Source organism: Juglans microcarpa x Juglans regia, chromosome 5D, assembly GCF_004785595.1.
Source record: "Juglans microcarpa x Juglans regia isolate MS1-56 chromosome 5D, Jm3101_v1.0, whole genome shotgun sequence".
NCBI lineage: Eukaryota > Viridiplantae > Streptophyta > Magnoliopsida > Fagales > Juglandaceae > Juglans > Juglans microcarpa x Juglans regia.
The window spans coordinates 28419660-28521841 of record NC_054602.1 but is presented as its reverse complement, the minus strand read 5'-3'; the positions used below and the strand labels follow the sequence as shown (position 1 = coordinate 28521841).

Here is a 102182-nt window from a genome sequence, read left to right as displayed (position 1 = left end):
TTTTTTTTTTTTTTCTTTCATTTTGTATATCACTAAGTATTTCTATAGGGCATTCCTCTATCCACACTCTCTCATCAGTATACTTAGAGTATTGGCATTGGCTTCATCAAAAGCCTAGCCAAATATAAAATTTGATGAATTTCATCAAAATAGAGCTGCATTAGATTAGTCAAATATATAAGTATGAAACTTTGAGCTACAGTAAATGGATAGGTTTCTTCAGATTTGAAGGGCTACTATTCACTCATCAAATCTATTTTTTATTCACTTTTAATCTCCAAAAGTCTTTTTTATTCATGTTTAATCTCCAACCGTCTTGTAATAATAATGTAAAAATCAAATTAAATTATTAATTGACATATGATTAATGTAATTGTAAAATATGAAAAAAATTAAAAATATTTTTATTAAAAAAATAATATTATATTATTATTTTGATGAATTCAATAGCTAATTCAATGTGAAGTTATGGCTAGGAAAATTTTGGATTTATAGAAATCATGTACTTTTTATCAAATTTTAGAGATAATTTTGATGAACCTAATGCCAATGCTAATTAAAAGCTAGTTTTGACAGTATGAGCAACAATATTTGCCTCCCTATAGACGAATCTAACTCTTCAATTCTGATTACTCCTTATCAATATTCTTGTATCTTCAACAATAGTTCCATAATCTGCCCATATCTCTTCCATTCCACTTGCAGCCTTAACTACATCCTGTGAATCACCTTCTAGTATTACATTTGAAAATCCCGGTTCAACACACAAAGTAGCAGCCATTCTTAAAGCTAAAGCTTCAGCCATGCTTGGTTTCTGCACAAAATTCACAACAGAGCAAGGCAAACCAGAACCTCACCACAGGAATCACGGATGACAACACCTAAACCCACTCTTTTCAGATCGATCTCCACTATCGCATCCCAATTAACTTTTATGGTAGTACGAACTGGCTTTTCCCATCTGTTTCACCTCTAACTTGACTCTCCACCTGCAATAGTTTCTATTGCAGATCCTGAGCTATATTGAATTCATTCAAATCTACCTTTGCAGCTTTAAGGACAGCTTTTTGTGCAGCAAACTTGGTCTCAAACAACACAACATTCCTTCTAAGCCAAATTTTTCTCAGAACAGCAGCTACTACCTCTGGCCATACATCCGAGGCTGCAGGACAGCTACAGAGGGCTTGTATAGTTGTTTCTATCTCTATCTTACAGATGGGACACATACTTGACTTCAGAATTTGTTTCTTGACCAGGTTATCTCTTGTTGGCAGCAAGTTATTGTAGGCCTTCCATGGAAAGTGTTGGTAAAATTCACAATAATATAATAAAAATTATAATTAAATTAAAATTAAGACGAAACTAGTTTGGACTGAGGTATGGAAATCTAACTCTCTTTAAGAATATTTAAGCTCTCTGCGGTGTACAAAGTCTCAAATTAACCGGTGCAACAGAAATCTTCTTGACTTGACTCATCCAGAATACAACAGCTCAATTGAACGTCTTATAGTCCGAACCAACTCTTCACAAGTGGTTGAGCTCAAAACTCTACCAAAACAATATATTTCTTTTATCTGGAAATACTCTTAAAAATATATACTCACTAAACTTTTTTTTTTTTTTTATCTCATTTTCTCTAAAGTATATTACTCCGTCGTACCGAAGGACCAAACAAATATATATAATTTGGACAAAAAAGGACTCTGGACATAGGAGACATAACAGGAAAAAACAATAAAAACAACCAACTTAATTAGCCTCTTAAAAGCAATATTTTGAATACCGTACCGGATGTCGTACCGGTCAAAGTACTGGAATGAAATATTTCGATACCGGTATCGTTTCGTATACCGTTTCAGAATAGTTGATATATGAATAAATTATATATAAATATATATATATAAATTATAAATAGTCTAGTCTGAATTGTGGGTAAAAAAATAAGTTTCTAATTTGAAAAAATGAAAAAAATAAAAAATAAAGCCCTAAATATTGGCCGGTACAGGCAGAAATATAAGCCGGTACGGTCGGTATTTGGGCCAGTACGAAATGTATATGATACCTGTACCGGCGGTTACGGTACGAAATTAAAACAAGAGAAATACTTTAGCCACAAATGAATTATACAAAAACAATCCCACAAACTGATGTGATTTGATGTGGTTCGTCAGATTATAAAGTTATTTTTATTATAAGGTTATTTTTATTATAAGGTAGATCTAACGGATCAGATGAAACTACATCAGTTTATGAGATTACTTTTATATAGTTCATTTGTAGATGTAGCAGTACTCTTAAAACAATGCTTAAAAGACCCTTTGGCCTTCAATGCCAACGTTCTTCCCAGAGAAAAAAAAAAAAAAAAAAAAAGGGGCAACTAAACAATAAAAGGAAATAAAACGTTTAGAACGTTAAAGAAATTAAACTTACAACGACTAAGGCATAAAACCGCTTGAAATCAAAAAACGGTTTGAACACTTAAGGCCCAGTTTGTATTCGTAAGTCATCTCAACTCATCTCACTATTATTCATTATTATTCATCAATTTTAATTCACAAATCTCACTACTATTCACAATTCATCTCACTACTATTCACAACCCATCTCAACTCATCTCAACTCATTTTTAAATCCAAACGATACCTTAAAGACCAAAACTCTCCCCAACGACAATGTTAATATTAACTACCAACAAAATATGAGAGAAACTCAACGGTAAATAATAAACATTATTAAAAAATACCAACAGAAAGTGCTTCACTTTGCCTTGAACATTAAAAGCCTCCATATCGAGTTCCATTCGGATTCATCACCTCTTTCCTTAGATGCTTCCCCTAACTTCCTTCTCTTTCTCCTAAACTCCAAGTGATAAGCATTTTTAACTGTAAACATATCATCCTTTGCCCAGCCCGACACCATTTTATCACTGACCCATCTACTAATCTGAATGCTACATATCAGACCCACTTCCTCTTCTGAAAACATTTCAGATAGCATGTCTCTCCTCCAAGTGCCATCTGCACTATTCATAAGTTGCCCAACCTTTGCATCACTAGGCAAGACACTTAATGGGATTGTACACGATTATGTATTTGATGTGGAAGCCATTTATCCCTCCAACTCTGCACTTTCTTCCCATCACCCACCCTCCATGCCAAACCCTCTTTCACAAGGTCTAAGGCTGACCACAAACTTCTTCACAACTAAGACTTGTCAAGACTACTCTTACAAAAATAATTTTACACGTTGATGTATTAGTTTAAAACACTGCTTGTTATACCAAGAGGTTGATGGCATATGACCTGGTTTTCCAAATAGAAAACCTGAGTTCCAACCCCACTTGTTAAAAAAAAAAAAAAAAAAAAAAAAAAATTCTTATCACTTGTTTCTTTAAGGTTCCTACGCTCAACTCTTGTATCAATTTTTATTATTTATCCATTTGGCTTTCTCACCTCTTAATTATTCTACGGATCGAGGACTAGTTATACTAGAAAGACAGCTAAAAGGCATATGAACAATTATGCACACCCTGTCTGGAAAACAAGCATTCTTACTTCTTGGCCTACCCGAACATAAAGTTAACTACTTCTAATGATTAAGTTGAATCTCCAATCAGCACCAGGGAGATGAAGGAAAGTATCTAGCACACTCTCTCAAAAACAGAGGAAGGACAATTTCCGACCACAATTGTTCAACATTGAGATGAAAAAGGGAAAGAACATCTTGAAATTCTACTCTCCAGGTGCAGAAACACCTTGCTTCAGTCTCTCCTTCCTCATCTTCTTCTTGGAGATCGGCTTCTTTTTCCTTGGAGGAAGGGTTTTTTGTGCATAGATGTAAAGTACATAGTTTCCAACAAGGAATATCAACAACAGCCCAACAACAACCAGCAGCACAATCAGTCCTGGGTTGAACCCTTTGGCTTCGGCATCCTTGATCACATTTTCCTAGACATTGCAACAGCAGATCATATTCTTGTGAGGACACATCACACAGAAAAAGACAAATAAAAAACTGAGATAGCCCACAACACAACATTCATGCAAGCAATCCAGGTTAGGGCCAAAAACATTAACATTTCCACTTTATTCTGCTTTGAAATATTGTTCAAAGATTTCATTAATTTAAACAATTGTAATGCATTAACAAATGCCCAGACTTGAGATTGGTTCCAGTATAAAAAACCTCTATTGCTACTTTTAATAAGCAATTCTAGGGCAGAAACTAACCCTGGAGTGGGTTTGGGGCTATATGAAGCAATGACAGATATCTAAAAGATCCACATAGCATTATCCTTGGCATCAGTTATACGCTACTGATAAATCTTAAAATTTTTATACGAGCACCTGAATCAACTCCGTGTTTGTTTTAGGGAAATAAATAATCCTTTTAAATTTGGAATTTGGTTCTGATTTTCCTGCAGGCTCACTGCTTCTATATAAGAAATAACTAATTTCTGATGATAATGAACTTCAATCAAATAGACCCTCTCCAAAAATTCTGCATAATTGATAATAAGAAGGAAGCAATGAATGCTATTTATTCTATGTAAGATTTTCTAAAATTTTTTATGATTGAGAATAAGAACAATAGGTCTATTCAAACTTGCAATAGCTTCAAACAGTAGACAGACATTAATGGTAAGTAAACCGGTTTAATATACATCTGAGAATTCACCATCCTTAATTGCAAGATGAGCATCTTCATGCACATCAGAATTTCCCAACCGATAAATCATGGAAGATTGATGGTAGAAGGCAAAAAATACAGAGAAAGGTAAACATAAGTACTATTTAATTTTTTTAACGTTCAAATCAAATAGGTAATTGCTTGTTTGGCTTACTTATCCAGAAAGAAAAAGGGCTTTGGACTGCAGCAAATCTTGAGTGAACAAAATATGGGGATAAGAAATAACATATATCAATGCCTACAGAGACAAAACAGTGTGGTGAAGATGAACCCAGAGACTCAAGATTGTTCTTCAAATGGAAAGGTGCATTTCTTACTCTCTTATCAAGAAGATTGAGAGCTCAAGATAGCAGCTTGGTAATTCAAAACAGAAATCTGTGATTACTGTCACAAAAACTAATTAGCCATCCAACAAATTCATTGATTATCATTTTGAGCTGAGAGCAATGTTCTCATTGATTAGTTGCTCAATTGGGTGCGTGCTGTGGGTATGCAGAGTTAATGAATTTCTGTACTTCAGATTGACAGAGTTTGTAGCTTGAAGTTTGGTGAGGGGATTGGAATTTTCACAGCATGGAATGATTTGGATTTCGATTGAGACTTTAGGTTGTTTTCCATAGTTTGTGGAGGATTAGCTTGTTTGGATATTTATATGTAAATAGTCAGATAATTCTCAATGAATTTGGCAATTTTGGGGGCATCATGGAATGATATTAAATAGATTCGGGTCATTGTATCAGAAAATATTCTCCCTATTAATTGAATTAATGTCACACTGGGATCAATAAATTTTTATATGTTTTTCTAAAATGTGAAAGAAAAATAATAAGCAACATATGAATCATAAAAAAAAAACCCACCACCAAAGATTACTAGCAAAGTGAAGGAGAAAAACATTTTGCCGGGCCTGAAATATGGTCATCCTGACGAGGATATGTGCCCATGACAATTAATCTCTTGACATCCATAGTAAGCAGCATGCAATTTTTTATTTATTTTTATTTTTATTTGCTGAATAAGCAACGTGCAACTCACTTGCTTAAATTGAATACTAACATGGACAACAATATCATGCGGAATAGAAGCAATTTAACTAGAAATTTTGCAAAAAATTTCATAAAACTCCAACAAATAATAAAACCAAGATGAATCAATGACTTAAATGAAAGGATTTCCAAGGAAAGGAAACAAGCATCCGCCTTTACAATTTTCTAAACCATGTTGAACATGTATCATAAATTTCCTCGAGCTTCAGGTTAAGATAACAATCGTGATAAATGGAACCACCACCATAAAAGATAACGTTTTCCCCGAATGTTCCCGGAAATATTCTATGCGCAAATAAGCACAAGGACTCGATAATCAATATGAATTTACCACAAATAGAATTTACGACAAATATAATCCTGTAGATCTTTCAATCAGAAACTTAAAACTTAATCGCATTAATACAGATCTCGCAAAACTTATCCAAAATTACGGGTTCCGTGTCCAAGCGTACCATGCGATCGAAGGAGGGAGGGACCTTGTCAGTGAAATCGAACTCTTCGTCCATGGCTGCGACCCAGACCCAAATAGATCGACTCAGTCGCTCGCTCGTAGAGGAGTTCCTGGGAGAGCTAACCGTACGAATTGGAACGAAGAAGCTTGGAGAAAACAGAGAGAGAGAGAGAGCGAGAGAGAGAGGAACGGAAAATAGACCCAGTCTGAACAGGTATTGATTGGTCCTGTGATTTATAATTTTATATCGCACTCCGGTGTAATTCCCTTCGTTTATATGACACTGCAACGATAACAAAATATTTTAAAATATTATCACATGTAATTAAACTTCTTTTGGCCTAACATTGTACGAATGGACTAACAATGCTTATTTTATCAGTTTTTTTTTTAAATTTTATTTAATTTTAAATTTTAAATTTTATAATTTTTTATATATCAATACATATAATGTTGTGAGTAAAATTGTAAATACATATGCACGGATAGCACCACCATAATGTTATATATATGCGCTTACAATTTTACGTACTAGATTTATTTTATCAATTTTCTTTGACAATTTAAATTTAAATTTCATAATTTTTAGCATATCTATAACTGGAACTTGAAAAATTAAATTTTGGGCATTTTTCTTAAATATAATTAACATTTCTCTTTAATTTAACCCTCAAGTTTTGATGTATTTCAGTACTTTGCTCCTTAAGAGAAATTATATAACAAAAATTATAATTTTAAAAAAAAACTAGCTCATGTTTTCTTCGTGATGTATAAGATATTTACCAGCTAATTGAAAATATTATGAGCTGAGCTCATCCAAATTCCAATACATCAAAAGTGTCATGTAATTAATTAGTTCATGTCAATAAGATGAATAGAAGATAGAAACTTCCTAATTAATTGTACCAAAATAGTCTAAAAAGGGTAAAAGAACACAAAGGCTTTGAGAAGGTTGAATGTTGATGTCTTTGGTCACATCCCTAATAATCAGGAAGTTTACTCAATATGTGCCTATCTCATATACAAATGCAACCGCCAATTGGAATGCTCGTGTCTTCTCCCCAAAAGGGATTTATGATATGAAGAATTGCTTTGGAAGCAAAACTCGAGAGCCATGATCTACCTCATGGATGGATGGTGATCTTGACACCAAATTTTACCATATAATAATATTTGTGAGGATATTAATAATGCATCTTACGTAAGAAATAGAATGGAAGAACTGTTATAGACACAAACAAATTATACAAAGTAAATCTACAAACTGACGTGGCCTTATAAAATCTGTCAGATCTACTTTATAACAAAAATAACTTTACAATTTGATATATCACATCAAGTCACATCAATTTATAGATTTACTTTTGTATATTCACTTTGTAACTAAAAGATTTTTCAATAGAATGGTAATATTTCCTTTGAGATATGTCACCTTTTTAGAGAGGGCAATGGTCTAGTGGATGGATGTAGGGCCGGGCTGCTAGATTTAATACATCTTTTTCTTCAGCTCTACAACTTCCAAAACAAATCTATGGTAATTTCTTGCTTCATAAATTTGGTTTACCGTCTTTTGGATTTTGGTAATTTATTTTTTTAGATTTGTTTCAATCCTATGTTGTATAGAAAAACTTTGTTTTTTGTCTTAGTTTGAATACTTGTACAGGTACAGTTAGTTTACAATTTTCATAAAAAGAAATGATAGTTACAGTCATGAATACGCAAGCGTCATGTAATCACTTTAAAAAAAAAAATAAATTTGAGATCTACTTGAAAATATAATATTTTTTTAATATTAAATCTCATTCTTGTTTAAAGCGACTACACGATACTTGCGCACTCCACGATTGCATATAACATTACTCTTTCTTAAAACTTGGTTTAGGGATTTTTGTGACCCACAAACCATTTTTTTAGGATTCATAAATTGGGATATTCGCAGAAAGGAACAATAAATTAGGATTCATCCCTTTATTAAGTGGATCACTATTTCACAACACTTTAGGTACAAGTTGGTTCTTCTTATTTCACATAGCATTAATTCTTAAATGCTATTCACATAGCGGCAATCCTTTCTTATTTCTCCTTGGTCTCCGGTAAGTGGGTTGTTCTCTGATAACAAAAGCACAGCCTTAGTGAACTGTTCGAAGAAGTAGTCATTATCATCAGCAAACTTCTGTACGAAAGGAGCTGTTGTGGGGTCAGAAACAAGCTGCGCATCCACAATGAGGAGGCCCTTGTGGCCTAAAAGGTTTTTGTAGTACATGTTATCCAATATCATTGGGGTTTCTCTGTCGTTTCTTGCATAAAACACTGCTTTTGGATCAGGAGTTGGCGTTGGGCATCGTCCTTTTAGGTATTCTGCATAGTTTGGGTCCAAAGTTGGGTCGACCGTGGGGTAGAGTCTGTGTACAAGATTGACGCAATGAACTCGACCTACTGAGTGAGCACCTGCATGCATGCATGTTTAATTTAGATGAATATTTCAGAAAAATTCTATAAATTGGACCTTTAATTTAATTTAAATTACAATAATGCAATCCAACAATGTTAAATTTGAGTAAGAAAGATAATGTTTGTGCAAATATTACTTGTTTTTTCTGTTGGGTCGACTTTTTCCTATGTCAAGTTTTCAAGATTTATAATGTATGTTAAGGTTATCAGTGTTGATTTCGTTACACAAAACCAAACTATCTAATTTCATTTCATCTCATATAATTATTATAACTTTCACAAACTATCACATAAAATATAATAAACAAGTCAACTTTTTTAAATCTTAAAACAAAAATTATATTAAAAAATTATATTATAACAATATTTTATCCAACTTTCAACAAAATATCTCATATCATCTTATCTGAATTGTATAAAGTAGTCTCGGAGTATGATTAATACACGAGACGTAATTCCAATCTATCATAAGATAAGATATCATTAAAAAACAGTACGTATTCATCATCCATACTTTCAGAATATTATATACTTGATAATTTTCCCAACCCGACAATGGACCATAAGTTTAAGAGAAATTATAGTTGCAGTCGTGAATATACAAACGCCATATAATCACTTTGAAAATAGTGAATAAATACATGACCCATATGAAAAGAAATTAATTTTTTAACAGTGAATCTTACTCTTTTTTAAAATAACTGTATGACACTTACGTACTCCACGATTATATATAGCATTCCTTTTAAATTTAATTATGAGTAGGGTCGAGCTTTGGGCTCTTGGGACCAAAATATTAGAGACCCTTTAAACCCAAAGCCGAAATGGGTAGGTTATTAGGTGGTGTAGGCCGGCCTCCAAATTAAGTCACTAGCCAGATATAGCAATCTTGTAACCCAATTAATTAAGACAAAATTAAATATAACCAAGAGAGAGAACAAGCCGTACCTAAAAGAGCAACCACACCCTCAACATCGAGTCCAATGGATTGAAAGCGAGAGAGCACAAGAGAAATGCTATCATTGTGATTAGGGATGGAGTCTTCAACCACTGTTGCATGGCTTTCCCTGCTGTCCCTCCTCCCAGTTTTCATTTCAATGAGTGGTCCTCCCAACTGTTACATATATTATTATATATACGGCAATAAAGCAAATGAGAGAGAGAGAGAGAGAGAGATACAGAGAGATTAGTTTGAGCATGAACATACCATGACTATACCATCTCTTGCAGAAAGAGCAACGATATCAGCGCAAGAAACTTGCAGGGGACATTCGAGCTCAAGTGCAGCCTTGATCGTTTGGACGTACTTGAAATTTCTCATCCCAAAGCTTCTTCCAGATGTTTTCTCCGATGTAATACCATTCACAGTCTCCAACAAGAGAGATGCATCGCATGACTATACATGATAACATGCAGCAAGATTTTTGTTAACGACTTAATTCCATAGTTTTGTCATCGATCTCATATATATATGTACGTAAGTACTACTTTGAAATGACAATATATGCATACCTTAACCATACAATCATGGAAGAGATTCCTAACCCATGAAACAGCTGTATTTCCATGTTTATAGTACAGATTGGTGACCTCTCGTTTGATGATCGCTTCGGCTTGTGGGCAACTTTGAGAGTAATAGTTCGGTTGAAGATCACATTTGCCTTTGTCAAAGACAAATTAAGGAGACAACTTGGGGTAAATTTAAGTCATAAATTCCTTTAGTTTGTTTGGCAAATGTTGCAATATCCCAAAGCATAAAGAAATTAGAAAGAAAACAAAGGAAGAGATCCACAGTACTACTGCAAGAAAGAAATTCTAACACAATATTGGTTATTATATATGAAAATACTTAGAACCACAAAAGTAAGTACAAAATTTAAAATAAACTGACGTATTTTTATAATAAAGTATATTTAACGTATTGGCTTGTGATCTTTTTATAGATCGCGATCTAGCTAGCTAGTACTTTTAGCTAGACAAGCTTCACCATATTTTAAATAAGAGAATTGTTATAGACATAAAAAGATTACACAAAAATAAACTTATAAAATAGTGTGAATTCACGTGATGTGTTAGATCTACTTTACATTAAAAGTAATTTTAAAATCTGATATATTGCATCAAGTCACATCAATTTATAGATTTACTTTTGTATAGTCTTTTTGTAGATAAAGTATTTCTTTTTAAATAATCAAGAAAGTAAAAATTGTGAGAGAAGGTTACCCAAATGAAACTGGAAGAGTATCAGTGAGAACAGAAATAAGAAGCAGGGAGAAGAATGATGCTTGGCTGTGGCCATCTGAGCTCTTAGACTTATTTCTTGGCTGTGTTATATCTCTTTGGAGCAATTATCGGAAGCCTTTATAGAGGGATGCGGCGGCGAAGTGCTTCTATGAGCCACCCCACTACGCCTCTTTGTTTGACCTTTGGGCTACACGCGCGTGACCCCACTTGAAGCCTCCATTAATAATACATGACGAAGTTTTTATTATTTTAATAGGAGATCATGCATTAAACATTTATTTATTTTTACAAATAATATAGACCAATGACATGCCATTTCCTTAACTTCACACTATATTATTAGATCGATCTTGGTGGGTGGGGATTTTCATTGAATTCTTACAGATTATTTTTTGCATATATAAAGAAAACTTCCCCGACAAGCATTAAGTACTTGTTATTAAATTGGATTGAGAAGTAGTGGGGTCGTTTGGATACAAAAGTGAGATAAAATCATCTGATCTTATTTCATCTTATTTAATTTTAGCTATTAATCTCACTATTATTATAAATTATTTCATCTCACTATCCAAACAGACCTCTTGTTAATTTGTATTTTATCCATCTTCAAGTACTCTTATTTCTATATATTATTTCATGATTTTTTTTTTTTAAAAGTGGCCTAATACATGGGTTTATAGATGACTAAAATGTTTATTCAAGAATATTTTAGTGCTTCAATGAACTGTTAAATTACCACACTTCATTAGATAAAGAGAGAGGAGAAAAAGAGAAACCATTAATATTTATGAATTATGGATTTTATTTCACTAAAAGAAGAGGAAAAGATCATCAAGTGAGTTTTAATTGATCTATATAAAGAGAAAATCAATTAATTTTATGAAAACACCTTTCTAATTTCTTTATCAAAATTACTAACTTTTTTTTTATAACACCTTATATATTCTAAACTGAAAGATAAAAATATGAAATAGGTCATAGATCAATGTTTATTGGGCAGTACTTAATCTTATTAGAGAAATTTACATGAACAATAACATATAAATATTGTACATATAAATGTCGCTTGTTTATCTTATTTTCATTCTATACTACCATTGGATAAAAGCTCTAAGTTATATCCTAATCATTTCTTTCTTTACAAAAAAGTTATGAAAAAACTTTATTATCTTAACTGATAGGAATATTTAGATTCAATTAGTTATATTTTTTTTTCACATATCTATATATACTCTATCAATATTGAATTGAGTTCAATATCTTATTAATAGTATCTTACTCAATCCATTATTAATAAATTAAATCGGATAGACATATATTAATAACTTGTTTGGGATAGCATTCCTAGCTTGAAATAGATCCAGAGTTACTATTAAGGCTAGTTTAGTTACACAAAATCAAACTATCTCATCTCATCTTATATAATTATTACAACTCCCACACAATATATAATAAACAATTCAACTTTCTCAAATTCTTAAACAAAAATTATATTATAACAATATTTTTTTTAACTTTTAACAAAACATCTCTTCTCATCTTATCTGAACTGTGTAACTAAATGAAACCGACATGCATGAATTTATTTAGTCTCTCAATAAATGATATCTTTAGATGTCTACTTTTATCGCAAACTAACAGCATTAACAATTTTATAAACACACACACACATATATATTAAACCCATAATTGAAAATTAAGAAGAATCGGATTGTATAAATTATTGCATGCATGAATATTTAAGCTTTGTGGGTCAGAATGTTTGAATAATTGAAATTTAATCATATTTTTACGGCTGAAAACTCGTTCAATAAGATAGCTGTTGTTGACTGAAAATTATAATTCTTCCAATTCCTTTAGAAATGATCATTATAACATGGCTCAGGTCCCAAATTAAGATACAATGCATGTGACCAAGCAGACCAGCCGCCCCATGACTTACTTCAATAGATGGAAACCTGTGATATTACAGTTAGAATACCGATAATTTTTATTATTGCAAACTAAACAAACATTATAATATATATATATATATATATATATAAAATAATAATAATGATTTATCATTTTTTACTATTAAGCCATTGAAAATCGACATATTATTCTTCGTGATTTAAAATGATAATTTATTTAAAGAAATATTTTAGTCACAAAGATATTATATAAAAATAAACTTACAAACTGGTTTAGTTTAATACAGTACATACCAGATTGTAAAGTTACTTTTGTTATAAAGTAGATCTAACAGATCACATAAAATCACGTCAATTTGTGAATTTATTTTTATATACTCTCTTTGTGTATGTAGCACTTCATATTTATTTAAATAGTCCACATATAAAATTACTTAAAAATATACCACATGATCAGCAAGTACAATTAAAGATAATGAAATTTTAAATGAAAGTACCATCGACCCTCCTTAAAATTATGAATTTCTCATTGGATTCGTGGGATAGAAAGTTTTTATAAGAACTTGGTGGAATGAAAATATTAACCTTTTTAAAGTTGGAGTGCAATTAATGCCATTCCCAATATATAATACAAACCCTAGTGGAGTACTTAATTATACACAAACCACAAAAGTGCCATTTTCAAGCTATAGCTGCGGAAGCACTTTGGTATAAAATCAGTGGGTAATCCAATATATTTATAATAATAATCTAACATACACATGAAGTCATGGTTGGTAGTGCGTCTAATTAAGATGGAATGGAATATTATTTATATTTTTTCCAATAAAAATAAATTCATAAATTTCAAGTCAATCCAAAATGATCATGTGATGGCCGCTTCTTCAGCCACAAGTTATTTTGGCCATTTTCTCTATTATTGTTTGGATCAGATCCGTACATTTTCTTCAGCCACAAGTTATGAGCCGTACAGGTACAAACTATAGATTAATATACTTACAGAGTGTCAATATTAATTTAACAAATTCGTCTAAGTATTCAGCATGTTCTAACTTGTGTTTTGGTTGGTCGACTTTAATTTCAGAGGCGATTTGTTCTCCATTTTAATTTTGGCAAAAAATTAAAAAACAAAAGCGAAGTCAAACCAGTACCGTTGGTTGTTCATGACAGAATATTATCCAATTTTAGATGTAAATTTATTTCATATTGTTATTATATATTATTGAATTCGAAGCTTTCCTCACTCTTAAGTTTTGGCCATTAATGTTTTATTTTAATATTGATCTCATATCATATATAATATGATAAATGTTAGATAAATTCTTAGGATGTATAAGTTTCATACACTTTTTTTGAAAAATGTAGAGTTTGTTATTACAAAAATAATTTTTTCATGTAGATCTCAAATTTGTGTGCTTTTGTTTTTTTGATAAAATGAATGCATAGAACTTACACTTCCTCAGACTGCACCTAACATTTCTTATATAAAATATGAAGAACCATATAAGTAATATCTCAATGTTATAATTTATAGAATCAATGAGGGGTGGGCAATGCACCCCTGGGGGCGGGGTTCCTGTCCATCAGATGCGAGCAGTTGGGTATCTACCCGAATCTTTGTAGCCAGGGGTGGGTGTGGGCTGGGCCAAGACCCACTCGTCTTTTCCCCAATCCGCCCGCATATATAAATACACACACTTATATTTAAACGATGCCGTTTTAGGTATCTCCAAAACGACATCATTTTAATAATCCTAGTAAACACAAAACTCCCCCCTCTAGAACCCACTCTCTAACTCTACCCTCTCTCACTCTCTTTTCTAATCTCTCAGCCCTCTCTCTCTCTCTCTCTCTCGTCGTCCCCTTTGCCGTCATCGTCAAGTCCGCAACTTACGTCGTCTTTGAGCTGCTCTCTCAAGTACTTAGCCTCTGTAAGTATCTCGAAATCAAAAACCCCTCTAGAAATGTTTTTAGGCTTTCAATGGACTATGGAGGATGAGATTGATAAATAGATTTGGAGAATGTGATTGTGTTTTGTGTGTTGTGGAGATTGGATTGTGGTTTGTATGTATTGGACAATGGATTGTGATTGTATTTTGTGTATATTAATTTATAGTTTCAATCCAAAATCCTAAATTATGTCAGGGTTTCTGATATGATTTGTGATTTCAATTTTGAAGCCCCATTCTGTTTTGGGATTGGGACTTCAAAACCGAGACCCAAAACACATGTAATGTTCATGATTATAAGATTTTGATTGTTGTGTGGTTTTGCATCATGTCAAGTATTTGTAAGTCAATGAGATGGATAGTAAGTAAAGTCCAACCCCTAGCGTTGGTACTAGATCCACTACCACTATCCCTACTCGTACATTTGATTTATTGGGTGATGAAGTCATGCAATATATCAAACACTTTGATGATGATGAGCCATTGGGATGGCTTAGGGATGATGATTGGACAGTAGTGGGAATCTTTGTAAATTTTTTTAAGCTTCTCTATGAGGTCACAAACATTATTTATTGGTCTTTGTACGGTACATCCAATGATAGCAAGTATATCAGGTGAAAGAATGATTAGATAAAATGTACGAGTGACCAAAGCAGGCTGCAAGATGTGGCAATTAACATGCGAGCTAAGTATGATAAGTATTGGAGAGATTTGAGTAGGATAAAGTATAATCATTTTTCTAATATGTTGTTATTGTTCTTGACCTATTGTACAAAATTGATGGCATGGTATATGGATTGGAAATGGTCACCCAAACGGTATGGGTGAATCATATTGCAGCAAAGGTTAAGAAAACCCTCTATAGATTGTTTGATGAGTTTGTTGCACTCAAGAGTGGTAATGTTCAGGCTTTTACACGTACTGCATCACCTCCTCCCGAAGTTAGGGGTTTCAAAAGGCGTAGGTGGCCAATCGGAGTTGGATAGATACTTGGCAGGGGAGATGCACCCATTTACACGCCAATTTGATATCTTATCTTGGTGAAATGTCAATATCTTTAAGTATCCCATCCTTGGAGACATAGCCTGTAGTATTTTGGTCATCCTTATTACAACTGTAGCTTTAGAGTAGACCTTGCAGTTAATTTCAAATTCAATTGTTGTAGGAATAAGTTTGAGAAATGAGGCTACGTCTACATGGGCCACAATATGACTTTGATCCACCATTATCATTGGTTTGTATAATTTGTCTCTCATTTATTTGTATTTTTTTATATATGTATATGATATTTGTAATTCTATTTTTTTTTTCAGGTTTTATAGTCTCAGTGTCACATGCCCAGTCCTAATCCGAATAATCTCATCCTGATCTCAATCTCATCTTGGTTTGTACTTAAGGCTGCATTTGAGTTTTGAGGTGATTTCAAATGATATAAGATGATTTGTGAATAATAATATTTTATGGGTCCCATTGAGATGTATTTGAATGTAAATATATTGAGATATATATTTAAATATATGAAGTAGGTTGAGATAATCGTTTTAACTTTTTTTTTTTATGGAAATTTTAAAAAGTAGTGAGTCTCATCAATGATTGGTTTGAGATGAGTTGAGTTTATTTCAACAACCAAACACATACCGCTTTTTAACTTTTTTACATATCTATATAATATTTGTATTTGTGATTTTTTTTCATATTTTATAGTCTTACTTGTCCAACCCTAATCCCAAAGTTCCAGTGATCTAATCATGATAGAAAAGCCTACAACCAGAAGTTGATGATCTCATCTTGGCTTGTACTTGTAGTTTTAAGTTTTTAAATTTTTTACGTATGTACATATTTTTTGTAATTCTAATTTGTTTTCTTATTTTTTTTTCTAAATTTTATAATCTCACAGTATCACTTGCCCACCACCCCCAAATTTCAATCTTAATCTCAAAATCAATGTCAAATGATCTCATCTTATTAAAATTTGTTATTTTTTTGAAGGTTGTTATTCATTTAAATTATTTCAAAATTTGTAATTTTTTTAATAGTTACTAACTTACTATTTAGAACTTTGAATTTTATGTTTTATGCTTTAACAAGTTTTGTTTCATTTTTTGTAATATGTATCATATTGTTTTTCAATTTTTCAAATTTTAATTTAGGCAATTTCGAATTGCATATGGGTCCAAAAATTTTAACAATTTTTGGGCACAAAAATAAGTTCAAGACCCAGTGGGCCATGAGCCAGTTTTGACAAAACGGGAAGCAGACGGACTAAGGGTCTAATCTGCCCCTTGGCACTCGGACAACGGTGCCGCCCACGGGGTCTTGGAAAAGGGCACTCCCAACCGGGGGTGCGAGTAGTACCCTAGAATCAGTCATATTCTTAATAGATCTCATTACTTTTTTAAAACTATGTAAAACCATCATCTTAAAAAGATTTTATACTATTCATAAAACTTGCTTATATCTAAACATCAAATTCCTTATAATATGTTTTTCACACCAGCTTGTGAATAGAATGACTCTATATATAATGAGCTACTTTTCAACAATAGCCTAACCCAAAAGCCGAAAGTGGAAGGAAAAATAAATAAAAATCGTAACATCAAGCTAGGGACCAAGAGTGAACATAGTCACAATTTAAATCATCACAGTTTAAAAAAGCAATGATTAGCTTAGAAAAATAAGATCTAACCCATAGTTAAGAATCCATATACCACAAAATCTAAAGTACTAATTAATGTTGACTGCCACAAAACCACACTAACCCCTAAAACAAACCCACCATTCACGCCAAAACACAGGCCACCAGGGAAAGCCCATCACCACTCATTTCTTCTTCTAGATGCCTTTAGTCCATTCCCTTGATCACCACCAAAAAGTTAGGGTTCCCGAATCAAAGTTCCCAATCTCATTGCTCTCAACATTCTACAGATAAACTCATCATTATTTTTTTTTTATTGGTACTCCTCCATTATCATGTACAAAGCCATGATCTCATCTACATCTTCACCTCATCCATTCCTTTAATTTCCCTGCAAGCAAATACTACAAGAGAAATGTTATTCTAAGGCTTCTACACCACATGCAATTCACATACATAATTTAATTTATAAAATTCAAATTTTAAAATAAATAATGCTACGTACAACTATGAATTGTGGAAGTGCTGCACACTTATTTAGAAAAAGAGTAGAGTCTATTGTTAAAAATTATTTTTTTATGTGAGTTTCATATTTACTCGTTTTATTTAAAAGAAGTGCGTGGTGTTTGCGCAGTACTCCATGATTGCAAATGTTATTTCTATTTTAAGATTTATTTTTCAAATCAAATTATATCTTATAGATGATGTGTGATGTAAAAGTCATAAAAGAAAGTAATTACTTATGTGTACTTACAACCTATATATAGCATAATCACAGTGGAATAGTGACATGCATGGTAGCGTGTGATAAGTTTTTATTTTTATTTTTAAACAAGTATTTATTTAAGAGTTATTCAATAGCCATTATACGTTTAGTGAAGTGTGATAATAGTGGGACGGTGTAGTAGTTTCTATCATTACCGTTCTCAACCACTCCCACTGTTGTTGTAACAAGTAATATAATAACTCAAATTACTATTACTAGATAACGATGAAAAAATACATTTTAAATCCAAAAGATCACCATAGCCGGCTAATCGAATTTTAGCTAAAATTTAGCTTAATTTAAGAGTATTCATAGCCGGCTGGTTTAGATTTAGAGATGAGTTAAAATGATTTTAGATAAATTAAATAAAATATTATTATTATTTTAAAATTTTAAAAAATTAAATTATTTATTATATTTTATGTGAAAATTTAAAAAAGTTATAATAATGAGATAAGATGAATTGAAGTGAGTTTTCAATCCAAACCAGGACTAAATTTTTCTAAATATCTTCTTTTTGAGTTTTTTTTTTTTTTTTTAACCAATCATATTTGCGGTAATGTCTTTAACAATTTGTCTTCTCCATTATCATCTTTTCAAAATTGTTAACTTTTTCTAACCATCTTATTTTTTAAAACTTGTCCTTTTATTGCTGTCATATTTTCATAAAAAAAAAAAAAAAAAAATCTCTTTCCAGCAATCAGAATTTTTCTTTCAACATAGATAAGCCCGTATTTTCTCCTACTTTCATTCATTTCGTCTTAAGTTCATTTTCTCTTGAATCTTAATTTATACTTTTATATTTTTTATAAGTAAAAATATTATAAATATCAATAGGAATAACTAAATACACTGGACGTATACAAGAAAACACCTAACTCATATTAAAGAGCTCCAAATGACCCAAAAAGCCCGTAAAAATTAGAAATTTATTCAAAATACACAAAATCCGAATTGGAATAGAACACACATCTCTAACCCAAACCCCAACCCCTTGTTTCTCGTAAGACTAATATTCCACCTGAAACTTTCTCTACGAGGACGTCTTCATAATGCCCTTCATTTAGTTTTCTCTCAACTTCAACTACCTCCCTTAGCATCGTAGTTGAATGTCCAAGAAAGACGCTTTAATTCCATGCTTTTCTTAAAACTTATTTTGATTTCAAGCGAGTGGCCCACCTCAATCACAATGAGTAGTGCTTTAAATTGATCCTCACATCCTCCATATAAAAGCCCCACAATATGTTGAATCTCGTTAACTTTATACAGAACCCAATCCGATAGTGAACCCACTATATTGTTTATCGGAAGAAGAGAAACCAAGAGAACAATATTATCCCAGACATAATTCCCAACTACACTATTGACCCTAGACATTCCTCCTCACAAGACACCAATGAAAAACCCATAATTTCCTCCCCATCATATCTTACATTCAAATCCCGAACCTTCTCAACACTTATATTATTGTTATCCATTGTTGATGTCACCATTAAAGGTTCATTTACCTTCAGCATAAGTGTTGTCATTCTGTCGACGAGGACATTGCTTGTAGGTGTTCTACCCCTCGACGATTTTTTTTGTGCCACTTTGTCAAACCCTACTATTTTCTCAGGAGGCATAGAACAGGTAGGGGAAATACTACCTTCTGTTAACCCATTTTCATCTTCTGAAAGAGGCTCGTGTGCTTCTTCCAAAGTACTCAAAATCCTAGAAGAATCCCCAGCTTCAACAGGTGACTGAGGGTAGCTAGACGGCAAGTTGCCAATGTCTTAATTGATACCAGCATGAATAGTGATGCCGTAGTCAAACGACCCAATCTATGACGGCGTCGAAATTCTCTTTGCCGGCACGCTTGAGGCCTTCAAACCCATAGGTAACCCTCCTCGTCTGTTTTTGACCCACCTCCCAAACTCATGACTAGGTCCAGCTCCTTATCCACTTTAATCATAAGATCTCTTACATACTCCATAACTCCAGTCAATTGAGCTCTAACAGACCACAAGACCCCCTCCACTTCTCCCACCCGACAGAGGTAGTCATTCCACCCTACAACACATGATGCTTACCTTTCACTTCTCCCAATGTCACCTAACAACACTTGTCTCCTACAAGTGCCTTACCCTTTCCTTCCGCCGCGGAGCTATTCTCTGCTTGACTACCCACCAATAACCTCAACACTGAGGCGTACAAGGTACCTTTGACCAAGGAAGGCCTTCCCATTGTCTTTTCATCAACAAACTCCCATCTATTTGCATGCTTCAAAACAATGGCTTTGGACCCAGTGATGCTTTGAATATAAATCAAAAAACCTTTCCATCTGATGCATTTGTCCTTTTCGGGATCACCAACAAACCTTTCCTCCTTCCATTCCGAAAATATCAGAGTTGCAGAAATCTGCCCCTCGGATTAATATGATGTTGAATGATAAGAACTTTATTACCCATCCTTGGCTCACTGAAGAATCCCTCGTAACATTTGAGTTCTAAACAATTCACTATCTCCTTTGCTACCCACGAAGCTGCCGTCCCACATAGACACATAAACTTAGCCATCCTTTTACTACGTTCAGAGATGAGAAAACTATTTCCTCTCTCTTTCTTAAAATTGAAAGTTTTTTATTCCACCTTTAACCACCTATCACCATCCATCTGAAACGAATTCGCGCCACGCGTTATCATGCTCTGATCCCAAGTCACGGGATCATCTCTCAGGATCTCGCTTCGTCATCTCAAGGAGAAAAGATGTTATATGGGAATAAAATACAGATCTGAGATGTTATACGAGAAAATTTGTTATGGAACTACACCAGATCTATTCCGATGACCCACAGGAGTGCAAAATCTAGGTCTCGGAGGGAGAACCAATGGCAGAATGCCCTCAAAGGAGTCGTCGGAGCCCATCGGTCTTGTCTATGGTGGTGGCGGTGGCGAAGGCATAGGTCGATGATCGATGTCACCTTCGAGAGATCTCCTTAATGTCACGTAGAGTCTTGTCAATTTAGCCCCAGAGAAAGACAAAGATAGAACCCTGAGACACTCTAGGTCGCCGGAGGGAGGACCGAAGCCGAATTATCCTCAGTGTAGTCACCGGAGCCCGTCGATGACGACGGGGTTTGGGTGCCTTTTGTCTCTCCATACTGTCTTAGGATTTTTCTCTCTCCTCTACATCACTTTATACTTTTATATATAGCTCATATTTTTCTAAAGGTTATTTTTGTTTTCTTCATAGTATACGTCTTAATGATTATGATAATGATTTAGAGATTATTGATGCCATGAAGAAGAATAGGGATCGGCACCACCTCGCCAGTACATCTTACGTAAGTACGGTATGAGGTTTGGAATACACACAAAAGACAAGTTTAGACAGCCAATTGGAATGAGAAAGATACTTGTCGACGAAATTATATCCATATGTAGAGGATTTTGATATTATACTTAAATATTTATTTTATTTTTCTTATATTTTTAATTCTCATAGTAGTTGGAAGGTTTATTCTTAAGATATTTAAAAAATACATAAAAATATGAAAGATTCAAACAAGTATATTTTAACCAACGCCCATGTTCTTCCAATGATGATATTCTTCTAACGGAAATATTTGTTCAGTGGAAAATGATATACATTCAGCCCTTTTGACAACTGAATTGTATGTGTATTATTGCTTTTGTTCAACGGTCATATACTTCCAACGATCATATACTTCTAACTATCCTATTCTTCAAAAGACATTTGTCCAATGAACATTATTCTTTCAATGTTCACATTCTTCCAAAAGACACACTTTAACTATAAAACTAGACAAGTTTTTTAACGACATCTCATTTTCAAATCAAATTTAATTTTCTCTTCATGGATCATTCTCTTTTTCACCAAATGGCACTTTCTGATTCAGAATCTAAAGAAAAGCTAGAGATAGTGAGACAATTTGTTATGGAAGAAGGATCGACATCACATGATGATCGTGATGTCGATCCTTCTAAAATCACGCACATTCATTAGGCATTATTAGCTAGAAGCTAATCAAAATATTTTTTCACGACTATTTTGTTGATTCACCATTATATCCTCACAAATGTTTTTGAAGAAGGTTCTGGATGGGTCGTTCTCTTCTCCCCCACCCCTTCCTCCCAGTATCTAATATGCGATAGAAGCTCACAAGCCATATTTTGTTTAAATAAAAGATGGTTATGCGAAGCTTGATTTTTCCTCTAATCAAAAGATTATTGATGCTCTTAAGATACTTGCATATAGTGTTTCAACTTATTATATAGATGAATACTTGAAGATCAGAGAAGCCACTACATTAAAAAGTCTAAAATTATTTGTTAAAAAAATGATTTCAACTTTTTATGAATATTAGTACTTAAGGAAATCCAACAATGATAACATTGTTAGATTGCTCATGGTTGGTGAAAAGCATGGATTTCTAGGTATATTTGGGAGTATTGATTACATGCACTAGAAATGAAAGATTGTCTAATTTCTTGGTCCTATCTATGAACCAACAATTATTTTAGAAGTATTGACTTCATACAAAATGTGGATTTAACACGCTTTTCTGAGATTATCTTGGTTGATATAATGTGCTAAAATGATCATTTATATTTTCTGACCTAGTAACTTACTCTAACTGTTAACTACATAATAAATGGTAAGAACTATATAGTAAGTTATTAGCTCGTTGATGACATTTGTCCTCAATGGGAAACGTTTGTAAAAACCATTTCTGATTTTGTAATGAACAAATGTGTTGATAAATCTTTCCCTTGTCTTTTTTTTTTCCTTTAATTTTATTCTTCTAATATCTTTAATTGCTTTCTAATTGGACTCTTTCAGTTTTTTTTTGGTTCCACTATTGTTTCCACATGTCACTTATTTATTAATCTCATTTGTTGAATCACTATTATTTCCAATGGAAGTATTACCTCCATATGGTTATTTCCACTATTATTTTCCTAAGGGAATGTTTGGATAATAAATTGAGATGATATGAGATGAAAGTTGAATAAAATATTGTTAAAATATTATTTTTATTTTGAGATTCAAAAAAGTTGAATTATTTATTGTATTTTGTTTAGAAATTTGAAAAAGTTGTAATGATTAGATGAATTGAGACGTTTTATGAATCCAAACAAGTTTATTTTGGATCTCACAAATATAACCCATGATCTCTAGCAAGAGGATCTAGGTTTCTTGGCTGGCTCTTTTAATAGAAAGTCTTTCTTTCCTCTCCATCCAAAAGGCTATATACTATCGTACGTAGCAAACATCAACATAATTTGCACAAGAAACTGATCAACACATGCACAAGAACTGTATCCATTCCTCTGATCTGTTTTTCAGCAAGTGTATTCAAAATTTGCACAAGAGACTTAACCCATATTTCTCACAAGTGCCACAAAAAAAAAAAAAAAAGGTTGTATCCACAACTATATCCAAAAACAATCTTCGAAATTAGATGTAAAATTAAACCACAATCTTCAGAAGATAGAAGAAAGTTCTATCCTAAATCAAGGCTTTCTTTTCAGTTCTCTTTATCATTGGACTGCAGCCTACTTATATAGGTCTTTATAGTTTAAGCCTCAAACTCATGTTCTTTGTTCTTTCTATGATTGAGTGCATTTGATATATTCTCGGCTCTCACAACCCTCACGTACAAACTTCTAAGATTTTTTGTGATTTATCATATTTTATGAGAAGAAACAATTGATAAATTCTTGCAACTCTCACTTCCTAAGTTCCATCACACACAGATAAGATATTATTACACCATGCAAATAATTTGGGTAAGAGAGAAATTTTGGAAAGAAGCTCTATTATGATGAATACTTAATTGCTATGCTTGTATGAGCAGAAGTAGTTTTATCAAACATCTTGTGAATATCAGATCCAGCTGCTCGCTCAACTGGGGCCAATCAAAGATCATCAAGTAAGTTCTTGGTAAGGCTGAGCAAAATTTTGACAATCTAACTCCGAATCCTACTCCGCTCCGGGTTCACTCCAACTCCTACAAGTCAGAGTCAGAGTTGGAGTTTTTTCCCTATTGGAAATCAGAGTCGGAGTCAGATTCATTGACGAACTGACTCAGGCTCCACTCCGATCAGCCTCCGACACTCTGCCTCCGCCTCCGCCTCCGCCTCTGATTTTCTACATATTTTATAAAAATATGTCTTTTTCTCTATATTAATCATTTAAATTTTATACAACTATATCTTATATAGTTAGTTAAACTCAATAATATACTAGTTAAATAATATATTTATACTATAATATATAGACTAAATTGACTAATAAATAATAATAGTTTAGTACATGACTATATGTAAATATCATACTATTACAAATTTACAATATTACTATCATGTTACATGTAAGTCGTAACTCTAAATTACTAATGTATAAATATAATAACATGTAATACTAATGTATATATAATATACTATAAACAATAAGATACATAATAACATCAACATGTAATACTAATGGATAAACACTAATCTATAAATTTATAATAACATATAATACTAATGTATAATAACTAAAGTATTATTTATATAAATTTTATATAACAATATCTTGTATTAATTATATTTCTTGACTTAATAAATTCTCAACATATTCTTTTTGATAAATATATTAGTAATACTAATATACATTAGTAGATTAATTAGATTTATGGTCTAATACTAATACTATTAATAATCCACTTTAAGTCTATATATAAATTACTATATAAATCACTATAGTATTAATTGCTAATACTATCAGTGATATAGTTAGTATAGTGATTTATACTAATAGTATTATTTATTTATACTAAATTAAAATCACTATAGCAAATACTAATATATAGTTATGCTAATCACTATAACTAATACTAATACTAATATAGACTATAGTTATAACTTATCGTATTATACCTATACTAAATCACTATAACTTATACTAATATAGTTATACTAAATCACTATAGCTAATACTAATATTTATACTAATACTAATATAGACTATAGTTATAACTTATAGTATTATACCTATACTAAATCACTATAACTTATACTAATATAGTTATGCTAAATCACTATAACTAATACTAATGTAGTTATACTAATCACTATAACTATATATAGTATTAATAATAACTAATACTAATACTAATACACTAATACTATTAGGGTATTACTAATATTTATATATATTAATATATATATATATATATTAAATATAAGAGATTAGAGATTTAATATATATATATAATATTAAATCACTAACATGCTAATAGTATGATACTATAGTATTAGTAATTATACTATAAGATATAGTAATAGACTAATAGTATATTATAGTAATACTATATTATATATAAAATAGTAATACTATTTTTTGAATCTTCATTTCATAAACGGTGCTTTTTCTTTAATCTTCATTTCGTATATGGTGCCTTTGTTTACTGTAGCGATTAGTTGGATGTGGATATGGAATCATGGATGATGGGAGTACATGTAAAAATATCACCTTTTTTTTATTTTATTTTTGAATGCATGTTAGTATGTTACTTGTTTAATTTAGTTGTATTTTTTGTTATAATCAAAAGTTTAATAAGTTATGATTGTAATTTTGAGAAAATTGAAATTTGAAAGGCCACAATTTTTTTTTTTTAAAGTGGGTCAAATATGAATTTAAAAAAGATAAAAAAAAGTCCAAAAATTCGACTCCACTCTGACAAGTAGGAGTCGGAGGCGGAGCGGATTCTGAACATCTCGGAGTCGGAGTCGGCCGACAAAGTTGGAGTCAGAGTCGGAGGTTCGGCCCTCCGACTCCAAAGTGGTCGGCGCTCAGCCCTACTTCTTGGTAGACAAAACAGAGGCCAATCAGAGATCCAAAATAGCATTTATACTTTAAGATTGCTTCAACAAAGAGTTAGAGAGATTTCATGGTTCTAATTAATCTCAACTCCATATTTCTATTTTTACAGGTTCAGTTATGGTTTACACAAGCACCCACATCTCTGACCAAATTTCATGTCTATGGCTTTATTTCTAGCATCAATTAAGAAAACATGACATGAACACAAACAGAGTTTTATTCTAAATTTTGATGATTTCTAGTATCAAACAGATAAAGCCCCAACTTCAAGTCTGGATTTTTAAGCCTAGGACAGACTCCACATCCAAAAGTAGATACATGCATGAACAAAAGCATTTTCCATTTTCATCCATGGAGAGCTCGAGTTCTTCAGGAAAATATATTTCATCAGATTGAGATCTCATTGCGGTACTCCATTTGCTATACAAGAATCTTTTAAAATTCTAACATTAGTATAGCTGTTTTCAATTTGGAAACGCTTCGCTCTTTCTCTCTCAGAAACTGAAGTACTTTCCTTGCACTACTCGTCAATATAATCTTCTACTGTCTTCTCACTGTCGGAAGTTCTAGTACGACAGCCCGAGATGGACGTCTAGATGATCCAGCAGCTGCCTCTTCTTTCAGTACTACCATTTGATCTGATCTTTCTCCTAATTCCACTATTTTCCCTTTGTTAATGCTGTCGCTTCTCATATATCTGGGCCTTTGGAATGAAGAAACTCCATGCGCACTAGTACTACTCCTTCTGGGGCTCCATTCCGTGGACAAAGACTTGCGAGCTGGAGACGGCATGAATAGTTCTTGCTTCTTCCTTCTCTCCCTAACTTCAGCGTGCCATTGCCTTATGATATTAGCAATCTGCTCTTCTAGTACCTTGCTCCTGAAATTTGACCCCATCTGTGACGTCCGAACCAACAACAATACAAACATTAATTGATGCTAATTGCATGCATTTTGAAATCTGTCAATATATATATATATTTCAGCAAAGTAACAACATGACAATCTTCAATATCTTCACCTGCGTAACAAGTGCATAGAGAGGGAGGGTAATATAGCTGCAAAGTACTTGAACGGTCACCCTGAGGAAATCCAACGAATTAGAATCATTAAGTTAGATGAAATATCTGTAGAAGATGAACAACCTGTTCTCAGGAATCCTATAATTATTAGAAAGTAGTGAACAAAAAAAATATATATATATATATATATGTAAATGGAAGATGGGTTGCTAAAGGCAGCTCTTACGTACGCTAGTACAATTCTGATTACAATGATTGCAGTATGCTCGTGGTAGCAAGAATTGAAACCAAACTCAATCTGAGAGAGCAGGAAGAGAGATTGAAATTACCACAATAAGTATAAGATAAAAGTAATTCTTTCTACATTCTCAAGTATCTAAGTCCCACGCAGCACATGATTTGTAAAACAATGGATACTGCCAATATTGTTTTTTATAAAAGTCTGCGCGAGACTTACTTAAAGACTTGTACTTAATATTGCTCGTAAAATAAACTCCACGGCCTGCGAAGTTTTCAATTAATAACAAGGGACATAGAAAAGATCTGATCATCTGAGCAGTCTAGCTATATATGGAAACTTACTGTAACCCAAATGAAGAAGGCCAGCTCGAATGCATTCTAATTTAAAATGTCCACAAAAATTAGTCAGTAATAGTTCAATGTCGCAGCAAATGTTTTTCTTGTATTTCTATTATGAGAAATCAAGGGAATTACGTACCACAAATAGAGTATAATGAATAAGAGTTAAGACGAATCCTGGGTGCCCGAACCAGAAGAGACTATCGTTGGGTCTAACAAGAGGTGTTCCTTGAATCACACTATTCTGATCTTTGATTTGAAGAGCCATTCTCGCAACAATGACTTCGAGTTTGGCTCCTAGAACTAGAACTACCTAGTAAAGCAATATGTATAGAGGAATTAGCGTGGGTGTGAGAAATTCTTCTTATCAGTTACTATTCACTATCTCACACTCTTCACCCTATGAAAAACACACACATATATTATGAAAAACACTCTCACACCCTATAAAAAATCTATAGGTGTGGGGTATTATGAGAATGAATAATGACTTATGCATGATAAATCCCTATAATTGTATGCTTACCAAGAGAGGAATGCAGGATACCCATAGAAATACATGCCAACCTGTTTTAATTTAGCACATACAAAAAAATCTCATCAGAAAATGACACTGTTTTTGGTAACTAGAATATTGAAATCGGCTTCAAATTTTCTCTTGGAAAAAAAAAAAGAAAAAACTAAATTAAGTTAACAATTTAAGGGGAAGCATATATATATACACTTACCGTACACATCCACGAGCATCAAGATAACAACTAGAAACCACATTAGAGGGCTGTCGAGACAGGAAGAACATGACATGATCATGAATATTATGATCATAAGGAGAAGATTTTTTCTTTTTCTTTTTTGAAATCTAATCAGTAGAAGAAGTTGGGGTACTAATAATTATAATAGAGAGAGAGAGTAAAAAACCTGATGCCGACCACCAGCTTGAAATCTTCTTCCAAGGTTCGCTGTATGTATTTTCGGAAATCGAAGTTGTTGGTGGCCGACAAGTGAGCCTGAGTACATGATCAGTATATATTTAATTAAAGTAATGCTAGAGAGAAGTCATTGTAGCAGTGCACACTTTACATTCATTACATGATTGCTTCTAGTTGATTGTTCCCAACACTCACTTGGAGAGATGTATGGTCTAGATGATGTCACATCATGTGTGCAAAATAGATGCTCTCAATAGTAACTTCTATCTATATTTATTCATTTAATTATGGTCCAAATTAACTGTACGTTTACATATATAGCAGTAGTTTATAAAATCAGGAACACGAAGAAAGCTATATATACAGATATACTTACCGAGATGAAACCATGTCTCAAAGTGAGATAATCAACTTTTGCCACGGAATGGATGAATTGTCTGAAGAAACATTTCTGCATGCATGAATGCATGGACCACATGAATCAATATCCAAACTAGTGTATACGACGTTAGACATTAATTATGAGACGATCATGTTTTAGCTAGCACTCAGACAGAGATTATTATATAAAAGCCGCTTATAATAGCTGCGTAGGCAACAACTCACAATCCAGAGCTGAAACGATGTTCCCGTACAAGAACTCATGTGCCGCCTTCCAAATGTGGTTTGCCTTGTAAATCTGAATCGATTGGGGTCTGATTTATAATATTATTAATCATATTAGTACTCATGCTGCATGCACGTAACATCGAGTAGTAGTACTACTTATATATATATATATATATTAATGTAATTAATTAAAACTATATATATGCATTTGATAACTTTTACTACTATTTTTTTTTTTTATAGGATTTGGCTTTTTTAATTTAATCTTATTAATAACTTGATCTGATCATCCGTAGCTAGCTAGCATTAACTAGCTGAACTTTCATATTTATATATATACTAGCTACTATAACTACATGATGACTAGCTAGGTAGCACGTATATATCACGTAATAATTAATTGCTGAGTTTTCTTCAACGGCCTAATAAACACGTTAAGGTTTAGTGTACTTAAATTGAATCGGTCGCAGTCAAAGATTATCTATCTGTAAGACACGTATATTGTATAATGAATGGTACAAGCAGAAGAAAATTGAGACGAAAATTAATAATGGTGATCAAGCCTAGACGTACGATTTACATGATTATATATATGTGGTCCCGTACGTACGTTCTAATTAATGTCAAAACTTGCAAATTAATTAACCACTTTGAAATTTTTATGGTGACCTTGTATTCCGTTAATGTGATTGGGATGATGCATGTTTTACTTTGATAAAAACGTGCAGCTGAGAGCTTAAGAACTTTTGACATCATGTGAAAATACAGCTTAAAGACTTTGATTCTCTAGAATCTTTCTTTACCCACCGGCACGACAGATCAAATATATATATATATATATATATATATATATATATATATATATATATTGAGGAGAAAAAAAGAAAAGAAAAGGACCGGAGTTCTTGCATCTTCTAATATAGTACTTTATACAAATAGCAATATACATTTTAATTCCCCTTTGAGAGTCGATGGATCGAAATTATAATGATTTCTGGCTTCCCAGCAATATTATATATCCAATTAAGCTATATATTTGGGTACTGCTTAATTAATTAGATTTAGCATTTCTGAAGAATTAAAACTGCCTAATTAATATAAGCTGCAAAGGCCGATTGCTTTAATTATTATATATATATATATATATATATATATTGCCTAATTGGAATTAGCAGTCATATGAGATGCAAGCTAGCATACTGATCAATTAATACTGAATCATGCATGCATGACAACGTACGTTTGATCAAAACACATACCATTGGCAACTTGGTACTCGGTTGTTTGAGTTTCTCTCTCCCAAGCTTCCCAACGTCTCATCTATTATCAGAGAATAATTAAGGAATTATGACAAGTACGTACATGAAGTGCGCGCAATCATCAATTTGCTTACTTTTTCTATCGGTAGGTGCCGTGTATATAACATATATATATATATATTAAATGTGTTTAAGAAAAATTTATAAAAAATTTATTTTTCTACATGTCATTAATATGTTGAAAATTATAAAATTTAAAATTCAAAATAAAACTAACAAATTGACGGGTCTTGTAATTTGTAAAAAGTAAAGCTGTAATTAGATATATATATATATATATATATACACATATATATATATATATCAACGTGTTGTTACTAAAGCATTGTCATGAATAGGAGAAGTTGATAGATATATTAATTACCATAAATTTGGTTCGATCAAGAAATAACCCAAAAATTTTGCATTATAATGTCAATTATTAGGTGGCGTGTAGCTAGGGATCAATGATCTGAAGCGTAAACCTAGTTTTACGTACGTACCTTGGCCCTACCCAAAGCCATAGTGAGAACACAATACACAATCTGCATAACAGCCAGCACGAAAATGAATATGTGAAGCTGATGGAGGCCATCTTGTGTCACCAAGGCAACCTTTCCCTGCAAAATCCTTCCTAATTCTTAGCAACGAAACATTGCCGCGTCCTTTCGATTCATGCATGTCCTTCAGTACTACTATATAATATTGGCCGAGAAGATGATGAATTTAAAAGGAAAAAACAAAACACAAAAAGGCAAACTATGAAACATACTTCGGAACAAGAATCATCAGTAGTACGAGCAGCAGTACCATCATCCTCATCCGCTAGCCACCTATGGGGTTGTGACAAGAGATTTATACTCATCTGCGACAAACTGCCCACAACTGCTTTTGCAAAGTAGTGCTCGGAAACCTGGAACTTTGTAGATTCGGAACTGACCCTTTTGCGGCATGGAAGCATGACGTTCGCAGCATCGAGAGGTATGCATATTTTGGAGATACGATCCTGAGTTACTGCCAACAAGAGGGACAGAAACCCCAGAAGCATCAACTCTGTACAAATTTTAAAATTCCCACATAGAAGATCAATCAGAACATGATTAATAAATCCAAATTAATATATAACACACTGCATGCATGCATGATTAATATATATTTTTGTTGCATGCACCTGATTTAAGTTTCTCCACTGCATCGATCAACGCATTTTTCCGATGTCTCTTCAGCCACTACAGTTCCATTTTTTTCACGTTATATAACGTCTCCACGTTTATAAATCAGTACACAATATAAATAGCGAAAGAAACCCCAAAAGAATAAATATATATTTATATATATATATATATATATATATATATTATATACATAGATACATACTTTGGTAAGAAGATGAATGGATTGTTCGAGGATAATGGAGATGGAGATGAAGAAGAAACAAACTGCGGCAAGAGCCCATGTCGGAGTGTATTCGAGAGAGCGAGCGGACGAGTCTCCGCCCGCCATGACCCTCGATCGCTTGCTTCTCTCCCTGCGATTTTCTGATTATTAGGATTATTATTTATTCTCAGTTGAATATGCCATCAATAAGGTTGAGATGGTGACCAGATTAAGCTAGAGGAGCCGAGACTTTTTTAGGCATATATAACGTACGTCATACATAAATGCTCTATTTTTCTCTTTCTGAGTACAGAGTCAAATATACATACATGTCCAAACACGTCAAACATTACTATAAATTCAAAGCACAAATGGTCCGGAAATATTACGTACAAAGCACTTCTTCTTGACGTTATAGGAAACAAATATCCCAGAAACAACGGATAGGAAACGTTGTTCTTATCATTTTTTCTTTCTTCCTCTTTTATTCTTATTTTCACACTCGTCTCCTAATTCATTACATGACTTGGAAATCAATTTTAGTCACCAAAATATTAAAAAGTCTACCAAAAGGTCAGTCAAACGTCGGATCTGGAGGCTCAAATTTTGTTTAAAAGAATATTACTGTTACTTATATTTTTACTTATATTTTTATTTATAAGACTTATTTTATTAATTTTTTTTAAATTCAATTTTAAATTTTAAATTTCATGATTTTAACCATATTAATAATTGACACATAGAAAAATAAATTTTTTATCAATTTTTCTTAAATATATTTAGTATTTTCCTTCCTTTAAAATCTAATAACAATTATAATCTAGTAGTACTAGAGTGCGCAGTTATGTGAACTTCTTTGAAAAATTAAAAAAAGTAAATATTTATCAAAAATTAATTTTTTTTCACATGATATACATGCATAAATTTAGTCTTGGAACGTGTAATTCATATCCTTTTTTTTTTTTTTATTAAATGTTGCGATTATAATTGCTTGTCATGATTTCCATCAGATCATATTTTGACGTGGCAATGTGAGTACTTCCCCTCACCTGCCTCCTTCCCACATACACTACACGAAAAGCGTGTTATGACTTTTCTTTTTTCTTTTTTAAGTTAAACGTGCGTTTAGATAAACTATTGAAATCATCCATGGGTTTCGACTTTTTTTCTTATGCCCTGTAATCTCACAGCTCACAGCCATTTCCGTTCAACCTCAGTTCGCAGCCATTTCCCTTTTTATTATGAAAAGTGCGTTGATCTGAGCCGGCTTCTCGTAACAAAGCATATTGTATTCGTGCTTTCAACGGATGTGATTCCCCTGGGATCAAGATGGGACAGTTTGTGCTTCATCTAGCTGTGGTGTCTGCTTTTGCGTTTGCTTCTGATTTTCATTGATTTGGTTAAGCTTCTCTTTGGTTTTTACTTGGTTTGCCCATGACAGAGGGATTTCTAGTGATAAGTTTCGAGGGGAGGGATTTCTTCAGGGAGGGAGAGGCTTCACGAGAGAGGGACTTGGAGGTTTCAAATTTTCAGATTCAGGGAGCTAGTTGGACCGGACTTCAAGTTGATTCGGTTTGCCATGTAAGATTTGTGCGGCGTGTGATGAGTTAAACCGGACTATGAATAGATTTCCTCTTCCAATCAAAGCTTCTGCCCATTTGTTTGATCAAAATCTTGGATTTAGGGCTGAAAAAGATGTCAACAACTAGGTTAATGAGTACTTGAGATAAAATTAGTTGATATGAAAATCAAAGTGAATAAAATATTATTAAATTTTTTTTAAATTTTTTTTTTTTTTATTTTGAGACTTGAAAAAGTTGAATTATTTATTGTATTTTATTTTAAAATTTGGAAAAATTACAATAATTAGCTGAGATGAAATGAGTTGAGTTGAGATAGTTTCACTATCCAAAGCAGACCTCAGTTATATCGATTTTCGGTTCGGTTTCAAACGGGTCATGTCTCGTATCGGTTTTTATTTGGCAAAATCGATTAAAACCGGATTTAGTTTCGGTTTTAAATTTAGAACATCGGTTTGAATTGAACTGGACTAGTACTTATATATATTATTTTTATAATTTTTTATATATAAAATATTTTTTATATGATTTATTTATGTTATATTATATATATTATATGTTAAATTGCTAATTAATATAACATAAAATTTTAAAATTTTATTCTTCATGTCTATTAATATAGCATTTTATATAACATAAGATTAATCTTTTAAATCTTAGTATAATATTTTATGTAATAGAGAAATTCTAATTTTATAACATAAGATTTTAATCTTGTTTTCTATAAGAAAAGAAGTTTCATTAAAAGAAATTACAGACATTTGTCAAGCCATAGAGCTTGAGAAAGAAAATCTGGAATACTATCCTACCACATATCAATGTTTTCCCCATTTTTTGTATTTCTAGCTAACCTATGTGCAACCATATTACCTTCCATGTGCACATACACAAAATCACATTCAACAAAATAGGATGAAAGAGATTTAATTTCTCTGTATAATGAGCCAAGCAGCGATCCCTCTTTAGCAAGTTGAACAAACTTGTTGAATCTAGCATCTCGTAAACAAAGTAGAATAGATGCATTGATGCATTTTCTTGTTAATGGTTTGACAGCAACTTGAACAAAACCAATATGCAAGTATTTATAGTTTTTTTTCAAAACATATCAAGACTTTAGTAAACAGGCAACATTTTTCTTGAGATTTTGAAATAGCATAGGTTTGTTCAGATGTTCTAGCATTCAAAGAAGTTTTAAAAGTAGATTGAACGCAAGAGGAATTCATTTTTTACATGATACATTATAATATATATTCTTTTTTATAAATACATTCTACACATTTGATAATATATATTCATATAAAAGGTTTATAGTCTAACTTATATAGAGTATAGTTAAATTCAATACTATATTAGTATATATATGTTAATTATTATAAAATAATCAAGTACGTATACTATAATATAAATAGACTAATAATTTTAGTATATGTAAGTTTGTAACCATCGTATTATTACTAACATACATAATCAAGTATAGATTAGGACTCTTGCATGGTTTGCTTAATAGGGATGGATGGAAATATAAATTAAGACTCTTGATTTGCTTAATAGGAATTTTTGATGTGCCAGATCTTCGATCGACTTTTTATATGCCAAACTCTTGGTTCCTAGGTTTTGTTAAAATCTACTTTTGGATTCGTTTGGTGGTATTGTTGGTTCAAGTGCTCAGCAAAATTTGGTGATGCCCAGTACTCTCAGTAAAATAATTTCGTGATACCCAAAAGCCTAAAGTGAAAAAAAAAAAAAAAGAAGTATTACTATATTCACTACTGATAGTGTTAATTACACCGGAAATGCATAAACAAATACAGGAGATGCAAAAGTTTCTTTAAAGTTATTGAGATACCCTATTGCCAATCCTAATTACACCGAAAAAATCAGAAAAACCAGGCTGGACTGAAACAGTAAAACTGGAAGTTCCAAATTTGGTGATGAATTGGTCTTGCATCGGTATTTCAATTCTCAAAACTAGTGGTGTATACCGATTCGATTTTAAAATATATCCAAAATCAGATCGAACTAGACCGATTACACATTTACTTGGATTCTATATTCTACACAATTTTCCCATTAAGATGTATTTCGCAAATACAATACACACATATATATTCTAAAAATCTTCCTAAATACATTTTTTCTTTTATATACCGTATGACTATGCATTTTCATTTTGTCATGAAGGAAAAGTACATAGTTTTGCTAAAAATATTGGAGTCTATGATCACACAACATCAAATTGACCTTTTTTTTTCTTTTTAGTTATCTTCCAAGTCCACTACCGAGTTAAATTATGTTTTTTTTTAATGGGAGTGTGTGTTAAACCCCAAATATAAATTAAATGCTATATATAAAATATGTTTCTGGAAGATGAATTACTAGAAGGTTAAGGATTCAAAATAGAAGTATTAAATTACTCACTTTTTAATATTTGATATCGTATTTTAATAGGTTATTGCAATAAGTTCCGATTCTTTTGAGTTCTTTTTTCGAGTATGTACTTTCACTTATCTCATGCATTGTTTCCTTCTATAGCAAGTACGTTTATATATTGATCCGTCAGTATTGAGGATGATTAGATGATCCAAAGATTTCTCTCGCCTCGTGGTGCTTAGAACGCACGTGTAGAGATTTAGATAGGTTTGGCAAGCGAAACGAGACACAAACCTATCTTCTCATCTCATCTCATATTATTATTATTATTATTTTAAAATTTTACATAAAATATAATAAATAATTTAAACTTTTTCAAATCTCAATTTAACTTTTTCAAATTCCAAAACAATAATAATATTAAAAAATAATATTTTAAACTTTCATCAAAAATCAAAAATTCTCATCTCACTATCCAATATCAGCTTGTTGGACGCATCTTATCTCATCTAATCATATAATTATTACAATTTTTTTAAAATGTCTATACAAAATATAATAAACAATTTAACTTTTTCAAATCTCAAAATAAAAATAATATTAAAAATTATATTCTAACAATATTTTATTCAACTTTTAACTTTTTTCTTATTTGTATAACCAAACGAGACCTCAAACCATAACTTAACCCTCCTCTTACTATAAAGAAATATGGACATGCCAACTACAGATGAGCTACTCATCAACCCACAGTGCTTTAAATTACATGTCCGCATGATTACTTGTAATATGTAAGACTAACCCACTATTATAGATTTTATCTTTTGTGTCGGTTTAGAATTTGTGACATTAAACCATCATCACAGATAACCCTTAGTGATCGTCACTAAAGTTAGAAGATACCGAACGTTCAAACTTTAAAAGACATACGTTCAAACATTAACAATATGTTGTTGTTAACATATATCATTAAATATGCGAACGTAAATAGTACATTCGAACATATATTTATACGTATGATTAGTGTTGTAGTTTATTCAAACATTACAAGATTTATGTGTGAACGTACATTTTTTAAATTATATTTATATTATTTGGCTAAGTTACATTCGAATGTTACTAGCGACATGCAAACATTACTAATACATCATTCGAACATAATGTCTTCTAGTGCACATGATATGCACTAATGTGCGAACTATGTATATTGGACTTTAAATTTGTAAACTTAAATATCTAGACCAAAAGAAGGAATATCATATTAAACAAAAAATTGAAAGTTAAAAGATTTTTTTAGAACTGAAATACATAAACATAAAATATATTAATTAATATTGTTCATTACACAAAGAGAACAAAAAATGACCTGAAATGATAAATGCAAAAGTAAAAATTGGATTAGCGTAGCTTAGTACTCAATGTTTAAATGAGTATGAAATCCATTCGACAACGTGTTGACCTTTTCATTTAAGATATCTTAACGAGAGCCGATCGAGGACATATATTGTCCTCGATCTACTGATGACCGAAGAGACAATTGAGGACATATATCTATTTATCAACATTTACAATAATATTGGACACAATCTCATTGACGCAAGCAAGGCGTGCATCTAGTGCAGCTCTAACCATTAGCTCCCCACTAGTACTCTCATTATGGGTAACAACACCAGCCTCAGCCTAGGTCAGTGGCATAAGATCTGCTAGAGGCCCAACCTCATGTCGAGCATACACTTTTGCCTATCCAAGGCTGCGCCTCGAACATTCTCATATGTTCAACCAACCACTCTTTAGCTCAGGGTGCCATTCCTCGTTGTAGTAGTAATCGAGTAATGATCATTCCATATGTAATAATGTAAGGATCATGCCAATGGAGGTGACGCTAGCATCGTAATGGATCTTCACAAATATTTACAATGGCAAGTCAATAGGATCTCCACGTGCCATTAGATCTACATATTTGTTACAACTATGAGTTGCAACATCTAGAAAAATAGTAACAGGATGTTATGATGGAATGAGTTTTCCGTTTCGAACGGGGTACGGTACCTCCCCAAGAGACAAAAGAAAAGTCATCATCTATCATTATTCTAAGGCTGAGTCCCATCACCATCTGAAGGGTCTACATCTCCAGCCGTCAGGTTGGCCTCAGTAGATTGGTGAAGACATTCGCCAATACCTCAAACTCAATTCCCCTACAGATACGGTGCGACTATTTATGGACTGTATCATGTCCTACATCTACATGCGGAATTCATGGACCTTGGATAGGTATATCTTTCCCATCAGTATGCAAATGCTAGTCCACTTTCTGGCAACGAAGAGGGACCTCAAACTCCTCCCCTCCAAGGTCATGCAGTCAAACTCGTCGACCTTGATCTCACGTTCAACCATAACTGTTCAAATGCCGACCCTTAACATGTCCAGGATTCCATCCCTACCCCATTTCCCTATCATGAGACATATCTTACAAAAAAGAAAAAGAAATTCATTACACATTTCATTATATAGATGTGTTGTACTAATTAATAACCTAATTGGATAAATTATAAAAATGTTCAAATGCATGTTCAAACTATGCCAGATAACGTTCAAACTATTTCCTATCATTTGAACGTAAACATATACATTCGAACATGAGTGATTTATGTTCAAAGTACAAAGCTATATGTGAACATGAAAAATCATGTGCACATGTAACAAGTAACATTTGAACGTAATTATGTCACGGTTCAAACGTTAATAGTGTCTACTATTCAAAAAATAATTCCCAAAGTAAATTATGTTCGCAAGGAAAAGTTATTTTAGAACAGTCGAATATAATGTTCGAACTGTATTCAAATGTGTGAGTATAATTTTCGCATGTATACACTACGTTCAAACGTATCTATCTACGTTCAAATGTAAGTTTTTACATTCGAAGGTAAAAGTTTAGGAAATTTTAAAGATGGTTGAGTCGACCCAACTATTTTCGATTTCCCTATTGGAGATGAAGGATACACTTAGTGTGTAGCCTTCTTGCAGTGGCTATTTGGCCATTGGCCAACCACACCCAAACCCACTCAAATTAAAGGCAAAATACTATAAAAAGCTTAGAAGATGAGCACTAACCTTGTCGTGAGGCTTTGGTAGCATTGGATGGAGGTGTTGGATGGCGGAGTCGTGGCAGTTGGATTTTAAATACCTTGATTTATACTATCTTAAAACATTTTATTGGAACGCCATCTGATATAACTAGTCGCATCAGTGACCAGTTAAATAATCTTAGATGTCATCAGATGTATGATTATAGATGGTACCAAGATGTTTTTATTTTCAAAGTAATGCTTCGTGATGATTCCCAGAAGCCTTACTGGAAAGAAAAATTTATTGATGGATTATCTCGCTTGTTCGCTTAAAAGGTGAAAGATGAACTTACTATTGCTGGGTCTCTTAATTACGATGCATACACCTATGGTAATGATATCTGTGCAGTAATCAAGAAACTTGGTATTAGTATGTGCAATGATCAAAGAATGCTTCGAGAGCAGATGAGAAATAGCAAGAAAGTCAAATATAAAATAGGAACATTTTGTGAACAATTTGGACTTCCTGTTATAGCTCCCTCTAAAAGGAAGCACAAGTTTTCTAAACCTCATGGTGGTATCAGGAGAAAACCCCATGATAACTTTTATAAGAAAACTTATAAAAAACCATTTTCTAAGCCATTTTTCAAGAAAAAGAAATCTAAAAATTTTTCTCAAGGAAAATATTTTATCTGTGGCAAACCAGGACACTTTGCAGATAAATGTCCTAAGAAAGCCAAAAAATTAAAGAAAAATCTTAATCAGCTGGATATTGATAACAATGATAAAGAAAAACTATTTCAACTCCTAGAAATAGCATCGTCTTCATCATCTGATATCCTTGAATTCAGTTCTAGTGATTCAGAGTATCACTCAAAAACTGGGTCTCCTGATCCAACTAGTCTTAAGTTAGGTTGCAATTGTAACAATGCTTGTTGCCAGACAAAGGGTAAAAGAGTTCATGTCTTAACCAAGTCTGAAGAACAAGAAAATATATTACTAACCTTGATTTCTCAAATTACAAATCCTGAACTTAAAGAATAATATCTTCTTAAGTTAAAAAAGACTGTGGTTCGCCAAGAACCAGAATTCTCTGGTAAGAAAATCAGGGATAGAATTATTAGTACCTTTAATGTATTCAATATCAAAATAATAAACACTTAAAATACCTTGTTATCGTGCAAAAATATGTTTTGATACAATGTTTTCAACATATTGTTCTAAAACAAATTTAGCACTCATGCAATCAATACAAAGTAAAAACTTCTTATTTAGTAAATCAGACTGGAATTTAGAAATACATAGTACTATAGATAAAATTTCTTTTTTAATAGTACTATATTTTTCTTGTGCAGGATTCTAGGTTCCAGAATGGAATCGAACAATTTGTTCAGAATAACCTGGTGAAACAGATTGTTTTAGAATGCCGCCATAACCAGTGTTAGAGGCATCTGTTTCAATAATTTTAAATGAATAAGAGGTAGGGATATCAAGGTACGGAAGAGTTTTGACATGTGTTTTGATTTTCCTTACCAAATTTGTATGGATTTTTGTCCAAGGAGGAGGATTGGAAAGGAGTCGTTTGACACTGTTTCCTCATATCCTTGTAGAAATCAACAACATAATTTAGAGATCCTAAGATCTCTGCAATTGGTTTTTGTCAGTGATAACATCAGGAAATTTATCGGCGAAATCAATGGCTCTTTGTATGGGCCTGATTTTACCTTCAGAAATATTATAACCAATGAATCTGATCTTGGTTTGAAACAATTTAATCTTTTTCGCAGAAACTACAAGACCATTGATTCTAATGATGTTTAGAAACGAATTCAAATGTTTCTAGTGTTCATCAATAGATTTAGAAAAAATAAGAACATCATCTATGTAGACGATAGTAAAAACAGTGAACGAGTTAAAAATATCGTTCATGATATTTTGGAACTCACTAGGGGCATTTTTTAGATCAAATGGCATCACATTCCATTTGAAATGACCAAATGGGGTAACAAATGTTGTCTTGTACCTATCTGACTCGGTTATTTGGATTTGCCAAAACCCAGACTTGAGGTCAAATTTGGAAAAGACAACTGCATCACTCAACCTATGAATTAAGTCATTTTTATTGGGAATAGGATACCTAATCCACTCTAAGACTTTGTTCAGAGGTTTGTAATTAATGACTAGATGATGGGTACCTCTCTCTAACTCAGCATTTTTCTGGACATAAAAAGCAGGACAAGACTATGGGACTTACTATCTCTAATTATGCCTTTTTTTCTTAAGATTTACAATTTCAATTTTACAGAATTCTAAAGGCTGACTATTCATTTGACCTGTTAAGACATGAACTGTCTTACCCTTTGTCTGGTCAATCTTCTTTGAACTCATGTAGTAGTCAATCATCTTCTAGCTTTGGAATACCTTCTGAGTCATGACCAAATATGTTACTATACGAAGCCTCTGAGATGCTTCTGAATTCTCATCGTCTTCAGAATTGTTACTCAAGGACTTAGACAGTTGTTGTTCAAGCAATTTTATTAAATCTTTTTTATCAAGTCTGTTGAGGATATTATCTTTGGCAGACTTAGAAGATTTCTTTGAGGATGAGCTGGTGGCTTTTCCTCTTGCTGAAACAGTTGGTGAATTAGGGGCCTGAATCATTAAAAGGTATTCAGGAACAGGTGAACCAGATTTGATTGCTGAGAATTCCTTCTTGTCTAATAGGTCAGGGGCGACTTGAGGGAAATCTCTAATCATCTGGCTGATCAGTTTTTCAGTATATCCAAACTTATCCCACTATTTTGTAAAGTAAGCTCGGGATATAATATTATCATTATTTTCATAATTTCATTTGAAGATCTACGGTAATTTGTAGTTCTTGCAAAAATGAAGCTCATAAGGGAACATGATAGAGTGCCGGTTCAATTTTGTACCGGCAACCTGTTCATAAAATGTAAAAGCTTTTGCAAGCTGCTCAGGGAGATTCTGGAGAATTAAACCATATCGGTCCCATCATTAGAGAAACCAATACGGGAAAGTTCCTTTGAACCTTGTATCAAAGTTGATGAACCAGGAATAGCTCATATCAGGTACCTGAAAAAACATGAAGCGGTTCCAGACAGCTATATAATCAAAATAATTATAACTCAGTACAGAATCTGGGAGTCTTTTGACAGTCCAGGGATCTATTCCCCATTCTGCTTCTGTGATAACTCGAATAATGTAAGCATTGTGATAAATCAGTTTTGTGGTGTAATTCTTATCATAGATAGGTTTTATAACAAGAAAGTTTGTGAGAATCAAGATACTGGAATAGTACTGGAGATTTTTTGATGAATCTTTATATATCCAATGTAAATTAGGTAGAAAATAGGATGAAGCTATTTTGAATGAATCTATTGATACAGAACGATTAGGTTCTATATAAACAGATTGGTTACAACAGGCTTCTTCAAATATTCAGATTTTCCTTTTGGGAGGAAAAACTGTGGAGTAATTAAAGCAATACCTTTTGATGCCACTGCTTTCGCATATGGATCGAAAGATGTAGAAACCGTAGACTCAAAGGTCGCAGGTTGCACAATTTTACCAAGAGATGTGAACCTATTAGTAATATCCAGTGCTGTGGAGGGAGCACTGGGCACATGTGTTGATCCAAACTCATTCTTGATGAGTTTTATACTGGGAATTGGTGGTGGAGGGTTTGCTCTCTATTGGATTTTGAAAGGTGAAGCAGGTATCTCAACCCCTTTATGAGTGATGAGAACAATCTCTAAAGGTGGATGTCTAGATTGAACTACCATCTTGCTTTCTTCCTAGACAAAATCAGTTTTAACAACATTTAAAGTATTGTTAGAAATATAAATATTTTCAACAAAATCAAAGAAAAGAATATGTTGTTGTTGCTTATTCATTTCTTCTTTCCATTTCCTTTTAACACGTTATTTTTTTTTTTTTTGAATACTTTGCATGATAGGCTTTTCGCTTAGCACTGTTTTTTTTAAAGTTTGTACTCTTCAAAAAAATAAATAAGATTAAAAGTAAAAGGTTTATTCAGCACAGTTAAACTGTGATGAATTGGTGCAACACGAGCTACCATATCTGAAGCTGTAGGTGATAAAGATGAATTATCTTCTTCTTTATCAACTTCATTATGAATAGGTTGGTCTTTAGAGGATCCAGCATCCTGTGCAGAATAGAAAGCAGAAGTAACTTGAGAGGACGTAGAAAGTCCTTTCAGTTTTAAAACAGGATTAGCAAGTTAGGCTGTTTTAACAGAATCTTTTAGAAATTGTTTGAGATTTTGGTCTCTTCTTACTGGAATTTCTGACCCTGCAAAAGAAGATCTAGATCCAGTAAAAGAATTTCTTCTTAGTCCTGGAGATCTAATCTGGTCAAACTAATTTTAACAGTTCCATCCATATACTGTTGTATGTTATTAGGATAACTTTCAACAGGATTTCTAAGAATAGGATGAACTTCTTCTTCCAAAGTCCATTCTTTAGGAAGAGTTATATCTTTCCAAAAAATCATCTTTAGAATTGAAACATCCGCATCTGAGGTCGAACTCTAGATCAGTAGAGTGTTTCCTTGGATGGGTTTTGCAATAGCTTTTGGATTTAAATTCGTTTTTAAAAGATGATAATAAATCCGATAAATCAAAGAAAGGGGTTTACTTCCTTCGATCATGTCATACCCAGATGTTAAAATATTTAAAGTTAAAGTCTTTAAAATATATTTATTATCCTGTGAAAGAGTTAAATCAGGATAACAATTAAAATGGACTGGTCTATCCGTAAGAGAGGATTGGATCATTCCGAGAATACTAGTTTTAAAATTATTAAATCTGGCATCCCTTAAACAAAACAGAACAGATGCATTGATGCCTTTCCTAGTTAAAGGTTTGGCAGCAATTTGGACAGATCCAATATAAATATATTTAAATCCATCCTTCAAAAATTTAATTATCCGATCTTTTGGGAAAAAAATAACATTTTTCTTGAGTTTTGGAAATAACATAAGATTGTTCAACAGTTCTAACACAAAATTGTGTGTGCATAGATCTTTCAAACCAAGTGGTTCGATAGATCGTGTTGACATCTAATTTTAGAATCTTCCATGATCCCAGTACAGACGACTCTGCTGCTTCAAAAGCACAGTCTTCTTCATTTACAATGTCAAGTGGCATAGCCGACCTGGAACTAATTGTTCAATTGGATCTATTTATCCAACTCATTTTGTCCTAGGACAACACTGATCGTCGCATCTCAGAGGTCTACGAACTTACCACTCTCGGCCCTCGGGTTTGAACCTATAGCTGCCCTAAATGCAGATTGACTACTACATGAGTTCAAAGAAGACTGACCAGAGTCTCCTTTGAGATATTTGTCGCCTTATGCCTAAAGCAGCCATCCACAGAGATAGCTGGAAGATATAGAGATGACCAACCTGGCTCTAATACCAAAACAACGGAAATGAAGGAAAGGAAATGGAAGAGATCAGAATGGAAGAGATCATAGTCAATTGCACAATAATAAATTATGCAAGCATAAAGTAATTAGGCGGTTGAACCAGCTAAATGCATGAATGAGTATGTAAAATTAATTGTAATAAACATATAAGTTTTATTAAAATTAACAAGCTTAAAGTAATTACAAATAAAAGGTAGTGCAGATTTGCACTTACAAAATCAGGATATATTAGGAGACTCAGAATAGGAGAGAGAGGATCATAAGGTTTCTCTCGAAGTTGAGTTCTGCCTAAGCTTAGGATGAGGTTCTCCTTTTATAATGTAAGGAGTTCCTGTTTATAATTATTAAAATAAAACAGTAAATCAATCCACGAGTGAACAGTGGTGAACTGTTTAAGCACGGGTACAAGTGGTATCATCATTATGTCTTCTAGCTGTCTCTGTGAGCAGCTACTTTCGGCATAAGATGACAAAATAGTATTCGGTAGTCTCTATATCTTTACCCAATACTTTTTGGTATAGGAAGAAACACATCGTTTCTCTTCCCTATATCAAAAATTTTGATGAAAACACTATCTCCACTAAAGCTAGACCTATTCAAATGAATAGTTAGAATTTATAATTCTGCAAAATTGAAATTGCAGATCTTAAGAAAAAAGGCATAATTAGAGATAGCAAGTCCTCATGGTCTTGTCCTGCTTTTTATGTCCAGAAAAATGTTGAGCTAGAGAGAGGTACCCCTCGTCTAATCATTAATTACAAACCTCTGAACAAAGTCTTAGAGTGGATTAGGTATCCTATTCCCAATAAAAATAACTTAATTCATAGGTTGAGTGATGCAGTTGTCTTTTCCAAATTTGACCTTAAGTCTGGGTTTTGGCAAATCCAAATAACCGAGTCAGATAGGTACAAGACAACATTTGTTACCCCATTTGGTCATTTCAAACGGAATGTGATGCCATTTGATCTAAAAAATGCCCCTAGTGAGTTCCAAAATATCATGAACGATATCTTCAACTCGTTCACTGCTTTTACCATCGTCTACATAGATGATGTTCTTATTTTTTCTAAATCTATTGATGAACACTGGAAACATTTGAATTCATTTTTAGACATCATTAGAATCAATAGTCTTGTAGTTTCTGCGAAAAAAGATCAAATTGTTTCCCTGGATGAGTTGGACAAAATGAGTTGGATAAATAGATCAAATTCAACAATTAGTTCCAGGTCGGCTATGCCATCTGACATTGTAAATGAAGAAGATTGTGCTTTTGAAGAGGCAGAATCGTCTGTACTGGGATCATGGAAGATGTCAACACGATCTATCAAACCACTTGGTTTGAAAGATCTATGCACACACAATTTTGTGTTAGAACTGTTGAACAATCTTATGCTATTTCTAAAACTCAAGAAAAATGTTATCTTTTCCCAAAAGATCAGATAATTAAATTTTGAATGATGGATTTAAATATATTCATATTGGATCTATCCAAATTGCTGCCAAACATTTATATATATATATATATATATACACACTAGTATAGGGTGTGCATGCTCCTCACACTCTGCAATATAAAAGCTGATAGATATAGAACTCATATGAAAAAATCAGTTAAAAAAATTAAAACCCATTTTTTTCCAAAGGTGTAAAAAACTTGTGAATTAATATAATATGAAATTTTAATCTTATTACTCATGTTTATTAATCTTATAACATAAAATTAATATAACCTAAAATTAATTTTATAAATTTTAATATAACATTTGATTATGATATAATATAAAGTAATCTTATAATTTTTAATATAACATTTGAAGCTTGATATAACATATAAATTTTAATTTTATAACATAAAATTTTAATCTTAAAGACGAACATTAATATTAAGTTATTAATTTGAAAATCCAAAAAATCGGATAGGACAGAAACTAGAAAACCAAAAGTTATGGTTTTAGTGATGAATTAGTCCAGTACCGATTCTTAATTCTTCAAAACCAATGTAATACTAGTTCGATTCTAAAATTTGTCCAAAATCGGACTGAACCGGACAAGTTACACCCCTACTTTTTCCAATGGGAGTGCTCGATGCTTGCACACCATGGGAGAACATATATCATTTCTCCTTAAAAATTAAAATATATTTAATTGTCAATTTGCATTCGAGCTCTACACCATAAATTACAGATTTTGTAACACCCCGTATTTTAGTGTATTTTTACTGAAGGAATTATTTTTATGTAATTAAAATTTATTCTCTTATTTTAAATTGGTTGGATTTTTAGTAAGTTTATTTCTATGATTTTAATTTGGTGAAAATTATTTTTATGTGCTTTCCAAATATTTATTTATTGTTATGCATCTAAATTGCTTTTAATATTTAAATTAATTACTGTGGGATTTAATTATTTCAATTTGACTTTACCATTACGTTTAAATTATTTTATTTAACTTGAGGTTTTGAAATCGTTTCCGTTGGATCATTTTTGTGACCCAAGTTATGAGGATTGGACCTCATTTCTTTTCCCTCTATTTTTCTTTTCCTTTTCTTTTTCTTTTCTTCTTTTCTTCTTTTCTTTTTCTTTTTCTTCTCCCTGGCTTCCTCCCCGGTGCGCGACTCTCCCTCTCCCTCTCTCTCTCTCTCCGTCCGTTCTTCCTCACCGCCCAGCCCGCCGCCGTCGCCCCGTCGTGCGCGACACCGCCCGGCCGACCAGCTCCCCCTCCCTCCGGTGACCTCACTCCCCAAATCTCAGCCCCTACCTCGCCGCCGGTAGCCCACACGCACCCCACGAAGCCGCGGGCCACCTTCACGCCAGCGCCGTCGTGAGCCGGCGGTGGCCTTCACCGCCCAGCCCGCTAGCTTCCCCAGCCGCCGGCGACCTCACCCCACCAACCTCACCTCCATCCGTGCCGCCGTTAACCACCAGTAGCTCTTCGAAGCCGCGGCACTCTTTCAGCCGTTGCGCCGCCGTCGCACCGCCATTGGCCACCATCTTCCTACCACTTCATTCTCGACCTCTTAGCAACCCATTGGACCCAACCCCACCTCCGATCTGTCACCGGTGAAGCCCCACCAAGCCCATTTCCGATTTGTGCATTTTGGCCTAAAACCACCCCTTGCGCCGCCACCCACGGCAAACCACCACCACCACTAGCTTCACCGACCTTCCTAGGCCCTACCCTACCATTTTTGGGTCTTCGTTTGTCCTCGTTGAAAAGTGGGTATCTGTGACCCACGGCCACAGTGTATTTTACACTGTGGTGTTGCTCAGACATCACCACTTGCAGCTTCGTGATCCTCCGGAAATTATTATATTGCACTGTAAGTATTTCTCCAAAGAACTTTCGTAATTTAAATGTATTTTTGCACTAACCCATTTCACTGTGTTTTTGGCATGCCGGACTGAGTCCGAGGAGTTCGGGGGTCGGATGGATTTGTGATTGGAGTTGTTTGGTTGATTTGGTTGAATTGGATATTGGTTGTTGATGGGTTGGTTGGATTTGTTGGTATTGTTCATTGATGGATGTTAGATATTGTGTTGGTACATGTGCATTTCATTATTTCATGCATGATCATGTTTGTAAAAGAAAAATGGGTTTTCGTGTATTGCATTCATGTTCATGTGCTTTGAAAAGCTATGATTTTATGTGATAATATTTTTGGTGCGTGTGTATCACGACCCCAAGCCGAGATGGGGTATTAACTCGGTGGAGCTCCTCTGGTTACTCGGGAGCGGAATATACTGAGTAACGTCCCCTGGATTGTCGCCGGGCGACAATGGGATCGGACGAGATGGTCTCGTGCCGACTCCGTGGTCCTTCTGCTGGCGGGAACTAGAGGATGTCTGGCCACCTACGCGCTGGGCGCGGAACTGGGCATCGCTCGTTGCGTAGTGTGGGTGCTTGGCTATGTACGCGCTCGGCGCGGAACTGAGCACCGCTACGAAGCCAGGACGTGCGGATGGTCCATAGGGGAGGCCATGGTGCATATGGAAATAATGCATGGTGACATTAATAAATAGGTTGAGAAAAAACCAAGCTATCAAATGTCTTACCCATACATAGTTGATCAGCTCTTCTTTCTCCTCTTTTGGTATTGTTTTCCAGCTTGCATGTCGTATGTTTGCATGAAGTCTCACTATTGTGGTCACTCGTCCAAAAAATATGTTGTAATTCTAGCACGATGGACCTCTTTGTCCATCCTTGATAGTCAAAAGAATCTTGCCAAATTTACGAACATGTTCAAATAGCGTGTCTTTCGCTAGTCCCTGACCACTTTTTCGAGGGGGCTTATATGTACCTTCTGAGCCCCCAATACCATTAGATCAATTAGACATTATCGGCCTTTAATATAAGTTGAACAAAAACTAGAAAAGGCAAAAGGGTCAAGAATCAGCTTACGTTCATCAGTTAAAGTCCTTGGCACCTCGTTAGCTTCTTCCCTGGCCTCCTCCACTGCCACATTTGTTAGTTGAGTTGAACCATCTGATGATTCACCTTGTTCTGTATCTCCTACTTCGTATAGTAGTGGAGGCCCATGATGAATCCTTGAGACCCACCTAGATGATGAAACATGGCCATCGCATCCACCTCTTCCATTGAGTCTTCCTCTAACCCACCTCACCACTGTCAATACAAGATGGAGTTGTCCTACTAAATTTAGATATAAACGAGTTAATAATTTAATCATCTATTTTCATGTCCAAATGCATTGTATCCCCCACACCTTTGATAACATATTTGTGATTCATGAATATGTTGCCCCTGTGAATGCCTATGCATGTCTATCAACATGTTGAATTTGAAATAACTACAAATTGCTATAACAAACAAGGCACCTAGTTGCTTAAAGTCAGCCTCACTAAAAGTTACTCACTGCATACTTCTAATTTATATTACATGCAGTTCAGACATCTTAAACCTCTAATAGACTCAACACGTACATGCGTGGATGATGTACTTTGAGAATTTTATATAAAGCAAAAAACTACAGTATTTGTGATGCTTACCTACTAAATGGATATTAGAGTTATTTCCAGCTCTAGAGTTCATTCGAAAAGAAATTGTAGTTCAGCTATCAACATGCACATATGGCCCTCAGTTCATACATTCACAACACAATGTACTTCCACTTTTAAATTTTAGACTAGAAGTTGCTCACTTCAAAATCCATATTTGCAAATTCAAATAAGTTCAATCAATACTCAAACACAAGTTCTCAATACATGTTAAATCCTGCATTCATGTGTGATTAGGTAGAACAAAAAATAAATAAATAAAAAGAATTCATTAACCCAATTATACCAACCTACTAGCCAAGCCCAATGAATAATCAGCCAGGTCAAGTAGAGGAAAAAATATCACAATTAAGCAACCAAACAATATGATTCATCAAGTAACATGCATTACTTATGTAGGTAACCAGGCTTTAGATAGGTTGAGAAAAGATTGGCTAAAATTGTGTTGCTTACCTACTACATGGACATTAGACTTATTTCCAACTCTAGAGTTCATTCGAAAAGCTATTGTAGTTCCGCTATCAACATGCACATACAGCCCTATGTTCAACCATTCACAACACAATGTACTTCCATTTATTAATTTTAAACTAGAAGTTGCTCACTTCATAACCCATATTTGCAAATTCAAATAAGTTCAATAAATGCTCAAACACAAGTCCAGGCCATGTTAAACCTTGCATGCATGCGTATGTAGAACAAAAAAAAAGTTTAATTAAAAAGAATTCATTAACCCAACTACACCAGCCTGTTAACTGAGCCCAATGAATAATCAACCAAGTCAGGTAGAGGAAAAAAAAGTACAAGAGAGCAATCAAGCAATATGATTCATCAAGTAGCATGCATTACTTGCATGCAAGATACATGTAGGTAACCAGACTTTAGATAGGTTGAGAAAAGATTAGCTAAAACTGTGTTGCTTACCTACTACATGGACATTAGTCTTATTTCCAACTCTAGAGTTGATTCAAAAGGCTCTTGTAGTTCAGCTATCAACATGCACATACAGCCCTATAACCATTCACAACACAATGTACTTCCACTTATAAATTTCAGACTAGAAGTTGCTCACTTCATAACCCATATTTGCAAATTCAAATAAGTTCAGTAAACGCTCAAACATAAGTCCAGGCCATGTTAAACCCTGCATGCATGTGTAAGTATATAGAACAAAAAAAAAGTTTAATTAAAAAGAATTCATTAACCCAACTACACCAGCCTGTTAGCCAAGCCCAATGAATAATCTGCCAAATCAGGTAAAGGAAAAAAAAAACCACAAGAGACCAGCCAATACAGAGAGATGCAGTAACATGCATGACCAGCTATGTTAGAAAAAAAATAAACAGAAAAAATAGAGTGAGAGTAGAACAGACAGTATCACATATGAGGGAGAGAGAGAGAGAGAGACAGAAAGAGAGAAAGGCAGAGACAGAGACAGAGACAGAGGGTGAAAGCAGATAGTTGAATATCAAACCACATTGGTCTTCGCGGGTGTATGGTCAAAGGTGATGCGCAAATATCATTATTTGCACCCACTGATATGGAAAGCAGCTTGCTGGAGTTTCTTCTCTGATTCTTATTCCTAGAGACTCACCTTGTCACCCCTTTACCTATGGATTGAGCAAAGTAGCTATTTTGCATTGGCTCTCTTTGTTTTTCAGAAGTAGAAAGGGTATGGGTTCTTAGGTGTTTGCATGCAAAAGATAGATTTTTTGTTATCTGATATATCAAATGGCAGACAACATCCACATATCCTATTTTGTTTTTTCCCATCATTTGGTATATATCATTAACAATTGCTAACACTTGTCAATATTTACATATAAGTGTACTATAATTTTGCCATGTTATTAAATTATCATACAACATACTAGTAAAGACCCAAAATTTTTTTGATGGGAGAATAAAGTAGAATGTCCCCGACCATATAGAGCCAAAGCCACCATCATGTGAAGAGTATATATGATTTACAAATTATTATTAGAAACAGGTGGATATGATAAGCAAATGGACTATATCAATTAGGAAGCAATTTTGACAAATGAATCAATACATAATGCATGTATTAATTTGCATATTCGTGTGAAGACCTTCTCATCAATATGTTTCATGGAACAAATTTAGCAATTGATTTATCCATCTAAACCCTCTTTGCTAGAGTTAAAAACATTAGAATCGTCATACAAAATGTCATAGGCAATTTTTACAATATTTGACTGGTGGATACGTCATATTACGTAAGCACTTGCAGTCAAATTGCACAAAAAGAGGACATTCACTCCATATTGGTTTTATATTGAATACGACAAGTCCAGACTCAACACCTTTGCTACAAACTTTATATGCAATCAGTGGGGCCTTTAATTTGAATTAAGACTACATTAATTAAACTTTTAAATAGACGTAACCCTATCAAATAAGTATAATATAATTAGTCCACAATTCCAATTAGCCTATTTATTTGATTGAATTTATTTGGTTGATAATAAATACCTATTGCCCTAGCATTAGGTCCTTACTTTTTAATATTGATGTGGATGTTCAACAAACTTCACATATACTCCTTTAAGTATTAGTTTTCATAGTACGCATGCATGTAGAGGGAGAGGTAGTAACCTGATGAGGTATGAGGATTTTAGGATTATTTGAGGTCCGTTCAACCTGTCAAACCATCTTAATTATATGAGAATCAAATCAAATTAATGGAAAGGAAGTGAATTATATCAGTCAATAGCAATAGGACTCCATGCATTACCACGCACACCACCACATAAAGTCTACGATTACTTAACAACAAGATATAGGGTTAAAGATGTAAGATATTATATGGTTGTTGGCATTCACACCCTACAAATTAAGCCTAGAATGCAACTCCAACAGAAATAATGAGAAATGCTCTCAACCAGCACAACCACAATCATCTGCATATACGTCATGAAAACAAAGGTCAAAACATTATTTCATGCATCTATTGTGATGGCTAAATACATTACATGTAGTACAACAGACATATGCCATGTATATGTTATGCCTGACCAACAATACTACCCGGATTGCATCTCATCAAATGGCAAGTACCGCAATAGTTGTGCTTGTCAAGTATTTGAGTCTAGAAAAAAGACCATACAATTGTTATATCAAATGGAAGGTGTCTATTTGTGACATTAATAAAACATGTCAACAATCCTGTGAACTCGAACATAGCCAAAACAAATCAATTACACAAGCCCATACCATCACTTAACTCTGAAGTAGCATCATCGTCAAGATCAACATGGTCAAAGTTGCTGTCGTCACTGTTGGCATCTGCATTGTCAACTCCCAGCTCATCATCATAGACGTCATCCTCAAGCAAGGCCTCATGGTCGGGTAGTTCAAATGTTTGATGATCTGACATGGTTGAATGGTCAACCAGTAAAGGTTCTTCAGCTACCCTATTCAATGGATTCATCAAGTCTGGGTCACTGCATTGGGTAGACAACATGTTTATGTAAATAGTTTCGTCTTCCTGGCAAGCATCACCCTCAGCAAAATCCACATCATCATCCTAGCACTCAACTGACTAAACTAGAGGAATGTTGTAGACATTCCTATTAGTTATCTTATGAACCACATACCAACTACCCACCACACTACTGTCTTTTAAGTAAAACATCTACTCAGCTTCGCATGCAAGCGCAAAGGGCTCATCTTTGTACCATGTTCTCGCGGTATTCACACTCGTTAGATGGCCTCCAACATGTATCCTTCTTCTCCTATCACCATCATCCCACCAATCACATTAAAAAAAAATACACCTTACGCCAACCGTGATAGCGTAATTCTAAAATATTATTCAACTTCCCATAGAAATCAACGGGTTTTGATTGATGCTTTTCATGGACAACCACTTTGCTGTTTTGCGTTCGACAATTACGTTTATGATCCGTGCAATGAAACCTGATTCCATTCATTATACACCCAGCTTAAGATGCAACCCACTTGTCGGGACCGACCACGAGTACATATATATCATTGGCAACACTGGATGGATTCATCATACGCATCTCTTGAATCTATTAGGTAAGATAATAACAACTACAGTTAGGAATCGTGTTATAACTTCGAGATGAACCAGTACGGAATTTGAATACCACACACACCAACCTTACTTTCACATTGAATGTCAATGCAATCGAAAACAAAGATTATAAGTAAAAAAATACTTACATGTTTCCTGAACCACCCGGAAAATTGAGCTTGGTGCCTACATGCAATGTTAGTTGTGCCTTCCCTCTTGATCATGTTATGATGATCACTACAAAACAGAGTGTTATGTTATACATTGAGCAATAAATTGGATTCGTAGTTCAGTAACTCCAAACCTTAACTACTTACTTGAGGTAATGCTCAATCTCGCCACGATTATTGAGGTCATACCAGTGGGCTCTTGCAAATAGTTTTTCAGTTAGCATGTGAGTATTGATGCCTTAGCAGACGCACCTTTTGCGAGAATACTGAGAAATACTCTACATTAGGTTGTTCTGTAATGTCGACATTTCTTTCAACACGGTGATATCTAGTCTCAATGTCATGTAGATACATTGAGCAAAATGTCAAGCACTTAACATAAACATATGTTTCAGCAATTGAACCCTCAGGGTGGGCTTTGTTCCGGACGTAATGCATAAACTTTCCCAGATACCTCTCAAAAGGATACATCTACCTATATTGCACTGGTCCTGCAAGTAATGCCTTGTCTGGTAAGTGAATTGTAAGGTGCACCATCATATCGAAAATGAAAGTGGGAATATCATCTCAAGTTTACAGAGGATGATAGAAATATTTGCCTGAAGCCACCGCAACGATTCAAAACTCAATGTTCGTGCACACAGTTCTTTGAAAAATTTACGTAACACAGTCAAAGCTAGCTGGATGTCGGGTCATAGGTAACCCCCAATCATGACTGGAAGCAACCTTTGCAAGAAAATGTGGCAGTCGTGACTTTTCATGCCTACAATTTTGCCTTCGCTAATGTCCACACACCAACCGATGATTGAGGCAAAACCATCCGGATATGTAACTTGTAACAACCACTCACAAAAAGATATTCTCTCATTATGGTTTAAGGTGTAACATGTAAGACTCGTCTTGCAACGGTCACCATCATGACATAAATGTAATTCCTTCCTCAATCCAGGAACTTCCAAATCTCGACGAGCATTTGCGGTGTCCTTATTCTTTCCATCAATACTCAACAATGTTCTCAATACACTATAGCATATGTTTTTCTCAATATGCATTACGTCTAGGTTATGTCACAACTCCACTTCTGCCTAGTATGGAAGATCGTAAAAGATGTTCTTTTTTGTCCAATATAATTCATGCGATGCCCGTTTCCTCTTCCGTAAACCTTTTCCGAATTGCACGTTGGAAACCATGCTTACTTGTTTAAGTGTAGTTTGGGCTGTAACTTTTATTGGTTGAAACTGATGTTCTTCCTTACCGTCAAAAGCACTTTTTTTTTTTTCTCCAAGGGTGGGTCGCGCCATATGCGGCTTATGTTATTGAATGGGTTGAACCCATCAATTGCAATTCCAAGCCGCACATTACAAGCATCTTTGGCAAACCAATCATGTTTGACATCAAAGTCTTTTCAAACCCTAGAATCAGCTAGATGTCTCATATAGCTCGGATCATCAATACATTCCTCTTTATGCCATCGCATGGCCTGTGCTGTCTTCTTCGACATATAAAGGCATTGTAACCTTGTCTTCAGCGAAAAATAATGCATCACTTTCTAAGGTACCAGATGCTTACCAATCCTTGAGACCCACCTAGATGCGTTACACTTGGGGCACCCATCTTTATCTTCATTGTCTTTCCAAAACAAGACACAATCATTTGGGCATACATGGATCTTGGTGTAACTAAATCTCAACCCACATTCTAAGCGACAGGCATTGTTATAGTCTTCAGGCAGGAGAGCATTCAGGAATGCGGATTTCAAAAGCTTTAGCACCATGTTAAAAGACTTGACACTCCAACACCCGACTGTCTTGATGTGGACCAACTTCACCATAAATGATAGCTTAGAGAAGTTTGTACATGATGGGTAGAGCTGACGCCGTGCATCCTCTAAACACTGCTCAAACATCTGGTGTCTTGGAGTGTCAATATTGGGTTGTGCTTTATCACCTTCACTACCACCAGCATTTAAACCAACTGTACTATCCATGAAGGATCACATACGAATGTCATCTAACATCTCATCTACGTCATCAATGTAGTCATCGAAATTGGGTCCTTCATCCGTATCGGAAGAACAGCTAGCAATGAAAGGATCATCTTCTCCATGGAATATCTATTGAGTATAATTAGTATCAATCCCCCTCAAGAAAAGATGATCTTTCATCACACTAATCAGGTGGAAAAAATGATTACGGCATCTTCGACAAGGACATCTAATTGAATCACTAGTACTGGCATTGGCTTGAGCCATTGCCAAGAACTGATTTACTCCTTTGACATATTCATTGGACCGCAATCTATCTTCAATATGTATCCAAGCTTTATCCATTTAAACTTTAGTAAAAAAAAGTTCCAAGTTATATTTTCAACCTAGAAGTTAATATAATTCACAACACAATGAGCATATTAATTGTGGATATGAGAGTTAAAAAAAATAGTGGATAGTGGCAAAAGTGGAGGAATGTGACCTATGAATCAATAGACACAGTGGAAACCAGTGCTAGACTATTGCAGGACCCATCCTAATACATGATGCATGATCACGCATCATGTATTGGATATGCTTGGTCGAACAAGGAGGAGGAGGAGTCTCTCACTTTGAAGAGAACCAAAGGCTGGGTTTTTCATGTTTTTTTGGGGGATTCCTTTTCTGGAGCAATCAAAGAGAGCAAGACATCAAGGAGGAGATTGGTTTTTGAGTTTTTTTCTTTATTCCAAATTTCTTTCAATTTCTTGATGTTAAACTCTTTGATTATGTTTTTATTCAGTTTTAGCATGAACTAATTTCCATTTTTTAGGGCTACGATGTAGCCTAACTATGATTATGTAAATCTTCCTTTAGTTGAACTAATTTAGTAGTTGTTTCTTATTGTTGAGTATTTCATTCTAGACTTGATGCTTGTGAATGATTGATCAATATTTACATGATTCGGGATTCAATTTGAGACTGAGAAGTGAAAATTGTTTCAGCCTATGTTTGAGATACCACAAGGAATCCGTATGATAGAGATATCTATGGACTTGTGTAATCTTTATGAGGGTTTCTTGTTCTTAATGAATTTTGACAAGTTTAGTGTTTTCACAGATATGTAAAAAATTTGCTTGTTGGGATATTTTGTTAATGCTTGAGAAAGATTAATGAATAAATTAGAGACCCGATTATCAACAATAGGAAATAATTGCAATTAGAACACGTAGGAAATTCGCATAGGATCAGTTATGGTGAATCGGAAACCCTAGAATCTTGTTTCCTTGATCTCAACTGCTTATTTAATTAAGTTATTTTAAACTCTCTAGTTCAACAATTCATTCTCATTTGAATTATCAAATAGATTATAGTTTAATAAACTTTGGTACTTATTAGATTTTTCAATCCTCATGGGACGATACTCTTATTCATTCACTTTATTACTTGCTATGATTCGTGCACTTGCAATTTTAATCAACAAATTGCATAGAGCTGCTTCATTAATAAAATGCATATGCAGAGTTATTGGTGATATAAATATACAATGATTAAACCTGGGGTTATCTCCTCATGGTACATCTTAGCAAGACTAAAACAAACAAAGGTAAAAGAAAAAATAGGGGCAGAAATGAAAAAAAAAAAAAAAAAGAAGTCAAATTGATACCATTTCGCATCGATTCTTACCATTCCCCTTGGCTGATCACAGCACAAGCAATTTAGTACTTCTATTGTTCCAATTCATGTATCCCCCATGGGCAAAGAAAGTCTCTTCATCCATACATCTTAGGTGCTCTTAAGTACTGCAATAAATTTTGTAGGTCTATGTTAGCCAATAAAAAAATGATATATATATATATATATATATATGGGAACATTACTACATTTAATCAATCAAATGGATGAAACCCATATAGGCTACCAATATAAGCTACCCATATTATCTGTCTAATTAAATCTGCCCATATCCTTACTAAGTTTATCATAACATTCCATCAGTTTAACTTCCCCCCAATACGCATGATAACCATAAGAACATACAGATTTGTTATTCTAGTCCTAAGGTGTGGTTTACAACCTAACCTTAGGAGCTACTCCTAAAAAAAATTAATGGAAAACATAGTATCATGAGTCTAATGTTAGTTATCACATCAAACATACAACCACTTTGAAAAACAGCCATAATAATTCACCTACATGTAGATTGCTTTATACATGTTTGATGCATATACCCACCAGCCCATTGAATATAGTTTTGCTGCAGCTATAGGAAGTTTATCATGTTTGCTGCAACACAAACTGTTTGCAAATAGTTTTGAATAGAAGTAGGTATAAAGGCATTTATACTCTTCTATGTTCATTAGCTAGATTAAAACTAGACTGCAACTTAAATCCCATCTAATGCATACAAACCCTGTTTGCTAACCCAACACTAGGTGACATATATTGTTATTCATACAATGACCAATCTGCAAAGCCAAATTACACCTCAATAACCCTAAACAGATATATAGAACTAGGAACATTCTGTAGTGCATTTTAGCAACAGGAAAAAAGTTGAAATTATAGCATAGATGAGAACTTACACCAAGTGTGTCATCATGAGTGAATTACACCAACTCTGGTATTGTCACATCCACAAATGGAACCTGCATATATTTAACATCTTTGTTTTAGCATTCCAATTATGTAATCAATTTACACAAACTCGCCAAACCAACTTGGGTCAAGTACAACTCAAACACCCCTCCATACATAATGCCAGATAAAGAGATTAATTAGATAAAATTATAAGGATAGTGAAAAGGACAACATCTATAGAAAATGCAGCATAAGCAACAAAAAATGACTATCCAAGGGATCACTAGCAACCACAATCCAGAATCCAATTAAATGTTGTTTCAGTTTAGAATAGTAATAAACTCACCCTTTGTATAATTCAAGTGTCATGAAGGATCTCATACAATTGTCATCTAACATCTCAAGGGTGCTTTTCAACCAAGCGTTGCAGAGGCTTATGCCTTGAGGAGGGCCATCGAATTGTGAGAATATCTTGGATTCTCGCAAGTCACATTCGAGGGTGATACTCACAACATGTTATTAATATGGTCAATGCAAATGGAGAGAACAACTCATGGTATGGCCAACGGGTTGAGGACATTAAAAGGATATGCTTAAGATGACCTATTCTGGCAAGCTAAGTTTCAATATAGAGAGGTGAACTATGTAGCCCACTCTATTGCGAAACATGCATTCAATTTATGATGATGAATGTATATGGATGGAGGCAGGTCCTTCTGTAATAGATATGCATGTCCAAAGAGACAAAGCACATTTGGTCGTTTAATGCAAATGCAATATGATGTTCATTTCAAAAAAAAATAAAAAAATATATATAGAATTGCATAGAGGTCTTACATTAATAAAATGCATATGCGCAGTTATTGGTGCTATAAATCTACGAATAAAAACCTTGGCTTATCCCCTCAGCATAAATCTCAGCAAAACTGAAACAGAGGTAAAAGGAAAGACAGGGGCACAAATGAAAAAATAAAGTGAGATTGAATACATTTAGCATCGATTCTTACCACTCCCCTTGGCTGATGACAACATAAGCATGCTAATGTTTCTATTGTTTGCTACACCTCAAAAAATCCCTCATGATTTGTATGGCGTGAGTGGTGACAGCTAGTTGCCGCATCTCCCGAAACTACTGCGAATTGGCCAGAAAATTGAAGCCACCGACTAAGCCACAATCAACACCACATGCAGTACATGACAATTTCGTGGTTGCTAGTCCTCAACCATACTACGGCAACGATGATTTTTTTATGTGCGAAATAGGAGTCAAAATTTCTCAGTACTGCTATTCGTGGGTTTCGGCCAAATGATAATAGTATAATAGGGAGGCTGATGAGAAGAGATGGGAAAAATCATGCAGGCAGCAAGCTTCAGCCTCTTTATATAACCTAGTTATAACGGCAAAAGCTTCTCGTCACACAAAGGTGCAGTGAACTTTATAAAAGTTATCATACTTGTAGCTGTTATATGTCGTTACAACAGATGTAAAAAAGTGCCGCTAATGAATTATACTCACCATGTTATTTGTGTCATTATGTTTTTGCCATATCGGTGAGTATTTTTTACAATTCATCCACAGCTTCTAGAGACTTCAATATTGTGAATAAAGGTATCTATTTATGGCAAGTTTTTAACCGCGGGCAAAAAAATGGTGGTAAAAGGCCCAAAATGTTGTAGTGGGGGAGATATATACATATATACACACATGTACACATAAATTATACACATACTTGCAATTTTTCCCTTGATTTTCAATTATGACATGATCCTTAATTAGGTAAGAAAAAATTTATTTAATCCAGCTTATCATATCACATTGAAACTAGAGGTCGGGTTTAGTGTATATATATATATATATACCGTGCGTTTTGTCTACAGTCTAGAACTGGCCCCCTGTCCCCTCTGTGTAGTGCTCCGTTTTTTTGTATTTGTTGTATTTCCAAGCTAAATAAAGGAGAATCACGGATCTGGAATGTCCGGTGACTATAGATCAGCACGCGCCTCTCCGTGGCATTGCCCAGTCGCCGATCTTCAAGACTACCGAAGGCGGCGCCAGACGGAGCAGCGAGTTGCTCGCACGCTTGGCCAAAAGTTATCAGAGACGTTCGGCGAGTGGCTCTCTCACAACACCAGGAGGCCTTCTGCCGTCGTCACGCGCGGTGCCACTGGGGTCTGTGAATCCGGAACTTTCAAAATCGGTCAACAATTTTCTCTCAGGGTATGCACGCGCCACCGCAGCTGCTTGGAGCATTATACTTTTCTATTGTTACAGTAGTTTTCCATTGTATTTTATTTCGTGTCCTTTTTTCTTTTTTTGAAAAAATCCAAAAATTTTGTCCCTTAGGGACCTTGGTCCGAACGGTGTGATGTCTCCTCTCCGCTTAGGCGGTGTATGGGTTGGTGCACCCTACTCCGCGTAGTCAGGATATGGGTTTTGTCACCTGGTTACTATTACTCTGTCGAGGACAGAGATGTGCACGACGGATCCCTTAGACTTGGGTCTTTAGAGATCTATCTTTTGGATTAGACCATGTTAGTCACAGAAATGTGCTGAGGAGCTATTAACGTATGTAATTGACTTTTTTAAATCAAATTTATATGTTCTATTTGACGAATGAAATGTGATCCCCTTTTATGAAAAGAAAAAAAAATAAAATAAAAAGGAACTGGCCCCGCTTTTTCTCAAGCAAATTAAGTACGCATGGTTTATTAAAAAGTTCACGGGTGGCCACCGGCATAATATTAAAATGATCAATTATAAAGTGTGTGTGTGTATATATATAAACAGGGGTTGCTTGGCATATAATTTAATCACTGATTAATTTGGCCTTTTCAATTGGAACATTGTGTAAGTAACATTAACTATGGTCCAAATTAAGATCAATTCCTTAATATGCGCTAGCTAGCTAGGTAGACTAGTTCAATATATATTATAAGATGCATGCAGCATGCATGCATGATATATATAAATATATATATATATATATATTATAAATTTATATTGGTTATTTGTATTAGTATTTCAATAAACACATTAATTCTCCTGTACACATGATCTAATATTATTTGTAATATTATTTGCTGTGAATTTTAATTCAATACCCACAGCGTCGAATAAGATTTTTTAAATCAGCAAAATTGAAAAATTAATTAATATTAATCACTTCTCCTTCTCAAGGGGTGTTATAACCTCCCCATATTTAAGAGGTTATTTCATTATAGATGTTTGGATATATATAATAGTTTTAGACCCCGTTTGAATACAGATCAAATACTTTTAACCTATTTTATCTCATTTCATCTCATCATTATAACTTTTTCAAACTCTCATACAAAATATAATAAATAATTCAATTTTTTCAAATCTCAAAACAATAATAATATTAAAAAATAATATTATAATAATATTTTATTCAACTTATCTGAAATCATCACATCTCATCTCACTATCTAAAATAATGATTTAAGAAAAGCCCAAACGATATATATCTAACTTATATTCTAAAATCACTACTCGATATTAAAATTAAAACCCATTAAAGTCTTATAATTAAGAGTAAGAAATTCTCCGTATCAAGAGATTCTGTTCATCATCTAATTCGCGCATACTCAAATCTTAATTTTTGGAGTGAATTAAAAGAAGTGTACATCCACCATATTAAAAAGGATATAATAAATTAACCTATATATAATCATATAGACGCGGGTTTGACAAATTGCATGCGTTATGTACACGGTCAAACATTTAGTACATTTAGTGTTCATAGTCCAACACAAGAGAATGCTTCTGATCTGGGAAATTGTTAATACATGATGAGTGAGTGGGAAGAGAAATTTTTAATCTTAGCCATAGATCATATAATTCCTATGAATCAAACCCAGTGATCTCTATCTTCTCCATTTCCTTAAACACGTCCCAAGTCAAAGTCTCTCCTGGGCCCTGGCCAACTCCCCCGCCTTGCTTACTCTAAAAACTAGTCTTGATCACATCTATAGGACGGCAAGCTGATTTCAAGTGTCGTTGAAATAGACAGCTTCCTCTCTCTTTCCCCGCGGGTGACCCTTTTGTTTTTTGCTTAAATAACCATACTGCTGTATACACACATGACTTCAGATCAACATTACTTGAGCATTAATAGATATCCTTTTGTTCTTCATTTCCTCTGCTTACAGTGAGTAGCATTTTCCCTTAAAAGAATAGAAATCGAAGCAAATAATATAATATAAATGGCAGGAGGAGGAGCCAAGGGGGAGCGATCTCTGGAAGAAACGCCAACTTGGGCAGTGGCAGTTGTGTGTTTTGTGCTGGTTGTAGTTTCTATCCTCATTGAATATGTCATTCACTTACTTGCAAAGGTAAAGGTTATGATCATCTTCTAGCTAATTACGTACGAGTTAGAAAGATGTATATATATGCTTTATAATTAAGTTGGGTTGTATGGGATATCTTATAATCTATATATCAAAATGAGGTTTTGGTCTGTACCCGGCCTGCATGCAGTTGTTGACAAAGAGAAACAAGCGAGCTCTTTACGAAGCACTTGAGAAGATAAAATCAGGTTAATAATTTGATGATGATCTCTTACAAAACATATAGTTTTTGCTTCTTTTTTATATATGTCTGTGTTTTCATGATCAAGAACTTTAACTCACGTACGGTAGTCTCTTAATTTATCAGAGCTTATGCTGTTGGGATTCATATCCTTGCTGCTGACGGTAGGGCAAGGACCCATTTCGAATATATGTATATCAAAGGCTGTCGGGGCAACATGGCATCCATGCAACAAAGAGGAAGAGAGAGAATCATACAAGAAGGAAAATAACAGTAGTAATTCTGATGACAATAAAGGCCACAGAAGACTTCTAAGTATTTCAGATTTAGGTAGTAGTAGTAGTACTAGTATTCGACGTGCTTTGGCCGCTGCAGGATACTATGACAAATGCGCAGAGAAGGCAAGTTGAGTTTATTATAATTCATGATCATTAGCTTTTGATCTGTAACATGTAACGTCAAATTTGACGTGAGTTTTATGGTGAATATATATATATATATATATATATATATATTTGGCAGGATAAAGTTGCGTTGGTGTCGGCCGATGGCATTCACCAACTCCATATCTTCATCTTTGTGCTTGCAGTCTTCCATGTGCTTTATTGTATAACCACTCTAGCTTTCGGCAGAGCAAAGGTATCAATCTAAAATCTGATCTCTCTAGCTACAAGAAAATTGGTTATTTGTGACTATTTATTTTCAGCAAAAATGATTATTTTCTGTCAAAATGAATCTATTTTATCGCAAATAGTCGTTATCGTCATAAATAATCCGGATTTATTTGAAGATCTCTCTCTCACAGTATCAAAACAACATTAATTCTGCCGATGAACTAATTGTACTTACGTGTGGTTTGCAGATGAGTAAGTGGAAGAAGTGGGAAATGGAAACAAGAACAGTCGACTACCAATTCTCACATGGTATTATAGCTTTCACATACTTATAATCATGGGACCAAGCAAGCAACTTATATACTTTACGTATATATAGCTCTTCGTATTTGCTAGATGATCTCCTTGATTCTATATTTTAAATTTCCCTAGCTAACAAATTTATTAAATCCTATTAATATAATTAAAAAGTAGAATTTTTCTTCAATATTTTATTCCTAACGAATCAAATGTTTGTGTCACATGCTTATAATTTTGCTGGATTATAAACTGTCAAATATCATGCATTATGCAATATTCATTAATAGAATCAGACAAGAGATCAGAAATATCGTGTATTAACTTTTTCTTGAGCAAATATATATATATATATATATATATATAATAATGATCAGGATTGGATCGATATTGACACAGTCAATGATCTGAAAGGAATATTTGTTGGGTGGGTTTGTGTACTTGCAATATGCAGACCCAGAGAGATTTAGACTTGCCAGAGATACATCCTTTGGACGAAGGCACTTGAGCTTCTGGAGTCGCTCATCCGTTCTCCTATGGATAGTAAGTACTGTTTAAAGAGGATCTTTAGTAGTTTTTTAATAAGCATATAGACATGATATATAAGTCTTACAACATTTATTTGGATAGACCTCAAATAATTGCATGAATCATCTTATTTGAATAGAAAGTTAAAGAGGATCGATCTCAAATCTAGTAATATTATTGTTACTCAGAATACTCATATGCAAACACCATATATGAACTTTGCAGGTTTGTTTCTTCAGACAGTTCCTCAGATCAGTGCCCAAGGTCGATTACTTGACCCTGCGCCATGGATTCATTACTGTAAGCTGTCATCTTCCCCTCTCGCAGTTAACAAAATAGGCGAGCAATTAAGTTGAGTTGAGTAGTGGGTGGTAGAATATTGATTGTCACAAGTCAAAATTGGTTTTACCATCGAATTATATTACAACATTTATGTTCGTGAATAACTCTTTTATTATTCGAGCGAATTCAAACTTGTTCGCGAACTATTTAATTTTGATAAAATAGATTATTTATATTGTAACTCTTAACTTTATATAATTTTGATAAACAGATCGACTTTCATTATATATATGTTATATGCAGCAGTACTTATGATGAATACATTAAGCACAGTTTGGAACTTGAACTGAACTGAGATCAACTTAATTTAGTCTAATTTTAAACTGAATCTAACATTCAAACCACTCAATTCTCAAATCACAAAATTCATCTCAACTTAAAATTTCTTTATACGTGGAACTCATAACCTTTTTCAACTTTTCATAAATACATTTAAGTTCATCTTAACATCTAAACATATTTAAATTCATTTTAGATAGGTCTCACAAAACTTACTTCACTATCTCAACTCGTTACTATTTATAAAGAATTCAACTCAACATCCAAACGGGATATAAAAGAAGTACTCAAGCCCGATGTTTTAATAATGGAATCAAATTTAACGACAGGCACATCTGGCACCTCAGAGTCAAACAAAGTTCAATTTCCAAAAATACATCAAAAGATCGCTTGAAGAGGATTTCAAAGTTGTTGTTGGGATCAGGTGTGTGACTCTAATTGGCTCTTGAACCTCTTATTTTTTTCCTTCTGCAGGGGTACTCGTTTATGTTGATTTTATGTACATATTATAAGACTTATTTCATGCCTCTAATCCAACACTTGCAGCCCAACAATCTGGCTTTTTGCAGTAGTGTTTCTATTATTTAATACTCATGGTAAGCTTTAATTTGACGATTACAAAGATCCTTATCATCTCACTTGTATTACTCTGCTACTCTGCTTTTTATTTAACATTTTTTAAATGCTCCGGTCCTTTGGATTGGATTTCAAAAGTTTTCCAAGAAAAAATGTCGTATTCCTAATAATATTCACTTTGCACACAGGCTGGTATTCCTATCTATGGTTGCCCTTCCTCCCACTGTTTGTAAGCATGATATGATCTTGGTCCCATGGTTTTTATACGCTCGTAGTACTTCTGTTGGAGGGTCCAGCTCATGCATTGCTGGCGTGGCATTTGCAGATAATTCTATTGGTGGGGACAAAGCTACAGGTCATCATAACCAAGATGGGTCTGAGAATTCAAGACAGAGGAGAGGTAGTCAAAGGAAACCCAGTGGTACAACCTGGGGATGATCTTTTCTGGTTCAATCGCCCTCGCCTCATTCTTTATCTTATCCACTTTGTTCTCTTTCAGGTATGTCTATATATCACACAGATTTATGTATTCCACCAATCAATTTCATATTATTTTCCATACACTTTTTATTTTTCTTTTGCTCTTGCAGAATGCCTTTCAGCTGGCCTTCTTTGCCTGGACTTGGGTAAACCATTCAGTCACTGATCACTAATTTTCAGATATAAGAAAAGAAAAACCTCAAATTGACTTGTATTATTTTCTTATTTTTGTTTATCAGTATGAATTTGGCATAAAGTCTTGCTTCCATGACAAGATGGAAGATTTCATAATCAGAATATCTATGGGGTGAGTGATCAGTTTCCTAACCACATGATTGTGTGCAAATGACATGCGTGCTATAGGCCGGGTGATTAACTAATGCCAGTAATATTTACCATTTGAGCAGGGTGCTCATACAGATACTATGCAGCTATGTCACTCTTCCTCTATATGCCTTGGTAACACAGGTAGGACTATAACTTGCTACCTTAAGTATACGTCGATATGACAGGTTCATTCTTAATTTTGTCATTCTTAATCACACCAGCTGATGGATCGGACCTACCTATAATAGGCCTAGTTTGGGAGTCAAGATATTCTGAATTCTGAGAATACCTCATTATTATTTATTATTTTATTATTATTTTTCACTTATTTTATACTATTATTCACTACTATTCACAGACTACCTTATGTATCTCTATATGTTTTTGCTTATTAAGCCACTTAAAACATAACACGTCATTCGGTACGACCGAGAATGAGGAAATTCTATAAAGAGCAGCATTACTCCATATAAAACACGTCTCCCAAGTCGACTATTCCATGTTGAATGTAAGTATTCTTTTTATCATTGGCTTAACGAACATACAAAATGACAGATGGGTTCGAGTATGAAACCAACAATCTTCAACGATAGGGTGGCAAATGCACTAAGAACATGGCATCAGACAGCAAAGAAGAACGTGAAACAAAACCGGCAATCAAACAGTACGCCAACCACGCCATTGCACTCAATGTCCCCTGTCCATCTTCTGCGTCACTACCAAGCTGATCCAGACAGCATTCATACATCACCAAGGATGTCCAATTTCAACAATGGAGATTGCGACATGGGTGCTCCCCAGTCACCTGCTCAAGTACTCCATGATGATCTAAAATGGTCTAAGAATCATACAAATCATGCACATGATCATATTGAAATTGAAATTCCCTCGAAGGATTTCTCATTCAGCAAAGACGGGGTGAATTAAAGCATTGATGGTTGTAGTAAAAGAAAGGAAAGGGACAAGGAGAAATAACAGAGAAATATTCGGAGATTTGCAAATGTAAATGCGAGTCTCAAGGGTCACCTATTAATATCCACAGTGACTTCTAATTTCGTTTCAATTATTTATGATGTTTCACTTATTTGTGAAGCTTTTGATGGTGCTGAAGAGGTGATGATATGAATAACATTGTTCAATCTTAAAAGTGAGAAAATTCAGCTAGAGCTTTTGAGGAAAGAAAACACGCACCTCCAAAGTTTAACAATCTTGACTACATCACATCTTCTGAAAATGGTCTCTAAAACCTAACATCTTTTCTTCCCTTGAATTGATGACTCTGTCCACCATAGTTCTCAATGGAAATTATTTAAATCAGAGCAGGCCAAATTTTATTATGTTATAGCAAGAAACAGAAAATAAAACAAAAGACAGACAAAGACACAAGAAAGAGCAGAGCAAGTGTACAAAGTCTCGCTTGAAACTACCAATAGACCAAGAATGAGAATCTTGAGACCTAGAGACTCTGAAACCCACTACCACGAATCAATCAACAACCTTAACTTGGTCTTGTCATTTGACCAACTCTAACTTCTTCCTTTGAATTTGAAGTTTTGTTTCAAGTATGTCGAGAAGATCTAGAATCGTTAAGAGTATAAATTCTTCTTCCCTGACCAGTCCAAGTTTCCAACCATGCTCCTAAATTTCCAGCCGCCCAAACACGAATATTGATCATAATACGCCTCAGTCAATAAGATTCTCATGAACAATAAAATATTGAAAGCTAATACTGGCTTTTAAAGATCGGATAGAAATTGAATAAAACAGACCCATCCAAATAGCCATTAAGACATCGTTTGAAAACTCCTCCCCTCTATAAACAGAGGAAGCTTTTAGGCTCCAGAACATCTCAACCCGGTATTTAATTTGCTATTCATATGTTGTTTCAAAACCAACATGGAGATTGGAGAGCAGATCCACCAAATACCTTACTGAATCAACATTTAGCATTCCAAACCCTACCAATCACTTTATGTGGCCGTCGAGAGAAGCCTAGCTTGAATAGCACTGCAATTCAAGTGGCAACACTGTGAACAAGGAGTTGCACACATCTTTTGATTGTATTTATCTAGTGAAATGCACCGTGCAGAAATCTTGAATAAAACATAATAGAACATTTGAATTCAGCAACAGAAATAACCAATTGAATAATGCATAAATAAAAATCACATGAATCTCTGATTTCCACAGAAGCAGGAAGTTTAAAGAGAAACAATTGGAAGAGCTTGGCGAGCTTGAAGACAAGTAAGCATAGAACTTAACATGAATCTCTCAATCTCCAAATCTCAGCAACATCTCAACCTTGAATAGTTAGTCTAAAGTTGAGCAATTTCCTGCGACCCTTCAAACTTAAACGACTATCTGGTGAATAAATACAAGACACACACAGCATTGTGCTCCTTGATATTATATTCAATTGAAAAATCAAGAGTCGTATCCATTTCCAGGAATTAAATCAAGATGAACGCAGGAATTTGAACAAACTATGCCATTATTTTTCATTTAGATATGGAAAAGGGAATTACATTTGTCCAAAGACTCGATTTAACTACTAAAGTTCTTACTTAAGGAGAAGAACCAAGGGACCGAACAAATACACTGAAAAAAACTTCCAACAGAAAGACAGGCGAGACACACAACCCAACAAACCACCATAGACACAGCCGACATAATATCACCATAAAGAAAAAACATCTAGAAATCACCACCACGGAGGCGAAGGACGAGGTGGAGTGTTGACTCCTTTTGAATGTTGTAATCAGCTAGGGTACGCCCATCCTCCAATTGCTTCCCGGCAAAGATGAGCCTTTGCTGGTCCGGAGGAATGCCTTCCTTGTCCTGAATCTTAGCCTTCACGTTGTCGATGGTGTCTGAGCTCTCCACCTCCAAAGTGATGGTTTTTCCTGTCAAGGTCTTAACAAAGATCTGCATCCCTCCCCTCAATCGGAGCACCAGGTGCAAAGTTGACTCCTTCTGTATGTTGTAATCGGCGAGGGTACGCCCATCCTCCAATTGCTTCCCGGCGAAGATGAGCCTCTGCTGATCAGGAGGAATGCCTTCCTTGTCCTGGATCTTGGCCTTTACGTTGTCGATGGTGTCGGAACTCTCGACCTCGAGGGTAATGGTCTTCCCGGTGAGGGTTTTGACGAAGATCTGCATGCCACCGCGGAGACGTAGGACGAGATGGAGGGTGGACTCCTTCTGAATGTTATAGTCGGCAAGGGTGCGACCATCCTCCAACTGCTTGCCGGCGAAGATCAGACGCTGCTGATCGGGAGGGATCCCTTCCTTGTCCTGGATCTTGGCCTTGACGTTGTCGATGGTGTCGGAACTCTCGACCTCGAGGGTGATGGTCTTCCCGGTGAGGGTTTTGACGAAGATCTGCATGCCACCGCGGAGACGTAGGACGAGATGGAGGGTGGACTCCTTCTGGATGTTATAGTCGGCAAGGGTGCGACCATCCTCCAACTGCTTGCCGGCGAAGATCAGACGCTGCTGATCGGGAGGGATCCCTTCCTTGTCCTGGATCTTGGCCTTGACGTTGTCGATGGTGTCGGAACTCTCGACCTCGAGGGTGATGGTCTTCCCGGTGAGGGTTTTGACGAAGATCTGCATCCCACCGCGGAGACGTAGGACGAGATGGAGGGTGGACTCCTTCTGGATGTTGTAGTCGGCAAGGGTGCGACCGTCCTCCAACTGCTTCCCGGCGAAGATCAGACGCTGCTGATCCGGAGGAATACCTTCCTTGTCCTGGATCTTGGCCTTAACATTGTCGATGGTGTCGGAACTCTCGACCTCGAGGGTGATAGTCTTCCCGGTAAGGGTTTTGACGAAGATCTGCATGTTTCAGAAATTCTAAAGTAGCGTCGCAGTGAATGAGATTATAAGAGAGAGACAGGACTTATAAGAAGAGGAATGAGAAAGAAGAGGGAGAGGAAGAGTATATATAGAAGAGCTTAGAGGACTCAATGACGTAAGGCGATGCGTATTGATGATCACAGAAATTACGAGAAAAAGGATAAAATGTCTCTCCTGACCTCTCGATCTCTCCAGGGATTTCGATTAAATTTTGTGGCTGTCGAGACTTCTGCTCTGTCTTTTCTACCTACTAAATTGATGATCACAGAAATAATTATATTATAATTCTTGAAATGAAAATAACTTTTTTTTTAAATGCATATTTAATTTACATTTTTTAAAAGGGCAATATTAGAATGCACGTTAAATTAGATTTAAATAATAAAATCATCACATTTTATTTTATTATTATAATTTTTATAAAAGACAATACTATTCTCACATAAGGGAATCCACCGAAACAACCATTGAATAGGTAAAAAAAAAATTTTTTTTTCTTTTTTTCTAAATATTTTTTTAATTCATTAAATATTTAAAAAAACTAAAAATTATAAATGCATTTTAAAATAATTACTTAAAAGTTAAGTAAAAAAAATAAAAATAAAAAGTGCAATCGGTGTCCACCATCCACCTTATGTGGGAGAAGCATTTTCCTTTTACAAATTTTTACATAAAATATAATAAATAATTCAACTTTTTTCAAATCTTAAACCAATAATAATATTAAAAAAATATTCTAACAATATTATTTTTAACTTTTATGTAAAAGTATCTCATTTCATCTCATTATTCAAACCCTACATAAATGAGATAGTAAAAATAAATTTTCTTTTCTTTTCTTTAAACATTTTTAAAACATCCTTAATCATTAAAAAAAAATATAAATTCACTAATACTCACTTACTTAACCATTAAGAAAAAATAAAAAATAAAAAAATATAAATAGGCACATCTGTTAAATATGGGTGTTAACGTCGTGTTTCACACACTTTTAGACCAAACTCCAACAACTCAGATCTACTACAGCGAGCCCTGCATAGAGGAGAATGCAATGCGGCTTTAAGGGGGCGGTCTCAGGGTCGGGGAGCCTCCAATGCAAAAGTCAGTAAATGTTTTTGGAGTTTAGTAAATAAATAAGAAAGTCTAGGGATCTGAGAGCTTTTTCGTACCTGGGATCAGCTATTTATACCACAGATTTGAAGTGTTGATCATGCCTGCTGCTATGCAGTCCAGGTTTTTCGTACTGTTCATTTTGATGCTTTGATGTTGATGAATCAAGGGCTCCCCGCATTTCCTGTGTATCTTGTACACATTCTATCTTAGGGAGGCTGCCATCGTGTCAGGTCGAGCAATCTGGTTGTCCAAGCTACGTCTCTCCCTGGTTGTCAGTTCCCTTCTTGCTTGAATAAGGATCCCATTGGGTTGGGTCTCTGGGTTGAGGTCCTATGGGCCTTTTCTGAGGGGAAAATTTCAATGTTTTGAATATCGTACCGGAAGTCGTACCGGTCAAGGCACTAGAACGAAATATTTCGGTACCGGTACCGTTTCGTGTACCGTTCCGGAATAATATTTCAATACCGATATCGTTTCGGTACCGGTACCGTTTTGTATACCGTTTTGAAAATAATTTATACCTAGATAAATTATATATACAAGCATTAACTGTATTCCAAAATAACAAAAAAATAAGTCATAAACTCAATACTTCTCAATACAAGTCTTAAGTTTTAAGTTACAACTAATATAAAATTATAAACACCAAAATTATCATGATAAAATCATTAACGTCACCACGTCATCAAAGATACTCATCCTCATCAGAAAGACAATAAGGATTAGGATTCGACATGTTAATCTAAATATTTTCATCAACATTATCACCCTCATCAACACAACATCAACATTATCATTGTCTTCCTCATTTAGTGAGGCTAATGACTCCTCAATACTTGCCCAATCTAAATCTTTTCCATCAAGAAGCTCAGATTCTTCACCCACCCATTCTTCCATCAAATCAATATTTTCAAGATTGATTGGATCTAAAGCATCTCTTCCCTTTTTTTATGCTCATGTCAAAATAAAATAAAACATAAGTGAAAATGTTATATATTTTTCAACAGTGAAAACATTAGTATTAAAAAAATTTACCTCTCTCTCGGCTTCTAGTTATAACGAACAAATACTAAGTCATTCAAATGTTTATGCACTAATCTATTTCTCTTCTTCGAAAGAATAAAATCAAATGTACTACAGTTTCTCTCACATCCAGTTGCACTACAATATTGACTTAGTACTCGAACAGTAAACATTTGAAGCATTGAAACCTCGCAACCAAATTGGGTCCATCATGCAATTATTAATTATTAATTAAATACAAGTAAAAATAAAATAAGATAAAATTTAAAGTACAAGGTCGTACTATTTAACAAATGATATTGATAAATGATAATACCTAGATTAATCTTATCACGCTGGTGGATTGCTAAAGAATGTTCAAACTCACCTACTGCATTTTTATACAAGTCAAGTTCTGCAATGATCTTGTCTTGATTATCGAGATCAAGTTCGATCTTCATAACACAGTTGTTGAAGCCTCTTACAACATCATTTTTATTTTTAAAGTTGGGGCTATAGTAAATTCCAGGACTAAGAAAACAACCCGCCGCATGTAATGGACTGTGAAGCTGCCCATCCCATCTAGAATCAATGATCCTGGTGAATGGACTGAATAAACTAACTTTGTTATTGCATCTTGTTTTTATGTTCTCTTTGGCTCTTTCCATTGCATCATACAAGTATCCATTGCAGGCTTCTCATCCCCGTCAACAAGTCGTAAAACACGAACCAAAGGCTCACTAACTTTAACAATAAATTGACATTGAGCCCGAAACTCTTTATCTTCTAAAACGATCTCAGTTATCTCCTTCCCTATGCTGCTCTTAGAATGACTTGATACAATCCATTTATCACAAGTAAACATTTGTCTGAGTTCTTTCTTAAACAAGAGCAAGTATTAGATACTTAAAAAATTTGTCACAACCTTGTAATTGCAGGACGACACAAATCATGACATTTGGTAAAGTCTTTTCTCGTCAATGCCAAAATCCAACCATGGTTATAGATGAACTTTATTATCTTTTTTGCCTTTTTATAGTATCATCAATAAGGAAAAAATATCTTGGATCAGAAAAATTCTCCAACATTAAGTCTATGCAATGAGCTGCACATGGGGACCAGTTGAAAGAGTCATACTTCTATTATAACTTTTTTCCTGCAGCTTTATAACTTGCATCATTGTCCGTTATGAACTGCATAAGATTCTCAGCTCCAATTTCTTGAACAACTTCATCAAATATATTAAACAATGTTGCAGCATCTTTTCTAAGGCCAGATGTATCAACAGACTTCAAGAACATTGTACCTTTCGGACAATAAACTAGAAAGTTGATTATCGATTGTTGTTTCTGGTTTGTCTAACCATCTACCATTAGTGAACAACTAGTCTCATTCCAAACCTTTTTAATTTGTTGCAAATAATCGTGAACCTAATCCACAGCCATCTTTAATAAATTTCCTCTCAACTCATATAAAGATGTGCTCTTAAATCCTGACCCGATGGCAGTCATGGCATCGATAGCTTATTGATAAAACTTGGATTGAGCCGCATTGAAAGGCATATTAGAATCATACCACCAGCGTACTACAGCCATCTTTACTTTTACAATCATCTTATTTGAACACATAGAATTCTTAATTAAAAGTTGGGTCCCAGGAGTTGTTCTTGGAGCAAAAAATCTACTCAATCCCCCAACTGACTTTCCAGTTCCAGATTCTTTCGACTTCCCCTTACCTTTTGAAAATTGAGACTGTCCCTTCATACTATTACTATCATCAATATCATCAGATGTTAAATCTATATCGCCTCCAATCTCTGACCTTATTTTTCTTTTCTTCTCTTTACTTTTTTTTTTCATTTCATCAAGCAACTCCTTCATTTGCCATTTTACATTTCAGAGACATTTTTACATGCTTCTGCATCGCCTGGAATCCCAGCTAGATGATATTTCAACCGAGTGATCCCGCCACCTCTAATTACTTTATTACAGTATAAGCATTCAGTATTATTTCTTGCTCCTGACACAGCACGTGCATGGGCCTATGCTGGATCTTCAGATCTTATAGGAGCAAATGTTAGAGTTGAAGTCATACCACCGGTTGATTAACAACTAGACATTTTTAACTATTAAAGTAAAAAAAATTAACACTTATAAATAAGCCATTAAGAAGAAACTCATCAAATCCAAACATGATTAGCTTTAAAAAAACAACAGGCATATATGCATCCTAGACTCGAACAAGGTTCTTAAAAATTAAAACTACTTAGTTTAGCATTCTCTTTTGGATAAAGAACTATATTTTAGTAAAACTGGACTAAAGCTACTGAACTAATCAGAGATTTAAACATCTATAAAAATATAATCTAAAACATCTATAAAAATACAAACAAATACTATAACAACATAATCTAAAACATATATAAAAATATAATCTAAAACATCTATAAAAATATAATCAAACACTATAACAATATAATCTAAAACATATATAAAAATATAATCTAAAACATCTATAAAAATACAAACAAACACTATAAAAATATAATCTAAAACATCTATAAAAATACGAACAAACCCTATAACAATATAATCTGAAACATCTATAAAAAATATAATCTAAAACATTTATAAAAATACAAACAAACACTATAACAATATAATCTAAAACATTTATAAAAATACAATTCTGATTTATTTATTAAAAAAAAGCAAAAAAAATAATAAAATTAACAAAAAAAATACCGATTGAGAATCCGAGATTTCGAGAATCTGAAATGACGGCAGACGGCAACCGGGCGACGAGGCGGAGGAGACGACCGACGGTGGAGCTGACGGACTGCTGGCTGGCCGTCTGGAACTCGAGTGCAGGAGTGTTGCTGCCGCCTGAAAGCCTGGAACTGGAAGTGAAATGAAAACTGAAAAGAGGTTGAAAATGAGAAACCGAAAAGAGAGAAGCAAAACTTAAGGTTGTTATATGAAATTCCAAAATTGCCCCTAAGTGTTTAATAAATTTTAGAAAATGCCATCAAACGGAAGCTGTTGAATCTCGTACCGGCCGAAATATATGTTTCGGCCGAAACATAAAATACCGGCCGGTACAGGACTGTACCGGCCGATACACCCGATATTTCGGCCAGTATGGAATATGTATATTACCGGTACCGGCCGAGTTGCCAGTACAGTACGGTGGGTACGGTACGATACCAAAAACAATGGAAAATTCCCCTCACCGTTACCCGCTAATTCTTCCGGGATAGATCCGGGGCGGGAGGAATTTTCTTTCATATCCTTAGACCTTAGGCTTGATTAAGTTCTCAGCCCACCTGGGCACATGTTGAACGTTTGTCTATGTTCTACCCACAGGCCACACAATGTTAGCCATGCCTCTGCTTTGAACGGCGCCTCTCCGACTTCCTCGCCACGTCTCTTATTTTGCAGTCATTAACTCGCACGTCATTCTGAGGGATACACTTTATAGCAGTTGCACTAATTGAGGGATTTTGGTACTTGAGTGGGACACGTGTGAGATATGCGGAGTTATGATGCCTCGATAAGGGGATCTTTCCCCTGGCTATATATATATATAGATATATGAGTACTTCCTCTTTAGTTGAAAGACCCATCGTAACCTCTACTTTTGCTCGGTTTCCCGTAGTCTTCACTTTCTTGCCTTTCATTTGAAGTGTTTCGCAAGTCTCTCCTGCTCGTCATGGCCCCAAAGAAAACCTCGCACTCTGGTGCTCGTGCGGCGCCCTCCAGCGTCGTTCAAGCTGTTGCCACCCAAGACAACTCTCTTACGGATGATTTCACAAGATTTTCATGACAGTCGATAGTTACTCCCAAGGAATTGTAAGAACTGAAAGCGACCTATGGTATTCCTCCAAAGTTGGAGCTTAAAGTGTCTCCTCCCACTAGCGAAGCAGTGGATGAGGAGGGCTATGGTACCAGAGTTGTGGCATATCCTGCAATTTTCTCCTGTGGCCTCAGGTTGCCAGTTCCCCAACCCGTACGTGAAGTGCTGGCTTTCTTTGAGTTGGCACCTGCTCAGCTTCTCCCCCTAGGATGGAGGATTTTGATCCCGTATTGTGTCATCTAGTGTCGTGCCTTGGAGGAGGCCGAGTTGGAAAACCTCGACCTGACCTCTCGTGAATTCTTTATTACCCATAATTTAGTGCAGAAGGGTCAGCATATCTTCAGTTTCCAGCACGTTCGGAAGCTGGTTCGGATAGAGAGGCGGCATAAGGTGGTGAAGGGATACAACCGCAAGTTCTTCTTTTTACCAATCGACGGGTGGGAGTATCCAGTCTGGCAGGTCGTTAGGCAGTTATTTTTTGCTCGTGCTAACTAGGGTACTATTTCTGACACCTCGATCTGCTGTCCCGAATAGAACCCCCTTAAGGAGACGAGACTTGGGATCGTCAGGTCCTGGGTGGTGGCGCATCCAAACAACGTGCATTCAGAGGCCCTGTCGTAGGATGATAATTTTCGTCGATACCTGGTTCCCTCCACTAGCCAACGTTCTAATGAGGGGATTCCCATGAGTCGGATGGTCGCCCATGTTCCTAGACTTCCTGTGAGCTCGCCAATTGTGGGGAAGGGAAAAAGACCTCACAGCGCCTCACTCCCTCCCACTGACTCGGATAGTGTTGTCTCCCTTCCTTCTAGGGGGTCTTTTGTGTTGGTGCTTCATCTTCCTACACCCCCGAGAGCATTTGAAGGGTCGACGTCATTCGTTATTCCGCTTTGTGCCGCCTCACTAGCCCAAAAAGCTTTTGTTGACAAACCTTTTGCGGCCGAAATGGTCCTTCCTAGTGGTGTCACAAGTACGGTGAGTGATGTCCCGGTGAGGGAGCCATTGGTGTTCTAGATGGTGGTGAGAAAGCCGTCAAGGAGGTTCTCGAGGACCTACCTATGATCACATGGCAAGGCCATGCCGATCGTGCTTGTGGAACTGAGGGGAAGGCCTAGAGGCTACTTACTGAGGTAGGCTACTTACCGCGTTTAGTCGTATTGTTTACATACCTCCTGTCTTTCTTCCTTTGCAATTTCCCGTGGTTTACCTCGCCAGCGTTTGGCCGTGGCTGGCGACCCCGCCTATCGGAGGCTTCTTTATACTACGTTTCTTTGTCGAACGATGACATTTTCATCACCCGCTTTTATTGTTCGAATGGCCTATAAGATCAGCTTATGTTCACCGGGGTAGGGGCTGAACCCACTTTTTCTATCATTTTTGTTCCTTAGCCGTCTTTCTTTTAGCTCCTGTCGCTTTTAGCCTCCCTTTGTTTCTGTTCGCTTTTCTTTGTAAATGGAGATTCTGCCAATAAATATGTCGAGTGGCCGAGGGCCAACCCGCACTCCTCCTCCAGGGGGTTGGGCCACCTTCGTCGCGACTGGTCCCTTTTGTCTTACGGGGAGGTGAGTTCACTCGCATGAAGCACATACGGCAGTTGGCTGGGTAGTCAAGCGATCTGTTCGCCTATTCAGACGCCTGGGCCCATTGGCTTTTATAAAGATGGGGCAGGCAGTTTGGAAAACTGGATCCGCCCTATGTCTTGTCAAAAAGCATACTTTCTTCCGACATCTTCATTTTCGATGACGTTGGTGAAATTTCCCTTTCTGATTCGGTTGCTGTTAATAATAGAGTGTGAGCACCCAGTGTTTGCCAGTGGAGATACTGCCTCAATAAGTAATGTAGGGAAGTTGAAAGATTGAACCCACACTTCGTCGTGAGGCAGGCCGGGCCGCCCTAAGGCAGGTCTCGCTTGTTGATCCTCCTGGGAAGGTAAGTAAGAGATGTCTGGCCGTGCTATGCCGTCTTGAAAGTAATGTCGGGCAGCCAAAAGACTGAACCCGCACTTTGCCTTGAGGTGAGTCGGGCCACCCTAAGGCTGGTCTCGCCCGTTGATCCTCTTGGGAAGGTAAGTAGGAAATGTCACACCAGTCAAACCTGTTAGCAAATTCGCAAACCTGAGTCGTTTTAACGGGATGCTGTGAAGGTCTGAGGCGCTATTCGTTTGGCATTCTGTTGCTGGAGATCCTATTCTTCGGGTAGCCGACGGCTAACCCGCACACTTCTGTGAGAGGGATAGAGCAATTTTAGGCATTACACTCATCCATTTCACCTCATGGGGAGATAAGTTGCTAATGTAGATTACATTGATGATGTTCGTGTCTTTCTTTTCATTATTTGGGCAGTTTATAGACTCGGCCCGCTCTCCATCGGGGAGAGGTCGAAATGCCTCATTCCATTCTGCCTCTTTGTCCTCCAGGGAGGTAATTCGGACAGAGACGTGGCTGTTCCGCTCCTTCACTGCGGTGGGAGTCGAGGTAAGTATTCGGGCAGCCTTGGGGCTAGTCCTGCTCTCCGCTGCGAGAGGAATAAGGCAACTTTTAGGCCTACTTTTCCTTATAGTTTCCCATAAGGAGGTAAGTCGTTTAGGTAGTCTATTACTGGACCCACTCCCACCCGTTAACACCATAGGAAATGGTAAGTTTGGGTCAGGCTGGCGCTGATCCCACACTTCGTCATAGTAAGGGCTGGGGTAAGTTCTTCAGGTAGCCGTGAGGCTAATCCCACTCTCCACTGTGGGAGGGATAAGGCAACCTAAAGGCTTACATTTCCCTATGGCATCCCACAAGAAGGTAAGTCGTTCGGACAATCTGTTACTGAACCCACTCCCGCCCGTTGACGCTGATGAGGAAGGTAATCATTTTCCTTCGAGTAGCTGAGAACTAACCAGTACTCCGTCGTGGGAGGGACAAGGCAACCTTAAGGCCTACCTTTTTCCTATTCTACCCCTCGAGGAGGTAAGTTCGGACAGTAGTTGACTGACCGCTTGTTCTCCATGAGGGGGTCGGGGTAAGTTATTCGAGCAGCCTCGAGGTTGGTCCGGCTCTCCCAAACGAGAAGGTTGGGCCGCCTGCTCACCTATCATCCTTCGTAGGGAGGTAAGTTGTTCGGACAGTCTATCGTTGGACCTGCTCTTGCCCGATGACATCACAGGAAAAGGGTAGGTTTGGGTCAAGCTGGCACTAATCCCACACTTCGTCGCAGCAGAGATAGGGGTAAGTGATTCAGGCAGTCTTAAGTTGACCCTGTTCTCTCCTTTGAAAGGGATAAGGCAACTCGATGGCTTACCTTTCCCTACAGTGTCTTGTACGGAGGTAAGTTATTTGTGCAGTATGTTATTGGACCCACTCCCGCCTGTTGATATTTGTAAGGAAGGTAGGTTTTAGCTTCGGGTGACCAAGGGCTGACCCGCACTCATCCGCAAGAGGGATAATGCAACCTTTCAGGCCTACCCTTCCCTTTCTGCCCCGCGGGGAGATAAGTTGTTGAAGTTTTATTTGGCGAAGCTAGCCGCATTAATGTGTAAACTAATTTCCTCGTTACATTAGGCCCCTATGGTCAATAACTGAGACAAGACAAAATACACAATTTGATTACGTTCAGCAATTTCCACATTAAGGTACAGAAATTATGACAAGTGAGGCATCGTAGCAGTAATATTTTCGTAGATGTTTGGCATTCCATGGGTGGGGTAGCTCGTTTCCTTAGGAATCTTTGAGGCGATAGGAACCCGGTCAATTTTTTGTGATGACTATGTAGGGACCCTTCCAGCGGGGACCCAGTTTTCCTTCGTCTCGCGTTGTTATTCTTGTTTCTCTGAATACTAGTTCCGCTACTTGGAATTACATTGGTCGCCTGCGCTTGTTGGAACACCTATCAGCCTCTCTTTTGTTTGATGTGGCCTTTATTTCCGCTCTTAGCCGGATTTATTCTAGCATGTCCAGTTGTTCCTCCAATCGTCTGTCATTGGACTCTCGTTCGAAGTGTTGAACTCTGTACGTGGGAAGTCCAACTTCCACTGATGGCATCGCCTCATGTCCATAGGTGAGGGTGAAGGGGGTTTTCCCGGTCGGTATCTTCACTGTGACCCGGTAGGCACAGAGCATGGCAGGGAGTTCCTTAGCCTACGCGCCTTTTCTATTGTCGAGTCACTTCTTGAGTATTCTCATTAGTGTCTTGTGAATTGTCTCAACTTGTCCATTGGACTATGGGTACCCCAGGGACAAGTATCGAGACTCGATCCCCAAGTCTTGGCACCAATTTCGATAGTGGTCAGAGTCAAACTACCTCACATTGTCCGAGATGATAGTGTGCAGGATGCCAAATCTGCAAACTACTGATTTCCACAGTTATCACGTGATATTGTTTGCGTGATAGTTGCTAAAGCTTTGGCCTCAACCCACTTGGTAAAGTAGTCAACTGCCACCACTACAAACTTGACCCCTTTGCACAAGGGGAGTGGGCCGACCAGATCAACCCCCCACTGGGCGAATAGCCAAGGTGAGGTGATTGACGTCAACTTGTCTAGAGGGTAATAGGGGATTTGGGCATACTTTCAGCATTTTCGACATTTTCGTGCATAGCTTTTGGAATCTCGAAGGGCTTGGGGCCAGTAGTAACCCGCCCTTGTCACTTTTTTGGCTAGTGTCCGTCTACCAGAGTGGCTCCCACAAATTCCCTCGTGTATTTTGACTAACACGTACTGCGCCTCCTTCGAGGAGACACACCTTAAGAGAGGAGCCGAGTGACCCCGCCGATACAAGATTCCCCAATCATGGTGTAACATGCCGCTCTATTCTTGACTTTTCTTGCCTTTTGCCTATCTTCAGGTACTTCGCCAATTTCCAAATATTTGACTATGCTTGCTACCCAGTCTAGGGTCCTCAGTTGTATTATCATTACTTCAACCCCGACAACGGGCACCTCCACTGTTCTAACCATCGTGTTATCGAGCAAGGTAGAGTCTTCCTGCCCGAATGTTACGCATGCTAGTTTATCTGCCTTTTGATTTTCCGTCCTTGGTATTTGCTGAATTTGGAAATACTTAAAGTGAGGCCATTCAGTTTCTATCAACGAGAGGTATTTCCTCAGTTATTCACTCTTAACGGCGAACTCTCCCCATACTTGGTTTACCACCACTTGAGAATCGGCCCATACTTCAATCTCAGAGGCTCCCAAGGCTCTGGCTACCTGCAACCATGAGAGTAGCGCTTCGTATTCTACTTCATTATTCGTTGTCTTAAATTTCAATTTAACGGTGTAATTGTGCTCTTCTCCTTCGGGTGTCATGATGTGCACCCTTACTCCTCCTCCAGCCCGGCAGGATGAGCCGTTGACAAATACCTTCTAGGGCTTAGTAAGGCGCACATCATTGTCCATCGCCGGAAATCCAGTAAACTCGGCGACAAAGTCAGCTAACACTTGTCCCTTCATGGTATTTTGAGGTGCATATTCAATATCGAATTCACTCAACTCCACCGCCTAGTTCATGAGGCGTCTCGAGGCATTCGACCGTTGTAGCACCTTCTTGAGAGGGGTCTCTATGAGAACTCGCATTGGGTGAGCCTAAAAGTATGGGTGTAGCTTCCGCATGGTTGCAACCAGTTCAAGGGCTAATTGCTCTATGCGAGGGTATCGAGCCTCAACCCCTCGGTACACCTAGCTGACATAGTAAACTAGCCTTTGGGTTCCTTCTTCCTCGCATACTAGCACTAAGGAAGTCGCTTGGGGGAGATGGCCAGGTATAGGGTCAGTGTTTCTCCACATCTGGGTTGGCTAAGTAGCGGCGAGCTTGTGAGGTACTTCTTAAGGGCTTCAAATGCTTGGTCGCACTCGTCGTCTCATGTTTTTGCTTTTCGCAGTACTTTAAAAAATGGTAGGCACTTATCGGTTGATCTTGAGACCAACCTACTGAGCGCGGCGACTCGCCTGGCTAACCTTTGTACGTCATTTATATTTTGTGGTGGGGCCATACTGAGGATGGGCGTCTACCTTCTCCGGATTCGGTTCAATGCCTTGTTCGGACACCATAAACTTTCCTGACCCGATGCCGAAGGCACACTTCGCCGAGTTCAGCTTCATTTGATATTTCGTAATATCGCAAAAGCCTCCCTCAAGTCGTCCAGATGCTGTTCTAAGGTCCCACTTTTGACCAAAAGGTCGTCTACATAGACTTTCATATTTCTTCCTATCTGATCTTTGAACATTCAATTAACTAGTCGTTGGTAAGTGGCCCTGGCATTTTTTAGTCCGAACGACATCGCTTTCTAGCAGTACAGGCCTCGATCGGTGATAAACGAGATCTTCTCCTCATCTTCAGGCTTCATACGATTTGGTTCTACCCGAAACAGGCATCCATAAAAATAAGCATGCAATGACCTGCCATAGAGTCGACGATGATGTCAATGCGGGGAAGCAGGAAGTTATCTTTTGGGCAAGCTTCGTTGAGGTTAGTGAAGTCAACGCATATTCTCCATTTGCCGCTCGACTTCTTTACTAATACTACATTTGATAACCACTCCAAGTAATGAGCTTCTCGTATGAACCCCGTCTTCAGCAACCGGTCCATTTCTTCGACTATGGCAGTGTTCTTCTCCGCACTAACGCTTTGACATTTCTGTCGTACCCCTCAGACTTTTGGGTCCACATTTAAACTGTGATGTATGATCTCAGGCACTATCCCAAGCATGTCCCCGTGGCTCCATGCAAATACATCTAGGTGTTCAGCGAGGAGTTGCCGCATGGCATATCGAGCTTCTCGCGCCATTTCACCGCTGATTGTCACCGTAGCCTCTACAATGTTCGGGTGGAGGATAACCAGCTCCAGTGGCCTAATTGGCTCAGCCTTTTGGAGCTCCCGCTCATCTCGAACTTCGCTCGTAACTTCCATGCGCTCGGGAATCAAAGGCTGGGTGCCGGCCTCTTCACATCGAGCGCGGTCTACGCATGTCTAGTCCTCTTTTGTCATGATTCTTTCGTTCATGCTTGCCTAGTTCTCCATTTGATCTGCTTCCCCGTCTCGAATCACTTCAGCGATCCTCTGAGTCACTTGGAATGGGTTGCCTTAGATAAGCGAAGGACACGCAAGATCTATTACGATCTCACAAACGACGCCACTGTTAACGTCATGTTTCGCTCACCTCTGGGCCAAGTTCCAACAACTCAAGTCTTCTACAACGAGCACTGTATAGAGGAGAATGCAATGCGGCTTTGAGGGGGCGACCTCAAGGCTGGGGAGCCTCTGATGCCAAAGTCAGTAAATGCTCTTGCAGTTTAGTAAATAAGTAAGAAAATCTAAGGATCAGAGAGCTTTCTCGTACCTGGGATCAACTATTTATACTGCAGATTTGAAGTGTTGATTGTGCCTACTACTATGCAGTCCGGGTTCCTCGTGCTGTTCATTTTGTTAGAACCCTTAAATGCGGTGTAACTCTGTCACAGCTTCATAATGGCGAAGTGTGACTTGATTAGTAGCGCTATTAATGTGGGGCGGCTCCTTGAGCCTCGGTCCGTTTCATGTGAGTCGTTGATGCTCTAATGTTAATGAATCAAGGGCTCCCCGCATTTCCTGTGTATAGGACCTGAGAGAGGCTGCCATCGTGTTAGGTCAAGCTATCTTGTCTTCCAGGCAGTGCCTCTCCCTGATTGTCAGTTTCCTTCTTGCTTGGATAAGAATTCCATTGGGTTGGGTCTCTGGGTTGAGGTCCTATGGGCCTTTTTTGAGGGAAAATTTCCCCACAATGGGTAATGCTACTAAGATCGATGATGAACTGATGAAATTTGATCGATAAGTGCAAATGCACTTTTTTATTTTTTTCCTTTTATTTCAATCATTTTTTTTATATATCTTTAAACGTTTTTAAAAAATAAAAAATAAAATCAATTCATTAATAGTCACTTCCTTAATCCTTCAATAAAAAAAAAATAAAAAATTCAATCGGTCACTTTTATCAATAATTTTTATCGGTTCAAGTAGCATTTTTTGTTAAATATATTTAGTATTCATTCTATTATTTTCCTTTATAAAAAGAATTTAAGTATTATCAAATTTTAAATTGGATTGCTCATCTAATATAATTACATAGGAAAATGTCATTCTATCGATAGGATAGGATAGGATAGGCCCATGGACTGATTTTTGTTTTTCTTAACCGTTAAAGAAGTAATTGTGTGTATATTTTTAATTATTTAAATATATTTAAAAAAAATATTTGAAAGAAAATAAAAGAAGAAAGGTCCGTTTTACCGATTGATGTTCTCAATTAAAGTATCATTATCCAATTGAGTAATGCTACTCATCATCTCAATTTTCATTATCATTCTATCATTTTATGATTTGGCATTAGGTAATTAGAAATTATTTATTACATTTTATTTGTAAATCTATCTTCTAATGTCATATTATGAGATGATAGGAGGATGATAAAAGTTAAGATGATAAATAAATTTTTTCCATTATATATGTTAATTGATGAAAAATGCTGATGTCAACTATTAAAAAAAAGTAAATGCTAGATTTTAAGTGCATGTTTGAGATTGGGTGAGAAATATAATGCATAGTTTTTGGATTTATAACTTATAGTTTAAGTAATAAGTTTTATTTTTAAAAAAATATTTTTAGTTTGGTAACCATATATTTAAAGTATTTTAAATTATGTTAAATTTGTTTGAAAACAAATTAAAAAAAATATTTTTTGAGGTAGAAATGATGATTATTTGATTTTCAAATTTTTAAGAATATGATCATAATTTTTAAGGAAATAACGATTATTTGATTTTTTAAAGTTATGATTATATTCTTAAAAATTTGAAAGTTAAAAGTGTATAGGTATTTTTGTCTATTGATAGTTTTTTTAAAATTTAAATTACATTCTAGATTATCTAAAAAACACGTTTGAGAAAGAGCTTCAAAATGATGTTTTTTCTAAAATATACTTTTTAGCTTATTTAAGATTAAAAAAATACTTTCATATGTAATATCCAAATAACCTAGTTTTCTATTGAATAGCTTTTAAGGTTAATTAAGAATTTTAAGCACTTTTTAATACTCCTAACGAAATCCCAATCAAGCCCTAAGTTGTGTAAATTTGTGCAACCTGTATGTAAAAAAATAATAATAATAATTTTCTTATATTTTTTACAATGGATTCACTGTTTTACAAAGAGACAACATGTATAATCGGGATTTTTACAGTCATTACTCAAAAATAATGAACAAATAGAAATAGAAAATTATATATAAAGAATAAACTAAATTAAACTTATTAGAGAAATAAATAGACTCTTTCAGCCAGGTGATACCGGAGGATCCCAAGAAACAAATGTTGAGTCAACAATTTTTTAATAACTTCAAAATTAAGGTAAAGTTTAGATAGTGAGTTGAAATAAGATGGATTGAAATAAAAATTAAAAATTGAATAAAAAATTGGTAGAATATTATTTTTTTTAATATTTTATTATTTTAGAATTTGAAAAATTGAACTGTTTATTATATTTTGTATAAAATTTTAAAAAAATTATAATAATTAAATGAGATAAGTTGATATCAACTCTCTGAATCTAAATTGCCTTAACTCGGAATAATTTATGAGGAAATTGACTCCCAAATCATGTATACCTTTGGAAAGCACAGTTGAGTCTTTAAGAAAAAACACAGTTGGGAAGGATGTACCATTCTCCATCCCAAGAGCTTGAAGGGGGTGGCAAGAGAACCCACAGTCGGTCCTCCTCTTTTTCTTGATCACAATTATTGCACTATTTAAAAAGAAAATTATATTTGTAAGTTGGTGGGTAAAACACATCCTATAGTTGATATGATAAAATATGATTTGCAAAAAAAATTTAAAATTTAAATATCTTACCAATTAAATCATGTCATGTCAATGGTATTAAGAGTGTTTTTTTCACACCGACTTATAAGTAATAGTACTTATTTTAAAATGAATAATTCTATTCATCATCCTCAAATCATATACCGTGCATAATTTTTTTTTATTTTTTTTTTCTCTTATTAAATGTATAGTGTATTGATAATGAGAATAATTTTTCTTTTATAAAAGACTTGGAAAAGGCTTGCATGCTTTTAGGCTTATACTTCACCTTTTAAAATTCCAATAAAAACATTTCTCAACAACCTTTTTTAATACAGCTATATCTTTAGAACAATACTAGTCTTCCTGTTGAGGGCTCCCGTTGAGATTTTTTTAGCTTTTATTTTGTTATGTTTTTTTTACTTCGTGATTAAAAAAATATTTTTTTATAATGTAAATTTTTATGTTTTAAAAATATTTAAGTGTTAAAAAATGTATGTAAAAAAAGAGCAAAAAAAAAATACATAAAATACACTAACAGCCTAACAAGAGGTCCAAGCGGGAGCCTCAGCAGTAGCTCTAGTGTTACTCATATCTTTAAGGATTCCACGACTTTCATAAAACTCCACAAAACCTACCTCAACAACTTTTTTTAATACAGATATATTTTTAAGGATTCCACAACTTAAAACTCCACAAAACCTATCTTAAAAAGTTCAAAAATCTTTGAAAAGATCTAACATCCAAACGTCCCTTAAACTTTTAACATATTGAGCCTTAAATTACCAAAGAATATTTAATGAATTCCTATGTTGGGATTCATATGTTGAGATTGTAATATACCTAAAATGATAGTCTAGGTAAGTCTAGGTAACATAAATCATAGAAGAAATCTTAGGTAATCCCAAAGTATAAATGTTATAAGAGTTCTATCACATACAGTCATTTTTGTGTACTCTTTGTGCACTCCAATAATGTGATTGGCCAAAATAATTATTTTATATTAAAAAAAATGACGCAACCAATCACATTAATAAAGTGTACAAAAAAGTATACAAAAGCACGTAAAATTTTTGATAATATAAAATGCCCACGTGTCCGTACTCTGACACCAAATGGAAGGGCTCGTTCCATCATTTGGCCAAATATGAAAAGGCAAGAGTCGTCTAGGGAAAGAGATCAAGAGGACTGTAACTTTTCATTGAATGAAAGTCCAAAAACCAAAATAACATTTAAAGGCTTCTCATAATCAAGATGGAAGGCCAACAATGAATTGGCATCGGCTGGTAGAGCAAATGTCTCCCCTTTTTGAGGGATTATCTCCGAATATATATATAAATATAAATATAGTATATACAAGAATGAGAATATATTAAACAACATGAGACATTACTCAGTTATTTGTCCTTCATATTATCAGCCAGAGCAGAAGCTTTGCATACTGGGCATGAATTCTTCATAGACAACCATTTCTTGATGCAGCTAACATGGTAGTCATGGCCGCAAGCTTTCAAAGTCCCAACACCATCCCTATCCCTGTACTCTTCCTGTAGATTCCAAATAGATTCATTAGAGCCATTCAGTTTGACCTCTTCAAAAGTTCAGCTAAATTTTAAATAAAGAAGGCCTCCTCCATTTTCAAAACATCATACATCTCCCTCGATTCTTTCTCTACATTACTTAAATATTCTTTTCTTTATTCATCATTCAATAATCATATTTTTATAACAGAACAAAAAGAGCTGAGGTTATTTTTTATCAATGTAAAAGACGTTTAAATATAACAAGGGGTGATATCTATGAATGCAGTTGAGGGGTGATTGTTCTTTAAATGCCTTTCTTGTATTTTTCCCCGATGCCCAGTAATTAAAAAAAATTACTGTGATATAATCATTCAGGTGTCGTAGTTTGATATTAAATATATAAAACAAACTATTAGAACCAAACAAAAAAAACCTTTAAATAGAAGTAGAGAAGCAATAAAAAAGAAAAAGAAAAAGAAAAAGTAAGATTAACTTTGATACAGTTGATTTGGAGAGTAACTGTAGCAAAGCTAAAGTGTTCTCCATTTTGTAGCTAGGGATGTAGCATGAATGTACGTAGAGTTCTTTTGCCAATAAAATAGCTAAGGAGCCAATTTAGCAACTGGAATGAGAATGCTCTTACAGGAAGTCGGATTCAGCTGGTCAGTTTCTAGACACACTAGTCCAGAGAAGTAATCAGCAACATTAACTAGAATGCTCAACACTAAATAAGGGTGGGTGTATGGCATCATTGTTCAAATCAATATATTCCCAAATCAAAAACCAGAGCATTTGGAACCCGAGTTGGTTTCCCTGTTTCAAATAGGGAAAAAAAAAAATGCTTACCAGGCAGATCACACAAGTTTCTTCCTCTTGGGTCTGATCCGATGAACAATAAATTGTTTCTATCAAACATTTTGATATTAAGTCTTCAGACAGACCAGTGCTCACATTCCCAATCCTTTCCCCCAGTGCAAGAAGGTCCTGAACGAGACAATTTCAAAAAGAAGAAAAATCTTAAGCCCGACTATAACAGGAAGAAAAGATTAGAAGAAAAAGAAACTGCATTAATAACCTCATAGCTCATGTTGTCTATGTCTAGCATCATGTCTCTATGCTGATCAAACATATTTCTGGGCCCATACCAAGTTGAGCGATCCACAATCATAAAACCCTGCAATAATAAATTACAGCATTCAGCAAGTAATGACAGTATGAAATGAACAACAATTATTTCTCAGATATTAAGGATTCCAACTAGGAGTACAATAGAAATAAGAGACTCAGTGATATCAGTTATACATCATTGTACCTATATATGCCATAGCTAAAGGATATATTTATAACAATAGCTATAAGTATTCAAAACCGACCAATTTTCTCCTAAAATGACTCTCAATAGCTTAATAAAACGACATTAAAAAGTGTTCAATTGATGTAGAGGAGTGGTTCCACTCTCCCAACTGTGGCATAGTCCTATACAGATAAAAGACGAACCTCAGATGAAAACCGATCATGGACACCTGCTTCATTAGGCAGTGACCTATATCTTCCAGTAGATATCCTTGACCTCCCATTGCGGTCACCATTACGCCACCCTATGGTGGACAATGGCCTTGGATGTCTTGGGGAGTAACTTTCGGCCACCAACTGTAGTCCTCCATCAGAAGGTGCCGCATGCCCCAGGCGTAAGCTGCTTGAAGAAGCCCTGAAAGCCGGGCTAGATCTTTGACTAAAGCTACTACTACGAACACCCCTCACAGACTGGGTTGAATTAGCATGAAAATTTTGAGGAGCAACAGAATTTCTGCTTGTAATAAAATTATGATGATATCCCCCAATCTCAGCAGAAGGGTTGCCAGAACTGCTTCCTACAAGGAATTGATCCGTCTCATGGTTGAAGCTGCTCGTATCTGTCATTTACAACTAGGAATCTCTTAGAAACAATGGCAAACTGGATAGAAACAAAGACATCCAACAACATAAAACTTACCTGAAACTATAACCCTTCCAGTTGCAGGAGACATGTTAATTAGACTCCGATCCCGTGTCAAAGCACTAGAACCCTGAACCAAAACATCCACAGGGCTGGAATGGTCAATGGGGTGGCTTACAGAATAGGAAGGGTTGGTCGACAGATGGGTCCTAGTGAGGTTTGATTCCAAATCAAGTGCAGACCGGCTTCTGACATTCCTCAAAGAACCCTCACCCCTAATTGAAAGGCCACTGCCTCTATAAATGGGATTCATGGTAATGTGATCCCAAGGCATGTACTGAGAATCAATACTTGATTTCTCCTGCCGCAGTTCTGAAGATGATGGAAGATCAGGAGAACTTCCAGCATTGTAGTATCTGCTTGTACTGCCTCTCTCACAGACTGAAGGAATTCCAGGACTTTTTCGCTTTTGAGGCCCCCTTCCGCTTGGCACTGTAAGATCAACAAAACTGCCCTCAACGCCATGGAATGTCGGCCACTCATAATTAGAAGAAGATGCATGTTGTGCATAAGAATCCGGAACTGTAGAGAACATTCCAGCAGTTGCCAGATGCACAAAAGGATCATGAGATGGGCCTGATGCATCTGGCTGATAAGGTAGTACTTCTGCATTGTGACTTGAGGAAGGATTTGCAGTTGACCGTGGTGCAGGGCTCCAGTGAGAAGCAAAATGTGTTCCATCTAGAGACATATTTTCCACAGGATAAAAGAATGAACCATTGTCTGATGTGCCGGCCCCAGCTGCAATAAAAAGTCCAGAATTAGTATAGGCACAAGAGCAGAGGTTATACAATAAAGTAGAACCATTGTCGTGAAAGTTAATCTGTCAGCACCATATAAAAGAATAGCATCTTTCAATTCTCATTAGCAGTTTTCTACCCATTAAATGTTTGTTTAAGAAATTTTCCGTGCTTCAAATGCAACTATGAGGCCACTACAATGCATATCCTGATAAACTTAGGCCATGGTAGTAGTATAGGAAGCCCCGAGTGAAAAACCCCACCCTCACAGGTTTGCAACTTTGCTCTCAAAAGGTTTCCAATTTCCGAAGAGCAAAGTAGCAAAAATGTGACCAACCCCCCTCTGGCCCAAGGACAGGGCATCCAAACCATTACGCCATGGTAGTAGTATAAGAAGCCCCCAAGCAAAAAATTCCACCCACTTACCTGGGTAAAACATATAACAAGACAAAAAAATCCCAAACCACATCTGGGCCCAACATCAAAAGACCTAGCAAAGTTACAATTGAAGCCCATTAATCATTACACGCCACGAGAACTCCTTCGCAAGTAATTTGAGATCCCATTCAACATCCTCTCATATTGAATATGAAGTGTTACAACCCCCTCCCAACCCCCAAAAAAAAGGAAAATTTAAATCTCTAATATTCTCATTAGGCCATTCCATTGTAGGTGGCATTACTCCAGTCCCGCACTTAAAGCTGTGAATTGACTCAAATATTTGTAACAACCAAAGGAAAGGCAAACCACCTATAGGCTTATGCTCCAAAATGAAAAGTCTAATTCACAATTGAAACCCCTTGAAATAATTATAAACTGCAAGAACTTCTCCCTTCTACATAATATGGAATCTCATTCATTACTCTATGCTAAATCTGAGATATTATAAACCAGAGAATAAGTAATATAAACAAAAGGAAATTTAGGGGTATGTGGTGCCCAAAGCAGTCGAGGAACATCTCATAACCATTATCTTGCACATTAAATGATCGCATTATTGATCATAGTCCCTATAAACAATTGTGCAAGGCATTCAAAGTCACAATACCAAGATTCACAAAATGTTGCTCGGCATGTATATGGTTCCAGTTCGGATCATGCTCGTTCTCTAATGATTGGGATGTGCTGAATAAATGTCTATGCCCCATAACAAGCACCAAAAAGCTACAAAGAAATTAAGTGCTTAAACCGGAATCTGCCAGAAAACAACCTGCACATGAAGAAAAGTATTCTAAACATTAGTAGAGTACCAAAAATTACTAAAGAATTTAATAAAGGGTGAAAGTCACGTACGCATCCATGCCAAATTAATTACAAAAAAGTGGAGCCCCTTTTCCGTCATCAAAATACATTTTTATCTTTTTTTGATAAGTATCACATTTACATTTTCTTTGTTTAGAATAGTAAAATACACATCTCATGCATCCCATTGGATTAAACCCATGATCCTTCCTCCACCCTGGTTATAGAAGGGCGTGATGACACTTGGTCCAAGGATGATTAGCATCACATTTACAAATTCTCTCAAATTCCATTTTTATAGAGCATCATTAGAATATTTATTGTTTATCGTTGTTTTATTTTGACAAGTGGACTTCGAAGATAGTTTTTTGGACTGCAACTGTTTTCAACCATTAGTACCCCAACGAGGGTGCTATAGCTGCCAGGTCATACATATGTGACCACACATAACCATAATTAAAAGTCTCTGATTCAATTTCAAAATCACGAGTTTGGGTTATTAATTAAGGTGTATAAAACATAAGGTCTCGCATACGTGCCAGTCCTATGAATCATGCCCTTTGGCCTTCTAATATAAAATTGAGATCCATCATGTTTTCACAAGTGGGGAAAAACGTGTAAATTTAAAAAAAAAAAAAATACTATTGATTGGAACTATTAATAGGAACTTATAATTAGAAATGGAATAGCAGCAGGATAGAATTAAAGTACCTACAGAGACGGGTTATATGAGTTCAGTTAGATTAGCCTTGCCTGCATGATATGGACTGGCACCTATTTGATATGGAACTTTTAAACTTCCAAAAAGATCCATAATTTATTATAGCATCATCCACAGAACCTTCTATCAATACTATCAATTTCGCATTATGATCCTGCTCTACAGGTTTCACCTGTGACATTTCTATCTAAAGTAAGCAATAGATAACTAAAATTGTGTCAATTCCAACCTTCCTCTAGTCTTTCGTGCACGCAACCAACTCCAGTTTCTCAATGTCAATGTCAACATGTATACTCCCAAGGTTTTTCATGCTTTATTTTGTTAGCTTTCACCCTTTCCACCCTCACCTATAGATCTTGGACACATGGGAGGTAAGTTCTCAGGCCACAAGAAATTATTGATCTGTTTACCAGTAAGGACCAAGGTCTTGAGAACAAACAAATGCCACAATTCAAGTAGAGTCATTAAAAATGTGTGCGCGCGCGCGCATGTGTGTGTGTGAGAGAGAGATTAAATTGAGTATAAATCCCACCTAACAAAAGAAGGATTGATACAGCACTCAATAATACAGTTACATAAATCACAATCAACTAAAGTAACAAGTTAGCTCAAAGAACCAACGAAAATGGTAATATGTGTTGATGGGAACAGATTTTCCCACCCGGATTCTGCTATACTCTTCATATAGCAACTGCAAAATCCCAAGATGTTACAAAGTAAATCAAGTATTTGGTACAAAACAAAGTAATAACTTATTGTAGCTTGACCCAGACAGCCAGGCTAATAAGTTTCAAATCGTGACTCACCAGATCTCCACAGTATTTCAAGCAGCAAAGAATGTAAAAAGTTTATGCTGCAAGCAACGCATCATAAACTAGGATGCTTTGTGCATATAAGCTTCTATAATAACCGGTATAGAAACAATGAATATATACTTGCAGCCCCAGTCTCCCAATTGTTAAGTCAATCACCCCTTGCGTTCATCTCCTGACAAATTGAGGCAAAGAGACAAAACGGAGAAATTTTTTTCTTTGCTATAAAAAAGGAGACGCTAAAAGTAAAGGCATGCCAAGGAAACAACATTAATAAATTTAATTTGGAAGTGAAATTAATGCTCACTACACACTTTACCCCTCACAAATAGCAATAGGATATTATAATAATTAATGCTCGGAAACGGTGGAAGGAATAGGGGAAAAACTACTCATAGGAAGGACATTACCTGGGTTTGGATCAGAGGATCCACTTAGCAGGTGTAAGAGGGGTAACAGTCATCATGTATGAACTTTCTTTATCCTAGAAATAATTGGCAGAACCTTTTCTTTTTCCTGGACCTGAAAAGAGTAATCCCCCACGAAAGGGCATAGAAGTTGGTAAAGGTACATCGGTGGAAGAAAAAAGAGAGCTCTTCCTATCCACCTTCTGAAGAGTAGTCAAGGAACCAAAGGATCAACTTAAATTAATATAGGGGTAAATGAGAAATTGAACTACATCTGAAATTCAACCCCAAAACTCTTCTTTCTAAAACATATTGGGATGGAAATGATGGAATAAAATACTCAAGGGTTAATTTCAGATCACCCAAGAATTATTTGGGATGAGTTGCCCTAATGATTTAAGAAAATCCAAGAGATCAAACTTTCCCAAGAATTAATTTCATCTCTTATTCACCCATGACATCAAAACAACGAGATCCAACAGTGGTCAAACTAACTAATATCAACAAGGCACATAGATATATACCTTAACAGAGACAGTGAACAGAGCTGTATTAGTAGCAACTGTAAACACGAAGTCAAGTTGACTGATGCCATAACTAAGATAGATGAATCTCATCAACTGCTCGGTGGCTCAATGACGGGTTCTAGAAAGACTGAGAAACCTCCCCTGAAACCCATAATCAGCTGTAAATCTAGAATAAACCACTATCCATCATACTCCTCGCTACCAACTTTAGAAAACCACTATACAATTTTTGTAATGATCAAGACTTTTAAGGGAAATATAACATAAGATAATTAGTAATAAACAGTTGAACAACCAGCGAGAATGCAATAGAAAATTAGATGATACCCTTCCCAACAGTGTAAATCAATCACCACCAGCTTGAAATTCATGCTTGCCAAAAAATAAGAATATTCCCAACGAAGGAAGGCATACCAGTCATACAAGGAGATCCCAACTTGAATACAGACCAAATGAGGAATCCGAATCATAACATATAGCAGTCAGTTACTTCAATTGAATTATAAAGCTTATGAAGTTGTCAACAAGGCATACCAATCATGTGAAGACATGATTGCAATTTCATTAGCTAGGCCAAATAAGAAAGTAGAGGCCTTATCTGTAGCAGTTAAATTACTTCAGTTGACTCGTTAAAACTTATGACTCAGCCTCCTACTAGACAAGTAAAATTGAAGTCATAAAGTAGAGCAGAAACAAGTGTGGTAGAACCATAGAAGGGCACTTAAAACTTCTGAAGCTCTCAGCCTCTTGCTTAAAATCCTCATTTCAAAAAGAAAATCAAATTTATTAGTGAGAGAGAAGGAAGTAGATGAGAAAACCATTGAATAGAAGAGACCCTAATTTTCGTCACAGTTAGTGAAAAAATTTCTGTAACGGTTGCATGTTTTTTTTTTTTTTTTTGATGTCAGGGAACCTCTCCAAGGCAAGGCCCTTCGGACCCACCCCTGTAAAGTAAACCCCAGTCCCATGCACCGCATCCTCCGAAGTTTCTCTACACAGAACTGGTTAAATAACTGGCTTTTCACCAAGGGGTGTGCCCCCAAAGGATTGTTTGCACCCATGAGGTGTTGAACCTTGGGCCTTGAAGGGAGTTATACCCCAAGACCAAGGCCTTCACCACTTGGGCCAACCCCTTGGGTTTATAACGGTTGCATGCATTTAATTCCCACATGCTTAATTTTGAGCTGCAAAATTGATTTAAGGTTTCTTTCTTAGCTCCTTAATGAGGACAACAGCATGTTAAGCAAATTTGGAGAATATCTTTAAAGTATAGAAAATATTCCATCTTTTGGAAGATAAAAATCCCAACTTCATGAGTTTTTCATTTGAAACTTTACATCATTAAAAAAAATTACACAACACTGCTGTAAATTTTCTTTTATAGGTTACGCTGCTGTAAAATTACACAAGCCATACATATAATTAGGCATAAACGAAATTTTTATACATTACTTCCAGGTGCAAACCTTTTTATACTACAACAAGTCTCATAAAAAATTATGGATTCTTATGAAACACATTCTTTACAATATATGATAACATGCATTACGAGGCATACAAGTACCTTATAAAAGGACCTCCAAATAAATAGAGATTCAAACACATTCATAATACTCTCCATCAGAGAGGTCCTGATCAGAAAAAATAAAAACCTAACAGGTCCATGAGATAGACTCGATGATCAAAACTCAGGCAATGCCGTTTGGAATCAAGCTACAAAGAATATTTGTCAGAAACTGAGTAACCCTTTTCACCAATTGAGCAATCAGCCTCCCTGTCAAGAGAATCCCCTTTCCTCCATCTCAACAACTATATCGTAACAAGTCTCAACATTGCCGTTTTCCTCCCTCCTGAAAAAATATATTAAACTGGAAACAAAGCCTTATATTCAAAAACAGCATAAGCAACCAAATGCTGCTGGTAACATTTGTGCTTCACTCGAGGCACTTAGTACAATTTGTAAGATTTGACCACCTAATTCTTAGCAAACAGCTCAGATGTCACTAAATCCATTGACCCGAATCATCCAGTTGATTCATGTGATTCCGACTACTGGATAAACTGCCAGGAAAGAAAAACTAATATTGATCCACAGAAGCAGCTATGTATAATCCCCTCAGCACCACCAAATAAGCATAAAAGAACTGGCATGTGATGATGGCCCAAATGCCAGTAAGTACACTCCTGTGCAGTGACATCCCCTAGGTCATTTAATTCAACAAAGGCTGAATCCTGAGGCATAATGACCCGTTCTAAAAAAGAATTCCGATAGAACAACAACTAACCAATTCTGCAGTTAGTGCCATATACTTTGTTCTGCCTACATGAATACTGGATTACAGCACTTCAATGTAGCAGCAGATCATGCTAATAAACCCTTAAGAGAAATCAGGACCTCAGTTCAAATCCGCTCTCCAGTTGCCCACTTTAAAACGTGCCTGCAAACCAATCGCAGTTCAGAATGAAAACTGAAGCCACAAAATCTAAGCCACCCGACAACTTCCACATCCTAAATATGACAATCTTAGTGCTAGCTAAATCAAAATCCCTAAGGAGCTTAGAAGCTGTAAAATCCAAGAAATAAAGATTTGAAATATTGCCAAATATATTATAAGATAACTAGGAAGTTAAGGTCAAGGATGCTGTGAAAAGAAAATGACCCAATCAACCTCAAAATGTAAGAAAGTTCGGAGAAGGGTATGTCTCATTCAGAGATGGAGAGATCTTGTAATAATAAAAAACTTCTCACCTACTAGTGCAAACAGGGCATCATTCCAAAACTTCCATACTAAATAAAATCCTTTTTCAAGTTCATACTCAATACAAGTGAGAAGTAATGATAGATCACACCCCAAACCTGCATAATAGAAACCATCTGAACCTAGTTGATGCTAAGGTAATCCACAGAAAACTAGCACAAAAGCTATATCGAACAATTCCTCTATGCAACAAACAGCTCTTGTAACAAGAGTCATCATAGATATGATTAAGCTTCAGATCATAATTACTTAGGTTATAACTTTCCACCAATTAAATATTGTCCCCTGAACATGAAACCCATATAAATTCTGGTGAGTTTACTCCATTGAAAAATGAAAAGTGCAATTCAAGCAGCAAGACCACCATAATCGATGCATCTGATGGTGAAGTTAGTGTCAAATAACTGCATACTACCCATGTTCAATAAATTAGGAAAGAGGCATGCATTGAAACAAGGAAGATGGCATAGGAACTGTATTAAGGAGTTCAGTTCAATACTTATCGAAAATGAATTCAGTTCCATAAAAGACGTTTATTTTAGATTTTTACCCTTTTTTTATGTGACTCAGAAGGCAAAGACATGATAACAAACGACCCAATAGGGAAAAGGACGAGGCCTTCGTATCTATGGCATATGAGATATCTACCCCATATATAATGAATATGTTACAATGTTACCAGGATAATATTAGCAAGAACACAAGTGATGGTGGGGCAGTATGCAATACAAAACAATCTCCACCGAAAAAAAAAAAAAAGTAGCTGGGAAATGCAGCCGATGATCTCATCATCAATAATGATCAAGCGTCCAGCTTTTAATGCATAAAAAATTAATATATAAAAAAAAAAAAAACAATGATAAATTACCAAAGAGAAGAGCGCAACCCAAAATTTCTTCATGTCAAATTCAGACTTGGCTTCCAAAAGAAGCAACACCCAAGATTTTTAAAGCACCCAAAAAGCAATATTGCAAATAATAAAACTTTCTCCAAACAGTCATAACGACAAAAGGAGCAAATATTGACGACCAAAAGCCGGAAATAGCGCAATAAAACCATCTATAGGGAGATCAAAAGGTAAAAACACAAAACCATCAAGTGCTTTGCACGATCGGATCAAAAAAACATCTATACAGGGAGAAACGTCCATATTGACGTAAAACTGTCAAACGATGATCGATCGGGAAAATACAGAAAATTCAAAGAGAAGAAAGTTTTGTCGGAAAAGCATACCTTGATCAAAGAAATACAGAAAAAAGGTCCGCGCAGATGGAAGAACAGCCGGAGATGAAAAAACAGAGAGCGCAAGAGAGAGAAAGAGAGAGAATAGGTTGGGTCTTGTACAGAGAAGGAGACAGAAATACAGCGGTTGGGTCCGTTCTTTGCAGAAATAAGGGGAGAGGGTTGGACCGCCTACCATTACCGGTTACCGATAAATACCGTTTTCCTCTTTTCCTCTCTCTTCTTTTCTCTCTTTTGCTTAAGGTAACGTTGAATTGCCGATATTCTCGTCCGATCGCATTTTAAATATTTTTATATAATAATTAATTTTTAATAATATAAGATTATGCAATAAAATTAAAATATCACATACTGTACTCTAAAATTATTATTAACTTAAAATTATTATTATCAATCTAAATAAAGTTGTTGTTATTCATTTGTTTTTTTTTTTTTTTTTTTGTAAGCTGTTATTCATTTGATTTGTTTTAATGTTTTCCCTACTCATATTTTTTTTAGATTTTTAAACTATTACTGAAATATCAAGATAATATTTTATATCAAGATAATATTTTATATCTTAAAATAAGCCTTTCATTCAAATTCTATTAATTTATTAATGAAATTAGAAAAAGCTTTTTATAACTTCTTAAATAATTAAAAATATCATTATTTTAAAATATAACCATATAAAGAGTTATAAAAAATATTATAAAAATATCATTATTTTAAAATATATTCATATAAAGAGTTATATACTATTACTCTTAAGAAATACCTAACCAACAACATGCTCAGTTAGCAAAAAAATATAAAACTAAAAAAATCAAATAAAAATGTATATAAAAAATAATTCAAATTAAAAAAAATTAAAAACACATAAAAATTAAAAAAAATAAAATCAATAAAACAAAAAATAACCAATATTCTTCTTATCAAGTCAAACTAACATTGGCCAACCATGATTTCGTTTGTCCAAGAGGTGGCCACACACGAGGGCGACCTCTAAAGGGTAAACAATTTATTTTTCCTATGTTTTAATTATAATTCTAATTCTTTTCTAATTTTATTATGTTGTAAGTTTTTTTAATATTTTTCAATATTTAGTTTGCTTAATATTTAAGGTTTTTTATTTTTAGTTTGCAATTTCAATTAAGTTTAATTCTTTTTAATTTTTTTTTATTTAAGTTGAATTTTTTATTGGTATGTGACGGGTAAGAGTGGTAGTTCGCGTTCACTGATCGTGTTTGTGTCGTGTCAAGTCATAAGTATTAGACTATATGGATCAATCTGAACAGGATTAGTTTAATTAAACGGGTCAGACCCTAAAATCTTACACGATCTATATAATTAACGAGTGATACGGCATGACTCGTTTTACCCGTTTAGTAATTTAATTTTATTGTATTAATCTGAACACAACCATTTAACCTATTTTAATTCGTTGAATCCATTTCAACTCGTTTAACCCATTTCAAATAAATAGGTTGAGCAAGCCCGCATATTTATTTTTAAACACAACTAATATGATTTTATATATAATATCAGGCTAATTATATAAATCATTCATAATTATAATTGGATTCATGATAAAATATTTTATTATCAATATCTAAGCCAATAATATATAAGACAATTAAACGAATTAATTTATTTATATAAATAAATTTGAAAATATAATTTATTTGTTATACCGGTTGATTTCTAGCTTAGCAGATTAACTTATAATTGACTCATTTATTAATCACATTTTATCAAGTAAACCCGTTTTGATTCAAATTATTTACATCAAATTCGAATTCGCTTAATCGTATCATATTGTCACCCACAATAATATATGTGTTAATAGTGATATACCCCACTCGCCCAGCCTCGGCTGGTTGGTTGATCCCATCCCAATGATCAGGTGAGGAAGTCCAACCGCCCCATTCCTGTCCACTAGAATTGGATGGTATGGTTTTGGGCCTTTAAAGGCCCGTTTTCCCATTTTAAGGCCTTTTTAGCCCAATTCATCATCCATACGTTGTTTATTTTTAATTTGTTTGTTGTACAATTTTGATTTAACTGAATGAATTTAGAAGAATAGATACCTAATTACATATAATAGCTACAAAAAAACTATGATACATATAAAAAAACAATTATGATTTCAATAAGATTAACAAAAATGTATAAAAGTCTTCTAAAAAAAATTATAGAAGTAACTAGAATTAAGAATATCCATTGTCCAAACCAAAGCCTTTTAACTTAGCAAGAGTCTTCAACCCAAAAGTAACTATATCCATTCCCATATGCTTATTCAACTTCTAAGTCTTCAACCCAACCAAACTTCCGTCCAACTCCCTAAATTTCTACTCTAAGGGGCTGTTTGAAATAAGAAATGATTTTATCTCATCTCATATAATCTAATCTAATATCATCTTGTTTTATTCTCAAATATCACTCAAATATAAATACTTTTCAATTTCAGATTTTCAACTTTTTCATCTAATTATTATTTAATCATTACAAATTTTCTAAACTTTCAAATAAAATATAAAAAACAGTTCAATTTTTTTAAATCTCAAAATAAAAATAGGGTTAATTATATTTTGCCCTCGAACTTTCACTCAATTCACAATGTGCCCCGAAACTAATAATTGTATCAAAGTGGACCCGCTTACTTTCAAAACTTACTAATCCCCCTATTCCATCTACCAGCAGCATTAAATCTAACAGAATATGCCTCCACATGCTGCTCATGTGCATAACATTCGTTGCAAAAATATAATTTTCATCTAATTTAATATCATTGATCATATAAAATATAAAATAATATATGATATCAATTAATAATAAATCATACATGAATAACCATATATAAAATTAGTTTATATCTAAGTTACAAGCAAGTATGAATAATCTATGTACACAATGAAATTATTTGATATTCATTAACCATATATAAAATGTATGATATGATTAATAATTATGCATACTAAAAAGTAAAGTCTAAATTAGTAAGTAGTAACTATCCATCATTTTTTTTGGACTGATGTCGGTTTGGTCCGGTCCGGTTCGATCAATCCGTTTCGGCCTAATTATTTTATTATTTTTTTCACCTTTTTTTCAAATAAATTAATAAAAAAATTATTTAAATTACTCAATTAAAATTAATATGAATTATGTAACTAACTCATTAAAAAAATATTTTACTATAATTATATTTTTTTTATGTTGTTACTTACGAACTTAGACTTTACTCTTTAGTATGCATAATTATTAATAATATTATGCATTTTATATATAGTTAATGAATATCAAATAATTTTATTCATACTTGCTTGCAACTTAGGTATCAAATAATTTTATATATGATTATTCATGTATGATGTATTAACTATTTACATATAATGACATAAATTATTACATGATTTAAGATTTATTATTAATTGATATCATATATTATTTTATATTTTATATGATCAATGATAATAAATTAGATGAAAATTACATCTTTACAGTAAATGTTATGCACATGAGCAGCACGTGGACGCAGTTTTCGTTAGATTTGACGCTATTGATAGACGGAAGGGGGATTGGTAAGTTTTTAAAATAAGCGGGTCCACTTTGATGCAATTATTAGTTTTGGAACACATTGTAAATTGAGTGAAAGTTCGACAGGGTAAAGTATAATTAACCCATAAAAATAATATTAAAAATATATATTCTAACAATATTTTAATATTTTTCTTCAATTTTTTCTCTATCATTTCCCAGAATCTCATAAAACACCATAACTCAAATCATTTCACTATTATTTACAAATTTCTCATCTCATCTCATTTTCCAAACATCTCCTAAAATTTTTAATGTTGATTCCCAAATAAGAACCTAAAAAAAAAAAACACATGTTTGAAAACATCCTCAATGGATTAGCTAAAAGCTAAATCCATTGAGTATTTAGTTATTAGAAAGTAAAATATGCTCACAATGGATTAGCTAGATTTCATATCTACAGTGACTTTCAAAAAAATTTTCAAATTTGAATGTTACTGTATATACATCAAATACATATTTTATTAATTATTTCTCTCTACCTTTTTTTCTATCACATATTTTATCACAATTGGTATATTAATTTGAGTTAGTGATATATTAATTTAATAAGAATATAATTATTAATTAATATATAATAGGTAGAATAGTAAAATATGATAAAATTAAATAAATTAATAATTAAAAAATTAAATATTTTTGAAATTATTAGTTATTCGTTACTATATAATGAATAAATGGATAATCCAATGTGGAGATTTGATAGAAATAACAAAAATCAAATTCATCTTATATTACTTTATTGTTATATAATGAAAAAATAGCTATTTCAATGTGGAGATTTATGTGAATAGAATAATTAAAAGTTAAATTTCTCTTACATTCATAAAAACTGTCATTTAACTTTAACTAATCCATTGAGAGTGCTCTCAATACCTCACAATAAAAGAATTTGAAT

At 35.0% G+C, this 102182-nt stretch overlaps 6 protein-coding genes across 16 annotated transcripts; 1 reads left to right on the top strand and 5 right to left on the bottom strand.

Moving 5' to 3' along the window:
* Positions 1-3534: 3534 nt before the first annotated feature.
* Positions 3535-6430, bottom strand: LOC121264448 (DNA-binding protein S1FA-like). The gene is made up of 2 exons (XM_041167616.1): positions 6191-6430; positions 3535-3947 (listed from the first exon to the last, which is right to left on the bottom strand). The coding sequence occupies exons 1-2, from the start codon at positions 6242-6244 to the stop codon at positions 3732-3734; spliced, it is 270 nt and encodes an 89-aa protein (XP_041023550.1). The 5' UTR covers positions 6245-6430; the 3' UTR covers positions 3535-3731.
* A 1698-nt stretch (positions 6431-8128) lies between these two features.
* Positions 8129-10957, bottom strand: LOC121264446 (peroxidase 21). The gene is made up of 5 exons (XM_041167613.1): positions 10864-10957; positions 10153-10301; positions 9848-10036; positions 9589-9754; positions 8129-8637 (listed from the first exon to the last, which is right to left on the bottom strand). The coding sequence occupies exons 1-5, from the start codon at positions 10937-10939 to the stop codon at positions 8231-8233; spliced, it is 987 nt and encodes a 328-aa protein (XP_041023547.1). The 5' UTR covers positions 10940-10957; the 3' UTR covers positions 8129-8230.
* Positions 10958-26238: 15281 nt separating this feature from the next.
* Positions 26239-32058, bottom strand: LOC121264041 (MLO-like protein 3). The gene is made up of 15 exons (XM_041167081.1): positions 31834-32058; positions 31628-31685; positions 31229-31509; positions 30960-31076; positions 30418-30478; positions 29156-29244; positions 28926-29000; positions 28539-28627; positions 28349-28398; positions 28147-28187; positions 27760-27933; positions 27624-27659; positions 27272-27339; positions 27041-27101; positions 26239-26916 (listed from the first exon to the last, which is right to left on the bottom strand). Exons 1-15 carry the CDS (start codon positions 31957-31959, stop codon positions 26560-26562), a joined length of 1683 nt encoding a protein of 560 aa, XP_041023015.1. The 5' UTR covers positions 31960-32058; the 3' UTR covers positions 26239-26559.
* A 30192-nt stretch (positions 32059-62250) lies between these two features.
* On the top strand, positions 62251-66245 carry LOC121264137 (MLO-like protein 6). The gene is made up of 13 exons (XM_041167211.1): positions 62251-62466; positions 62612-62669; positions 62789-63063; positions 63185-63301; positions 63525-63585; positions 64028-64116; positions 64327-64401; positions 65052-65146; positions 65269-65318; positions 65487-65527; positions 65624-65797; positions 65889-65924; positions 66018-66245. The coding sequence occupies exons 1-13, from the start codon at positions 62338-62340 to the stop codon at positions 66087-66089; spliced, it is 1272 nt and encodes a 423-aa protein (XP_041023145.1). The 5' UTR covers positions 62251-62337; the 3' UTR covers positions 66090-66245.
* Positions 66246-68578: 2333 nt separating this feature from the next.
* On the bottom strand, positions 68579-70034 carry LOC121264129 (polyubiquitin 4). Its single transcript, XM_041167199.1, has one exon. The coding sequence runs from the start codon at positions 69946-69948 to the stop codon at positions 68800-68802; it is 1149 nt and encodes a 382-aa protein (XP_041023133.1). The 5' UTR covers positions 69949-70034; the 3' UTR covers positions 68579-68799.
* A 16886-nt stretch (positions 70035-86920) lies between these two features.
* On the bottom strand, positions 86921-97854 carry LOC121264120 (probable E3 ubiquitin-protein ligase RHG1A). 11 transcript variants are annotated; one of them, XM_041167186.1, is made up of 13 exons: positions 97700-97854; positions 96457-96564; positions 95993-96145; positions 93705-93848; positions 93184-93295; positions 92768-92948; positions 92587-92652; positions 91047-91208; positions 89256-89999; positions 88760-89175; positions 88338-88436; positions 88109-88246; positions 86921-87286 (listed from the first exon to the last, which is right to left on the bottom strand). In XM_041167186.1, exons 8-13 carry the CDS (start codon positions 91144-91146, stop codon positions 87137-87139), a joined length of 1647 nt encoding a protein of 548 aa, XP_041023120.1. In that variant the 5' UTR covers positions 91147-91208; positions 92587-92652; positions 92768-92948; positions 93184-93295; positions 93705-93848; positions 95993-96145; positions 96457-96564; positions 97700-97854; the 3' UTR covers positions 86921-87136. The 11 variants fall into 11 exon arrangements, with proteins under 11 accessions (XP_041023120.1, XP_041023114.1, XP_041023117.1 ...); XM_041167180.1 differs by having other exon boundaries at positions 92768-93295; XM_041167183.1 differs by lacking the exon at positions 92587-92652 and having other exon boundaries at positions 92768-93295.
* Between the last annotated feature and the right edge of the window lie 4328 nt (positions 97855-102182).

Bases quoted from the DNA above. Each gene is read 5' to 3' on its own strand.
- LOC121264120 (XM_041167180.1), bottom strand. From the start codon at position 91,146: ATGGGGCATAGACATTTATTCAGCACATCCCAATCATTAGAGAACGAG. The intron at 90,000-91,046 runs GTATTGTGACTT...TTTTTATTGCAG, and splicing joins GCAACATTTTGTGAATCTTG to CTGGGGCCGGCACATCAGAC. The intron at 88,247-88,337 runs GTTATTAATGCA...TGTCTCGTTCAG, and splicing joins TAGACAACATGAGCTATGAG to GACCTTCTTGCACTGGGGGA.
- LOC121264446 (XM_041167613.1), bottom strand. From the start codon at position 10,939: ATGGCCACAGCCAAGCATCATTCTTCTCCCTGCTTCTTATTTCTGTTC. The intron at 10,302-10,863 runs GTAACCTTCTCT...TCTTTGACAAAG, and splicing joins ACTCTTCCAGTTTCATTTGG to GCAAATGTGATCTTCAACCG. The intron at 9,755-9,847 runs GTATGTTCATGC...TATATGTAACAG, and splicing joins CAAGAGATGGTATAGTCATG to TTGGGAGGACCACTCATTGA.
- LOC121264041 (XM_041167081.1), bottom strand. From the start codon at position 31,959: ATGGCGGGCGGAGACTCGTCCGCTCGCTCTCTCGAATACACTCCGACA. The intron at 30,479-30,959 runs GTACGTACGTAA...CTCTGATAATAG, and splicing joins TGGCTTTGGGTAGGGCCAAG to ATGAGACGTTGGGAAGCTTG. The intron at 27,102-27,271 runs GTACGTAAGAGC...GGATTTCCTCAG, and splicing joins GTAATCAGAATTGTACTAGC to GGTGACCGTTCAAGTACTTT.
- LOC121264448 (XM_041167616.1), bottom strand. From the start codon at position 6,244: ATGGACGAAGAGTTCGATTTCACTGACAAGGTCCCTCCCTCCTTCGAT. The intron at 3,948-6,190 runs GTACGCTTGGAC...TGCAATGTCTAG, and splicing joins CTCCCTCCTTCGATCGCATG to GAAAATGTGATCAAGGATGC.
- LOC121264129 (XM_041167199.1), bottom strand. From the start codon at position 69,948: ATGCAGATCTTCGTCAAAACCCTTACCGGGAAGACTATCACCCTCGAG.
- LOC121264137 (XM_041167211.1), top strand. From the start codon at position 62,338: ATGGCAGGAGGAGGAGCCAAGGGGGAGCGATCTCTGGAAGAAACGCCA. The intron at 65,319-65,486 runs GTAAGCTTTAAT...CTTTGCACACAG, and splicing joins TCTATTATTTAATACTCATG to GCTGGTATTCCTATCTATGG. The intron at 65,925-66,017 runs GTAAACCATTCA...TTTGTTTATCAG, and splicing joins CCTTCTTTGCCTGGACTTGG to TATGAATTTGGCATAAAGTC.